Source organism: Schistocerca piceifrons, chromosome 8, assembly GCF_021461385.2.
Source record: "Schistocerca piceifrons isolate TAMUIC-IGC-003096 chromosome 8, iqSchPice1.1, whole genome shotgun sequence".
NCBI lineage: Eukaryota > Metazoa > Arthropoda > Insecta > Orthoptera > Acrididae > Schistocerca > Schistocerca piceifrons.
The window spans coordinates 497,849,042-497,993,220 of NC_060145.1; the positions used below are offsets into that span (position 1 = coordinate 497,849,042).

Below are 144,179 nucleotides of genomic sequence, written 5' to 3' on the forward strand. Positions count from 1 at the left end.
TATGTACCTGTCTTATAAGTCAGACCATTTCGTCCATCGAAGCCGAAGAACAGAGTGGTTTCGTCCGTGATGAGATGTTGATTGCTGTCGTGGTAACATAATTGGTGGTTGATTTTCACGAGAGAGGACACAGATAAGACATTTAAATTAATATGTTAACCGCATCATGCCGTTCGGAAAAACTGTGATTGCTTCTGAACAAAATGTTAACTGTACGCTGTGCAATCGTTCCTGGATGAAGTAAGAAAGTTCTCGTGATGCAAAGGCGGCGTATCGGTGGGTTGGTGATGAAACAATTTGTGTAGAAGATACCAAATTTGAACATTACGTGGACCGTGTGTTGATGTGCATCAGTCCTGAATTCTGTCGTGTCACTCAATGTGTTTCCCTCGCTCCACAGAACGGGATATCGTGCAGACAAAAATACGTCAGTGCTGAGTGTTTAAAACTGTGGGTGCTATGGAACTGCAGCCCCACTACATAAGGTTCAAGACAGTGTGAATCGTATCATTACCTGGAAGACATACACTCCTGGAAATTGAAATAAGAACACCGTGAATTCATTGTCCCAGGAAGGGGAAACTTTATTGACACATTCCTGGGGTCAGATACATCACATGATCACACTGACAGAACCACAGGCACATAGACACAGGCAACAGAGCATGCACAATGTCGGCACTAGTACAGTGTATATCCACCTTTCGCAGCAATGCAGGCTGCTATTCTCCCATGGAGACGATCGTAGAGATGCTGGATGTAGTCCTGTGGAACGGCTTGCCATGCCATTTCCACCTGGCGCCTCAGTTGGACCAGCGTTCGTGCTGGACGTGCAGACCGCGTGAGACGACGCTTCATCCAGTCCCAAACATGCTCAATGGGGGACAGATCCGGAGATCTTGCTGGCCAGGGTAGTTGACTTACACCTTCTAGAGCACTTTGTGTGGCACGGGATACATGCGGACGTGCATTGTCCTGTTGGAACAGCAAGTTCCCTTGCCGGTCTAGGAATGGTAGAACGATGGGTTCGATGACGGTTTGGATGTACCGTGCACTATTCAGTGTCCCCTCGACGATCACCAGTGGTGTACGGCCAGTGTAGGAGATCGCTCCCCACACCATGATGCCGGGTGTTGGCCCTGTGTGCCTCGGTCGTATGCAGTCCTGATTGTGGCGCTCACCTGCACGGCACCAAACACGCATACGACCATCATTGGCACCAAGGCAGAAGCGACTCTCATCGCTGAAGACGACACGTCTCCATTCGTCCCTCCATTCACGCCTGTCGCGACTCCACTGGAGGCGGGCTGCACGATGTTGGGGCGTGAGCGGAAGACGGCCTAACGGTGTGCGGGACCGTAGCCCAGCTTCATTGAGACGGTTGCGAATGGTCCTCGCCGATACCCCAGGAGCAACAGTGTCCCTAATTTGCTGGGAAGTGGCGGTGCGGTCCCCTACGGCACTGCGTAGGATCCTACGGTCTTGGCGTGCATCCGTGCGTCGCTGCGGTCCGGTCCCAGGTCGACGGGCACGTGCATCTTCCACCGGCCACTGGCGACAACATCGATGTACTGTGGAGACCTCACGCCCCACGTGTTGAGCAATTCGGCGGTACGTCCACCCAGCCTCCCGCATGCCCACTATACGCCCTCGCTCAAAGTCCGTCAACTGCACATACGGTTCACGTCCACGCTGTCGCGGCATGCTACCAGTGTTAAAGACTGCGATGGAGCTCCGTATGCCACGGCAAACTGGCTGACACTGACGGCGGCGGTGCACAAATGCTGCGCAGCTAGCGCCATTCGACGGCCAACACCGCGGTTCCTGGTGTGTCCGCTGTGCCGTGCGTGTGATCATTGCTTGTACAGCCCTCTCGCAGTGACCGGAGCAAGTATGGTGGGTCTGACACACCGGTGTCAATGTGTTCTTTTTTCCATTTCCAGGAGTGTATAAACGGATCTGGAGACAGGCAAAGTGTAGATTTTCGAAACACACTGCTAAAAGCATAATGCTGTCAACTGCGGAAGTAGTATATTACGCGCCTTCTCTTTAAAAATTAACTGTTTTTGCACGTGTGGCCTGACTGGACGTTATTCTTTATGTGAACTTAAAATGTTAATATCTCTTACATATACCTTAATGATTAATCATTGACAGGAAAATTATTTTGTCTGTGTGGAGTCTGGTACTCGTAAACATTAGTCTCTTAGATGAACAGTGCTGCTGTGAACTGTTGCAACAGCACTAGTATGTGAACCTAGCATTTGCTACAAAATTGCATAACAAATTTTCTATTAATCTGTAAAATAATAATCATGCATTCTCACATCCACTCAGAGTTTTCTACATTTTTCACGCATTCTGATAACTTACGTACTAAATAATTTATGATAATTAACTAAACAAACACTGTTTCTTGCATTCCTTACCATATTTTATTATTAATGTTATTGCACAACCTAGGTTACTGGTTATATGCAGTTATCAAGTACATTACTGGTTCCCAAATATGATAATGCACAGATAAACTTGATAAAATGTCAAAGATAGTAATCTCAACTTCTAAAGGTATCAATCCATAGTTTAATGTCAAATTACTTCAGTGACCATTTTCTAACAAATTAGATATGGAATTACACAATTCAGCAATTCCACTAACACTGGTGCAGATTGACATCCCTATCTGTTCAGTGTAGAAAGACTGACACACACGGTGTGTAATTTTACAAATCCCTCTTTTTGTTATGGCTGCTTGTTTGTCTTTCGGATTCAACAAGCAACTGCCTATTGTCTGAGTGTCAGTCTAGCTACACTGGACAGGCAGGGAGGTCAATCTGAACGAGGCTTAAAGAACACAATAGAAGCTAGACACTGAGAAGCCTTATTCAGCACTTGCGAAATGTTGACGGAACAATATTCAATATTCAATACATCAGTCTCCAGCCGACTTCTCTCCGATGCTCTAACGCAGCCACCGTCACCGGATGGACGTTAGCCTGGTTGTTAAGTTTCTTGTTTCCGTCGCAAAACTGACAGTTAATTGTAACCCCGCACCCTCGTAATGACGATGGAAGACACAAATTGCGTCGCGATTCAAGACATCAGCCTCCAGCCGACATCCCTCCAAGGTTCTAACGCTGCCACGGTCACCTGCTGGACGTTCTCCTGGAAGTTTCTTATTTCCGACGCATAACTGACAGTTAATCGTAACCCCGCACCCTCGTAATGACGATGGAAGACACAAATTGCGTCGCGATTCAATACATAAGCCTCTGGCCGACTTCGTTCCAAGCGACAAACTCATCCACGGTCACCGGATAGACGATCCCCTGGGAGTCAAATTTCTTGTTTCCGCCGCAAAACTGACAGTTAATTGTCGGCCTCGCACATTCGTGTAGACAATAAACACACAGATTACTTCGCGATTCAATACACCAGTCTCCAGCCACCATCTTTCCAAGGCACTATCGCAGCCACGGTCACCGACGTTCTCCAGGGAGTCAAGTTTCTAGTTTCTCTCCAAGGGTCTATCGCAGCCACGGTCACCAGATGGACTTTCTCCTGGGAATCAAGTTTCTTGTTTCCGAACAAAACATACAGATAATTTTAACCCTTCCACCCTCATATTGACGATGGAACCGACAAATTGGGTCGCAAATCAATACATTAGTCACCAGCCGCCTTCTCTGCAAACGACTAACGCACCAACGGTCACCGAATGGACATTCCCCTGGGAATCAAGTTTCTTATTTTCGACGCAAAACTCACAGATAATTGTAAGCCTCCCTCCGTCGTATTCATGATGGAGCACAAAAATTGAGTTGCGATTCAATACATCAGACTCCAGCCAACGTCTCTCCAAGCCACTAAAGGAGCCTTCGTCACTGGATGGACATTCTCCTGGAAGTCACGTTTCGTATTTCCAACGCTAAACTGAGAGACAATTGTAATCCTCGCACCCTCGTAACTAACGCAGCAACATTCACCGGATCGACGATCTCCTAGGAGTCCAGTTTCTTGTTTCCGACGCAAATCTGATAGTTAATTGTAGCACTCGCACACTCGGAATTACGATGGAACACCCATATTGCGATTGAATGCATCGGTCTCCATCTGACTTCTCTTTAAGCGACTAAAGCAGGCGCGGTCACCTGATTGACGTTCTGCTGGGTGTCAAGTTTCTTGTTTCCGGCGCAAAACTGACAGTTACTTATAGAGCTCGCGCCCTGTTATTGACGATGGAATACACAAATCTCGCCGCGAACAATACATCAGCCTCAGGCCGACTTCCTCCAAGGGTGTATCGCAGCCACGTTCTCCTGAGAGTTAAGTTTTTTGTTTCCGACGCAAAACTGACAATTGTACCCCTCGCACCCTCGTAATGACGATGGAACACACAAATTGCTTCGCGATTCAATACGTCAGAGTACTTCACTATAAGCGACTACAGCAGGCACGGTCACCGGATCGACGTTCTCCTGGGAGTTAAGTTTCTTGTTTCCGATGCAAAGCTGACAGTTAATTGTAGCAAACGCACCCTATTACTGACGATTCAATACACAAATTAGGTCACGAATCGCTACATCAGTCTCCAGCCGATTTCTCTCCAAGCGACTAAGTCAGACACAATCACCGGATAGACGTTCACCTGGGAGTCCAATATGGTATTATCGACGAAGGGCTTACAGTTGAATGTAGCCCTCGCACCCTCGTATTGACGATGGAAGACACAAATTGGCATGTGAGTCACTACATCAGTCTCCAGTCGACTTCCCTCCTAGCGAGTAACTGAGCCACAGTCACCGGATGGACATTATCCTGCGAGTCAAGTTTCATGCTTCCGACACAAAACTGACACTTCATTTTAACCGTCGCAGCCTCGTTATGACGATGAAACATATAAATTGCGTCGCGATTTAATACATCAGCCTCCAGCCAACTTCTTTCCAAACGAATAACGCAGCCACGATCACCGGATAGACGTTCTCCTGGGAGTCAAGTTTCTTGCTTCCGACGCAGAACTGGCAGTTTATTGTAGTCCCCGCAAACTCGTATTGACGATGGAAGACACAGATTGGAATGTGATTCCATACATCAGTCTCCGGTCGACTACACTCCAAGCGACCAACGCATTGATGGTTACCGGATGGACGTTCTCCTGGGAGTCAAGTTTATGGTTTCCGACGCAAATCTAAAAGTTAATTGTAAAGCTGGTACCCTCTTAATGACCATGGAACACACAAATTGCGTAGCGATTCAATACATCAGTCTCCAGCAGACTTGTCAATAAGCGACTAACGCAGCCACAGTCACCGGATAAACATTCGCCTGGGACTCAACTTTGGTATTATCGACGCAACACTGACAGTTAATTGTAGACCTCGCACCCACGTATTGACGATGGAAGACACAAATTGGGATGTGATTCAATACATCAGTCTCCAGCCGACTTCTCTCCAAGCGAATAAGGCAGCCATGGTGTCCGGATAGACATGATCCTGGGAGTCAAGTTTCATGTTTCCGACACAAAACTGACACTTCATTGTAACCTTTGCACACTCGTAATGACGATGGAACACGCTAATATCGTCGCGATCCAATCTATCAGTCTGAGCCGACTTCTCTATAAATGACTAAAGCAGGCACGGTCACCTGGTCGACGTCCTCCTTGGAGTTGAGAGAGGGCCACCACTTTCGAATTGGAAAGGCTTTAATTAAAGAAACTAAAACGTCTATTATAATTTTTAAAAATAATAATAACATAACACATAAGTAAGCGCTAAGGGAACGCACTCTTAAATCTTTAATTATTAATCATAAGCGTGGGTTTACCACATTTAAATTCTCATTGCAATATGAAACATAAGTACATGTATTCACAACACAGCATGGCTTCAAATTTCTGCCTGGACAACCTATAGTCCTAAAACTTTCGTATTACATTCCAGCCAATCACATTAATAACTTATAAACACGGTTGGCACTATAATCAATTTTAATCATCCACAATCACTCAAAAAACAACATCAGAAGTTCGATACGGAGCATGTAAGCCTGTTTATACTATCTTTCGGATCAAAATAGGCACGAGGGCCACCGTAACAGAAGTGCGCTAGTTGCTTTTAGGATAGGTGCTCCCATTAGCTTAATCACTGAGCAGGTATTTACTTAAGCGACAGGTAAGATAGTTAATGCAAATAGAAGGTATTTCTAAAGTTTTTTTTCCTTCCTCCCTTTTAACAAAGGGGTTTTAGTAAGGTGGAAATTACACTTTGAGGAGACGCAACAGCAATCTAGCGGGCGCCCCTTCACGAGGACGCCATGCTACTACACACGTACTAAACTAGTCGCGTATCCACTGTTCAAGCCAAACATTAACAACACAGTTCCATATTCATGACACCCAAATAGTCTGGATCAAAACAAAACCAAAAATCCCAAGAGCGCAAGATCCAGCATAGCTTCAGAACAGATCTTACTTCATGCGGTTGCCTTCACAAATACAGATATCGAAATGAAAACAAGAACGTGTAACAACATTCCATAATCAGCACGATGTTCTTCGTTAGGTCCCGGTAGCGCTAGACAACGCTGACATGCCAATGTTAGCAAACCTCTAAGGCAACACCCTCCAACTGACAAGCCGAAACCAATGTGACCCCTTATCAGCTCCGTGACAGGACTCGAACCCCCAACTACTGTCAGTGCAACTCGCTTAGAATAAATACAGCGCAAATAGTATGGCGGACACATATACCCAGGGATTAACAGAACACTGGACTGAACTAGAATTAACCTTAATAATACAGCACTCGATCTTGGGAGACAAGGAACTAACTCCCCACCCGAAATTCTACAACCACAGGGCGGGAGGATGAACTACCAAAACATAGAAGTGAAAACGTACACAAATAACTACCAAAATACACCACTACACCGGTTAGCAACGATGCGTGGAGGAATCTGCACTGTCAGAATTGCACCAGTGAACAGAACAGAGGATTGCCACAGCGGTGGCCACAAGGCGGGAAAGACGACTGGATGAACTCAAACCCAAAGGACGATCAACTTGAAACATTCATACTTCTTTTCTTCTTTCCCCCGGCCCACTTAGTCGTTTGTCCGGGACTGCTGTGTACAATTCTGAGCCGTCCCCAGTCGTCCCGGCAGACACCGACCCAGCCGAACTGCTCCCGGACTCAAACCCTCGCCGAACGGCGGCTCCACCGCCCCATGATGGTTTACTGTTTGCTTGCCTTCGTCGACGCAGGCGATGATTAGACTGCCATCAGCCTCCCGCGGACAACCAGGCCGGCGTTCCTCGACGGGTAGAAGTGCGGGTTCGATAACAACCACCGTACGCGGAAGGCAGGATGTCGACGTCACCAGAGCAGACACGAAGGCCACTGCGCGACAACCTCCCCCAGCGTGACCGCGCTCGCCTATAAATAGTACAGGCCAAAGAGTCTGCTGCAGTAGTCACGTGAGTCGGTCGTGTTACCAACCTACGGTTTCTAAGTACGCCAAAGACAGAACTCGCAATCGATAGTGGTTACACTACGAGCGGGAGTTCAAACGAAAGAGCTTCGTAAAAGACCAACCCTGAACAACCGCGGAAAAACGAAATAGAAACGAAACATTAAAAGACAGCAACGAGATGCTAGAGCCCGATCGCACCCAAACACTGTCGATTACCAAAAATATGGGCTCCACACGACGCTCAGGAAACGAACTGTGGAAAGATGGAAGTACACAGGGCTCAGCCACAGTCACCGGATGGACGTTCTCCTGGGAGTCACGCTTTTTGTTCCCTATGGAGATCTGACAGTTAATTGTGGCAATCGCACCCTAGTATTGACGATGGAACGCACAAATTGCGTCGCGATTTAAACATCAGTCTCCAGTCCACTTCTCTCCAAGCGACTAAAGCAGGCAGTGTCACCGGATTGACGTTCTCCTAGGAGTGAAGTTTTGTGTTTCCGTCGCAAAAAATGACATGATTGAAACCCTCGCAACCTCGTAATGAGGATGGATCACACGAATTGGGTCGCGAATCAATACATAAGTCTCCAGTCGACTTCTCTCCAATCGACCAACGTAGTCACAATCTCTGGATGGACGTTCGCCTGGGAGTCAAGTTTGGTATTATCGATGCAGGACTGACAGTTAATTGTAGCCCTCGCACCCTCGTATTAACGATGAAAGACACAAATTGGAATGTGATTCAATACGTCAGTCTCCAGCCGACTTCTCTCCAAGCCACTAAAGCAGGCACGGTCACCGGATCGACGTTCTCCTGGGAGTCATGTTTCTTGTTTCCGATGCAATACTGACGGTTAGTTATAGCCCTCGAACCTTTGCTGTACTGATGGAACACACAAATTGTGTTGCGATTCAATATACCAGTCTCCAGCTGACTTCTCTCCAAGCGACTAACGCAGCCACGTTCACAGGATGGACGTTCTGCTGGGAGACAAGTTTCTGGTTTCTGATGATAAACTGACAATTGTAGCCCTTGCACACTTGTAGTACTGATGGAACACACAAATTGGGTCGCGAATGAATATATCAGCCTTCAGCTGTCTTCCCTATAAGCGACTAAAGCGGGCACGGTCACCGGATCGACGTTCTCCTGGGAGTCATGTTTCTTGTTTTCGACTTAAAACTGACAGTTAATTGTAGCCCTCGCACCGTCGTAATGAGTTTGGAACACACAAAGTGGGTCGCGATTCAATACATCTGTGGTGTCACCGCCAGACACCACACTTGCTAGGTGGTAGCTTTAAATCGGCCGCGGTCCACTAGTACATGTCGGACCCGCGTGTCGCCACTGTGTGATCGCAGACCGAGCGCCACCACAAGGCAGGTCTCGAGATACGGACTGGCACTCGCCCCAGTTGTACGGACGACGTAGCTAGCGATGCACACTGACGACGCCTCGCTCATTTGCAGAGCAGATAGTTAGAATAGCCTTCAGCTAAGTCAATGGCTACGACCTAGCAAGGCGCCATTAGTAACATTGCATGTATCTAAAGAGTCTCACTTGTATCGCCACAATCTCCAGATGTACCAAAAGGATGGATTAAAGTTAAGTATTCCAGAAGCTACGTAGTTTTCTTTATAGCCTTCATTACGTAACTTGTCTCAGACCTCACGCATCCGGCTTTAGCTTAGCGCGTGCCTTTCGGCTTCCTCTCATTGTGTCTAGGCTGTCTTGCCTAGACACAACAACATCAGTCTCCAGCCGTCTTCTCTCCAAGGGTCTATCGCATCCTCGGTCGCCGGATGGACGTTCTCCTGGGGTCAAGTTCTTAGTTTCCAACGTAAAACTGACATTTAATTGTAACCCTCGCGCCCTCGTACTGACGATGGAACACACAAATTGAGTTGCTATGTAATACATACAGTTGCTGTAATCACGAAAACGCTATCGAAACACTCACTCACACCATAACTGAGTGCAACAAAGTAAGTATTGGAGAAGATGTACGGCATGAAATAAATAAACAAACACAGTCGTACCCATGACTCCGCTACAGGCGTCACTAATGGTAAGGAATATAGGGTATTTTGAGGCAAAGTAACGGGGCGGAATAGCCAGTTCTGTCTGATGGGTTGAATTTACATCGAATTGGAAACTTAATTAGTATTTGCATAGATAGTTTAAAAGTCTTTTCCTATGTGTACCCTGTCAGGAAATGTTTAAGTACCAATGTCAACGAAAGCTGCTTTTGGAAGAGGAAGAGAGGATATTAAAAATCCTGTGCGGTGCGCATGCGCTGTCTTAGGTGGATTTTTTTAGGCCAATTTGAATTTTGTTTCCCAGCTTCATAGACCACATGCGTCTTACATAAAATTGCTCGTCCCGACTTTCCCTACGTCACTGCGGTCGTTATAAACAGTTATCGTTTACGCCCTGTGTGTCTACTCGGAAGCCAATAAAACAAAGGAAAAGAAAAAGAGGCACTGCAGCTGATTCAGCTTCGGCGGAGTGAGCAAACATTATGTGTATCGAGGCTCCTCATCCTCTTTTCGATGTATCCACTCACGATTACTTCTTATCACGCTACTTCAATGGCAAACTTTCTCTTGTAGTATTGGAAACCGTAGGGTGCATAGGAGAAGCAAGATGAAAGAACATCAAGAAGGCATCTCCAGGAGAAGACGTAGATAGTTGCGATAGGCACATTACATTTACTGGAATGGGGAAATGATTGGTATATATGCTAAGACGTTTCTTCGTTTGTCCCATTATGAGCATGTAGTAATTAATAAAGTTGTAACATATGTGCATACAATTCATTATTAATTATTAATGATGCTTCGGCACCCAAAATATACTTTGAAGAGCATCGCGCTCTTGAGAAAGTTGGTATTGCTTGTAGTAATAAACTAAGGCAAATTTGCTGTTCAAGGGTACGATTCCGCTGGAGTTATGTGGTGCCCGTATAGTGAACGTAACATAGAAAGTGTTTTACAATTCATATTACACACTTCTACAGGTTATGGAGGGGGCTTAGTAGATCATGTTTTACATAGGAATCCATGTCTCGAAACCTCATCTAACGACGCTATAGTGTCAATATTGTTGGCCCCGGCACCTGTAAGTGTACGTATATACAGGCTGTTTCAGTGATGATGTTACAAACTCTCTAGGATGATGGAGAAGGACAAATGAAACAATTTCAGGTAAGGCTCCCTGTATTGGAGACAAACAGGCCAACAGATAAGCGAAAACCGTTCTGACACCTCTGACAGTGGAATACACCTACAGGTATTGTTGTTGCTAAGATTGTAATGTAGGGAACTTTCAGAGGTGGCAATATGGACCAAAACAAGGAAAAAATATATAGCAAACGTGGGCTCTAAAACGCATACCTTAGGAGCACTTCTTCATCTTCACTGCTGTACAGCACACAGCCGGCTCCTTTAACTTTGATGCTCTGTAGTGTCTTTGAATGACGTTTCCGGAGATCGATTACTATGTAAAAGTTGATCTCCTAAGTCCCCTCCACATCCTCTAGAAACGTGTAACATGAACTGTGAAACACGCTGTTTAGCAAACCAGAGCAATCTGCTGAAACAAGTAAAGTTACAGACTGGTCAACGATCGTGAGCCAACGTAAAGCCGAAAATAGTTGTTTTATGGGGCAAATCCGTTTCACATACGTATCCTTGTACCTGACATAGAGCCTAAGAATAATTCTAAAAAACAAAGTGAGAATAAGTACATATTATTTATGTGTAAGAATGTAGCGTATACGACGTTTGGTAAAAGAAGTTTTCGTCCTAAATAAAGGCATTTGTTTGCAGCATATGACTATTGTTCAGTTTTTTACCGAAACTGGGATCATACCCGGTTCTATCCCGATGACCTCTGCCTGGCATTTCCAGTATCAAATGATGCAAGATTGAATAGGCTGGCTTCAACCTTCTATGGAAATAAAATAAATATGCGTGCAACAGAACTTTTGTTGGAAGGATTAAGGTATTGTGAATCAGACTGCGAGGCGCTCACACAGATACTACGATTTCAGATTGGGGCTATACAGACAATTGTGGTACGCTAACATTTATTAGAGTCTCAATAGAATAAAAAGAGGTGCTTCTCAGAAGCAAGCGTAGAAAATGGCCTCGTGGATAAGCAGGCTTCACTACCATTGTGGAAAGTACAGGTTCACGAACGGGTTGAATAAGGAAAGGAAATATTGGATATCTCAATGGAATGCATTGGGTGCGCAGGTGGTGATTTGCTGGACATCATTTTCGGTAAATAATCGTAACAACGTTTCCAATTTTGTGTAATGAAACAAAATGTTTTTATTTTCTTCAGTTGGTTTTATTTACAGTAACTGAGTGATCAAAGAAATATGTGGAGTGTGCAGGGCTAAGTCAGCTCGATACCAGAAGAGCAGTGAACTGGTCAGCTGCTGTGTGCCGCGCCCCACCACTCCGCGGAGTCGACGTCTGTGTCGCCCTGGTCCAAGTCCACGCTCTGGTCCCAGTCACCAGAGTCTGGTACCCACCACGACCACGGGGCGCGCTTGCGACCTCTGCAACACACGTGTCAGACCAATACGTTAAGTACTAATCAATAGTGATCTGTCCACTGTAGCTCAGCAGATTGCAGGAAAAAATCACACTGAAGTATTTTAATTGTGTAAACTAAGGAGCGAAGACATGATAACACTGTTGGTCCATTTTTGGAACGCAGTACAACAGCAGTTCTGCGTACCATCGAACAGATAAGCGCTTGGTAGTTTTCTGAAGACACTTGGCGCCAGACGTCAACGCTCAGGTCACGCAGTTTCCGTAAACTATAGGTCGACGGTTTGTGGCTAAGGAGCTGGCCACCGAAGTGTTGCATCGCGTTCACATCAGGCGAATTTGGAAGGTGAGACGTTGACGTGAGTTAACTGTGAGATTCCTTAAATTACTGTCGTACGGTTCTGGTACTGTGACACAGACAATTATCTAGCTGGAAGATGCCATCGCTGTCAGAGAAACACCACGCACGAAGGAGTGAAGATGGTTAACACACACATGAAATCGAAGCCCACCTGAACGTGCCCCATACCGTAATACTGCCCCCACCAACCTGCATCGGTGGATCGGTGAATGTTTCGACAGTCATTCACCTGTAGCTACTATTCCCTATAGACTGAAAAAGTAGCTTCTACAAAATTATACCTCCAATTACTGATTACAGCGATAATATTCTGCAAGGGCTCTCTCAGGAAAGCTCACGGCTCCTGGACCTGGTTATGAATGCCTGTGGTCGTTAAATCTGTGATGCTCGACTTTTTGAACAGATTTCAGCATCATGTGCGCAGTTATCCTACCTTCGTTCAGAGAGGCTGAGGGATATTTCCATACCCTCTGCCTTCTCTTCTGTCTTATCAACGAACACTGTCCGTGATACCTTTCCCCGACTTTATCGCTCTTATCTTAACAACACAGCAGAAACAACCGATCCCGCCAGACGAAACTGTTTTTCTCCACCGATCAGCCACTCCCTCAATATCCTTGTCAGTATCAGGAACCCGACCGTATAGTAACCTCCCGCATATTATCAGAGAACTCTATAACATCCCCAGCTTCATAAGATAGTTAATGACATACTACTAAAGCAACAATAAGCATTACCATTGTCTCTGTACGCACTCGTTACTCTCCTTCTCCCAACTAGATATTCCTAATTTTCCACCATTCTTAGCTGATACAGTCTCCTTAAATTTATTTTCTCCAGAGCACGCTATATCAGAAAACATCGATTTTGTACATCTATAAATTCTTTTTATATCTGCCATTATCATTATTGCTGTTATCAACATTATTATTATTATTATTATTATTATTATAACTGTTATCACTATTAGTGGCTACAGAACAATGCTGAAGATTAGATGTGTCAGTTAACTAACTAATGAGCAAGTACTGAAGACGTGCAGTATGACAATAATGTTGAGGACGTTCAAAGGATTGGAGGTCAGTACGCACATGGCACGTTATGCCTCCAGACAGCATAACACCTAAACCTCCAAAACGATCATGTTCGACCATGCTTCCGGGTGCAATACGTGTTTCCACATCTCGCATTATGAGGGTACGTCCATCACTGTAGATGATGATCGTTTTGGTGGACCAGGTGTTACGGTATTGGGGTGGCAAAATGTTGTGTGGATGTAATGAACTCCAAGTCTTTGAACACTGTACACTCACCGGTTAAAGTTATTGTGACTCTGTACTTCTTACCCATGTGCTTTTCTTCAAGGGAACCTTCGGCCCTGACTTCATTTCTATGGATGACAGTGAGCGACCGCACCGAACAGCGCAGATGGAGAAGCTATTGGAGCGACGGGACTGGCATGAACATCCACCGTGACATACATCCTGCCGCGCACGTACGGGACGAGTTGGGGAGATGTGTTACAGCGAGCTCACGTGCACCAATGACAAACCCGCAGTAGTCAACCATGCAGGTGGGGGAATGTAACGCACTGGCACTACAACTGCTTCCCAACCTCGTCGGCAGCAAGGGAGCACAACTGTGTAGTTCTCTACTTGCTGATCGATTCTGCAGGCGGGTGTCATCCGTCCCACTGCTATTGTACGTCTAGGGTATCTACACCAGTAGTTACATAATTTATTAATAGTTTTCACTTTGAGATTATTATTTTGCGAATACTGGTAATCTTATACACTGATTAGCCAAAACATTTTGATCACCTGCTTAATAGCTTTTCTGTCCGTCTTTGGAACGAAATACATCGCTGATTATGCGTATTATATTCTGTTCTTAGGTTTGTGGAGAAATATGCCTTTATATGTCTACGCACAGGCCTGTAATTCGCTTAACGGGCCGCCGATTTGCGTACGCGGTGATGGCACCCGATAGCGACCCAGATGGGTTCCATAGGATTTATATCAGGCGAATTTGCCTGCCGAGACATCAACGTGAGTTCACTATAATGCTCCTCAAACAACTGTAGCGCGGTTATGACTCCGAGGCACGAACAGTTATACTGCTAAAATGTGGCATCGCCGTCGGGCAAGACAACAAGAATGAAGGGACGCAGGTGGTTCGCAACTGTCAGCGTATCTTCGATTACTACCACAGGTCCCGCGCAAGCGCAGGAGAATGATCCCCATAGCAAAATACTGCTGTCACCAGTCTGCGTCCATGGCGCGCTGCACGTTGCCTCGATGACAGTGTCTGTGGAGACGACCATCGACGCAGTGTAGCAAACTGTGATTCACAGAAAGACCCAACACTTTTCCATTGATCGATGGTCGAATCCTGATGGGCTTGTGCCCACTGCGATCGTAGGTAACGATGTAGTTGGGTCAACATGTGAACACGTAGGGTTTTCTGATGCGGAGCTCCACATTCGGTGAACAGTGTGCTCCGAAACACTGGTGCCTGAACCAGTATTGTGCTCGTTCGGCAGATATGACACATATCACTATCTATCGTACTTTATAGATCAGACAAGCCTCGGAAGCCCACGTTCTGTGAAGAGTCGAGAACGTCCAACCATTTTGCATCTAGTGGTATTTTACTGCCCTTCTACCTCTTTCCGTAGATGGTTTCGACGGCAGCACATAAACGTCCGACCAGCTTCGCCGTTTTTGAGGTACTATTTCATAGGCTCTGCGTAATAATTATCTGCCCTTTATTAAAGTCGCCTGTTTTGCCCCATTTTCAGCCCATATCTTCGCTAGATTGATCCGCCGTCCGTGTATGCCCCGCTTACATACTTTTGTTACCGTGTCACGTGGCCGCAATGCCACCGGGCTGCATACAATGTAACGGTGCGTAAGCGATCATAATATTTTTGCTGTTCAATGTGTTTGCGATTTAAGTGTTAGCAACTTTGTAATGTTACGTAGTCAACTTTAGCTTACAGTTCCAAGAATCAGAGGACAGACGTGTTCACACTGTGAGCGTCTCTGGTGGGCTCTTCAGTTGGCGTCTCACTGCATGAGGTGTGGTTGTTTAAAGAGCGCCTCATCAAACAATATGGAGGTCGGGGGCTTGCCGCTGTGTGAAGCAGGATAAACGGCGATCTCTGCCAGATCTGACGACAGACTGCAGTGCTGGAGCAGACGCAAGCGATTCAGAGTACACCGTCCAGCGCACATGGGGCGCCGCAGTAAACGTTCTCTACTTCCTCACATGTAGACTCGACGACATCGTCAGTTATGATTACACTGTACACTGGATCATCGAGAACGTACCGCTGCTCAGTGTGAACGTGTCGTCCGGTCGGATGAATCACCTTTCTTGTCAGAAAGTTGGGTGCCGGTTTTCGGTTGCGGCCGTCATTTGGGTGAACGGCTACTCGGAAAAATTCACCGCGCCAGAGACTCAGACCTGTGGCGGCAGCATTACTTTGTCAGGGACACTCGCCAGAGCGTCAGGTGGAACTGTGGCAGCAATGGAAGGCAACATGGCAGCTGCGGACATCGTGGAGAATGTTCACACCACCTGCGTTCCTTCACAGCTTGCCGTCATCACCAACGGTGGTGGCATCTTACAGCACCACAAATTTCCCTGTCAAACGCTCGCAATGGGCTACAGTGATTTGAGTAGCATGATCGTGGACTCACACTAATTCCTTGGTCACCAAATTTTGCCAGATGCGAACCAAATGTAACACAGCGAGGATGCCATCGGGCTCCATGTCCGCACCCGCAAACCAACAGGTTTTTTAAGGAGATGGTTGATCTGTGCATTTATCCTTCCGTATGCTATCATATAGCAATAGATGACTAGTTTTATACTGCAAAATGTTTTGTAAAGTGGACGAAGAACCTAAGACCCCGACAATTCATTATCGTTGTCATTTTCGTTAGTATCATCATCATTTCAGATCATCAGTTTTCTCACCAGAAAGAGCTTCGAGATGACACACATATTTTTCACCCCAACGAACAAGCTGGCTGGACCTGCAGTCGAGAGCCGTTCAAATTCCGTCCTTCCATCGCGATTTACATTTTCGTGGTTTCATTAAACTGCGTAACAAAAATACCAGGATAGATCGTTTTAGAAGGATCCTACCGGTTTCCTTCCTCATGCCTTGCCAATAAGAGCTGATCGCCCTTTCTTTATTTCTTGTTGCTTACGTCTAGTGAACAAAAATATCCACTATTAAGTAAGATGAGCTAAACTTTCCCGTTCTTCCAATAAAACGAAATCCAGCATTCGCCTTCCCTAACGCCAACCTGACGTGTTGATTCTGTTCACACCATTTCATATCGCTCTGCAGCTTTAGGCCTAAATGTTTAATCGAAACAACTGTGTCAAGCTGCACCCAACTAATGCTTTATTCGGCCGTTGCAAGACTGTTTCCCGCTCAGCCGTAGTAAGCTACGTTTTTGTACACTGAGAGCAAGCTGCCATTTATGATACAAGTACAAATTTTGTCTAACTCATTTTGTATATTCCTACACTTACTCAACGACGACACGTTCCCGTACACCACGGTGCCATTAGCAAACAGCCGCAAATTGCTCCCACCCTGTCCGTCAGATGATTCATGTATGAGGTCCGTTCAAAAAATTCCGGAACATTCGTAATTTCGTGGGAGTGGTGAGTTGGAGAGAAATTCGGTTTGCATCCCTGCTCACCTCTGTGATTTGTGTTTAAGTTCCGGAAGTTTTAGTGTTGAATGTCTGTTGGTTATTCTGTATTCTGTACTGAGTGGAACGTTGTCTCGCACCGTTCGCGAATATCGAGATGGCAGAGTTAGAACAGCCATGCTTCTGCATTGAACTGCGCGTGAAACTAGAGAGACACGCCAAATGATGGAGGAAGCATATGGTGATGGGTCCTTAAGCCGTACTCGGTGTTTCGAACGGTTCACACGGTTTAAAAATGGGTGGACGGAAGTTAAAGATAACCCTTGTTCCGGCGTCTAGCGACGACGCTCGTGCAGGTAAGTCAACGAAACTGTGTATTCCTTTGAATACTGACTGTCCGGGAGACTGCAGAAGAATGTAACATTTCAGTTGCATCATGTGATATCCTGACACAACATCTTGAAAAGTCTCATGTTGGCACCAAGTTCGTCCCACGGCTCATTAATTTTTGGAAATTTGTAGTAAGGTCTTATGAGACCAAACTGTTGAGGTCATCGGTCCCTAGGCCTACACACTACTTAATCTAACTTAAAGTAGCTTACTGTATGGACAACGCACACACCCATTCCGGAGGGAGGACTCGATCCTACGACGGGGGAAGCCGCACGGACCGTGACATGACGCCCCAACTACCCGGCTACTCCACGCGGCCGGCTCATTAATCAGGAATAGAAAAACCTTCGCCTCGCAATCTATCAAGAGTTTCCAGATGGCGTAAATGCGATCGAAATGCTCCTTAAGAGAATCATAACTGATGACGAGACGTCGGTTATGGTGTTGAGACCAAGGTTCAGCTTCACAATCGATCTGGAAAGGTTTTCTAAAACCAAAAAAAGCTCGTCAGGTCAAATCAAATGTCAAAGTCATGCTCATAATTTTCTTTGGCTATGAAGGATTAGTTAATCATGAATTCGTGCCACAGGAACAAAGTGTTCATCGATGATACTCTCGGGACGTGTTGCGATTCTTGAGAGAAAAGAAAACGGCCTGAAATGTGGCGAGAGAATTCATGGATCTCGCATCATCACAACGCATCCGCATATTCGTCCCTGTTGTGCGTGGCTGTTGCACAAACAACGAAATCACTGTGCTGCCTCATCCTCCGTACTCTCGTACCTGACATCTGTGGTCTGTCTTTTATTTCCAAAGTTGAAAACCCCGTTGAAAGAACGAAGATTTACAACGACAGACGAGATGAAAGAAAACTAGCAGACGGCGCTTCACGCGATACAGCAAGAAGCGTACCAAGATTGCTTGCATAGTTGGGGACGGCATTGGAGCGGTGTATCAATTGTGGAGGAGAATATTTCGAAAGAGACCAGGCACAATAAGTAAAAGGTAAACGCAGAAAAGTTTTGTGGACAAAGTTCCGGAATTTTCTGAACAGACTCTTCTTCTTCTTCTTCTTACGTTACGGCCTCTGTAGGACCACGGGTAGCCCCTTCGTGGACTGCATTTTCCTCTTCTTCTCCCAGAACCTCTTCATTTTTTCTCTTCTTCTCTCCCGCTCTTCTTCCGAGATCTTCAGTTTCCGTTTCTCCTGTCGGCTCCACTGGTGACACTCTAATCTTTTTCCTGTATTCTTCTCTGTCATTGATCTCCGGCATATTGGTCGGTGTGTATTTGTTCCTCCAATTTTCCTTTCCTTCTACCTTGATCCCCAATTCCAACCAGTCCTTCCGAAGTTCAACAACCCACTTGGTTCCTGTCTTTCCCCTTGTCCTCCCTGTTGTTTCCCACACTCTCTTCGTCATTCTGTTCATACTCATCCTAACTAAATGTCCAGCAAACCTTGCCCTTTTGAGTCTGATTTCCCCGGATATTGTTCATGTTCCGGTACAATTCTTCCCCAGGTCTTCGCATCCACCTCTCTCCACCTCTTTTTGGACATAGTATTTTTTTCAGTATTTTTCTCTCTTCTTTCTCTAGTTGTTCTGCCCCATTTCTTCCTAGTGTTATCGTCTCAGCAGCATATAATACTGCATTCCTCACCGTTGCCTTGTTGTGGCGTAACTTTGCCTCTGTGGATATATTCTTTTTGTTATATACGCTCCTGGAAATTGAAATAAGAACACCGTGAATTCATTGTCCCAGGAAGGGGAAGCTTTATTGACACATTCCTGGGGTCAGATACATCACATGATCACACTGGCAGAACCACAGGCACATAGACACAGGCAACAGAGCATGCACAATGTCGGCACTAGTACAGTGTATATCCACCTTTCGCAGCAATGCAGGCTGCTATTCTCCCATGGAGACGATCGTAGAGATGCTGGATGTAGTCCTGTGGAACGGCTTGCCATGCCATTTCCACCTGGCGCCTCAGTTGGACCAGCGTTCGTGCTGGACGTGCAGACCGCGTGAGACGCCGCTTCATCCAGTCCCAAACATGCTCAATGGGGGACAGATCCGGAGATCTTGTTGGCCAGGGTAGTTGACTTACACCTTATAGAGCACGTTGAGTGGCACGGGATACATGCGGACGTGCATTGTCCTGTTGGAACAGCAAGTTCCCTTGCCGGTCTAGGAATGGTAGAACGATGGGTTCGATGACGGTTTGGATGTACCGTGCACTATTCAGTGTCCCCTCGACGATCACCAGTGGTGTACGGCCAGTGTAGGAGATCGCTCCCCACACCATGATGCCGGGTGTTGGCCCTGTGTGCCTCGGTCGTATGCAGTCCTGATTGTGGCGCTCACCTGCACGGCGCCAAACACGCATACGACCATCACTGGCACCAAGGCAGAAGCGACTCTCATCGCTGAAGACGACACGTCTCCATTCGTCCCTCCATTCACGCCTGTCGCGACACCACTGGAGGCGGGCTGCACGATGTTGGGGCGTGAGCGGAAGACGGCCTAACGGTGTGCGGGACCGTAGCCCAGCTTCATTGAGACGGTTGCGAATGGTCCTCGCCGATACCCCAGGAGCAACAGTGTCCCTAATTTGCTGGGAAGTGGCGGTGCGGTCCCCTACGGCACTGCGTAGGATCCTACGGTCTTGGCGTGCATCCGTGCGTCGCTGCGGTCCGGTCCCAGGTCGACGGGCACGTGCACCTTCCGCCGACCACTGGCGACAACATCGATGTACTGTGGAGACCTCACGCCCCACGTGTTGAGCAATTCGGCGGTACGTCCACCCGGCCTCCCGCATGCCCACTATACGCCCTCGCTCAAAGTCCGTCAACTGCACATACGGTTCACGTCCACGCTGTCGCGGCATGCTACTAGTGTTAAAGACTGCGATGGAGCTCCGTATGCCACGGCAAACTGGCTGACACTGACGGCGGCGGTGCACAAATGCTGCGCAGCTACCGCCATTCGACGGCCAACACCGCGGTTCCTGGTGTGTCCGCTGTGCCGTGCGTGTGATCATTGCTTGTACAGCCCTCTCGCAGTGTCCGGAGTAAGTATGGTGGGTCTGACACACCGGTGTCAATGTGTTCTTTTTTCCATTTCCAGGAGTGTATGTCTCTCGTCATGCAGAAGGCTGACCTCATCTTCTTTATCCTCTCTGTTATTCCCTCCTTGCTCCTGTTCCTTCCTGTTATAAATTCTCCCAGATATTTAAATTTGTCCACCATTTGCACAGTGCCTTCCGGTGTTTGCCAGTCTGCAGTGGTATTCAACGTCTTTGTCTTGTTGTAGGCGATCCTCAACCCCACCTTTCTGGCTACCTTACTTAAGTTGTGTCTTTGCTTCTTCTTCCGTCTCACTATTTCTATGTCGTCTGCAAAGGCTAGGCAGTCCACTTGAGCCCTGTTGTCCTTTTTGTCCCCCACATGGGTCTTTGGTATTCCCATTTCCTCGTTTATTGCTCTCCACTGCCTGATCACTTCGTCCAGTGCTATACTGAACAACAATGGTGACAATCCATCTCCCTGTTTAACACCAGTCTTGATCTCAAATTCTTCTGACAGTGCTCCTCTGAATTTCAACCTTGCTTTTGTGTCTGTCGGAATTTCTTTTAATAGTTCTTGTGTAGTTCCATCAAGTCCTCTGTTCTTTAGGATTCTATCAAGAGTCTGTCGATGGAGTCATATGCCTTTGTGAAGTCCACGAAGGTTATTACTGTCTTTCTGTTTTTTAAGGCCCTATGTTCTATCAGCTGCTTCAGGATAAATATCTGTTCTATACAGCCTCTTCCCTTCCTGAATCCCACTTGGTAGTCGCCTACTGTAGTTTATACCTGTTCTTCTACTCTCTTGAGCAATAGTTTTGACGGCACCTGAACAGACTCGTACATAAAAAATAAATAAAGGGCATCGTACGATTTAAACAGATTTCAGGTTGGTCTCTATGGACCGAAAACGATAAACTGATGACAGTTTTTTTATCATCGTCTATAATAGAAGAAAGATAATTGATACTCAACCATTTCTACCAAACTGCCACACGTCATAATCAGACTCCATTAAACGTATAAATCCACAAAATTAAAATTTTTTTCTGTTGAGAAATAAAAGTAAGAGAATTGATAAAGTCAATGGCAGTGACTGTCATATCTAACTACTAAAAATCTTTGTGATTTTCTTCTAACGGATGATTTCTTAAATGAGTAGTTGAGAGTCTCATTGAACGCACGTTGAGCGAAGTCTCACAGAGCAGATATGGGAGGGTCAGTGTCGAGCCATTAGTCCCGCAAGACTACGAGTCCTACAAAAGGTGTACAAGCCGCCACTGCCGAGGAGTCGGCGAGGTACCAGCTGCAGAGGCGCTGCGTGTGACCAGAGGTCTGCCTATCAGGCGCAGCCTGCGCCTCGTCGGATGGCAACAGTGTTTGCAGCATATTGAGAAGTAAAGGATTGTTTTCAGTGTGACATTTCCGCCAGCGCCAGGAATGCACAGCGACTCTTTCCCACTGCTTAAAAGCTGCGGAGTGTGCAGGACTGTGAAGAAATGCACCCTGCAGTTGTCCCCCATTCTGGGAAACGCTGCGCCGGGGACAGTTCTAAGAGATGGAATGAGAAGAAGCCTTCCCGCAACTTCATGCTTGCGGGCGTGGCTGACTTAGGTTGATAATTTTTTGGTAAGAAATTGTAAGGGCACGTACCATTGGTTAATATAAATAAATTCTGGAGTGAGAGAACGCGCTTGACCAGTGCATGCATGGGGAGGCCTTTCTCGTTGGACAGATAGTGGTACTCAGACACTGCCTGTTTCCGAGCTGCAGCACTGAAATTCCTCACTGCTGGTTAAACATATTAAAATCGAGTACGCGATGGAGACTGCTGGCTTATTAGAACGTATGTCATTGGGCGGCTCTCAGAAGAACAACTGTGATTGGCGATCAAAATCGAAGCTCACATTCACGAAGTGAGAGTAAAAATTCCCTTCTTGCCGGAGCGCTCTGTAGAACAGTTCCACACGAAACACGACAGGAGAATTTTCGTCAGACAGACGGATTTCGACCTCGGGCTCTGTGGGAGACCAGCCTTCGATGCAAGGCGGGTGGGTTCCGCAGCCACCACAGCAGCCACTGGCCGCTACCGGGACTCCCTGTACGGTAAACAGCAGCTGTGTTCACAAGCCGAATTGTAGGAGGCGAGCGTTCTCAATAATGCCAGGACCTTCACATTTTTATTCCAAGTACGTTTATTATTAATTGCAGGCTCAACATTAGTTCAGTCAAGTAGGTACATGGGCAATTTGTTTCTGTTGTCATTTGGATCTTTCTTGATTAAAGATTAGCAATCACTGCGCGGCTTCTAAGAGCCTAGTTGCACCCCAAATGTTGTGCTGGTTCTAATTTTCTCACTCGAGATTCATTATACAATCTTTCCCAAGTTGTTGAGGCTTCAATTAAATAGTAACATATGTTAATGTGAAGGGCATTCAGTAAGTAATGAAAAACTTTTTTGCGGCCAATTTCCGTCGAGAAAATGCACAATACGCTGTGGCACATCGTGGAGTATTCCCGCTTCAGCCTCTATAGCACCACGAAGTTCCAATAGGTGGTACAGCTATACGTACGTTGCCTTGAAAATGGCGTCTGTAACGAGATGCGTTCCAACAATGGAACTGCCACTGAATTTATTTTGGCAGGAAACCAGAGCATCGCAGATATTCACCGGTACTTCTAGAATGTGTACGCAGACCTGGAAGAAAACCAAAGTACGGTGAGTAGTTGAGTTAGACATGTGTCACTATCGAAAGAAGATCCCGCAGATCTGTTCGATTTCCCGCGTGCTGGCCGGCCGCACGTAGCTGAGACTCCTGCAATTTTGGAACGTGCAGACACTCTCATTCGACGTAATCAACGGAGCACAGTCAACACCTCGCTGCTCAGCTGGACGTCTCTGTTGGTAGCGCTGACACACTCGTCCACCCGTTGGCGAAATCAAAGGTGTGTGCCTGCTGAGTTCCTCGTAGCCTAACAGGAGACCACAAAGAGCGAAGGATGACCATCTGCGGGGAATTGTTTGGCCCAGTGTGGGATATACATAGATAGCGGGGAGACTACTGATGCAGCAAGACGTTCGCTCCGTTGTCGACCAGCGGAGTGGCACCATGCGGGCATACAGCCCCCTGTAAGGTGGCATGAGGCCGTCGCATTGAACGGAGATTGTATGGAAAAATGGGCTGTTGTAGCTATAAGAGTGGGGAATAAGATGGCGTATTGGAATCCTGAATAAAACCAACCTGCTTTCAGAAAAAAGTTGTTACATTACTTATTGAACGCCCCTCGTTATTGCAGGCTCAACATGCGCTCAGTCAAGGCAGTAGATGCATGTGCGATTCTTTATGTGCTTCTTTCTTTCCTTCCTTCTTGATTAACAACCAGCAATCTTCTGCGAACTTAGTTGCACCGATAAATGTTTCGCTGATTTTAATTTGTTCACTCCAGGTGCATTGTGCATTATTCGACGTTTATCAAGGTGCTGGTGCTTTAATTATATTGTAACCCGTGTTAATACTTCATAAAAGTAACTGTCCTTTGCTATGTATGCAGTCTGTGTATAACCTGAAGCCTATAGGGACTTATAACAAAGAGAGCTTTATAGTGACCATTGTTTAATTTATAGTTTGATGAATACCATTTTTGTGAGTTACAGCACCCATGTTTTTTAGAGTCACCCTTGTTAATTAATTAATTAACCTACGCCTACATCCGAACCCTGCAAACCGCTACTAGACATTTCCTTTCCTATGACACTTGGAAATAGAACAAGGAGAAAACAATTGTCTATATACCTCTATGCAAGACCTAGTTTCTCTTATCTTCGTGGACCTTACACTACATGTACTTTGACCGCAATAGGATCGTTCTGCAGTCAGCTTCAAATGCTCATTATTTAAATGTTATCAATAGTTTTCCTCGGAAAGAACGGCGCTTTCCTTCCAGTGATTCTCAGAGGAGTTAGCGAAGCATCTCCATAATAATTGCGTGTTGTTCGAACCTACTGGTAATAAATGTAGCAGCCCGCCACTGAATGTCGCCCTTTAATCCTACCTGGTCTGCATCCCAAACATTGGCAGTACTCAAGAGTGTGTCGTACTAGTGTTTCATGTTATGTGGTATCCTTTGTGGAAAAATATTACCACCTTGCAGCAATGTCAGTTGCATTTGGGTAATCTTCAGAGTGTCCCGTGTATGCTGGATTGTCTGCCTTTCTGCTCCACAGTCGCTCTTTGTAGGCGTATTTAGTTTCCTTTTATACAATGGCTCCGCACATTTGCAATGGTTCATCTTCATTTGGTTAAGAATTATACAGGATTTTCTTCGATGGACAAAGCCAGAAGGGTTTTCAGCAGTACTTTCCTAAAATCGTCCCAATAAGCCGAATTCGACCATTTCATATCGCTAGACATTTAATCGACTGTACTGTGTCAAGCAGCACACTATAGACGCTGTCTTCGGATATTGTGGGTTTGTTTTTCCTACTGATTTGCAGTAATTTACATTTTGTACATTTGAAGCTAGCAGCCATTCATCACACCAAGAAGAAATTTTGTCTGAGTCATCTTCTATCTTCCTACAGTCACTCAGCTTGTGACACCTTCCTGTACACCACAACATCATCAGTGATCGTTGGAAGTAAGTGGAGCAAGCAAATAAAGGGTCCGTCTTAGCTCCTCGCCTCTTTAGCATTTGTATTGCAGGTACACCTGCAACAACATCTCGAAAATTTTGATACTCTAATGAGCGGGCACAACACAAGGAAATTAAGAAAACAGAGAATGTTGAAACAAATGATTTGGCTGCTCAGGGAAACTATTTCTGCAAATGGAGGGTCCAGCCCAGTTCAACAAAGACGGAGATTTTGTGCTTTGATCTGAACAACAAATTTGCAGATATATAACTTGGAATTCGTTTCAACAGTGTCACCTGAATTCACAATAAATCTCATAAGTATCCAGGAGTTACTTTAGACAGAAAGTTAAGGTGTAAGGCTGACGTGAGAAACGCAAGGAATGAAATCAGACAGAAATGTGGCGGGACGTGGGGCCCTCCGGCACCTACATTATGAACAACGGTTTTAGCTCTGATTTAGCTGAACTGCCCACACACCAAGAAAACAGACATGGTACTAAATCACACAATGCGGATGACTTTGGTCACGATTAAGAGTACTCCCACCTTGTATCCAGCTGTCCTAAGTCATACACCTACACCAAAACTGCGAAGTCAACAAGCACTTCTTAGAGAGTTTGGAAAAATGCAAAACATTTAACAACTTCCTATCCATTCTTTCACTGATGACACGAATATTAAACGACGCAGCTCAAGAAAACCATCATTTTCGGAAGCTATATTTTTAGAAAATAGCGACTTTTTTTTGTGCAATACAGGGAGGTAGCCTGGAAAAATAATATAAATGCAGACCTACAGAAATTTCGAAGTATTGCTGAAAAACCTTCTGGCTTTGTCCATCGAAAAAAAATCCTGTATAATTCTTAACCAAATGAAGATGAACCATTGCAAATGTGCGGTGTCGTTGTGTAAAAGGAAACCAAATACGCCTACAAAGAGCGACTGTGGAGCAGAAAGGCAGACAATCCAGCATACACTGGACACTCTGAAGATTTCCCGAATGCAACTGACTTTGCTGCAAGGTGGTAAGATTTTGCCACAAAACATTTAATATTCTTGTAGATGTTTATTTATATTAGATCACTGTTTACAATGCAAATTCGGATTATAGATCGTTTCATTGGATGACAGTGGCTAATACCACGTACTAACAATTTCTGTACTGAGAGTTATTTTGGGCTGAGCACTGAAAGTAAAGGTGAAGTGGGCCACAAGTTCCTCAGAAGCAGCTACCGGTCAAAGAGGCGCTGGGAAGAGACTTACGTTTTCTGCAGGGGTGAAGATTTACTGTCCTGAGAGAGAGAGAGAGAGAGAGAGAGAGAGAGAGCGCAGAGTGTGTAGGCAGAGAAGTGCATGTGTGCCTCGCACATCGTCTACACTGCGGCCAACGCACCAGCGAGCTGACCATTGGTCCAGTGCAACTGCTGGTCGTACTTCAGGAGGTGACATGCGTATAGGGAGACACTCACAGTAAATGTGGTGAGTTTCATTTACTTGCCTATTGAGCATTTTCTGAAAGCGTCAGTCAGAGTGAAGGTCTTTTATTTCTCACAGTTAAACAGCATCAGCTAACATTGTGCCTGTATAGCAACAGGGGGCGCCGTCTAAAGGAAGTGAAACATATCTTCTGCAAATCTCGAAATCACATGTCGGGGTAGAACTCGATATTGCATGCTTCATATTTATACAATTTTTTGCGTTCTACATGTTTTTTTGAGAATAAATAATTTACGGTATCTAAGTTGTGATTCATTTTAGTAGCACCCCAATAGGAATGATGGTGCTACACTGAAGTGAAATAAAACCACAACACGGTACCTTATTTTATGGAAGTCTCTAAGAGTATGCAGTCAATGGCAGGGTCATCTTAATCATTTGTAGGCATAAAATTGTATTGTGGAGAAAACATTAGGCAACCAGACATGCACACGCCATATGTTACAGACACTGGGGCTTTACAGTTCAGTTAACTGTATTTGTAACTCAGGTGTTTGGTCATGAATGTCACTTAGCTTACGTTCATTAACGTGATCCTTAGTAACCCTGTACGATTAATGCAGTGGTCGGTGCTGCGAGGCGGCGGTACTCACACTTTGCGTGCGTCGACGGCGCCGTAGCCCACGGGGACGTGCTTCACGCTGCCCCCCATCGCCTCCAGCGCCGCCATCGTCTGCAGCTGCGCCAGCCGCTGGTCCGACTGCCTCTTCCCCCTGGAAGCGTGCCACACGCACGATTCATTAGCAGCTGCTGCACTCACGTTGTGACAGACAAAGAAATATTGGAAGTAGGTATTGTTTAATCTGTTTAACTCGCCGCTCTTTTCATAAATCAGAGATCAATTGCACGACACGATCTATTTCGAATAGACTGCTTCAGATGAAAACTCCTTCGTGAACCTGTAATTATACGTAACAAAAGTTGGTTCCGATGTAACGTAACAACACTCTCGGTCACTATGTATAATTGCGCGAAATTATCAGACCGTTTCCATATCGAACTATTTAATTGTGTTTACTTTGTCAGTTTTTTCGAGTCGATCGGGTTTTGGTATTTGGTTTCACTCTGTTATTAACATGTACTGGAAGTCAAAACCACCTGTTATTCGCAGTGCCGTAACACGTTTGGTGGGCTTTAGCTTCCATCAACTAAGCCTGAAAACCCGTCGCTGGAACAGTGATCGCCGAAATTTTGGCATTAAAGAAACAAAATGCTTTTTGAAGCAAAAAACGAAACTCCGAGAAGGAATTACCTGAATAGGACGGAAATCGGTGGATGTAATACACATGCGCAGAAAAACGAATTATTACAATTTCATAAAAATGTGATATTTTATTCGAGAGAAAGAGGTTCACAAATTGAGCAAGGCAATTACGCGTTGGTCCACCTCTGCCCCTTACGGAAGCAGTTGGTCGGCTTGGCACTGATTGACTCAATTTCTGGATGTCCTCTTCACTGATATCGTGCCAAATTCTGTCCAATCGATTCCTCAAATCATGAGAATCCCCATATGATTGGAAGGCCCTGTCAATAATTCTCTAAACGTTCTCAGTTTAAGATATCCGGCGATGTTGCTGGCCAACGTAGGATTTGAAGAACACGAAGACAAGGAGCAGAAACTTTCGCCGTATGTGGGTGGGCACTATTTTGCTGAAACGTAAGCCAAGGGAAGCTTGCCGCGAAGGGCAACGAAACGGGTCGTAGGATATCTTCGACGTGTGGCTGTGTTGTAAGGCTGCCGCGGTTCAAAACCAAAGGCGTCCTGCAGTGAAATGTAGTGGTACCCCAGATCATCACTCTTTGTTAATCAATAATTCAAGAACAGTCTTAATCGCATATTTCCTACCGTTATGTAGACAGGAGTGACACCACTTGCAGTCGACCAATGGTGTAAACGCCTAGAAGAAGACCCCTACGTCGGGTTGGAACCAGTATGTGGTATTATAACAATAATAAATGCGATTAAGACTGTTCTTGAATTACTGATTAATCATACAAATCGCTGCTTCTCTCCAGAACCATGTTGTCCAAAAATCACTCCTTGTTGCCGGCGATATGGCAGACGACAGTAAGGTTGGTAAACCACCGGTGTCCGGGGCGTCTCCAGACATGTCTGGTCATAGAGGCTCATTTCGAAGTGGGACTCATCGTTGAAGACTACTCCACTCAGTGATAAACTGGTAATGTTTTGTTGCCCTTTATGGCATCCATCCCGTGCTTACATTACAGCAAAATGATGCCCATCTGCAAACGCCGAGCCTTTTCTTTTCGGGATTTTCCCACAGTCCACAATTCAGTACTATACAATGCCGCGCTCCAGACGTACATTCTCAGAAACTAATACTAGCAGACTCCTCTAGGCCAGGCATAGCCTCTTTGAGTGTGCTCCGCTCATCTCCTTTTTATGTCCTCCTATCTTCGTCCGATTAACTTCTCTTGTTCGCGATCACCAATTTCCATGTTAAGTTTCTCGCTACACTCATCTCTACTGTTTGTCATTTCTTTGGTCTTGTTCTGTAGTCCGTACTCATTAGACTCTTTGTTCTTTCAACAGATCCTATAATCCCTCTTCACTTCCTCCTAGGATAGCAATGTCATCAGTGAATATTATCATTTATATTTATTCATTCTGAATTTTAATCCCACCCTTCAACCTTTCTTATATATCCGTCACTGCTACTTCGATGTTTAGATCCCAACATTAGAACAGTCTCTCTTGTTCCCTTACCTTTTTGAAAGAAGCTGGTCTTCATCTAACAGATCCTAAATTTTCTCTGTTGTCTATAATATTGCAGTATCATCTTTGGGGAGTTGGGCATATAGTCCGTGCCTCTGACATCTGATAATTCACGCATTAAACGCGTTCGGAAGAGCCCTCCAGTAGCGTGCTATAAAACATGCTGCTTGTATGATATATGTTATATGGACACATGAGTCGTGCTCTCATTGCAGCTTTCTTTACTCCAGTAAGCAACGTCGTGTGTGGAAGGGCACGAATAAAACTTTCGCTATCATTTAGGTAACACAATTCTTCCGATAACGGAAGATAATGGTTGCAATAATTCACTGTTATCGTTTTTATTGCAGTATTCAGTCTGAAGACGTGTTTGATGATCTTCACGATAGCCTATCCCGTGCTAGTCTCTTCATCTCACGTAAGTATTGCATTTTAAATTCATCTGAGCCTGATTACTATAGCTAAACCTTTGTCTACCTCTATAATTTTTACGCCAAGCACTTCGTACCATTACGCAATTGACGAATTCTTCGTGCCTCAGTGTATGTTCTATCAACCGGTCTCTCCTTTTTGCCATATTGTGCCACAAATTTCATTTCTCCGCAACTCGAGTCAGTTCCTCGTTAGTTAGTCGATCCACCCACCTAATCTTCTGCATTCTTCAGTGCCAGCAGAGTTCAAAAGCTTGTCTTTTATTCTTGTCTGAACTGTTTATTGACTACTTTTTATTTCCATAGAAAGCTAAATTCTAAACAAATACTTTGAGAAAAGACTTCCTAATATTTAAATTTAATATTCGATATTAACCAATTTCTGTTTTTCAGCAATGCATTTAACGTCTTCTGTGCTATGGCCATTGTCACAGAACTCATCCCCTGCCTTTCGTATATCATTACATACGTTTATCCTGATGTACAGAATGATAATTATTAACTATATGAATAAAACGTAAATTAGTTGCAAACTATGGGGTGCATACACCTTATTGAAGATGTAAACGTCACTACAGGTATTCAGATTTACGTTGTGATCTGTTCCATATGCTTGCCATCATTAGCGATGATGTGATGCAGACGAATAGCGAAATTCTGCATGATCCGCTGAAGCGTTGGAACTTCGATGCTGTCGATGACGTCATGAATAGCTGTTTTCAGCTCAGCGATGGTTTTGGGGTTATTGCTGTACACCTTGTCTTTAATATAACCTCACAGAAAGCAGTCGCACATGTTGAACATCCAGAGGATATGGCGGCCAATTGAAGCCAATGCCAGTGGCCTCTGGGTACCCCAGAGCCAGAATGCGGTCCCCAAAGTGCTCTTCCAAGACATCAAACACTTACCTGCTTCGATGAGGTCAAGATCCGCCTTGCATGAACCGCATCTTGTCGAAATGAGGGTCAGTTTGGATAATGGGGATGAAATTATCTTCCAAAACATTCACGTACCGTTTGGCAGTCATCATGCCATCAACAAATATCGCACCGATTACTCCGTGACTGGACATTGCACACCACGTAGTCACCCGTTGAGGGTGAAGATACTTCTCGATCGTGAAGTGCGGATTCTCGGTACCCCAAATGGGCCAATTTTCCTTATTGACGAACCAATCCAAATGAAAGCGTGATTCACCGCTAAACCAAACCGTACAGCGCGTACTAATTCCCATCATACCCCGCGGCCAACCGTGCAGTTTGAACTTCCTAACACAAACGGTTCAGAAGTTATCACGATTTTATTTCATACAGTTCAATAATCATCACCGTGTAATTAAACTATATACAAACTACAAAACTCGTCATCATCTTAGCATTCTTTCAAAGAGCCGAGTAGGGTGTGTAAAACAATTTGCTAGGAGTTTTCTCTGTCTTAATATACTTCTTGCCTTGATATAGTCAACCAATTTCCTCCTTTAGTCTTCAGATCTTCCTTAATCTGATCCAATCATATTTTTCTGAGTCGTCCTATCGATGCTTTCTCCTGTACGTTTCTACCCAACCATTGTTTTGGCAAGCGGCTATTTTTCATCCTCTTCACACGTCCAAACCACAACTGGAAGAACTTAGCCAGTCATTGACAGACCCACTTTCATATCTGCTCTAATGTTTTCATTCATAATTTCATGTAGTCTTTTGCAAGGTTGATAGCATGCTGATAGCTACCTCAAACCTGCCTTGTTGATTACACAGGCTCCTAGCTGAATGTCATAATCGGCCCGAGATACGTTTCAAATATGGTCCGTTTGGCTCTCATAGGATCTCCCTTTACCCACACTTGATGGAAAAATTCGGATTTCTTTCTTACTCTGTTATGTACTTCTATTCTTGCAGTTCTTTCCTTAATATTGTAGTTTCCAGGTAATTGAAAGCATCCACACATTGTTTTCTCTCCATCTAGCTTCAGGTTTCCCTGGACAGACGTCCTGCTCAAAATCGTCGCTACAATTCTGCTGGTGCTCACTGTCAGGTGGTACTCTTTAAACTTGGAGTTGTACTCGTCTAATCTTCCCTCTACCACCAGTTCTGTTTCTCCCCAGGTAGCGACGCCATCACCAGGGACTAACACATTGAGATTACCATTTACTTACGCTTTGATTTCCTTTATAACCACTCCTATAAATGCAATAAAAAGTAACAGGGAAAGTGCACTAATCTACCTCAGTCCTCTCTCTCTCTCTCCCTCTCTCCCTCTCTCTCTCTCTCCCCCTCCCTCTCTCTCTCTCCCTCCCTCCCTCTCTCTCTCTCTCTCTCTCTCTCTCTCTCTCTCTCTCTCTCTCTCTCTGTGTGTGTGTGTGTCCTGAAGCAGTTCGGTCTGCCAGAGTTCATAGAGCACATACACAATCTTTATTAGGGAACTTTGAATCATCAATTTTTCTAAACACTCCGGATCTTACACCTTGGTACACTGTCATATGATTTTTCCAAATCCAGAAATACGATTATGAGATCACCACCGAAAACGCCTTGTTACAACAGTGTGAAATAAATTTTAAAAAAAACCAAATGAATAAAGGTTTGGATAGTTCTAAGAATTAACTATAACAGATGGCTGTATAAATGAAGCTGAAATACACATATGGATCTGATAGACGAAGTAATTACGATACGAGTTGCAATATTTTATCACACAATAATATATTCGGTATGAAAGTAGTTGAAATTTATTACCTACAAACCATAACTGACATCCCTGCTAATTACGTAAGGCCAAGCGACATGCTATTGAAATAAAAGTCAGGGAGGGGTATTCAAGAAGTATCCCGGAATAATTCCCCAAGACGCTACAGCATTCAGTCTCACTTAAAAGGATGATTGACAATGAGGAATATGCATGACGATGCTATATCGAATGCACGTCTATGAAAGTGCATAACCAAATCAGATAATGTCATGTTGGAAAAAAAGGATCAATCTCATCGTGATCAACTGAAAATTTACTCACTCGGAACCAAACGCAACAGTCTCGGTCTTTGTGATAGATGGAAAATTGGTTTATACGGCAATAAACTTCATGTAATCTTTGTAGATGGCTTAGAGACAAGGGAGATTTAATAGGTAACTAAAATTTAGCGATTTTACTCGTATTTACGGCAGGTCGGTATTCGTTGCGTTGAGACTGTTTAGCACGAGAGGTTCAACGCTTCAGCACCGCTTTCTTATCTCCTTCACTTGTTTTAGTACGAGCATCGGGCAAAAGTCCCTTGTGCGTCACAAAAGTATATGACTGAAGACCACAATTCAGATATTTTCTCGTATTTTTTTCTCCCTCGATAAGAATCCGTTAGATATCGTATTACGCAACATGTACTGGCTGTTTTTATTAGTGTCTTTATTACTGGACCCCACATTTCAGATATTTTTTAGCATTTTTTGCCTCGTTAGGAATCCATTAGATACAGTCTTACACAACTGACGCGAAGATTAATGTGAATTCCGACGATTGTCACTTGTAGAGAGACAACGGGAGTGATTGCCATTAACGGGCCGGACTTGGACCTTTGAATAAGAGTTCGCGTTGTGGTCGCCTGAACTGACGTCACATTGTGTTTATAAACATCAGAGACCCACGTTCAGGCTCTTCGGTTCTTGTATCTCTACTGACGACGCTGAGAGTGTCAAGTACGTACATGACACTTGGGACGTAACGTAAGGGAACTGGTAATAAAACACGTTTTAAAGCTACTGTTAACAATGCCATAGATTTAGACATAACCTTGCTGTGCTGACGGCTAAGCTCACGTGCTAGACACGTGCCTAGTGTGACCGCTCAATGTCATTCAGTACGATCACGACGACACTGCTCGATCGACGTTAGCACTCGTGGTGTTACTCGCCTTCAAACATGGCAGTGGACGTTTGAAAATTCATGACGCTAGCTCAATGGTCGTCAATTGATTTAAATGTTATTCCCGGCTGACTCTTAATTCAATTACTGCCACGGGGGTGAGGAGAAAGAACACATCCTGGTGGTACCAGCATTATGCGTATTTAGATGTTCGATTAACCTGAATGGTTTGCAATGTTCCAGCGATTACATTCGAGCTCTATGCTGATGTACCGACAAGGACCATTTTCGCAGATAAACATGGAAGTACGTAATGGATGTTCAGTTTCTCAATATGATTCGTCGCACTCACACATTATACATCCGCTGTAAGAACCATTTCATAGATTTACAGTTTTGGTGTCCCCAATATTGGTTGGCTAAATATTATGACGATACGTTTTATATAACCTCCACAAATATTGTTTATCATGTAGTCAAGGCTACGTAATGAATCCGAAATCGTGGGTAAAATTGAAATGTAGTTTGTTTATTAACACTTTTCTTTTCACTAATATGAATCGGGATTGGAGGTGATGATCCTATCCTCCATATCTGGTAGTTAATGAGCGAAATATTTTTATGCTGGCGCGTTGTTTGTATCAGTTACCCCCGCAACCGTCCAAGGATTAGATTCTCTTAATGTTCCGCGCACGCGCGTTTCACAATTTTACAAAATGCAGAATTACGTAAACTATAGCTTTCCGTTGCGTACAACTTTCGTGGGTTCCACAACCATAATAGTTTCCCAAGAGTATTTTCCCAGCTAACACAAAGTTCGAATTATGTTGTCGGAATCATTTTCACTTCACCCGACAATAACCGCCTCTGATCACTTCGTCACACGTAATGTATTTTAAACGTGCTTGAGGACTCTTTAAATAATCTCCTTAACGAATTTCGCAGTCGCGTACCACTTTTACATCGACTAGCCCGATCGCGATAACTGAAGGTAGAGAGCCCAATAATGTGTTACATGTTCTTTTATATGTATTAAAAAACAAACGCGCCCCTATATCTTTCTGTCCCGCTTGGTTTTGCTACTTTGCTTTTTATTACGTTTCATTATATTGCTTCTTAGTAATGCTGTGCAGTTATTAAAGTTTCGTATTACTTTCCCCTTTTTAATTCTTCCAAAATAAAGTCTATTTATCCCCCATTTTAATTAATATGATGCCAATTGACACGTCTGCCTGCAAAGTACCGTTATACTAGCCAGAATGAATACTTGCACTGCACTAAAGTGCTTTTGACAGCCATCTAAATACACAGTGTGAGGTAGCTAAGACGGGTCAGCGCGAACATACCCAGAATGACGGTGGGGTTGTCGCCCAGTATAGAGGACAACAAGGACAATTTCCGGACGTTCAGAACTAATTTTTATCGTTTATAATCGCCAAATTACGACACCGACTTAGTTCATTACTGATGGAACTGTATACCTTTTTCTGTGATATTTGAAAGACCCTCTAAGAGAAGCTTCACTACATAACATGTATTGATCGAATAATATGAAGATAAGAGCGCTGCGAACCATTGTCCCGCCGTCGGAAGAAAAGGCTCCTTTATGTTATACCAAATGTAAGCAGGCACGTAGCACGCAAGGGAAACTAGCCGTTGCACCCCGCTCAGATTTAGTGGTAAGATGGTCCAGTGGGTAGCCCGTAAAAAACTGAACACAGATCAAGCGTGAAAACAGGAAGGAGGCGTGCTGAACAGCAAAATAAAAAAAATATCAGTGAACGGTCCAAGGACAGGAAGTGCAATGCAGAGCAGCTGGAGAGCTCAGGGGCTTAGTGCTTACCTGTACGGCACGGTAGCTCAGCTGGCTGGTCTCTGCAGTGAAAAACTGAGTGAAGGGGTCAGAGTCGGACTTCAGTGAATGTCACGTGACGTCTGCTACGATCAAATACAACGAACCATAATGGGAAAGAAAGAAAGAAAGAAAGAAAGAAAGAAAGAAAAGATCACGGTGTCTGACTGTTAAGCGGGTGCGCCGTTTCAAAACTATATGTCATTTGCTTTTATTTTTTTCGCAACAACATGAACTGTCCATCCGGTCATTGAAATGTTTTTCCTCTTTCTGTAGTCTTGGCAACTGTCATACAATAGATTGATTATAGAATAGAAGTCATGTGGTAAGAATACGTTACCGTCGCAAATAAATATGATGAATAGTGAGAGCAGGAGAGATACCACATAGACGTCTCACAGAAATGAAAACAACAAATAAACAGCTGTGAACTGTGTTACAACAAAGGAATTCCAGATTCAAACTCCGAAAATGGAATGCAACTTCAAAAAAGTTAGAAACATACGTTTTGACAGAGCACAGAGAGACTGTGTGATTGTGCAACTGTTGTGTTCATTTGTTGCAACTTATGTGACAAACTATTATGTTTTCATCATTTCCTTGGCAGTGATCACATTCACCATATCCATACGAACACCTAAATCGGGCAAGGAGGCATATCTCACTCACTTACCAGGCTTACAAATTAGGTGCGTCGGTAAGAGATTCGTATCATATGACACACGTGCTGTCACTAATGCCGTGCATGACACGCCAGACGTGTTTACTGGTGGAGGGTTTTGTTGACTTGTCGCCTTGTCGCCATTGTTTACGGTTCCCATTCGAAATCCACTTCCTTCCGGCTGCTAATAGAGTACTTGTGCAGAATCAACTGCCATTATAGGCCTCTTTCTTACACCTCGCTGTTGCAAACGGACACAAATTTGAATACGGTGAACAGCGAAAGAAAAAAAATTGGTACCACGGAGGTTCGAACACAGCTCCCCTGTTTGGAAGCCCACCGCAGGGATCACTGAACCACGGCGCCATTGTTGTATCAAACTGATCTATATTTCTCTTTTTGTGTTTGGACCATTCACTGTGTCTATCTCGCTTTTCCTTTCACGATTCAGCACACCTTCTCCCCGTTTTCATGCTGATCTGTGTTGGGTTTTGACGAGCTGTCCACTGCGTCCTCTTAGCATTAAATCGCAGTGTCGCAATTCGGCGACTATAAATCGTAAAAATTAGCTGTGATCGTCAGGAAATTTGCCACATTGTCACCTATAACCGCACCTCGTTATATTTACTCATTCTGGACATATCTGGGGAGGCGTGTTTTAGCTCCCTCACCCTGCTTAACCTGACAATGTCGCAACAGCCAAAGCAGATGCGTAGTGAGAAATAATTAATTCTCTCGGTATATGGCCACAGAGCTAGTGGAAAAATAGTTTTAATCCTTAAACAAACTCTTAGCAGCGATGGAATCCAAAGAAAACATAATAACGGCCTAGATTTTCTTTTATTATTAGCATGAAAATCACCACAAGAGATATTTTAAAATTAGTACATTATGTCAAGACTGAAGAAATTGTTAGATAATAAAAGAGGTATTTAGCTGATTACGAACAAAATATAAAATGACGGTAGATGAAGGAGGCAAAGGTGAATACAGTCGTCTAAAAAATAAGATTGACAGAAAGTGCAAAATGAAAAAGCGGCAACGCCTAGATAAGAAACGCCAAGCTATAGAAACACACACCACAATGGAGAAAACAGATACGGGTACAAGAATATATTAAAGAGAAGTGCCCGTACAAACTTCAAGAGCTCAGATCGCAAGTTAGTACCAAGCAAAGAAGGAAAATCTAGATTTTAATTCTTATATATATATATATATATATATATATATATATATATATATATATATATATATACACGTATTAGATTTTCCTTGTTTTGTGAACAAATAAATGGAGTACATCGGAGCCAAAAAATACACATAATCTAGAAAACTGGCAAACGGGAACATAAAAAGCGAAAATTCCACAAAATTAACACCAAGCTTTGCTATCAATCTGGACTAGTGATGTCGACGCAGTGGAGCTCGTACTTTTACGGTAAGCGGAGTGTAGGCTCTTGGTAAACATAAGAAGGCAATGTCAGTAAGGCAGCATATATTTTGTAGAAACCTTGCAAGCTTATAGCAAGTCAGACACAGACGATGGTCACTTGTTGCAATAGTCGGCTGTGTGGCCGTACTCACACTTTCTGCACGTCCACGACTCCGTGGCCGACTGAGACGTCCTTGACCTTTCCTCCCATGGCCTCCATGGCCAGCATCGTCTGCAGCTCCGCCAGCCGCTGGTCGGACAATGTGCGCCTCCTGGAAGCGAGATGGAGAGGCTCAAGTTATCCGTGAAAACTGAGGGAAAGAATACAAAGCGAAAGCAGTCTGTTTCATCATCGCCACGTCCTTTCAAAACAAACAAAAATAGCCGCTTACTGTTACTGTTTTAACGAAATTCTGGCAAAGATTTTAAAATGAAACGTAGAAACTAGCGGATTTGGTGAATGTAAGTGACCACATTGCTTGTAAGGACTTTTATATTAAATATTTAGTGGATCACTTAACCACTATGATATGAGGTTTTAGCTTTTGACGAATTTCAAATTGTTACGTGACCATATTTTGTAAAGACGATATTCAACAAAATCTTTTTAATTTATTAATTTTTATTTCTACAGTGATGTAAAAATTTTGTATAGGATAGTTGTATGTACCTATTAATGATCCCTGGCGTTGGTTTTCATCACTAAGATACGAGCAAGCACGTTGTAAGCTGGCGTTTCTTGAATATTGCAAAGTGATTTGCTAATATGCTTGTTGATTTTAGATAGTTTTAAATAGATTTTTATATTAATTTATCGAAATCAAACTCTGTTACTTATTTCGTAACACAGAGGGCTTACCTGGACTATGTGACGTAAAATAAGTGTGTAGTACATGCTGCAAACACCCGCCTCAGTTGCCTTCTGCCTATACGCCACTGAGATCATATGACGACTTGTGCTGCTACCAGTTTGTTAGATGTAACTCAAACGGTATGTTGCCCAGAATGGATAGCTACTATCGGATAAATTAATTCTGATTCTGTAATTTTCCTTCTATTTTAGCACTGAAGAGGGCTATTTATAGCCAGAATCTAGATACGCAAGAACAATAGAAACCAATGAGATTGCGACTGACTGCTGTGTGCCTGGACCCTAGATCGTCAATATTCCGTGCTGGTTGCAGGCCCTGCCCGTAATCCTTCAAACTTTCTCAACTGGTAACAGTTTGACAACGCATGCACCTGTGTTCAGTGTATGCCGCCTTTAGAATCTGAAGATGGTCACAGGTTATGACTGTGTCATAAGAATGTGATTGCGTCTATAAATAAACAAAAAATTTTTAGAAAATAATCAATCATTCACTCCATTGACAAGATCCGGCGATCTCGCTTCCAAAGGAAGCGTTTCGTTAGCACGGAATCAAGCTACAGAAACTCTCGCCGCGTGTGGGTGGGCAGTAACTTGGTGAATTGTAGGCCCGAATGGCTTGCCATGAAGGGAAACAAACCGGGTGTCAGTCAGGTTGGTATACCACAGCTGTCTGGGGCCTCTCCTGACACACCTTCGCTGGTCGTCGAGAACCCGAATCTCATTGACGTGAGTAGAATTGTCTTCACTGAAGAGTCTCGCTTCTAACTGAGCCCTGACGACCAGCGAAGACGTGTCTGCAGACGCCCTGAACAGTCGTGGGATACCAGCCTGACCGCCGCCCGCCAAACTTCCCGACAACCGAGAGTGACGGTCTAGGGTGCCATTTCATTTCATAGCAGGAACCCTTTGGTTGTCATCCACGGCACCCTAACAGCTCGACGGTACGTCGACGATATTGTGCGTTCCGTCTTGTTGCCCTTCATTACAAGCCACCTGGGTTCACTTTCAGCAACGCAATGCAATCCCGGACAGGCCAAGGATTTCTGCTGCTTGTCTTCGTTCTTACTAAACCGTATCTTGGGCAGAAAGTTCGGCAGATCTCTGCCCAACTGAGAACATTTGGAGCATTATGGACAGGGTCCTCCAACCAGATAGAGAATTTGAAGATCTAACGGACAGAATTTACACGATATCCCTTAGGAGGAATGCAAAGCCGAATAACTACTTGCGTTAGGGCAGAGATGGACCAGTGTGCTGTGACAATTTGTGAAGCTCGTTGTTTTGGATAAATCAACCATTTTCTTTTTTTTGTGGGGGGCCTTTTTTTTAGAGCAGGTTGGAGTGTTGGAGCGGGACTGAACGCGCTGTGGCTGTGAAGACTGTTTGCAAAAACGGTGACTGTGTTGCTCCTGCTACACGGGAATACCGTCGACATTTCAACCTTCGACGGAATGATCCTGTACCGTCGGCACACGCAGTCAGGTTACGAGTGAAAAACTTTCAAGGAACAGGGAGTCCAGTTACGCCAGAAAAATCCAGAAGTTGTCCGTAACATGAAAGGAGGTGCGAAATGTTGTAATCAAGAGTTCAAAGCCTTATGTGACACGAACTGTGGCAATGGTGGGAGTGTGCAGTCCTAGTATGCACAGAATTTTACGGCATGATATAAAGTTGCAATCGTACAAGATACAAATTGTACAAGAGTCAAATGGAATTGATTATGAAAAGCGAATAACTTTGTCTGTTGAAATGTTGACTAGAATTAGGGATGAGTGATTAGTACATTTTCATCTGAATGGTTATGCAAACAAACTAATCTGTCTTTGCAGGTGCGCGGATAATCCTCATAAATTCCATCAACACGCCTGATACAGTGTGGTATGCTGTCTCTTCAGTGGGCATAATCGGCCCTTTGTTTTTTGAGTATGAACAAGGATGCGCAAACACTGACACGTCTCACCGCTATGCTGCCGTGGTTGACATGTTCTTCGCGTCTGAGTTGAACAGTTTTCTGCACATGAATATTGGTTACAGCTAGAAGTTGGAGGAGGAGCAGCTTAGTGTTTAACCTCCCGTCGACAAAGAGGTCATTAGAGACGGAGCACAAGCTCGGGTAAAGGAAGGATGGGGAAGGAAACCAGCTGTGCCCTTTCAAAGTAACCATCCCGGCATTTGTCTGAAGAGATTTAGGGAAATCACGGGAAAGCTAAATCTGGACGCATTCCTCCCGAATGCGAGTCCAGTGTGCTAATCGATGCAACGCCTCGCTCGCTAGCTAGATGATGCTACGTCTCATTGTGCTCGAACTTAAGACGCAGCAACGCGCAGAGCGTTTGTTAATCACAGCATTTCAAGCAATGGGGACATCTTGTTGCCTCCCACATCTGCCGAGTGATCGGTCTGTGATTACTTCCATTCGAGGTTCCCGAAACACCGTATATATGCTAGACGTTTACACACAATTGCGGAACTGAAAGACACTAGTCGTGCAAAATTCAGGAACATTATGACATAGATGCTTGAATGTGCCGTGAACGATTTACACCACAGATTGTCTGGGTGTCAACTTGGCAATATACAGGACATTATTTTTCAAAACATGAAGAGTGCGTGAAATGGCAATACGCAAGGCTTTCTTTTTGAGCCCGAAAAATTTTTACAGTTTAATCCTTGGCCTGTTTCGCTATGCTTATATCGGCTCGTTTTCTTTTGGCACACCTTGCATAAAGCGCATTGTGTAAAATTCAGAAAGAGGGAGAGAGGTAAAGAGAGAGAGAGAGAGAGAAAGAGGGAAAGAGAGAGAGAGAGAGAGAGAGAGAGAGAGAGAGAGAGAGAGGTAGAACCTGCCTCCTTCATTACAAGTTCCCGAGTTTCAAATTACGTCTGCTCGTGTACAGGATGGAGAGAAACAACCCGATTACACTTATGTGACCAAAGTCTTGAGATAGCGATATTCACATATACAGATAGCGGTAGTATCGCGTACAGAAGGTCTAAAAGGGCAGAGCATTGTTGGAGCCGTCATTCTTACTCAGGTGAGTCATGTGAAGAGGTTGCCGACGTGTTCCGGCCGCACGACGGGAAACAACAGACTCTGAATGGGGACTGTTAGTCGGAGCAAGACGGACCGGGCACTTCGTTTCGAAAATCGTTAGCGAACTCAGTAATACGCGATCCACAGTGCCAACATTGTGCTGAGCATATAATGTGTCAGGCGTTACTTCTCACCACGGGCCGACGGCCTTGACGTAATGACCGATAGCAGCGGCGTCTGTGTAGAGCAGTCAGTGCTAAGGAGGCAACACTGTGTGAAATAATCACAGAAATCAATTTTGGAGGTACGCCGAACGTATCCGTTAGTACAGTGCTGCAAAATCTGGCGTTAATTGGGTAGGCAGCAGACGACGGAAGCGAGCGCCTCTTCTGACACTGCGGCATCGCCTTCAGCAGCCTTCCCTGGGCTCGTGACCATATCAGTTGGCCCCTGGACGACTGGAAAACGGTAAGAGCTGATAGTAAGGTTCGAGTGTGACACAGAGCTCACGAAGCCGTGGACCCGAGTTGTAAGAAAGGCCCTGTGGAAGATGGTGGTGGTTTCATAATGGTGTGGGTTGTGTTTACATAGAATGGACTGGTTCTTCTGGTCCAACTGATCCGATCATTGACTGGAAATGACTATGTTCGACTAACTGGAGACCATCTGCAACCATTGAAGGACTTCACGTTCCAAAAGATCAACGAAATTTTAATGGATCACCATGCGCCACGTCATCGGGCCACAATTGTTCGTGATTGGTTGGAAGAACATTTTGGACAGTTCGAGCGAATGTCTTGGTCAACCCGATAGCCCGACATGAATCCCATCGTACATTTATCAGACATAATCGAGAAGTCAGTTAGTGCACAAAATTCTGCACCGGCAACACTTCTGTAATAGTGGACGGCTGCAGAGGAAGGCATGGCTCAGTATTTCTGCAGGGGACTTCCAACACCTTGTTAAGCCGATGCCACGTCGAGCTGCTGCATTACACCGGGTAAAAGGAGGTCCGATACATATTACGAGGTATCCAGTGACTCTTGTCATCTCTGTGTACAATATCGGAGCAATTTAGTGGTTGTCGATGCGAAAAATTCTTTCCACATAATCATGGTCGGATATGTAGTGTTGTCTACCTAGTAGTGGAAGACTATTATTGCACATCAAAATTAATTAGTGATTAACAAGTCTTCTAGGCCAGTTATTACATTAATAAATTTTTACTATAATTTGATTTGTGGTTGTTTTGAACGACAGATACCAAATGGACCATTACGGTTGCCTGGTATGGACATACTGCACATATATTTCCCAATCGTAACTGGAATTTATTCAGAAGCTAGTAATTTTCGTTAAGATGGCGTTTTCACTTGCAAGGGAGCCGTTTGTACTAAGTGTGATCGGTTCTTTGAATATCAAAACGCCAGTGAAGCACCCCAGAATCGGTTCTGGCAGTTATTTGAAGTCAGTGTCAGTCAACGTAATACAACTAAACAATTTCTCCAAAGCCGTGCAAATGGGTGCAGTTAGGTTGGCTGTGAGAAGTAGTGCCCTCTGTGCAGTCGGTCGAGTTCTTCTAAACGCGATGTTTTAAATTATCTCCGGAGGGAGAACTCTGACTCTCTGCGAGTAGACTCTTCTGTCTTTCTGTGGCCGGTGTAGGCGGTGTCCAGCACCGCGTGGCCCTACCTCCAGGAGCCACAGTGAGAGAGTTTCACTGACTCCTACAGGAAGCGAAACGGCCGATAAGAGACAGACGGTTAGTCGGAGAAACAATTACTTATCATCTTGCCCCTAGTCGCGACACCACGAACGCATCCATGCTGCTACTGGTAATCTGCCATGTTCGTCTGCAATGTGCCACCACTACTAGACAGTGGGCTACATAGGTCGATACCATCCTCATCGGCGTCTCACAGTTGGCAACGGAAACTCATCCTTTCGACAGGCGCCAGTAGCGGTCGCATACGGACCCGGTGGAACCAATGATGCGCGCCCGCTGAGACATACCTTCAGGGGCTCCGAGTATGAGGGCCCTCTGCTGGCCCGATGTAGGATGGCCGGCGGCAGCTACGTGGCCCAGTCGCTGTCGCAATCTTCGGTCTTACTCAGCCTTCGACACTTTGCTCGTGCATTAGTAGAGGCAGCCTCACATTACTTGACGCTCTGTTACTTCTTATAATAGTTGGACTTTACTGCTGCTTGTTCTTTTGTAAAGTTCCTTCGCAATGCTTGGAAAAAGCTTCGAGTTGTGCTCCTGTCCAGCTTCCCTACGACAACAGCTGCTGCACCACTCTGTAGCCCACCTCTCTTTATCACGGTGTGTGTAGCACTACGCAACAGACAGTATCTCTCTCAGTTACGTGTTTTATGTCTTCATTTTGTGTCCACCTATTACTTATGCACGTGGTTTTTCTTGATTGAGCGAGCATTGTCTCCCGGTCCCGTAAAATCGGATCTCTACTGAGGCAAACTAGGTGGGACGTTACATGCTACATGTCGCCTAGAGTTGCCAACTTTAAGTATTCTACATGAAACTGTTCTACGAAGTTGCTGATGCCCAGAAAATGTGTTGCCCGCTATCGCATGATGCAAGTTGTGTGTGTTTGTAGCATGCGGCTCAGCCCAGCAGATCCACTGAAGAAACATGAGAACAAAGCACCATGTCTTCACCAACGTCTTATAAGAAGCCAGTAAGTAGATCGTATCACAAACCAGTTCCCTCCTTGTTCAGGTTATGTATCACTACAACCATACTACAACTACAAACACAATCAATATGATTGAATTACCTTATGGTTCACTCACATGAACCTTGCTCACTTCGCTGGTGGTTGACAGTTTTTTCTTGCTTCATCAATGTCTTATAAAAAACTAGTAGATCATAATGGAAACTATTTTCCTCCTTGTTCCGGTAATGCACCACTTTTCTTTAACTGTTCTAGTTTTTTTTTTTACATTTACGGTAGAATACTGTTGCTCATAAATTCTTGATTTTCTTGTTTGCTTCCAAAATACTTCAATCATTTTTTAGCGGACTGCTCCAGCTTATCATTTCTCAATTTAGTGTCTTTGTAATGACTACTTTTGGTGACTGTTATAACTAATTTATATCTTGAACGCTTGGTAGTATGTTTAAAATTAAATGTTTAAACTTCTTTCCCCTTTGCTGTTCATCATATGTTGTTCCAACCAGTACCTCTTAACTGGCTACTTAAACAGCTATATTCATGAAGTAATCACAATTAACAAACATAGAAAACATATAGGTACATTCGGAGGATATGAATTTTGCAGCTGGAGCTGACGAAGAAGGCTCTAGCTAAACAAAAAGTGGGGAACACGGTATTAACACGAAAGACACGAATTATAAACTACAGACCACAACAGCAAGGATGTTTTGTGTTCTCGTATTATGACGTTCTTAGATAATACAAATCTCCTTCATCATAACCAACATGGATTCCGCAAACAGAGATCATGTGAAACTCAGCTCGCCCTATTTGCCCAAGAAATTCACAGTGCCGTAGACACTGGCGAGCAGATTGATGCCGTATTCCTGGACTTCAGGAAGGCATTTGATACGGTTCCGCACTTACGTTTAGTGAAAAAAATACGAGCTTACGGAATATCGGACCAGGTTTGTGATTGGATTCAGGATTTCCTAGAAGAAAGAACACAACATGTCATTCTTAACGGTTCAAAATCTGCAGATGTAGAGGTAATTTCGGGAGTACCGCAGGGAAGCGTGATAGGACCTTTATTGTTTACAATATACATAAATGACTTAGTTGACAACATCGGTAGCTCCGTGAGGCTATTTGCAGATGACACGGTTGTCTACAAGAAAGTAGCAACATCAGAAGACTCGTACGTACTCCAGGAGGACCTGCAGAGGATTAATGCATGGTGCGACAGCTGGCAGCTTTCCCTAAACGTAGATAAATGTAATATAATGCGCATACATAGGGGCAGAAATCCATTCCAGTACGATTATGCCATAGGTGGTAAATCATTGGAAGCGGTAACGACCGTAAAATACTTAGGAGTTACTATCCGGAGCGATCTGAAGTGGAATGATCACATAAAACAAATAGTGGGAAAAGCAGGCGCCAGGTTGAGATTCATAGGAAGAATTCTAAGAAAATGTGACTCATCGACGAAAGAAGTAGCTTACAAAACTCTTGTTCGTCCGATTCTTGAGTATTGCTCATCAGTATGGGACCCTTACCAGGTTGGATTAATAGAAGAGATAGACATGATCCAGCGAAAAGCAGCGCGATTCGTCATGGGGACATTTAGTCAGCGCGAGAGCGTTACGGAGATGCTGAACAAGCTCCAGTGGCGGACACTTCAAGAAAGGCGTTACGCAATACGGAGAGGTTTATTATCGAAATTACGAGAGAGCACATTCCGGGAAGAGATGGGCAACATATTACTACCGCCCACATATATCTCGCGTAATGATCACAACGAAAAGATCCGAGAAATTAGAGCAAATACGGAGACTTACAAGCAGTCGTTCTTCCCACGCACAATTCGTGAATGGAACAGGGAAGGGGGGATCAGATAGTGGTACAATAAGTACCCTCCGCCACACACCGCAAGGTGGCTCGCGGAGTATAGATGTAGATGTAGATGTAGATGACATGCTGTAGGCCGAAATATAACGCACAGTGTGGTGAAAAAACGCAGATTATAAAACGAACCATAAAAGTAACGAAGTCATTGATGATGATACAGTGGTAATGAAACATATTTGGTAAGAGATAACGCGTCACCATATGTATTTCTGACTGATGGTGCCTCTCAACTACAGGAACACATTATGAAAAGAATGTCAGGCCACGTTGAAAGAGGTTTTTGTAGAACACAATACGACTGCAGAGACTGATATGCTCGTAGAGTAGTGAAGAACAGTTTTGGATTATATGTATCAGTGTTTCGTGTATTTAGAAAACCACTGTTTCTATCTGTGGGAAATGCAGAAACTATTGCTGCAATAAGCGTTTAACTTGAGGACTCCTTGAGAAAAAGCTCCACTTCAGAACCACTGTACTCAGCTCAAGGAAAATTTGACACAGACACAAGCAATGGAGACGTTGTTCATGGATCATGCTCGGCCGTATTCAGAATGCTATTGGCACGGAGAATTTGCAATGTAGACTATGAAGGTCAAGTTTAAAAGCAAGAAAGTATGGGATGAGCTTATGAGGTTCTGTGTTGTACGTCAAATGAAGGACGCGTGCCTTGCCAAGATCACTACTGACGTGTGAACAGCAAGATGAAATACGTATTCTTAGAATGCAAGAAAATGGAAACTCTGAACTGAACTACATTTGTATGAATGTAATCCACGCATAAAAAAACATATTTTTCTGTGGATTACTGAGACTGACAGTAGTAGGCTATTGCAAAAAGCGCCCCAGATTTGGTACTTTACTTTTGGTGTCATAGAACTCAGTCGTTCCTTGTCGACAGGCTGCGTGAGTGGCTGGCAACTACTTGCCTGGCGCGACGTGCTACAAAGCCGCATGCAACGTGTTGCCATGTCCCGTCTTGATCTGTTGCTCCTTGTAGCATTCGTCGTAGACTAAAGCCACATATTGCCTCTGTGGAATGGCACCTTAGTAACTGTCTAGTATCCAGACCATTTTGACACTTAATTTCATTGCGTTTTTACTTTGTTCAATCGTACGGTCTTTATCAAAATAGGGTAAAGATAATCTAGTTGTTGTGGGTAGTAGAGATGACGGACTTCCGGTTTCATACTTGCCAATACGTGGCAAGGGAGTTACTAGCTGTAGACGACAGGCGTGCTGCAAATTCTGTAGAAATTGTCAGCATATTTGCAACTTTTAGGTGTGAATATTATCACCGACTGGTCGAGCTAAGTGACTGAAATTTTCAGGAACATAGTGTAGTATCGTTAAACATTCAGGTGACAAAAGTCATGCGATATCTCCTAATGTCGTGTCGGACCTCGTTTTTGCCTGGCGTGCTGCAGCAATTTGGCGTTGCATGGACTCAACACATAGTGGGAAGTCTCCTGCAGAACTAATGAACCGCGCTGCCTCTACAGCCGTATATTATTTCAGAAATACTGCCCGTGCAGGAATTTGTACGCGAAGTGACCTCTCGATTATGCCCCATGGGATTCATTTCGGGCTATCTGGGTGGCCAAATCATTCGCTCGTACTGTCCATAATGTCCTTCAAACCAATCACGAAAAGATGGTCCTGGTGACATGCCCTGGGGACATGAACTTCATGAATGGCTGCAAACGAAGTATCCGAACATAACCACTTCCAGTCGATGATCGGCTGAGTTGGACCTCAGGACCCAGTCCATTCCATGTAAACAGAGCCCACATCATTACGAAGCCACCAGCAGCTTGTAAAGTGCCTCGTTCACTTTGATTCGTAGAGCCAGCGCCACACTCGAATACTACCATCAGCTCAACTGAAGTCGGGACTCATCTGACAAGCCTACGATTTTCTAGTCGTCTAGGGTCCAACCGCGATGGCCATGAGCCAAGGAGAGGCGCTGCAGGCGATGTCGCGCTGTTAGCAAACGCACTCGCGTCGGTCGTCTGCTGCCACAGCCCAAAAACGAAACATTTCGCCACCCTGTCATAACGGATACGTTCGTTGTATGTTCCATATTGTAGAATGGCTGATGCATCTAACTCCAGCTACTATCCCGCGTTCAAAGTCTGTTAATTGCCGTCGTGCGACAGTAATCACGCAGAAAATCTATTCACGTGAGTCACCTGAGTGTATACGATAGCTCCGCCAATGCACTGCCGTTTCGCACCTCGTGCACTCGATACTACCACCATCTGTGAATGTGGATATTGCTATCCCATGAATTTTGTCACCTAAGTGTGTAATGGGCATGGAAAGGAAATAAGAAAAAGCAAATGTGTAAGTGGCAGATACGGTAGTGGTAATGGAGAGTGGTGTAATTTTTTTAGACATTTTTACGTCTACTTCAGTACCGCTTGAGGACACTTGACGCATCAAAAGACGAGAATTTAGGTCTGGCATAAATTTATTGTTCTGCAGTTCCGCGCTTACAGTGTAGCACAATTTGTATAAATCATCTGTGTTGTGCCTGCCGATTAAATTCTGTACATCATGACAAATACACTATGTGACCAAAAGTATCCGGACACCTGGCTGGAAATTACTTACAAGTTCGTGGTGTCCTCCATCGCTAACGCTGGAATATGGTGTTGGCTCACCCTTAGCCTTGTTGACAGCTTCTACCCTCGCAGGCATACGTCCAATCAGGTGCTGGAAGGTTTCTTGGACAATGGCAGACCATTCTTCATGGAGTATCGATGTCGCTCGGTGAGGCCTGGCATGAAGTCAGCGTTTCAAAACATCCCAAAAGTGTTCTATAGGACTCATGTCACGACTCTGTGAGTCCATTACAGGGATGTTGTTGTCGTGTAACCACTCAGCCACAGGCCGTGCATTATGAACAGGTGCTTGATCGTGTTGAAAGATGCAATCGCCATCTCCGAATGCTCTTCAAGAGTGCGAAGCAAGAAGGTGCTTCAAACATCAATGTAGGCCTGTGCTGTGACAGTGCCACGCAAAACAACAAGGGGTGCAAGCCCTCTACATGAAAAACACGACCACACTATAACACCATCGCCTCCGAAATTTACTGTTGGCACTACACACGCTGGCAGGATGACGTTCACTCGGCATTCGCTATATCCACTTCCTGGCATCCTATTGCCACATTGTGTATCGTGATTCGTCTCTCCACACAAAATTTTTCCACTGTTAGATCATCCAATCTTTACGCTCCTTATACCAAGCGAGGCGTCGTTTGGCATTTACCGGCGTGATGAGTGGCTTACGAGCAGTGGCTTATGAGCAGCCGCTCGGCCATGAAATCCAAGTTGCCTCCCTCCCGCCTAACTGTCACAGTACTTGCAGTGGATCCTGATGCAGTTTGGAAATCCTGTGTGATGGTCTGGATAGATGTCTGCCTATTACACATTACGACCCTCATCATCTGTCGGCGATCTCTGTCAGTCAATAGACGAGGTCGGCCTGTTCGCTTTTGTGCTGTACGTGTCTCTTTACGTTTCCACTTCACTATCACATCGGAAACAGTGGACCTGAGTTTTGTGGCGGCGTTCGTAGCGACAAACAATTCGCTGTAGAAACGGCTTACGAAGTCACCGCCACACTTTTAATAGCGGGCCGACCGGTCCGCTGGAACAGTGAACAGAAAGATGAAAACCCAAACACTCTGATTAAATAATAGTCGGTACTTATCTTTATTAACGAAGATACAGAAACACAGTAGTGAACTCCGTGTTTACAGAAATCTGTCTAGTTCGAGTCGGAGCGGCTAGGTCAGCGTCGGCTGACGACAAACAACAACTCTGCTGCGATGAACACACAACTGACTAGCAAGTACACAATTCGGTGGCGAGTATACAACTGAGCGGCGAATACAGAACTGTCCTAGCGCTCGCGACTCCAGCGCTTAGGAACCCAGAAGCCAGCGGTGGCGCGCGCAGACTTGCGGCGATTTCCTGTCTCGCTGGCGCTGCTTATGCGGACGGCGTCCGGACTTTGATGCTGCCAACCTTTTGGCAGCGGGCTCGGGTGGCATTACTGGCTAGGATATAACGCTAAGGATGTCTAGGAGTATGGAAATGTCGCGTACAGACGTATGACACATGTGACACCCAACCACCTGACCACGTTCGAAGTCCGTGAGTTCCGCCGAGCACCCCATTCTGCTCTTTCATGATGTCTAATGACTACCGAGATACCTGATATGGAGTATCTGGCAGTAGGTGGCAGCACAATGCACCTAATATGATAAATGTATGTTTTGGGGGGTGTCCGGATACTTCACATAATGTTTCTATAATCGGATAACGAATCTAGCACCTGGAAGTGAAGATGATATGAAAAATGCGACCAATGCTCTAATGAATAAAATTCTTTCTTTGTGGGTAGTGAGCACGCAGTTCTGTAAGCCCGAGAAAACACGGAGGACTAGGCTAAAAAATAATAATTTGACTAAAGGAAGCCACGGACCTCAATCATAATCGAGACTTGATGCAGAAAGAAAATTAGTAAAACATATTCTTGAGCTCCAGACTGCAGGATTTGTTCCATCAAAAAGATATGTTAGGAAGATTGCCTACGATATGGCGAATCTGGTAGATTTAAAAACTGCATAGAATAAAGATGAGAAAATGGCGGGAAAAGTATGGCTAAGTTCCATTTTAAAAAGTAATTCTGAAAACTGTATAAGAAAAAGTGAACGTTGTTCTCGTACAAGAATTGAAGGGATGAACAGAAAAGAAACATCTGATTAGTTTGAACTCTTCACCTAAGTGCTGAGAAAAAATACTCTTCCTTGCAAACCTGGATTCAAATGGTAATCTGATGAAACTGGACTCCATGAACAGTATTGCTGGACAAGCGATTGCTCGTAAGGTTAGCCAAGACTTAAAGTTATGAAACTGTCAGACAAAGACGAGTCAGTTACTGTTTTGGCTTGCTGCAGTGCAATAGGCTACTTTTTATCCCCTCTCCCACCTTATTGCTTAATGTAGGGCGTGTACAGAAAATCAGAATTTCAAACGGGGTGGCACGTTCAGGGACAGTTATCAGTATGAGGCCTGAGTCAGCCTACATTAACGGAGGCTTGTTCATGGATTAGTTGCTAACCTATTTTATTCCCCGAAAGCCTCTAGAAAAAATCTTTTGTCTTTGATAGTCATGCTTCGCATATGGACAATGCGAATTTGTTAGAAGTAGCACAGACAATGACATAGGTCCACCGAGACATACCACATATTATCTTCCGCAACTGGTCTGTGATGCTTTCGGATCACAAAAGAAATGCTGGAAACACGTTTGCCAGAAGTTCATGAGAGTGAACAACGGCATCAAGAATATTTCCCGATCTCATTTTGCGAATTACTGAATTCAGTGTGGATTCAATTTGCTAATGTTCAGAAAGGCGTTTCAGCATATAGAGCTAATATGGATGCTGTTCCAGATTACGCTTATGTCTTATAATGCGACCAAAACCATTTGTATCATTCTTCCCCAAGACTTTTTCATTTAGTTTTTCTGTTTTTACTTCCCGCAAAGTAAGGTACAGGTACTTCAGTAGCATCTTCTGATGTGGATTCCTCAACTCATTTTCCAGATCCCATTTCTCCCCAGAAGGTGCAAGCTCATCAAGTTCTGATATTGAGTCTTTAGTAAATGGATGCTTATTTCTAATCTCTGTATTTAATATCCACCAGAATCTGCAATTAACAACATCAAGGCTCTGACAACTTCCTGCCCTATTCCCTCATAGTTAAAATCGTCTTGTTCAAAAAATGAAACTAAATGCTTTTAACATAACAAATCCAGCTTACATTGTCAGACAAAAAATCAAACAATAAAACAATAAAAAACCAAATAACAAGAAGCCTGCTGAAAAAGTCACTCATAAGATACAGAGAAATGAATCTAGGTTGTCGAAGAAGCGTGCAAGAGTTTCCAAGAACGGACGGGCAATATTGGAATTAGAGTTATCATCAGATGATAACAATGACCAGGAGAAGGTTCTCTCCGACAGTGTGTCAGAGGAATTCAGTGAAGATGAGTGCGTGGTATATCTTGAACCGTACCCTGAAAATCGATCTGGCCACGATGTGTAATGTGCATGTAGACTTCGATTTGCAACAACATGTGTGACGTTTATTGAAAAAATGAAAAGAAAAAGCAGAAAAAATTACAGTTACACCAAGAGTAGAATAATAACTCCTCTTGCTGTTGTTGTGGTCTTCAGTCCTGAGACTGGTTTGATGCAGCTCTCCAAGCTACTCTATCCTGTGCAATCTGCTTTATCTCCCAGTACCTACTGCAATCTACATCCTTCTGAATCTGCTTAGTGTATTCATCTCTTGGTCTCCCTCTACGATTTTTACCCTCCACGCTGCCCTCCAATACTGAATTGATGATCCCTTGATGCCTCAGAACATGTTCTACCAACCGATCCCTTCTTCTAGTCAAGTTGTGCCACAAAATCCTTTTCTCCCCAATTCTATTCAATACCTCCTCATTAGTTATGTGATCTACCAATCTAATCTTCTTCATTCTTCTTTAGCACCACATTTCGAAAGCTTCTATTCTCTTCTTGTCTAAACTATTTATCGCCCATGTTTCACTTCCATACATGGCTACACTCCATACAAATACTCTCAGAAACGACTTCCTGACACTTAAATCAATACTCGATGTTAACAAATTTCCCTTCTTCAGAAATGCTTTCCTTGGCATTGCCAGTCTAAATTTTATATCCTCTCTACTTCGACCATCATCAGTTATATTTCTCCCCAAATAGTAAAACTCCTTTACTACTTAAAGTGTCGCATTCCCTAATCTAATTCCCTCAGCATCACCCGAGTTAACTCGACTACATTCCATTATCCTCATTTTGCTTTTGTTGATGTTCATCTTATATCCTCCTTTCAAGACACTGTCCATTCCGTTCAACTGCTCTTCCAAGTCTTTTGCTGTCTCTGACAGAATTACAATGTCATCGGCGAACCTTAAAGTTTTTATTTCTTCTCTATGGATTGTAATACCTACTCCGAATTTTTCTTTTGTTTCCTTTATTGCTTGCTCAATATACAGATTGAATAACATCGGGGAGAGGCTACAACCCTGTCTCACTCCCTTCCCAACCACTGCTTCCCTTTCATGTCCCTCGACTCTTGTAACTACCATCTGGTTTCTGTACAAATTGTAAATAACCTTTCACTCCCTCTCTTGTAATTTATTTGTTTGTTTAGATACCTGTGTACGAAGAGTTTCATTCAACTTGTATGTTTACGTCAGTTATCGTATTTATAAAATGTAAGTATTACTATGACTCCTTTATCGTTTCCATTGTTTTGTAATTGTAATAAAAACATCATAGGCCAGCTGTAAACCGGCAAGCTGGACTTGTCTTTATATTTAAACGAACCAGTTCCAAAGTACAGTCATGGGCAGCTCTCCTACAGATGGTATGTCATCTTACTTATGCTAGGAGGAGAGATGGCAAAATACAGTCTTTTCAGATACGGTTTCAGTTTCACTGATGTACACCGGTGTCCAAAATTAAAGCAACAAACGGAAAGGTTGCTTTTATTTTGCCACAAAACAGTAATACAGGTGATAGTAAAGTAGAAACAATGTAAAGAATACAGAAACGTAATCAACTGCAGCATGCATTACGATAGACGAAAACGTTCTTCGTGCTTTCCAACTTAACGGATTTGCTCACACATTCTGATAGCTGATTACGCTCTACGAGGTCGACCGTTATCACCAATCAACACGAAGTCTGGACCTATAGCACCTCGCAACATCCGCACATAAGGTCCCATGATCTCAACACGATACATCACAGCAGTCAAACATAGCCGACCCACCTGTGCAATTTCGTGAAGATGTGTTCGTGTAGTTGCCCGCCCACACTATTAGGTATCCTCCTCAATAGCGGTCTCTTTCCACAGTGCTTGAGTACTGAAATCGTATTCCATGTTCACTCCGGATGCGAATCCGTCGAGAATCACTCTCCAGACTATGAAAAGAACATTGGCTCTATGTTCGACTGTCCAGGTGATATGTTGACGCCTCCACTGTACACGTTCCCGTCTCTGAAGACGCGTCAGAGGTAGACATACAACAGGTCTCCGATAGTAAAGGTCACTCCACCGAAGCCTTCTGTGCACCGTTTGCCTCCATACACGCATCCTCGGTAGGTTTCCGCTGACGTGTTGCTCCAGAATTCAACAAACTGGTCACACAGTTCCGATAAATTAAGGGCGCCCAACAGCGTCCCAGATGTGTTCCACTGGTCTCAGATCAGGCGAATTTGTTGGCCAAGACATGTACCTGAGTTGACTATCGTGCTCCAAAAACCACCACAGCACGATTCTGGTCTTGTGACGTGGGCTGTTTTCCTGCTGGAATACGTCGTGACTGTCAGATAAGGCATCAAACATGGAAGGATTCAGCTTCCATGGCGCCTTCGATTGTTTCTACAGCGAAATACTGCCCCATTGGCTTTCGTCTGTGGTGGAGTGCATGTGTCGTTCAGTCGTTTGCTTGGCGTATCTTGACACGACCATCGAGCTGGTAAGAAACATAATACATCCGGACGCCACGTGGCCGGTCAGAGTGGCCGAGCGGTTCTAGGCGCTACAGTCTGGAACCGCGCGACCGCTACGGGGCATGGATGTGTGCGATGTCCTTAGGTTAGTTAGATTTAAGTAGTTCTAAGTTCTAGGGGACTGATGACCTCAGATGTTAAGTCCCATAGTGCTCAGAGCCATTTTTGGACGCCACGTTTCGACTAATTCACGGCCCACTCGTGATGATCCCACCCCCACTGCAATATTAAATGACGGTGTCGTTCGGTCAACATGCTGCAGATTCCAATGCTGAACTATGTACCGAGTATTGGTGAAGTAAGAACTTGAATTTTGAGCCATTTTGTTATATGACGGTTGGTAGCCGTGGATTTTTTTGTGTTTTTTATGTGCGATCGTTCCCATTTTTATTAGCATGATAGCTCCTGTGCGATTAGCATTATTTTTTTATGTTCTTTTTCGTCATTGAATAGATTACAGCTGAGCGACACATCCAAGTTATAAAGTTATTACAAAACAGTGAAACTCCCGTTGACACTCGGACGTAATGTCGCTCGAACTGAATCATCAGTTCGGAAGTTGATCTGGAAGTTTGAGACCACGAATTCTGTTTCAAAACTTAAGGAAACAGGACGACCGCCATCCGTTCGAACACAAGAAAACATTGTTTTCGCGAGTGACAGTGTCACCGTAAGCTCCAGAAATCGGTTCGCCGACGAGCTCAACAACTGAGTTTATCACATAGTTCACTGCGTGAAATCCTTCCAAAAGATCTCAAAATGCGGACCTACAAGATTCAACTTACACAAGATTTGAAGCCTGCAGATGATGGAAAGAGACCTCGATTTGCTCAAAGGTGGAAAGTTCGACAAGCGGAGAACGAGTACGTCACAAAACGAATAATTTTCTCATATGAGGCCCACTTCCACCTCACTGAGTACGTCGACAAGTAGAGCTGCAGAATTTGGGGGTAGCGAAAATCCGCGAGTGACTGTGGGAGATGAGATGCATCCACAACGCACGACTGTGTGGTCTGGGTTCTGGGCTGGAGGAGTGATCGGCCCGTACTGTTTTGAAAATGATGACGGAGCTGCCGTCACGGTGAACGGCGACCGTTACTGAAACATGCTTTTTCACTGGTTTTTCCCTCTTATTGATGAAAATGTCGATTTTTCGTTGCAACAAGATGGTGCGACATACACTCCTGGAAATGGAAAAAAGAACACATTGACACCGGTGTGTCAGACCCACCATACTTGCTCCGGACACTGCGAGAGGGCTGTACAAGCAATGATCACACGTACGGCACAGCGGACACACCAGGAACCGCGGTGTTGGCCGTCGAATGGCGCTAGCTGCGCAGCATTTGTGCACCGCCGCCGTCAGTGTCAGCCAGTTTGCCGTGGCATACGGAGCTCCATCGCAGTCTTTAACACTGGTAGCATGCCGCGACAGCGTGGACGTGAACCGTATGTGCAGTTGACGGACTTTGAGCGAGGGCGTATAGTGGGCATGCGGGAGGCCGGGTGGACGTACCGCCGAATTGTTCAACACGTGGGGCGTGAGGTCTCCACAGTACATCGATGTTGTCGCCAGTGGTCGGCGGAAGGTGCACGTGCCCGTCGACCTGGGACCGGACCGCAGCGACGCACGGATGCACGCCAAGACCGTAGGATCCTACGCAGTGCCGTAGGGGACCGCACCACCACTTCCCAGCAAATTAGGGACACTGTTGCTCCTGGGGTATCGGCGAGGACCACTCGCAACCGTCTCCATGAAGCTGGGCTACGGTCCCGCACACCGTTAGGCCGTCTTCCGCTCACACCCCAACATCGTGCAGCCTGCCTCCAGTGGTGTCGCGACAGGCGTGAATGGAGGCACGAATGGAGACGTGTCGTCTTCAGCGATGAGAGTCGCTTCTGCCTTGGTACCAATGATGGTCGTATGCGTGTTTGGCGCCGTGCAGGTGAGCGCCACAATCAGGACTGCATACGACCGAGGCACACAGGGCCAACACCCGGCATCATGGTGTGGGGAGCGATCTCCTACACTGGCCGTACACCACTGGTGATCGTCGAGGGGACACTGAATAGTGCACGGTACATCCAAACCGTCATCGAACCCATCGTTCTACCATTCCTAGACCGGCAAGGGAACTTGCTGTTCCAACAGGACAATGCACGTCCGCATGTATCCCGTGCCACCCAACGTGCTCTAGAAGGTGTAAGTCAACTACCCTGGCCAGCAAGATCTCCGGATCTGTCCCCCATTGAGCATGTTTGGGACTGGATGAAGCGTCGTCTCACGCGGTCTGCACGTCCAGCACGAACGCTGGTCCAACTGAGGCGCCAGGTGGAAATGGCATGGCAAGCCGTTCCACAGGACTACATCCAGCATCTCTACGATCGTCTCCATGGGAGAATAGCAGCCTGCATTGCAGCGAAAGGTGGATATGCACTGTACTAGTGCCGACATTGTGCATGCTCTGTTGCCTGTGTCTATGTGCCTGTGGTTCTGTCAGTGTGATCATGTGATGTATCTGACCCCAGGAATGTGTCAATAAAGTTTCCCCTTCCTGGGACAATGAATTCACGGTGTTCTTATTTCAATTTCCAGGAGTGTATTACACATCCCATGAAGCGTTTTCTGTGCTGAATCAAAAGTTTCCGCCAAAAATTCTCTCTTTGCGTGGCAACCAGGAATGGTCTGCCGCATCATGCGATCTTACGCCTTGCGACTTTTTTGTGGGTATTTGTGAAATTAAAAGTGTACGTGGATAAACCAGAAACAATACAGCAATTGAAGGTGGATTTCTCCACGTGCGGCTCTTGTCGTCGCTAGAATGACTCCCCACAAGGACGGACTATAAAATGACGTCTCGTGGAATGATAGATTATGTTAAGCGATGCAGCCTCACATCTCTGCGCACAAATAAACTAGCAATGTATTTTCATTTTCTGGTACTTTTTAGGAAGCGCGCAATGGAGGGTACCACTGAGTATAGTTAGTTATTAGTGAATCATAAACTGTGCGGTTTACTACTGAAGTAATTATTGATTTCAAACAATTTAACAACAGTCAATTTTTACGACGTACGTTCAGTAAGTAATGCAACACATTCTTTCTAAAAGCTGGTTGCTTTTATTCGGGATTTCAGTACAACATATTGTCCCCGACTCTTTTGACTAAAAACTATTTTTCAACGTAACCTCCGTTCAATGCGATGGCCTTACTCGTGGCGGGGCCTGTAAGCCCACATGGCACCAATCTACTGGTGGACGTCTTGCTGCATCAGTGTCCTTGCCATCACCCACGTATTATGTCCCACGGAGTGCATCCTTCATTGTCTCGTGCAGATGGAAGTCGGAAGGTGCGAGATCCGGGTTGTAGGTGGCTGAGGTTCCGTGAAGGTTCGTGAGATCGCCTCTGGTGCCCACACTTGTGTGACGCCGTGCGTTGTCACGGAGAAGGTGAAGATCGTTTGCGATTTTGTGGCGACGAACGCGCTGAAGTCGCTTCCTCAGTTTCCCCAGGGTATCACAGTACAGTTCAGAGTTGATCGTTGCACCCGCGAGGACAGACACCGAACAGAATAACCTCATCAGAGTCCCAGACGAGCCTCGCAGTGACTTCACGAGCTGAGCGTGAGGATTTGAACTTTTTCTGCTAAGGAGAGTTTTATGGCGCCACTACATGGATTGCCGTTTTCTTACCAGTTCGAAGAGATGAACCCATATTTCATCGACTGTGATGGTGTTCGACAAAAAATTGTCACGATCAACCTCGTAACGTTTTAGCAGTTCCGCACAGGTGGTCCTCCGCTGCTCTTTACGGTCTTCTGTTAGACTGCTTGGACTCCAGTGGGCGCGGCGCACACGCCACACCCTTGAACACCCCAACTGGTGGAGGAGTGTGTCAGCACTAGCACTCGAGCAGCGATGTGTTTGACTGTGATCTGTCGACCTCGTTGCAACTATGGCAGACACCTCTCCCAACGACTCATCGTGCTTTTGTTCGGTGCCAGGTCACCTTATACACTCCTGGAAATTGAAATAAGAACACCGTGAATTCATTGTCCCAGGAAGGGGAAACTTTATTGACACATTCCTGGGGTCAGATACATCACATGATCACACTGACAGAACCACAGGCACATAGACACAGGCAACAGAGCATGCACAATGTCGGCACTAGTACAGTGTATATCCACCTTTCGCAGCAATGCAGGCTGCTATTCTCCCATGGAGACGATCGTAGAGATGCTGGATGTAGTCCTGTGGAACGGCTTGCCATGCCATTTCCACCTGGCGCCTCAGTTGGACCAGCGTTCGTGCTGGACGTGCAGACCGCGTGAGACGACGCTTCATCCAGTCCCAAACATGCTCAATGGGGGACAGATCCGGAGATTTTGCTGGCCAGGGTAGTTGACTTACACCTTCTAGAGCACGTTGGGTGGCACGGGATACATGCGGACGTGCATTGTCCTGTTGGAACAGCAAGTTCCCTTGCCGGTCTAGGAATGGTAGAACGATGAGTTCGATGACGGTTTGGATGTACCGTGCACTATTCAGTGTCCCCTCGACGATCACCAGTGGTGTACGGCCAGTGTAGGAGATCGCTCCCCACACCATGATGCCGGGTGTTGGCCCTGTGTGCCTCGGTCGTATGCAGTCCTGATTGTGGCGCTCACCTGCACGGCGCCAAACACGCATACGACCATCATTGGCACCAAGGCAGAAGCGACTCTCATCGCTGAAGACGACACGTCTCCATCCGTCCCTCCATTCACTCCTGTCGCGACACCACTGGAGGCGGGCTGCACGATGTTGGGGCGTGAGCGGAAGACGGCCTAACGGTGTGCGGGACCGTAGCCCAGCTTCATGGAGACGGTTGCGAATGGTCCTCGCCGATACCCCAGGAGCAACAGTGTCCCTAATTTGCTGGGAAGTGGCGGTGCGGTCCCCTACGGCACTGCGTAGGATCCTACGGTCTTGGCGTGCATCCGTGCGTTGCTGCGGTCCGGTCCCAGGTCGACGGGCACGTGCACCTTCCGCCGACCACTGGCGACAACATCGATGTACTGTGGAGACCTCACGCCCCACGTGTTGAACAATTCGGCGGTACGTCCACCCGGCCTCCCGCATGCCCACTATACGCCCTCGCTCAAAGTCCGTCAACTGCACATACGGTTCACGTCCACGCTGTCGCGGCATGCTACCAGTGTTAAAGACTGCGATGGAGCTCCGTATGCCACGGCAAACTGGCTGACACTGACGGCGGCGGTGCACAAATGCTGCGCAGCTAGCGCCATTCGACGGCCAACACCGCGGTTCCTGGTGTGTCCGCTGTGCCGTGCGTGTGATCATTGCTTGTACAGCCCTCTCGCAGTGTCCGGAGCAAGTATGGTGGGTCTGACACACCGGTGTCAATGTGTTCTTTTTTCCATTTCCAGGAGTGTACATTCCGCAACCTCCTACGAATATCTACGATGCTGTGCTTTTCACTAGGCGAATTCAGTGGCAGCTTCTTGCTTGGAGCGGACCTTCGTTACATGAACTTCATCAAATCATAGGGGCTGAAGCGGGAATATTTCACGATGTGCCACAACAAATTCAGCGTTTTTCAACCGAAACTGGCCGAGAAGAAAAAGTGTTGCTTTACTTATTGAACGCCCTTCGTAGCAACATCCCTTATGCTACAATATAACATTGATCGCTTCGCAATCCTGTCAGAACGCGGTGCTGATAATTAACCCGAAAACACATTAGTGAGTGGGGCTGTCCAAGTATAGACTCCACCAGCCATCCTTCCTGTTTCTTTTCTGTGCCACGCGAAGCACGCATACGAAGCAACGACGATCACAGTATCGGATCACATTGTCAGCCTGCAAAGATTGCTCTAATACCGGACATGGTTAAACAAGAGGTAGCTGCAATAACAAAATACATAATCTACGATGAAGTTAATGGGTAAACTTATGACAAATGCCACAAAACATAAGAAATATATCGCCGTGGAAGGATATAAAGGGTGTCTGGAAATTCCCGTTAAAGACTCGTCGGGTTTGTAAATAGGACTGAATAGATAATATTTTGAATAGGAACCCATGCCTGTAGACGTGACCCAGCGATACTACTGACCTTCAAAGGTGTAGACGCCGGTGCCTGCAAATATATGTGATGATATTGCAATCTTGTAGGATGATGGAGATGAATAAATGTATCATTTTGAGCTAAGTTTTGCCTGTACCGGGAACGAACGGGTCGAAAGTTATAAGCGAAAACCACTCTGATTCCTCTCACAGTGAAATATTTGTTCTGTTACTGTTTTTAAGCTTGTTGGGTAGGGGTAGCCAACTTTCAGAGATGGTATAATGTACCAAAAAAGGAAAAATGTCCAGTTAACATTGGTTCTAAAACGCATAATTGACAGGCTATGAGCACTTGCTCACCTTCGCCACTACTTCTCTGTTGAAGAAGCCCTCATGGCTCCTAAGGTATGCATTTTGAAGCCCATGTTTACTGGACTTGTCTTGCTGGAAGTTGCCTATCCAACGATCTCAGCTGCAGGAGTGCCAGTACGTACATTCCACTGTCGGTGGTATTAGAACGATTTTCGTTTATAAATTTCGACTCGTTCGTTTCCGGTACAGGATCCCTTACCTCAGAATGATACCTTTATCCTTCTTAATCATCTTAGAAAGTCTGTAACATCATGACGGAATAATCCTCTATATTCATACATTTACATGGTACCGAAGCTTTGACACTGTATAGCGTCGTTGAGTGACGTTTCCGGGCGTGGGTTCCTATACAAAATACTACGTACTCACTCCCCTACAAAAGTCCTAGTAGTTTTTAATGAGAATTTCCGAACACAGATTATTCGTCGAGATATCTTCCTCCTTGCCATTTTGTGGACTTTATACCCTGCGGTCATTCCTCCCAGTCTTCTTGCGTTTTACGTTGTTATTGTTCAATTTTGGTTTGTCTTCTTGCTGATAAAGTTTCTTTTACGTCTTCTGCTGCTAAGTGGCTTTATCAAGTACCACCGTTCCCCATTCGCCTCCGTTGCTCTTATTACCGTTCTCCCGCTACCGCGTGCCGCCTCCGCAACGCCACCGGGCCCTACTGAGGCTCGCGGTTTGCAGAGGTCGTTACGCTTCTGTTCAGCAGGGTGTGGCCACGAAACGGTAGCCACTCAGCTCGGATCGTTGCACCGTAATCGAACGAATTTGAGCGTGTCAGGCAGTGCTGTTTTGTCTGACTAAAAGCTCCTGCTGGATTAATCTGTGGTTGTTGCGTTCCATTGTATTTGGAGGCAAGAATTCCGAGCAACTAATATAAATAATTGTGATTTGAAAACAAAAGAACGTTCAAAATTTAACTCGTACTTTGTTTTCCTCCATCACTTCGATTCACGCTTTATGCTCTACTGCACCTGTCTGAGTAAAAGTTGATTCATACCCTCTGCGATTAGCAAAAATTAAAATGTGTGAATTTTATATCTCCTTACGACAACAGACTTCTTAACCATTGACGATGATATGGCTTTGCTACTTGAGAACGATGTAAAAATGATGCTTTCTGCAAGTCGGACAAAAGTCGACCTCAAGGCAGCATACAATACACCGAGATCCTGATGCAGACACCAACTGATAGGTTGAAGGTCAGGTGGTGGAGAATGTGGATACCTTCTGTTCACCGGGAGAAAATAAAAAATGTTCGGAAATTCCCACTACAAATTTCTAGAACTTATAGAGGGGAGTGAGAACAAAATATTTTGAACCCCGTGTTCAGAAACATGCCGTTTCCGTTCAGTTCAGATGTTCAACTCATCTCCTTCTGCCTGAGGAACTGAATTAGGCGTGACACGGTGCAATTATTAAGTAACAATTTGAAAGGAAACATGAGAAAACATCCACGTATCACTTAAGCACGTTTATCTGCATTAACACTTAAACATTACGTGTTTGCATTGCCCCAAAACAAAGTAGAATTCAGCATACTGTACGTACAGGACAGTACTGATGGATTAGAACAGCGCATCGACGTGGCGACCACCTATGTTGTAACAGACGCAGCGTATCCGTTAGGACGTGCGGCGAAATTCGGCGTTAATGGGCTATGGCAGCAGACGACCGACGCGAGTGCCTTTGCTAACAAGACAACATCGACAGCATCGCCTTTCCTGGGTTCATGGTCACATCGAGTGGACCCTTGACGACTAGAAAGCCGCGGCTTGGTCGTATGGGTGCCATTTCAGTGGATCAGAGCTGACATGCTCCCGTGGTCTAGGAGCAGCGTCTTTGATTTGTAATCAAAACGTTCTCATTCCCGGGTTCGAACGCCGCCACCGCTTAAATTTCGAATAAAAATCATCGGCAATGGCGGCCCAAGATTTCTAGCGTAAGAAGTCACTCTCATTCAGCCAACGACGTTGTCAAAGAGAGCGGAAGGGTGGACAGAGTTTCGGGCACTCTCTTGCCCTAGGGGAGGGAAACTGCTCCTAAACGTGGAAGAATCAGCTATGATCAACGGCGTGAGCATGCAGAACGCAATTGAAACCACTGCATTAAAGACACATAATGTGTATCCACAGATATGTGGCCTGTAATTGAAAAAGTGCCGTAATGATCTCACGATTCGCAAAAGATTCCAGAATAGTTCCCCTTTCGGATGTCCGGGAGGACGCTTCCAATGGGGAGCTGACCATGAGAAAAAGATTGGCTAACCAACGAAAGGATAATGTTCTACGAGTTTGAACGTGGTAGGGAATCTAGAAAATCTGAAAAGGGAAGTGCCAAGGCTCAGTCTAGATATAGTGGCGGTCAGTGAACTTAAATGAAAAGAAGAGAGAAATTTATGGTCAGATGAGTACAGGGTAATATCAACAGCAGCAGAAAATGGTATAACAGAGCAGGATTCGTCATGGATAGGAAGGTAGGGAAGGGAGTTATTTAATGTATACAGTTCAGTGATGGGGCTGTTCGCATCAGAATCGACAGCAGACCAACGCCGACAACCACACTTCAAGTATTCATCCAACGTCGTAAGCCGGGGATGAAGAGACAGAGAAAGTATATGGATACTGAACGGTTAATTCGGTACGTAAAGGGAGATGAAAATCTAAAAGTTATGGGGTATTGCAATGCGGTTGTAGGAGAGGGAGTAGACAAAGGGTTACGGAAGAATATGGGCTTTGAAGTAGACATGAAGAAGGAGAAAGACTAATGGAAGTCTGTAATAAATTTCAGCTAGTAATAACGAATACACTGTTCTATAACCACAAGAGGGGGAGGTATACTTGGAAGAGGCCGGGACATACGGGAAGAATTGAGTTAGGTTACTTCATGGTCAGTCAGAGATCCCTAACACAAATACTGGATTGTAAGGCGTATCAAAGAGCAGATACAGACTCAATCACAATTTAGTAGTGATGTTTTTCAAGAGACTCGTCAGGAAGAATCAAAGTCGAAAGAAATGGGTACTAAGGAATGAAGAAATACTCTTGAAGTTCTCTAAGGCTATAGATACTGCAATAAGGAATAGCTCAATAGTCAGAGAGTGGCGGACATCTCCAAAAAGGACACTCACAGACACTAGGAGGAAAAACATAGATACAAAGAAAGTAACGGCAAAGAAGACAGGGTTAACAGAAGAAATACTTCAGGTGATCGATGAAAGAAGCAAGTGCAAAACTGTTCAGGGAAATTCAGGAATACACAGGTACAAGTCACTTAGTAATGAAATAAATAGGAAGTGCAGGAAAGCTAGGGCGAAATGCCTGCACGAAAAATATGAAGAACTCGAAAAAGAAATGTTTGTCGTAAGGACTGACTCACCATACAGGAAAGAGAAAGCAACTTTCAGTGAAATTAAAAGCAAGTGTGGTAACATTAAGGCTGCAATGGGAATTCCACTGTTAAATGCAGAGGAGAGAACGTATAGGTGAAAAGAGGAGACGAAACTGAAAAGATAGGGTATCGAGCATTAGAATTTAAAAGAGCTTTGGGGGACTTAAGATGGGGGACAGACAGCTTTCCTTCAGAATTTCTAAACTCCTTGAAGATGTGGCAACAGAACGACTAGTCACGTTGGTGTGTAGAATGTACGAGTCTGGCGACATACCATTTGACTTTCGGTACAACATCATCGATACAATTTCACGGAATGCATCCAAGTTGCTGACAAGAACAATATACAGAAGAATGGGGAAAAAATTGATCGTGTGTGAGATGACGATCAATTTGGCTTTAGAAAAAATAGACATCAGAGAGGCAGTTCTCACATTGCGGCTGATAATGAAGTAAGACTAAAGAAAAATCGAGAAATGTTCATGGAATTTGTCGACCTGGAAAAAGCGTTCGGCAATGTCACATGGTGCTAGGTGTTCGAAATTCTGAGAAATATAGGGTAAGCTACAGGAAAAGGAGGGTAATATACAATAAGTGTAAGAACTACGACAAGAGAACAATAAGAGTGGAAGACCAAGAAAGAAGTGCTAAGATTAAAAAGGGTGTAAGACAGGGATGTAGTCTATCGCCCCTACTGTTCAGTCCATATATCGAACAAGCAATGGCGAAACAAAAGAAAGATTCAAGAATGGAATTAAAATTCCGGGAGAAAGGGTATTAATGATAAGTTTCGCTGATGGCATTGGTATCATCAGTTAAAGTGAAGAAGATCTGCAGGATGTGATGAATGGAATGAACAGCCTAATGAGTGCAGAATATGGATTGAGAATAAACAGAAGAAAGACGAAGGTGATGAGAAGTAGCATAAATGAAAACAGCAACAAACTTAATATCATAATTCGTGATCAAGAAGCAGATGACGTTAAGGAATTCTGCTGCCCAGGTAGCGAAATAACCCATGACGGACAGAGCAAGAACAAGACAAAAAGCAGACTAGCACTGGCTAAAAGGGCATTCCTGACCGAGAGAAGTCCACTAGTATCAAACATAGGCCTTAAATTTAGAAAAAAGATTCTGAGAATGTACGTTCGCAGCACGTAATTGTGTGGCAGAGAAACATGAACTGTTGAGAAACCGGAACAGAAGAGAATCGAGGATTTGAGATGTGGTGTTACAGAAGAATGTTGAAAATTATGTAGACTGATAAGGAACGAGGAGGTTCTCCGCAGTATCGACGTGGAAGGAATATACGGAAAATACTGGCAGGAAGAAGCGACAAGATAGTAGGACATCTGTTATGACATCACGGAATAACTTCCATGGTACTAGAAGAAGCTGTAGAGGGTAAGAAGAAGAGCTGATGATAGCGTTCTAGTGTGGCACAGATAACATGAAGCCATGGACACAAACTGTCCACAAGGTGCTGTGCGTGCTGATGGTGGCTCCATAATGGTGTGGGCTATGTTTACATGGAGTGGCCTGGCTCCTCTGGTCCAGTTGAACCTACTTGGTGACCATTAGCAGCCGTTCAGGGACTTCATGTTAGCAAATAATGGATTTTCCATGAATGACAATGCACCATGTCACCGGCCCACTATTGTTAGCGATTGGTTTGTTTCACGATTGGTCTGGTCAATTCGAGCGAGTAATTTGGCCACACAGATCGTCCGACATGAATCCCACCGAACATTTACGGAACATAATCAACAGGTTAGCTCGCACACAAAATCCTGCACCGGCAACACTTCTGCAGTCAAGGACAGATAGCTATATAGACAGCACCACTCAGTGTTCCTGCAGGTGACTTCCAAAGACTTGTTGAGTCCATGCCACGTCGAGTTGCTGTATTACGCCCAGCAAAAGGAGGTCCGACACGATATTAGGAATTATCCCACGACTTTTGTCATGTCAGGCGTGAGGTGGACACACCCCACATCAATGTCTGCTAAAAGCTTTCTGTATATTTTTAATATAGCGTATTTTGATGACTCCTGCCGCTACGCCTTCTACCTCTCTCTGATCACTAGTTTGAAAACATCTTCAGCTCGTACCCAAGTATGTTTCTTGTTTTCAACACAAAGGATTGCTTTGGTGAAGTCATCTGCTGTTTCACTTCCAGAAATTTGCAGCGACCTTTTACCTAGCAGCACATGATGATATTATTTGGTTGGGGCAAATGATCTCTAATCATTTAACGAACTGCTACCCATGCAGAAGGAACCGTTAAGTCAGACGAGCTTTACTTGTATAACCCCCCCCCCTCCCTGCGGGTCTGTGGGGTGGGGTGGGGTGGGGGGGGGGTAAGAATAGGCCCGAGGTATTCCAGCCTGTCGTAAGAGGCGACTAAAAGGAGTCTCACACGTTTTGGCCTTTATGTGTTGGTCCTCTATAGGGTTTGACGCCCATTCTTCAAAATTTTTCCAAAGAGTGAGCCAATTGGGGAAGGACACCTTACATAGTGCATCGTGTCCACCATGCATTGAGATCTTTAGCCCATTTTCTCGTCGTTGCATTGCATTCCCTCTCATTCTCCGTCTTTTGGGCGAGGACACTTTCCTGGGTGCGTTTTCCACCATGCACTATGCTGTGCCGCTTTCTGCGCCGACGATGACCGTGGACTTCTTTGCCCCTGATATCCAGCATGGTAGCCAATCCGTTGTGGTGGGGCCGCCATGTACCCTGTTGGTTGTAGCCCCCTGACAACACAGGGATCGCTCTACTGATGCCTGCGCCGTTAACTCTCCACGTATGCAAGGAGTAGATGCCCATCTCCCTGGGGCATCAGGACTCCCAGCAATGGCCGTACTGCCAGGTGGCCCTTGCTGAGGCTGGGTGGCGGCCGTGGGGAGGGCCCTTCGTTGGAGTGGGTGGCATCGGGGCGGATGACACGCAATTAAGCGTGGTACGTCATCTCTTTCTGGTGGCAACCCACCAGCAGTCTCTAAGAGTCACAGGGCTCACTTGAATGCGCAGAAGTATGACCCCAACTCCCTCCCTGGCCACACCATGGGTGGAACCCATGGCTAAGGATGGCAGTGAAGCTTATTCACCCCGGTATCTCGTCTGTACGAGAGTTGATGGGAAATCATTCATGTCAACGAAGCCTCAGTTTTTTGTGGAGCATTTAGAGGACAAGTTTGGGCAGGTGTAGGGCTTGTCCAAAATGCACTCTGGGCTAGTCTTAATAAAAACAGCAGCCTCTGCCCAGTCACGAGCATTACTCGCCTGTGACAAGCTGGGGGACGTTTCTGTTTCCATCACGTCCCATAAGAGCTTAAATATGGTGCAGGTTATTCCATAGGGACCTTCTTTTACAGTCTGATGACGCGTTGCACGTCAGTTTAGAGTGGCGAGGTGTTCACTTCGTCCTACCTGTCCATCGGAGTCCGAGGGATAGTTTGCCGCCGGTGGCTTCATCTTGGCCTTTGAGGGTGACACATTACCCAAGAAGGCCAAGGTGATGGTCTACCACTGTGATGTCAAGCCATACATCCCTCTCCCGATGCGGTGCTTTAAGTGCTGGAAATTCGGACATATGTCTTCCTGCTGTACTTCCAGCGCCTCCTGTCGAGATTGTGGACGTCCTTCCCATCCCAATACTCCATGTGCCCCGCATTTAATCTGTGTCAACAGCAGAGAGCACCATTCCCCTTGCTCGGCGGAATGTAGGATTCTACAGAATGTGGAATATAAGACCCTGGACCGCCTGACTTACACTGAGGCTAAGCGAAAATATGAGAGGCTCCATCCTGTGCATATGACATCAACCTCTGCGGCCGCTATGACAATGGTTCTACCTTTTCCCGTTTCGCCGCGTGGGGGCACTTCCCTCCCTGTTGCTCCTGCACCACCTACTTTGGGAGCAGGACCCCACTTCTATGCCGGAGAAGCGTATGTCTTCTTCAGCTTCTCTCACCAGGAAGGGGTCCCTTGGGTCACTCCCTTCCCAGGTTCCGATCAGTGGAAAAGCGGGCACTCGCCAGTGGCTGAAGCAATCACAGGTGGCTGGTTGTACGGCTTCCCGTGTCTGTGGCTGCCCCAGTGAAGTCCCCTCCCCCTCCTCCCAGCCAGAAACACCGAAGGAACAGCGAGAGAAACCAAAAAAGAACAAGGCACTCAAGAATCCAGACCTTGGGGTGACACCCATGCCACTGCTTCCCAAAAGCTCTGTGTCTGAGGATGTGGTGGAGATTCTGGCGTCCGCTAAGGACCTAGATCTCGCCAGACCCTCAGACACAATGGTTGTCGATCGCACAGGTGCTCAGTCGGTGGCAGCAGGTGACCCTGAGGCGTGATCTGGCTCCTTGAGCGCTTCATGCCTTCACAGTATAACAATGACGTCATCCTCCAGTGGAATTGTGGCGGTTTTTTCCACCACCTGGCTGAGCTGTGGCAATTGTTAAGCTTTACACCCGCTTTCTGCATTGCCTCCAGGAAACCTTATTCCCAGCAATGCGAACTCCTGTCCTCTGCCGCTATAGGGAATATTAGAGGAACCGTATCGAATATAATAGTGCCAGATGGCGTTTGCGTCTACGTCCTGAACTTGGTGTATAGTGAACCTGTACCACTTCAAACTCCTCTTGAAGCTGCGGCTGTCAGGATAAGGACTACGCAGGAAATAACTAACTTATATCTTCCTCCAGATGGTGTGGTACCCTTGAACGTCCCTAAACCTTTACTCCTTCTGGGAGGACTTTAGACAAGGCAGACTGGGAAGTGGGAAGCCTTCAGTTCTGCTGTCACCGTTGAATCTTCCCCACATGGTGCCATCGATGTTGTGGTTGACCAGGTGGCCACAACGGTCGTTTCTGCCGCGGAAAGCGATTCCTCGTTCTCTATGGAGCCCCCAGAGAAAGACAGTTCCGTGGTGGTCGCCGGAAGTCGCTGAGGCCATTAACAACCGTCGGCGAGCTCTACAGCGACATAAGCGGCTCACTTCCCTAGGGCACCTCACAGCCTTTAAACGGCTCTGTCCCCACGTTCGTCAGCTTATAAAAAGACGGACACAGGACTGTTGCGATAGGTATGTCTCGACCATTGGGTGCCATACGTCACTTACAAGTCTGGACCAAGATGTCTTTTCGACTACCAGACCCCACCGGGTGTCCCTAGTGTTTACATCAATGGCTTGTTGTCTACCGACGGAAACCCAATTGACGAACACTTTTCTGAGCACTATACTCGCGCCTCTGCGTCAGAGAATTATTCCCCAGCCTTTCTCATCCTCAAACGGCGAATGGAACGGAGGGTTCTCTCGTTCACTACACGCCACAGTGAACCCTATAAGGCTCCATTTACAGTTCCTCTGCGCCCTTTCATGTTGTCCCGACACAGCTCCTGGGCCGGATCGGATCCACAGTCAGATGATTAAACATCTCTCACCTGACTACAAGCGGCATCTCCTCGTCATCTTCAACCGGATTTGGTGCGATGGCGTCTTTCCATCGCAATGGCGTCAGAGAACCGTCATTCCGGTGCTCAAATCAGGCAAGAAACCGCTTGACATGGATAGCTGTCAGCCCATTAGCCTCACCAACGTTCTTTGTAAGCTGCTGAAACGTTTTGTGTGTCGGCGGTTGAGTTGGGTCCTGGAGTCATGTAGCCTCCTGGCCCCATGTCAGGGCGGCTTCCGCCAGGATCGCTTTACCATTGATAATCTGGTAGCCCTGGAGTCTGCCATCCGAACATTTTCCAGACGCCAACACCTGGTTGCTGTCCTTTTTGACTTACGTAAAGCATACGACACGACCTATCGACATCATATCCTTGCCACATTGTATGAGTGAAGTTTCTGGGACCTGCTCTCGCTTTTTATCCAAAATTTCCTGTCGCTTAGTAGTTTCCGTGTTTTAGTTGGTGCCTCCCATAGTTCCCACCATATCAAGGAGAATGGAGCCCCGCAGGGCGCTGTAATGAGTGAGAGATATTTTTAGTGGCTATTAACGGTCTAGCACCGGCTGTAGGGTTTCTGCATTTCGTACTGCTGCTCCAGTACTGGTGTTGCTGAGCGGCGCCTACAGGGAGCCATCTACAAGGCGCAGTCATGGGCTCTAGCCCACGGCTTCCAGTTTTCCGCAGTAAAATCTTGTGTCATGCACTTCTGTCGGCGTCATACCGTTCATCCGGACCCAGAACTTTATCTTCATCCACTCGCTGTAGTGGTGACGCATCGATTCCTAGGACTGGTTTTCGACGCTCGATTGACTTGGCTTCCTCATCTTCGTCAGCTTAAGCTGAAGTGCTGGCAGCACCTCAATGCCCCCCATTGCCTGAGCAATACCAATTGGGGTGCAGATCGCTCTACGCTGCTGCAGCTCTACAGAGCGCTTGTCCAATCCCGAATTGACTATGGGAGTGTGGTTTATGGTTCGGCAGCGTTACTCGACTGTGGGTTCGACTAGCGACTGGAGCTTTTAGGACGAGTCCAGTGACCAGTGTACTGGTGGAGGCTGGTGTCCCTCCACTACAGATCAGACGTGCACAACTGCTCACCAATTACGCTGCACACATTCGTAGTTGTCCTCAGCATCCGAATTACCGTCTCCTTTTCCCGCCCGCTGCAGTCCATCTCCTCCATCAGCGGTCCACGTCGTGGGTAACGATTGCGGTTAGCATATGGTCCCTTCTCTCCGAACTCGAGTCCTTCCCTTTACCACCTCTACTTGTGGTCCGTTCGCGTGTGCCTCCATGGTGTACGCCTCGGCCGCAGCTTCGTCTGGACCTTTTGCATGGCCCTAAGGACTCCGTCAACCGCGCCACTCTCCACTATCATTTCCTCTCGATTATTGACGTGTTCTGGGGCTCTAATGTGATTTACACCGACGGCTCGATGGCTGATGGTGACGTGGGCTTTGCGTATGTAAATTTGGACATTTGTGGAAAGTTCCTACGGAACCAAACTGCAGAGGTCATCGGTCCCTCGGCTTACACACTACTTAATCTAATTTAAACTAACTTACACTAAGGACATCACACACACACACACATGGAGGACATATTGAACAACACTCCTTGCCAGATGGCTGCAGTGTTTTCGCTGCAGAGCTGGCGGCCATATCTCGTGTTCTTGAGCACATCCGCTCATGCCCTGGCGAAACATTTCCCTTGTGTACTCGCTCATTGAGCAGCCTACAAACTATCGACCAGTGCTACACTCGCCATCCTCTGGTAGTGTCCATCCAGGAGTCCATCTATGCCCTGGAACGGTCCCGCCGTTGAGTGGTGTTTGTGTGGACCATAGGACACGTCTGAATCCCAGGCAACGAACTTGCCGACAGGTGACGTGGGAACCGCTTCTGGAGTTGGGCACCTCCGAAGCTGACCTGCGTTCTGACTTAACGCCGCAGCGTTTTACGGATTTGGGAGACGGAATAGCATAACAGTACACACAACAAACTGCGTGTCATTAAGGAGCCTAGGAATGTGTGGAAGTCTTCCACGCGGTCCTCTCGCAGGGAATCAGTTGTCCTCTGCCGGCTCGCGTTGGCCATACGTGGCTAACGCATGGTTACCTGCTCCGTCGCGAGGACCCGCCTCTGTGTCGCTGTGGCTCCCAAATGACAGTCGTCCACCTCTTGCTGGACTGTCCTCTTTTAGCCACTCTTCGGAGGATTTTTAACTTCCCCAACATCCTACCTTCGGTGTTGGATGACGATGCATCAGCGGCAGCTTTAGTTTTACGTTTTATACGTGAGAGTGGGTTTTATACTTCTATGTAGGTTTTAGCGCATGTCCTTTGTCCCTGTGTATCCTCCACCCTAGTGCTTTTTGGGTGGAGGTTTTAATGTGGCTGGCTTCTCCTTTTTATTCTCGTGGTCGGCCACCCACTGTAATCTGCTTTCTTGTTTTACTCTCTTCTGTTTCTTGGGTCTCTCTGTTGTTTCCCTGTCCTCTTTTGTTCCTTTTCGTGTTTGTTTCCTTTTCTTCGTTCTTTTTGGTTTTTCATTTCTTTCGGTATGTGTGCTTGTTTTATTCTACCCCTTGTGATATAGGAACAAGGGACCGATGACCATGCAGTTTGGTCCTTCCCCCCCCCCCCCCCCTCTCTTAAACCAACCAACGAACCTGCTTGTACGGCGATTTTAGGGTTTCGAACATCACAGACAAATGAAACGAAACACCCGTTTGCGTCTGAATCATTGTAGACGACGAAACGTGGTGGTATGAGGGTCGCAGCATGTTGTTTTTTTCGAAGGATAGAGTAGAAGCTGTACACTGCCTGTTACGTCTATCAGTAGACCGTCTGTGCCACCACGACAGCTCTCCTGATTGCATTATGTAGCGTCATAGGAAGTTTCGGCAGTTTTGCTTCAAGAACCAGCCGTTGTCTTTTTTTTTTTTTTTTATTCCCTCGCCGTCGCTAGCGAGGTTGAGCTGCCAACAGTACAGCAGGGTACCCTTCAAGGTCGAGCACCTAAACCGATACAAATCGCCTTAAAAAGGAGAACTATCCATAAGTTTTAGAATTATTGAAATTACGAACTCGTTTTGATGGAGTTTTAGAAGAAATACTGAAAAACTACTGCAGCAGTTATACTAAAAGGTGAAGGCCCTAACGTGGGAGGAGATAATTTGTCAGAAGTCGAGTGACTCTGATGGTGTGACGAGCAGGTGGGTCAGTAATTGGGAATCTGCGTAATGTGGGACAGTGGGTGATAATGAGACGTAAGTTTCAGGATGGTTGTAACGAGGATGAAGATCAGGCCATGGATATGAAGAGCGAAGAGCAGTAGCGGATTGGGTGGGGATGTGTGGGAGGACAGTGAGCGAATCAGATCTCCTACAAGGGATACATGTTGGGTGAGTCCATTGTCTGGGAATAGGAGTGTGATAAAACTGAATAGAGGGAGGATGTGGAAAGTGTGAACGTGTTTGATTAGTGGGCTATGGTGGTACAATTCCAGTATCATTCTACGATTCGAAAAAGTTGGCTAGATGGAGTCGAGTTTATGAGAGCAGAAAGTAATGAGCTGGGAAATTATTCGTGTAGAATTGCGCAAATGGAGTGCGTGTTTTTCACGGATTTGGAGAAAATAGCGAAACGGATGTCTAGGCTAGATTGTCATACCAGAGGGTGCGACGGATCAAGGATTTGTAGGTCTGAAGAACGCCGGAAGCCTGCTACATTATTATGATTATTATTATTATCGTATGTTAGATAGTACGTTACACTTACTTACAATTTCAAAATATATCTACAGTATTTAAGTAAGACTTCGTGCATACCAAACTGATCTTGAAGCTCGAAGTTCGGCGGTCTTGATGGCTGGAACATTTTCTGGGCCCAGGTTCTCATCTGATACGGTAGTTCGAAACCAGCGAAGGCTCTTCTTTTAAATTTAGTTATTACTTCCGGTCGCTTTGTCTCGCCACAGTTCTATCCGGGGAGCGGAAGGTGACGATGTAATTGCTTCAACATTACGAAGAAAGCTCTTTTTCGACTTCTCTCTAGAATGTGATGCTTCGCTTCCAAAGGTGGGATGCCTTCCACCACCAGGACAACAACTATAATGAGACCAATAGGCTTTTTTGAAATCCAACTCTGATAGTGATCTCCAATAATATTGAGGCTACTCCTTTGTTTGGAAGGTTAGTATTTTGCGATTTCTATTGGATGTTTGGTATTTAGGCTTACACTGTTAGTTTGCATTTGAGGGTTAGTCCGAGGTATTTTAGAGTTTTACCAAATTGTGGAGGACGGTAATAAATGGTAAGAAGAGTCGTGAAGACAGCTATTGCCGCTGGGGCGTCCTATAGTTATTGTTTTTGTTCTGAATCGATTTGTCTTGAAGATTTACTAGATGCTGCAACAAGTGGTCTGGCGGACTTCGAGGTGAAGGCACGATTCCTATTTGTGGAAGGTACTGTGCTGTAGAGGGTTCACACAGCCAGTTCACCGTTTCTAGCTCCCTAACTCTGTATTTCGTTTTGCTTAGAATTAATGGAGACTAACAGGAATGCGTTTTAGGACGATAAAAAGAGACGAAACAGAAACCATACAACAAGCGAAGCTTTACGAAAACTAACTGATGATTCGGCACGGATAACTGTTGTTCAACTGTCTCAATCATGCGTTCAAGAGCCATCTAACAGAAGGAGGCATAACTAACGACCCATCGCTCCAAGACAGCAACGTCAATGACTTTTAAAAGACTTCATAAAAGACAGAATTGCCGTCTTCGATAGATGAAATTATTTGTTTACAAAATTCACTATTCAATTTTGGCCTGCAACTGGAAGAATGAAAATTTCGTGCTTTACTACACGTCAAAATTTGAAAATATGAGACTTGTATACGTGCCGTCATCACATGATCCACGTTCGTTGGATGAGTATGTTAAGTTTGTGGCAGCTTTTGTGTGAGTAATATCAACCTGCTGGACACGTTCACTGTTCGATAGCAAATGAAGTTGTTGCCTAAGCAACAAAGATCGCTTTTCGAATGTGTTCCTCTCGTCAACAACTTTAGCTGTACCAAACAGTGAACGTGTCCAGTAGGTGGACATCAAACACTTTACATTCTCAGATATCGGGCAACCCCCACGTTGGGACGTACGATGTGCGGCCGACCTTGAAGGATAACGTCGCGACGCATCGGATGTACCATGTGATGACGACACCTACACGTGGTTGATGTTTTGTAAGACTGTGAACCCCAACCAAGAAAAAAAATTACAAGAATTCCAGTTACTTCCGGACCTTCTCAGGTGTTTTCAATTTTAGCGCAGCTAGTGCCTCTAGAACGAACTGCATTCAAGCGGTTGCCGCTCTGACAGTAACATTTGTCTAAGCTGTATGTTTCCCTTTCTGAATCTTCACACAGTTTGATGTGGCCTGCCAAGAGTTTCTCTGCTGCGCCAACCTCTTCACCTCAGAGCAGCATCTACATTCAACGTCCTCAATAATTTGTTGGGTGCATTGAAATCTCCGTCTTCCGCTCCTGTTCTGGCGCTCTACATCTCTCCAGTACCGTGTAAATTACTCCCTGATGTCTTAACACACGTGCCACCATCCCGAGGTGGACATAAATCGCAGACACAGCACGCTAACACGGCACGATACTGCAACAATACAGACGGCTATATGACGTTAAAACTAATATTCCTCCTTCGCTTGTAACTTAACACGCCTATTCTATTCCAGAGCAACATGGATCTTTTCTTGAAACACTTCTTTGCCGAGTTCACTGTTCCGCTACTAATCAAAACGAGCGAATTGCTCAAATATAATTCATCTACATCTACATCCATACTCCGCAAGCCACCTGACGGTGTGTGGCGGAGGGTACCATGAGTACCTCTATCGTTTCTCCCTTCTATTCCAGTCTCGTATTGTTCGTGGAAAAAAGGATTGTCGGTATGCTTCTGTGTGGGCTCTAATCTCTCTGATTTTATCCTCACTGTCTCTTCGCAGAGATATACGTAGGAGGGAGGAATATACCGCTTGACTCTTCGGTGAAGGTATGTTCATGGAACCATAACAAAAGTCCGTACCGAGCTGCTGAGCGTCTCTCCTGCAAAGTCTTCCACTGGAGTTTATCTATCATCTCCGTAACGCTTTCGCGATTACTAAATGATCCTACAACGAAACGCGCTGCTCTCCGTTGGATCTTCTCTATCTCTTCTATCAATCCTATCTGGTACGGATCCCACACTGCTGAGCAGTATTCAAGCAGTGTGCGAAAAGCGTACTGTAACCTACTTCCTTTGTTTTCGGATTGCATTTCCTTAGGATTCTTCCAATGAATCTCAGTCTGGCATCTGCTTTCCCAACGATCAACTTTATATGATCATTACATTTAAAATCACTCCTAATGCGTACTCCCAGATAATTTATGGAATCAACTGCTTCCAGTTGCTAGCCTGCTATTTTGTAGCTAAATGATAATGGATATATCTTTCTATGTATTCGCAGCACATTACACTTGTCTACATTGAGATCCAATTGCCATTCCCTGCACCATGCGTCAATTAGCTGCAGATCCTCCTGCATTTCAGTACAATTTTCCATTGTTACAACCTCTCGATACACCACAGCATCATCTGCAAAAAGCCTCAGTGAACTTCCGATGTCATCCACAAGGTCATTTATGTATATTGTGAATAGCAACGGTCCTATGACACTCCCCTGCGGCACACCTGAAATCACTCTTACTTCGGAGGACTTCTCTCCATTGAGAATGACATGCTGCGTTCTGTTATCTAGGAACTCTTCAATCCAATAACACAATTGGTCTGATAGTCCATATGCTCTTACTTTGTTCATTAAACGACTGTGGGGGACTGTATCGAACGCCTTGCGGAAGTCAAGAAACACGGCATCTACCTGGGAACCCGTGTCTATGGCTCTCTGTGTCTCGTGGACGAATAGCACGAGCTGCGTTTCACACGACCGTCTTTTTCGAAACCCATGCTGATTCCTACAGAGTAGATTTCTAGTCTCCAGAAAAGTCATTATACTCAAACGTAATACGTGTTCCAAAATTCTACAACTGATCGACGTTAGAGATATAGGTCTATAGTTCTGCACATCTGTTCGACGTGCCTTCTTGAAAACGGGGATGATCTGTGCTCTTTTCGAATCCTTTGGAACGCAACGCTCTTCTAGAGACCTACGGTACACCGCTGCAAGAAGGTAGTTGCTATTCCTAAATCATATTCACTGACGACAAAAGTGACATAAAAAGGGCAGTAAGGCGCATGGAGCACGTGGGCGATATTTTGTAAGAAAACTACGATACTCTCTACACGTATTTCAAATTAATAGACATATTTTAAAATCAAGAAAATATGTTCATTTAAAGGGCTTTTAATGCTGTTAGTTGTGCTATCCCCTTTGTCACACAGCGCAACATTAATATGCATTACCTTTTTTCCGCTCTCTGATCATTGCCACGCCTTGTGTAAAGGTGAGCGTGTCTCTCACAGGAATTGAATTTTTAATCGTTATTTTACATATAGTTCATGAATTACAAAATTATTCAACCAACTATGACCTTCAGAGATCTGCGGTTTACCTTCAACATATCTGCGCGAAATGTAACATGAAAATCTCTGTATTAAAGACCAACACTTTCACAGGCAAATATCCAGTCCGAACAAAAGTAACCCTAGATAATAGATCCACTGAGCAGGTATTTCCTTTCCAATACATTGCGTGTCACGTAACTTACTGCACTGATACTGCTATTACCCCCCGTCTGAATACATAGCAGACTACATGTGAAGCGACCCGAAGAACATTATCTGGGAAAACGAGAAATCGAACGAAATTGAAATGTTCCAAAGTAATAGCTGCGAAAGTATTGTTGGCCATGTCGGAGACTTACGTGATGAATGCTAAACATCCTGGTAAGATACGGCTACCAGAAACGAACCGTGCAACACTGCATGAAATACATTAACAAATGATTACGTGCGATGGATTTTTATAAAGTAGAAGATAAAATCAACAAAATGAATAAAGATGGCTTTAAAAAAGACGTTTTATTATTTAGACCGAATGGCAAAAGAGAACTGGGAATGCCATGGAAACTTTTGGCAACAAATACTTCTGCGCACGGAAAAGGTGTATCACATACTCCTTTTAAGGGAAAGAGAAAAAATACAATAGTCTTCCTTTAATAGAAATATACCGTACGTACTTGGACGGGCCTAAAATATAAAATAAATACGAGTTTGCGTTTTCGTTTATGTTTCATTTTTCATATCAGGACTTTTATCTCCAGACAGTTACTTGGAAATCAAGAAAGGCGCCAAACCATGTTAGCAAATTTATGAACGCAGAGATTGCACAACCAACGGTAATCTACCATGGAAGTAGAATCTACGTACGTTCTCAGGTAAGAGAGACTTCACTGCATATCTTGTGCATCAAAAAACATTGACAGCAAAACTGAATAAAATAAACCATGTTACGTGTACATAGAAAGAACCAACGCACAGTTTAAAATCTGCCTTTACTTATATGACGGATAGACAGAAAATTCATAATTTAGAAACAAACTTACAGGAGAGAATAAGTGAACTTTTGACAATTTATTTTGTGGGGTGGAGGAGAGGAAGATGAAAATAAAATTTTGTAATCTGCAAAATGCACCGTGCCTTGCGCCTAGTAGGACGCTGATAGACAGAATATTTTGGAATCAGTAGTGAAGTAACTAAGGGCATGCAGTACTTTACTAAACAGAATCTACAATATCTTATAAAATTTGCAGGTGTTTGATGTTGTATAAGCATGAGTAGGCCTATTACAACTTAAATGTGGGTTATGAACTTAATTTAGCCATCGATGCAATGGGTTAACGACAGGCAATAGGAAGGAAGAAAAAGTAAAATGAATACAAATATACAGTATGGAATTTATTTCATTTTATTATTTAATTTTTGCACATTTCTTCCTGATTTCTTTGTTTCATTTTTGTTATTGATAATATTTCATTAAGTTGAAAAAAGGTCTTAAATTTCTCAACATACTAGCATGACAGGCTTTGCAAACAGGTAGATAACAGGTTAATACGACATGTTAGAGGCCGCCAGGGAACAGGTCAATTAAAGTGACAATCTCAATAAAGGATAAGAAAATATTGATCATTTCGGAATGCTTACAGTCATTTAAGTAAAGTAGAAAGACTTTATGTGCTAATAAATTTAGTCTAATAAATGTATTAATAAAGACACAAATAAATAAGAAATATTTCTTTGCTGGTAACAAAATCTGCAGATATAATAATTATAGTACAGAGAAGTCAGCATAATTAATAATTTAAAATTCAATAGTGCTGAACGGTTGTTACATAATTAATGAAACGCAGTTGGTAAAAACATGATAACCTAAATACATAACTAAACCATAACATTTAACAACGTAATGATAAATGACCGAAAGTGATCTAAGTATTGGACCTGCTGTTTAGGAAATACGTAATATCTCTTTAGTACCCATGACAATGAATAAACGCTGGAATTCTGCATGCCAAGGCAATACAAGAGAAGTGCAATAAACTAAAAGTATACGTATAATAAGAGACAAAGACTTAGAGGAAAATGTGTATTATTCTAGAATGAGATTTTCACTCTGCAGCGGAGTGTGCGCTGATACACAGTTTTAACCTGCCAGGAAGTTTCATATCAGCGCACACTCCGCTGCAGAGTGAAAATCTCATTCTGGAAACATCCCCCAGGCTGTGGCTAAGCCATGTCTCCGCAATATCCTTTCTTTCAGGAGTGGTAGTTCTGCAAGGTTCGCAGGAGAGCTTCTGTTAAGTTTGGAAGGTAGGAGACGAGGTACTGGCAGAAGTAAAGCTGTGAGGACGGGCCGTGAGTCGTGTTTGAGTAGCTCAGTTGGTAGATCACTTGCCTGCGAAAAGCAAAGGTCCCGAGTTCGAGTCTCGGTCCGGCACACAGTTTTAATCGTGTATTATTCTGTTTGCTCTCGTCTAGGCATTCAGAGAGCCACGTGCGATTACAGTTCTTCACACCATGTTGATTTCTCTTCCTTTCCCTCCGATATTCCTTCATTGTTCCACTGTGTGCTTTTTCCTCTCTTCAGTCCATTTTGTGTGTTTTTGCTGGCTTGGAACACTTCCACCCGCAACGATTTTATTCTAAAAGCGCCCCCCCCCCCCTATCTTTCTTCTTTTCTGATTTTAAAATGTTTGTTGAGCTTTTGTATGATGATTTTTTTTCCAAAGATATTGGATGATCTCCTTAGTTAAACTTTTGTTATCCATCTTGTACACATGACTAAAGAAATCAGTCATGTCTTTTTAATTGTTCTCTTTATATTTTCTACTTTCTGTATATTTTAACAATACTTTTTAATTTATAGCAGGTGGTGACATTTAGTGGACCAAATCTTTTCCTTGTAATTCTGCTCTGCAGTGTTTCTACTTCATCCAACTTACAATTTAATGTTGGACGTTCAATTTTCGCCGCTGTGCTGTGGTGTTCCCTTTTAAGGTTCTTAGATAAGAATTTTTATTGTAATTCATGTTACGATAAGCTCCTGCCATCTTGTGGCTCCTTACCTCTGCAGCAAATTTTTATTAACCATTTCCTTGGATTATTTGTAGTAAATATTTGACTTTCTCGTGTTTCACAGATATCTGTTATTAAAAGTTCGGAATACTTTTTTTTGTGACTTTTTTTGTTCAGCGATTCTTGTGTTTCTTTTGTTGGCTATGTCCTCCGAGAGATTCGTTTTTATCACAGCATTTGTTAAACTGTCTGAAAGTATAGCAAAATCATCATCTAATGTCAGACGATTCAGTTGAGGGCCTATGTTCTGTACCTCCAACGTTATTGGCGAAATTTTTTGCTTGGGGAATTCTTCATTCCACTTTCTTATGATTTTCTTCACAATACATTTGAAAAGAGTTGGAAGGAAACAATCGTCTTGTTTCACTCCTGTGTTTGTTTTTAATTTTTCTGTTGCACCCATACATTTTATTTTCGAGGTTGTATCTGTGAGAGACTCACGTATTAGGTTTGCTAATTTAGCTTCAATTCCTCGTGTTATTTTATCTATAGCATCCCTGTCAACAATGTCAACAGGTAATAACTCTGTTCTTGTTGTAACCTGTGATGAATTATGGATTTTAAACTGAATATGTTTCGATTCTTTCGTACATCGGTATGTACGCTAAACAGTGTCAGATGTTCACTCAGCCGAGCAAAATTTTTGAGAATATGCTATAAGCACCTGGCAGAAGACAGGCCTATATGGATCAGTAGCTATTGACATCTTTTTTGCTGCCGTTGTTTGGATCTTCGCAATGGACATTTGATGTCACACACCTTGCAAAAGGCCACATACGGTACTTCTTAGGCGGCGCTACAGCGGGACGACTAGCGTAGAAACGAGAGACTAGTCATCCGTAATTGTACTCAATGCTTTCTCAGAAAATTATTTTGAACAATTAGTTCATGAGTCCACTCGAAGCGTAAATGGTTGCGAAAGCATACTTGACTTCTTAACAACAAATAATCCTGGACTAATAGTGAGTATTGTGGCGAATACAAGAATAAGCGAGCACAAGGCAGTTGCTGCTAGGCTGAATACCGTAACACCTATAACCATCAAAAAGAAACACAAAGTATATTTATTTAAAAAGCCTGATAAAAATGCTCTTAACGCCTTTTTAACAGACAGTCTTCTGTCCTTCCGATCTGATCATGTAAGCGTAGAAAAGTTGTGGAATGATTTCAAAGAGATAGTATATACAGCAATTGAGAGGTATATACCACACAAATTAGTAAGTGATGTTATTGATACCCCATAGTAAACAAAACGGGTCATATGGCAGTTGCAGAATGAACGAAAAAAAAAACATGCTAAATTTAAAAGAACGCAAAATCCCCAGGACTGTTAAAGTTTTACAGAAGTTAGAAATGTAATGCGTATTTCAATGCGACAGGTTTTTAATAATTTCCACAACGAAATTCTGTCTCGAAATCTGGCAGGATACCCAAAGAGTTTCTAGTACCTTCTGTAACATCCATGAGATAAATTTTTGGCTGCAGTGCGACGAGAGGAAATCTATGCCTCCAAAAGTTATAAACATTATCTATTGGACGTATGAAAAAACAGTGAAAACTTATAAATATTAATTATTTATATAATATTCTATGAAGTAATTGGACTTATCGATGTGTATTATACAAAGACAATGATAATTGTAAATTCCTTTTATGATCTGCATTTGTCTTCCTTTGTTGGTTGGCTTTTGTAGGTTTCGGACGCATATAAAATTGAGGTCTGTTAAGAAATTGTAGTTATTTGTTAATTATTACTCGAAAATAGAGTTCATTATTATTATAAATATGAGTGCATAATTATTTGTAACTTTAATTCCTCTCTCAGTAAGCATTATCTGTGTTAATTATTTCTTTCCGCTGCAAGGAGCGCAGCTATTGATGATAGCGATTTGTATCGCGTTTTTGTCTGTGTTTTCCTTACAAGGGAACCTCCCCATCGCACCCCTCTCAGATTTACTTATGAGTTGGCACAGTGGATAGGCCTTGACAAACTGAACACAGATCAATTGAGAAAACAGGAAGAAGTTGTGTGGAACTGTAAAAAAATAAGCAAAATGTACAAACTGAGTAGTCCATGGGCCACATAGGCAACATCATGGACAATATGAGCTGAGGAGCGCCGTGGTCCCGTGGTAGCGTGAGCAGCTGAAGAACGAGAGGTCCTTGGTTCAATTCTTCCCTTGAGTGAAAATTTTATTTTCTTTCTTTTTGCATAGTTATTATCTGTCCGTTCGTTCATTGACGTCTCTGTTCACTGTAATAAGTTTAGTGTCTGTGTTTTGCGACCGCATCGCAAAACCGTGCGATTAGTAGACGAAAGGACGTGCCTCTCCAATGGGAACCGAAAACATTTGATCGCAAGGTCATAGGTCAACCGATTCCTCCACAGGAAAACAGATCTGATATATTCTATACGACACTGGTGACGGCACGTGCGTCACATGACAGGAATATGTTGTCGACCCACCTAACTTGTACACTTGGCGAATGGGTAAAAAGATTCTTCTACCTTGGCCGATTTAGGTTTTCTTGTGGATGTGATAATCACTCCCAAAAAAGTGATGAAAACATAAGAGTTTGTCACATAAACTGAAAATAAAAAATTAAACTTTTCACTCGATGGAAGCTTCTCACGTTACCACGAGACCACAGCGTTCTCGTGTTCCAACTCTCCTTGATGTTGCATATCTTCCCATGAACTACTCGGTTTGTATATTTTGCTTATTTTTTCAAAGTTCGACACAACTTCTTCCTGTTTTCTCAATTGATCTGTGTTCAGTTTTTCAAGGCCTATCCACTGTGCCAACTTATAACTAAATCTGAGGGGGGTGCGATTGGGAGGTTCCCTTGTTAGAAACAAATCAAATGTTTGCTTGATGAAGTCTAAATAGTGCACAATACGAAAGTAGAGTTTCTGTAAAGTTTAATAAGCAGTAAAAATACTTATTTGGTCTAACAATAGAAAGTCTATCAATTGTCTGCCGGCATATTAACAATTGTCTCAGCGGCAAATTCAAATTACGCAACTCTGCAGACATAAATGCTGAACGTAATAAAAATGTGTAAAAATAAATGTGCACCGGTGGTCCCGAACTCATTTTAATGAAAATAATTCGAATCATATTGGTTCTTTAAAAACAGTGCTCATAGCACGATCGTTAAAACAAACTTTCCTAGCTGATGTATGGAGCCGAAATTAATTACGCACGAGTTGCGAAGAATATCGTTTCAGGTAACATACGGCAGTGTTGTGCGCGGCTGATACTCGGTGGTTTTAATGATCATTTTGCTGAAGATAACTGCTTCCATCTTAATCAATAGTTGTATAGAATCTGTTGTATGAACTATGATTTAGTGACACTTACACAACTTACAGACAACACTTTAACACAACGTTAACTTGGAGTTCTTTAGCAACTTGATCAAATCTTTAGCCGGGAGAAAAATTATTTAGTAATTACTTAATGTAATTAAATAAGATTATCATTTCCATTTACAAATTAGTTAAATACCAAACCACTGAATAACACAGCGAACGCCACACTTCACTGCTCGATAACAACGGTGAAGTCACGGATGACAGTGCCACTAAAGCAGAGATATTAAACACGGTTTTCCGAAACTCCTTCACCAAAGAAGACGAATTCCAATCAAGAACAACTCCCAAGATGAGAAACACAGAAGTAGATATCGTTGGTGTAACAAAGCAGCTTAAATCACTTAATAAAACCAAGGCCTCCGGTCCAATTTATATACTGGTCAGGTTCCTTTCAGAGTATGCTGATACAACACCTCCATATTTAGTAATTATATACAACCGCTCGCTCACAGAAAGATCTGTACCTAAAGACTGGAAAACTGCTCAAGTCACACCAATATCAAATGGTTCAAATGGCTCTGATCACTATGGGACTTAACATCTGAGGTCATCAGTCCCCTAGAACTTAGAACTACTTAAACCTAACTAACCTAAAGACATCACACACATCCATGCCCGAGGCAGGATTTGAACCTGCGACCGCAGCAGTCGCGCGTTTCGGGACTGTAGCGCCTAGAACCGCTCGGCCACCGTGGCCGGCCACACCAATATCCAAAAAGGGAAGCAGGAGTAATCCTCCGAATTTCAGGCCATATCACTAACGTCGATCTGCAGTATGGTTTTAGAACATATAATAAATTCGAACATTATGAAGTACCTCGAAGAAAACGATTTATTGATACATAATCAGGACGGATTCAGAAAATATTCTTCTTGCGAAACACAACTCATGAAGTAATGGGTGCTATCGACAAAACGATTTTAGATATCCAGAAGGCTTTCGACACAGTTCCTCACAAGCATCTTGTAACCAAACTGTGTGCCCATGAAATATGGCCCCAGTTGTGCGACTGGATTCGCGATTTCCTGTCAGAAAGGTCACAGTTCGTAGTAATAGGCGGAAAGTCATCGAGTAAAACAGGTGTAATATCCGGTGTTCCTCAAGGAAGTGTTATAGGCCCTCTATTGTTCCTGGTCTATATTAACGATATAGGAGACCATCTGAGCAGCCGTCTTAGATTGTATGCAGATGATGCTGTTATTTACCATCTTGTAAAGTCATCAGATGGCCAAAACGAATTGCAAAATGAGTTAGATATGATACCTGTATGGTGCGAAAAGTGGAAATTGGCCTTGAATAAAGGAAAGCGTGAAGTTATTCACGTGAGTACTAAAAGAAGTCCGCTAAATTTCGATTACACGATAAGTCACACAAATATGAAGGCTGTAAATTCAACGAAATACTTTGGGACTACAATTACAAATTACCTAAGTTGGAAAGAGAAAGATTTGTGCAGTGTTGACTCGAATAACCTCTTTGAAATTACGAAGGTAGCACGAACAATAAATAAGGAGTGAAAATTTATCTTCAACTTGTACAGAAACCATTCTGTAGTCATAAAGAGTAGAAGGGCACGAGACGCATTAGCTGAGAAAGGAGCCAGACAGGGTTCTAGCCTATAGCCGCTGTTATTTACTTCGTACACTGAGCAAGCTGTGATGGAAACCAAGGAGAATTTTCTAAATGGAGAAGAAATGAAAACTTTACTGTTTGGCAGCGGGATTGCGATTCTGTCAGAGACGGCAAAGGACTAGAAAGAGCAGTTGAATGAAATGGACAGGGGCTTTGAAAGAGGTTGAAGGATGAACTAGATGAAGAATTGGGACGCTGAATGTAGTCGACGAGTTTTGCTACCCAGGCAGCAAAATGACTGATAATGACCGAAGCAGAGAAGATATAAAACGGAGATTGGCAACAACAAGTAAAGAATTTCTGAAAGAGTTAATTTTGTTAACATCGGTATAAACTTAAATGTTAGAAATAATTTTCTGAAGTTATTCGTATGGCGTGTAGCCTTGTGCAGAAATGAAACGTGCACAAGAAACAGTTCCGATAAGAAGAGAACAGAAACTTTCAAAATGTCGTGCTACTGAAGAACGCTGTGGATCAGATGAGTTGAGTGGATAACAAATAAAAGGTATTAAGTCGAAAGGAAGAGAAAAGAATTTTGTGGCACAACTTGACTAAAAGCAGTGGTCTGTTGATCCTATTGCATCGAAGAATCGTCAGCTTGGTAATGGACAGAAGTGTGCGGTTGAAAATTGTTAGCAGACCGAGGCTTGATTATAGAAACAAGGTCCAATGGGATGTAGGTTGCAGTTGTTACGCATCTTGCACAAGGGTAGAGTTACATGAAGAGCTGCATCATCATCATCACTTCATCCCCTCACCATCAACAATGACAACAAGTTCAGAATTTTTTAGTATACACGCATACGAAACCATCCACCTCCAACTGAAATTTTCCTTGCCGGAGCTGTGTTTGATATTAAACGTTACAGGAGCATTGTGTGCTTCGAACCTATTACTGTTTGCAGAAAAACGAAACAGTAAGATGAGACAAAAGTGTACCTGCGACTGGAAGCGCGCGGATCGTCTCAGTTCCCCGAGGGGTCATGAAGAGAAATGGCAGAGGAAGTAATAATGGCGGAGGAGTCGCGTCGACGTAATATCGCCATACGGCACTACCGCATCTGAAAGTCCATGTCCTATGCTTTCCATGTTCCAGTTTCCTTATTGGGCGGGTTTTGGGAACAAACACATTTATTTGTAAAAAGGTATAATCATCTCTTTCAATATTACAAAATTCCATAATGAAAATGCGTATTCTGTCATTAATACTTCCTACTCCGGGTCATAGTGACGCTGTTCTGTAACGACTTCCACGTGAGCGTCCCCCTTGTTGAAGATGAAGGCGAACACTGGTATGCAACACTTACGTGATGTTCCTCTTTTAACTGTACGAAAGTAGTCAGCTTGTGTTCTACAGACAGTCGTACACGTCTGCGTCCCCTTTTCTCCTGGCGGCAGCGCACTGATTTGCGGCGCTTGTTACTATTTGATGAAGTTCGAAGCGAGCTATGTCATTGAAATCCTCTTCTAAAATTCTTTCGAATGCCAGAAAAATTGATTCCATAGTTCGGCAGCTGTAAACCAAAAAAATAACTTATCCGCTTCAGAAAATTTTCTACGTTGCCCACTGTAACGTGACGATAACAGGACCACGTTCTTCATGTATTTTGGTTAACTTGCCTTAGTTTTCACTTATATAATCTAGTCAGAATTTGTTGTTATTGTTGTTTTTTTTATCGTAGCTTTCACTGTTTGATTTGATGGAGCTCACAATGATAACCCTGTGCAAATCTCTTCATTTCTGCGTAACTACTACAATCTACATCCTTTGAATCTGCTTGCTGTATTCATACCTTTGTCTCCCTCCACAGTCTATACCCCCTACACATCCCTCTTTTACCAAGCATTGATGCCTCAGGATGTCATATGAAACTATCACTTCTCTTAATCACGTTTGTGACATAAATTTCGATGTCCTTTTTAGCTATCCAACCTATTCATTTAATCTTCAACATTCTTATGTAACTCCACGTTTCGGAATCTTCTCGTCTGAAATGTTCGTTGTCCACCTTTCACTATGGTACAAGGGTACATTCCAGACAAATACCTTCGGAAAAGAATTTCGAACATTTAAATTTATGTTCGATATTAACAAATTTGTTTCATCCAGAATTGCTTTTGTTGTTGTAGCCAGTGTGCATTTTATATCATATGTACTTTGGCCATCAGCAGTTGTTTCCCAGGGTTAATGCTAAAATTCATCCACTAGACTGTGCGCAGTAAGTACAACAAGTGTGGGGATGGTGGTAGTGGTGGGTGCTGCGGGCAGGCGCTGTAGGGGAGATGTCAAACGTTGGGGAGGGGGGCAGCGCCATTCTAAACGAAAGCCTATACTCGCATCTTCTGTAAATATTAAGTGGATCCCCTCCACGCCCACACTTGCATGGTTTCCATCCAAAACGATCTACTTTTACCTCTGTTTTTCTTAGTATGTAAAAAGAATACCACTGAGAAAGGGAGAAAAGCAGCGATTTGTTTTCGCCTGAATTACTAAACATTTTTAGCTTTTAGAGAAACGTCATGAGTGGCGAATTTTGAAGAATACCGACATTTCTCTTCTTCCAATGTTAAAATTTGCTTCTTTTGCCTCACCTTACTAATATGTTGGGCAAACGTAGTTGTGAGATAATTCTGAAACAGTGGTTCATTAAGTTTATGAAGTAAGGAACTGAGGACAAGGACGGTTAATAGTTTATAAAAAAGCACATCCTTGCTACAAAAATAAATGTGTAATATTTTTCCTTATATTGTCCCAAAGCCTTCAGCACTTTTCCAGCAGCTATGGATGGTCCTTAAAAATTATATTCTTCCATCGAAGAAGTCTATAGTTAGTGTAATAACACAGCAGATAATGAAGTTCCACATAATATCCATATGGCAAAACACTCTCCTCTTTGCATTCGCCAAAAACGGATTTGTGTATCTCAAATCGTTGATGAGATGAGAGGAATGTTACGGATATTTCATTCTGGCTTTTTCGCTGGTGGATGCAATCACAAATGAGAGTGCTAAGAGATCAGTTTTTCTGAGATTGGTCACAGATACCTTCATATCTAAAGAAAAATTCAGTACGTTAGCTGAAGTTCATAAGCAGCACCGTTGTTGTTGTAGTCTTCAGTCCTGAGACTGGTTTGATGCAGCTCTCCATGCTACTCTATGCTGTGCAAGCTCCTTCATCTCCCAGTACCTTCTGCAACCTATCCTTCTGAATCTGCTTAGTGTATTCATCTCTTGGTCTCCCTCTACGATTTTTACCCTCCACGCTGCCCTCCAATGCTAAATTTGTGATCCCTTGATGCCTCAGAACATGTCCTACCAACCGGTCCCTTCTTCTTGTCAAGTTGTGCCACAAACTTCTCTTCTCATCAATCCTATTCAATACCTCCTCATTAGTTATGTGATCTACCCACCTAATCTTCAACATTCTTCTGTAGCACCACATTTCGAAAGCTTCTATTCTCTTCTTGTCCAAACTATTTATCGTCCATGTTTCACTTCCATACATGGCTACACTCCATACAAATACTTTCAGAAACGACTTCCTGACACTTAAATCTATACTCGATGTTAACAAATTTCTCTTCTTCAGAAACGCTTTCCTTGCCATTGCCAGTCTACATTTTATATCCTCTCTACTTCGACCATCATCAGTTATTTTGCTCCCCAAATAGCATAACTCCTTTACTACTTTAAGTGTCTCATTTCCTAATCTAATTCCCTCAGCATCACGCGACTTAATTCGACTACATTCCATTACCCTCGTTTTGCTTCTGTTGATGTTCATCTTATATCATCCTTTCAAGACACTGTCCATTCCGTTCAACTGCTCTTCCAAGTCCTTTGCTGTCTCTGACAGAATTACAATGTCATCGGCGAACCTCAAAGTTCCTTTACTGCTTGCTCAATATACAGATCGAATAACATCGGGGAGAGGCTACAACCCTGTCTCACTCCCTTCCCAACCACTGCTTCCCTTTCGTGCCCCTCGACTCTTATAACTGCCATCTGGTTTCTGTACAAATTGTAAATAGCCTTTCGCTCCCTGTATTTTACCCTGCCACCTTTAGAATTTGAAAGAGAGTATTCCAGTCAACATTGTCAAAAGCTTTCTCTAAGTCTACAAATGCTAGAAACGTAGGTTTGCCTTTCCTTAATCTTTCTTCTAAGATAAGTCGTAAGGTCAGTATTGCCTCACGTGTTCCAACATTTCTACGGAATCCAAACTGATCTTCCCGGGGTCGGCTTCTACCAGTTTTTCCATTCGTCTGTAAATAAATCGGGTTAGTATTTTGCAGCTATGGCTTATTAAACTTATAGTTCGGTAATTTTCACATCTGTCAACACCTGCTTTCTTTGGGATTAGAATTACTATATTCTTCTTGAAGTCTGAGGGTGTTTCGCCTGTCTCGTATATCTTGCTCACCAGATGGTAGAGTTTTGTCAGGACTGGCTCTTCCAAGGCCGTCAGTAGTTCTAATAGAATGTTGTCTACTCCCGAGGCCTTATTTCGACTCAGGTCTTCCAGTGCTCTGTCAAACTCTTCACGCAGTATCGTATCTCCCATTTCATCTTCATCTACATCCTCTTCCATTTCCATGATATTGTCCTCAAGTACATCGCCCTCTATATACTCCTTCCACCTTTCTGCTTTCCCCTCTTTGCTTAGAACTGGGTTTCCATCTGAGCTCTTGATATTCATACAAGTGGTTCTCTTTTCTCCAAAGGTCTCTTTAATTTTCCTGTAGGCAGTATCTATCTTACCCCTAGTGAGATAAGCCTTTACATCTTTACATTTGTCCTCTAGCCATTCCTGCTTAGCCATTTTGCACTTCCTCTCGATCTCATTTTTGAGACGTTTGTATTCCTTTTTGCCTGCTTCATTTACAGCATTTTTATATTTTCTCCTTTCATCAATTAAATTCAATATTTCTTCTGTTACCCAAGGATTTCTACTAGCCCTCGTCTTTTTACCTACTTGATCCTCTGCTGCCTTCACTACTTCATCCCTCACTGCCCATTCGTCTTCTAGTGTATTTCTTTCCCCCATTCCTGTCAATTGTTCCCTTATACTCTCCCTAAAACTCTGTACAACCTCTGGTTTAGTCAGTTTATCCAGGTCCCATCTCCTTAAATTAGCACCTTTTTGCAGTTTCTTCAGTTTTAATCTACAGTTCATAACCAATAGATTGTGGTCAGAGTCCACATCTGCCCCTGGAAATGTCCTACAATTTAAAACCTGGTTCCTAAATCTTTGTCTTACCATTATATAATCTATCTGATACCTTTTAGTATCTCCAGGATTCTTCCATGTATACAACCTTCTTTTATGATTCTTGAACCAAGTGTTAGCTGTGATTATGTTATGCTCTGTGCAAAATTCTACCAGACGGCTTCCTCTTTCATTTCTTAGCCCCAATGCATATTCGCCTACTATGTTTCCTTCTCTCCCTTTTCCTACTGTCGAATTCCAGTCACCAATGACTATTAAATTTTCGTCTCCCTTCACTACCTGAATAATTTCTTTTATCTCATCATACATTTCTTCAATTTCTTCGTCATCTGCAGAGCTAGTTGGCATATAAACTTGTACTACTGTAGTAGGCATGGGCTTCGAATCTATCTTGGCCACTATAATACGTTCACTATGCTGTTTGTAGTAGCTTATATGCACTCCTATTTCTTTATTCATTATTAAACCTACTCCTGCATTACGCCTATTTGATTTTGTATTTATAACCCTGTATTCAGCTGACCAGAAGTCTTGTTCCTTCTGCCACCGAACTTCACTAATTCCCATTATATCTAACTTTAACCTATCCATTTCCCTTGTTAAATTTTCTAACCTACCTGCCCGATTAAGGGATCTGACATTCCACGCTCCGATCCGTAGAATACCAGTTTTCTTTCTCCTGATAACGACGTCCTCTTGAGTTTTCCCCGCCCGGAGATCCGAATGGGGGACTATTTTACCTCCGGAATATTTTACCCAAGAGGACGCTATCATCATTTAACCATAGAGTAAAGCTGCATGCCCTCGGGAAAAATTACGGCTGTAGTTTCCCCTTGCTTTCAGCCGTTCGCAGTACCAGCACAGCAAGGCCGTTTTGGTTAGTGTTACAAGGCCAGATCAGTCAATCACCCAGACTGTTGCCCCTGCAACTACTGAAAAGGCTGCTGCCCCTCTTCAGGAACCACACGTTTGTCTGGCCTCTCAACAGATACCCCTCCGTTGTGGTTGCACCTACGGTACGTTGAGGCACGCAAGCCTCCCCACCAACGGCAAGGTCCATGGTTCATGGGGTGAGAAAGCAGCACCATATTATGTAAAATACACCAAAAGTAAAATGATAGCGACTCCCATTTTTCATCGCAAAAACGTTTCGAATTTTGCGCAGTTTCTCAAGTAAATGCAAATATCACAATAACTATGATCGTTAAGGAAATGACGAGTAAATCATGATGAAGCTGACATACAAATTTATAAGTTTTTTACGAAATAGTTTTTGTAAAATCAGTTGAGAAAGGTTACAGGACGTGCGCCTCTATTGTGTCATCTCAGCTAGTCACCGACTAGCCGAATGTTGACAGATAATATTGGCCTCATCTTCCAAACAAACGAATGAACTCTCCCAGCGCTTCAGATAAAAACTAGTCGTATCATCGATGGACTCTGCCGTTAGTGTCTTGTTTCTCACTCTGACCTTTCCACAGTGCCACACCAAATTCGTGCCATATGCTGACACAAAGAGTCGACAAACTAGAAACAGTTGTATTTGACAAAGTATCTTGCAATATTAACCAAAGTGATGCAATCAGGACTTGTTTTATACACACAGGTGACAAAAATCATGGGCCACCTCCCAATATCGTGTCGGACGTCCTTTTGCCCAACGTAGTGCAGCAGCTCGACGTGCCATGGACTCAACAAGCCAGTGGAAGTCCTCTGCAGAAACAATGGCAGTCCATAACTGCGAAAGTGTTGCCAGTGCAGGGTGCTGTGCACAAACTGACCTCTCGTTTATGTCCCATAAATGTTCCATGAAACTCATGCGAGGCGATCTGGGTGGCCAGATCATTCACTCGCAGTGTCCGGGATGTTCATCAAACCAATCATGAACAGTTGTAGCCTGGTGACACGGTTCATATTCATCCGTAAAAATTCCATCCTTGATTGGGAACACAAAGTCCGTGAGTGGCGGCAATAGGTTCCCAAGTAGCTGAACGTAACTATTGTCAGTCAATGATCGGTTCAGTTGAACCGGAATACCCAGTCTATTCCATATAAGCACAGTCCCCACCATTATGGAGCCACCACCGGCTCGCACAGTGCCTTGTTGACAACTAGGATCCATAGCGTCGTGGGGCCTGCACCACACTCCAACCCTACCAGCTGAAATCGGGACCCATCCGGCCAGGGTACGGTTTTTCAGTCGTCTAGAGTACAACTGATGTGATCACGAAACCGGGAGAGGCGCTGCAGACGATGTCGTGCTGTTAGCAAAGGCACTCGCGTCGATCGTCTGCTGCCACAGCCCATTAGTGCCAGATCTCGCCCCACTCTCCTAACGGATACGATAGTCGTACGCCCCACATCGATTTCTGCCGTTATTTCACGCACTGTTGCTTGTTTGGTAGCACTGATAACTCTACGCAAACGCCGCTGCTCTCAGTCGTTAAGTGAGGGCCATCGGCCACTGCTTTGTCTGTGGTGAGAGCTAATGCCTAAAATTTCGTATTCCTGGCACACTCTTGATACTGCAAAGCACGAAATATTGAATTTCCTAACGATTTCAGAAATGGAGTGTTCCGTACGTTTCACACAAACTGCCGCCGAAGTGGCCGTGCGGTTAAAGGCGTTGCAGTCTGGAACCGCAAGACCGCTACGGTCGCAGGTTCGAATCCTGCCTCGGGCATGGGTGTTTGTGATGTTCTTAGGTTAGTTAGGTTTAACTAGTTCTAAGTTCTAGGGGACTAATGACCTCGGAAGTTGAGTCCCATAGTGCTCAGAGCCATTTGAACCATTTTGAACCACACAAACTACCATTCCTCGTCCAGAGTATTTTAGTTGCCATTGTGCGGGCATAATCACGTCGGACACCTTCTCACATGAATCATCTGAATAGAAATGACAACTCCGCCAACCCACTGCCCTTTTATACATTGTGTACACGATAATACCGCCATCTGTCTGTATATCTGCATATCGCTGTCCCATGACGTTTGTCTGCTCAGTGAATATTAATATTTGGTGCCAACAAACGAAGAGAAAGATGATAATTTACAAGTCAAAAGGAATGACTGTAGGTTTTTGTCTCATTTAACCTTTTACCACAGAATGTTCTGTTCTAGGAACAACACAATCAGAGCTCGCCGCAATACTGAAGATAAAAGAAAGCATATTACTGTCACACTCCAGAAAGCATCTTTTTCTTGCATAGACATATGCATCACGACACACTTTTAACATAATGACTATTGGGGTCAGTGTTCAAGTATAAACATTGCATTTGCACTCTCTTTCACTAACATTTCCTTTCGCAGTCGCATTAGATGATACGTTATATTAACAATGTTGCGCAAATGAAAGTAAAAAGTAACATTTACGTGGCCATTAATGTCAATAGGCGGTTATTATACCCAGAACAAAGATTAAAATTTGGTCATCTAATTAGTTATACTACAACTGCTAGTTAACTACATATGATATGCATGCAGTAATAGTATACATATATCACTGTGTTAACTAACTATGCAGCAATTATAATGCAAATGATCGAATGTTATGTGCCAGTTGCCAGGTTTTTTCATGCCTTTTTTAAAGTCCTTGAAGCTACCTCAACAAAAAATAATCGCATTAAAAACAATTACGTTACTGTATTGCTATCGTAGCTGCATGTCAAGAGTACTACCAGTGGGAAGACCATGGTCTGGGAGCTTCCAGTCCATTCAAAATCACTGTTACAAGACCGGAAGTAATTCACTTCAAAATTACAAAGAGTAGTCAGATTTCACAAATTCTGGAACTCTATGACTTCTTTGTCGTAACACAAAGTACAATATCTCTGTTCTACCCACAGGCGAAAATTCTCCATAATGTATGACGCATGGATATGGTTACACTCGGAATGATTAAGTCCTCAGCACATCGAGTGGAGACAGCTGACACGGATGACTAATATCTTTGAGAACAGATTCTCACTCTGCTGTCGGAGGAGGAGGATTGAGGAGGAGGAGATTAGTGTTTAACGTCCCGTCAACAACGAGGTCATTAGAGACGGGGCACAAGCTCGGATTATGGAAGGACAGAGAAGGAGAGCGGCCCTGCCCTCTCAAAGAAACCATCCCGGCATTTACCTTAAGAGATTTAGGGAAATCACGGAAAACCTAAATCAGGATGGCCCGACGCGTGTTTGAACCGTCGTCCTCCCGAATGCGAGTCCAGTATGCGAATCACTACGCTTCCTCGCTCGATCGCTCTGCAGCAGAGTTTGCGCTGACTTGAACCTTCCTGACAAAGTAAAACTGCGTGCCAGAGTGGCACTCCAAGTCGGGTTTCGCCTTTCGTGGGGAGCTGCTCTGCCAAGTGACATATTCATTGAGCCACAGAGAGACAGACTAATTCCGGAAACATTGGCCTAGGCAGTAGTTAAGCGATTTCTCTTCAGCAACTTTTCTTCCAGGCCTAGTTCCACAAGATAAGCGGGAGACCATGTGTGAAGTTTGGAAGGTAAGAGAAGAGCTACTGGCGGAAGTAAAGCCGTGAGGGCGGCCCGTGAGTCGTGCGCTGATCGCTCAGTCCTCGCAACACTTTTCTATGAACGGCAGAAGTTCCATGTTTGACTCCCGGACAAGCACAGTTTTAATCTGCCAGGACGTTTCAATATGTTAGAGACCTTCAGAGTACCTAGGGTTACAGTCTACTGGAAGGCAAAGATCTTACTGCAATGTTGTAAGTGGAAATTTATGACCACATTCGACAGACTGTGCCACCATGACTCTAGTGCGTTATTTGGTTGAACGATGTGTATCAGCAGGAACATTAAAACACAAGGAGTAGTCTATTCCTCAGAAAGCAGGCGGGAAAATCCCTTTCGTTAATAATTTTTCGAACAAGATTTGTTTCATATTCATGTCTAATAGCATGCGAACTGCTAGCTGGTTTCGCGCTCCAGGAATGCAGTTTCCCAGAAAACCGATGTGAGGGACTGAACAGTGGTCCAACAAGGAAAATCACCAACTGGACGTAAAATTTCAAGGAGAAAAAAAAATTGCAAGCTATCAACCCGAACAATCGATACTGTGCAGAAATTGCCCCATAATTTTGACTAGTGGAAAAAATCATCCGTTGGAGCACAAATAAGGCGTAAACGTTCCTCTTTAAAAGTCTCTGGCAGAATAGTGCGGAAAGAGCTGTCACAACCCTCATTCCACCCAAAAATCTATCTCCTTTTTCTCTCATTGGTTTAAAATGTATCCCACTGCCATTTTTGTCCTCTCTCACTTACACTGTCTCGCTTTGCCTTTCTTTCCCACAGCCTCCGTCTCCACTAAACCACAGAAGCTCACAAATTCTGGAGGATACAACCTACTTTTACCCCTATACCCACTTGATTAAAATTCCGGTTCTAAATGCACACTCCTCTCTTGCTACGTGTTAAAAGTTCGGCAGTATTGGACGATCCAGATCCCCAAACCTATCTACTGTTTTCACTCGTATGTGTTTTTCATTTACATCGTCTTCTCTCTACTTTACTTCCACTGCTTCTATCTCTTTCTCTCCTACTGCTGTTGTCTGTCACTGACCATCGAAATCTCTCTTTGGATTCCACTAGTATTGCCTTCGTCTCTCTTTCTCTTTCACTGCCACTTTCTCTCTCCCATAATCGACCTCTCCTCCGTCTTTTTCTTCTTCTGGCATTATCTTGTCTCTCTTCCACGACACTGTCTTTCTACTACTCTCTTGTAACACAAAAAGCAAGAGTGTGATCGTAAGCCAAAATTTTTGGTCCGGAAATAGGAACTGAGGCAGTTGGTTGCCCACTTTTCTGACAGAATCTTTTAAAGGGGAACATATTCGCCTTGTTTATGCTCCGACATGGACATTTTTCCTTTAGTTCTCTTCTTATTCCTGCAGCGCCCTAGTGTGCTGCTTATAATTCTATAGGAAGTAATGTTTCGACAGTTTATTTGTATACTTTGGTATGTATAAACAACAAAGACGTACGAAAATGTAAGGTTAACACAAAATCGTTTGTTTCACTCTCTCATTAGTATATGTCTATTATTTGCTTTATTATTTCTCTCCTGTTTTAAATGCACTACTTTTTTAGCTGTTGGGTGATTTTCCCTTATTTGACTTACGTATGTTCTTTTTGTTTCTGGTTTTTATTTATTTTTATTTTTGGGTCATATAATACGCACGACTTGTGATTTATATCTTAAAAGACTAAAAATGTTACTAGAAAAGTTTTACTGAATTTGTAGTCTTTCCGGTTTTACATAATTTTTGGGAGTCATTTTCAGCTCTTTTCAGGCATATAAAGAACATTTTAGTCCACTTTTTGTTACTGCAGCGGTTCTTTGAGCATATTTCTATAAGGGTGAAGCACCCATTGTACAGAGACAGCGCGTCATAAAGTTTTATTGGTGAGAAAATGCTGATTTAAAAAATGGTTTGGTGACCTCAGAACTCTAGCGATGGCCCTGCAAGGCTTGTCATATCCTCAATACGTCAGGAAACTACATTTACGCCTCAGACCGGAATATTACACGCTTATTTTATTTGCATTAGTACTATAACTTCGAACCTGCGGATCTCGGTAGCGCTTATGATATCGAAAAGAGTTTCAAAGTTCCCTGAGAACATCAGCTTAAAAAGATATGGTACAAATTTCGAATATTTTACACGAAAAAAAATGACAGAAGTGACCGTTCCGACAGGCGATACCAAGGACGGTTAAAACTTGATTTGGATGGTTTTCTGCATAAGAACGGCAATATTAACCTCTAGAAGTTGGTAACAGATAATGATACCGAAAAAATTTTCGAAGTTTCCGGAGAATATCATCTTAAGAATAAAAATTTAGACGATCTACCATGAATAGGAATTACAGAAGTGTCCATCCCCAGGAACCTCCCACGAACAAATGTTGGTTTTATAAGCCGCCTAAGGTCCGCCGTAGACCATACCTAATGCTTGCTCTCTTTGCAAGGGCTGGAGGAAGTATTTAAATTTGTACCCTAAACTTTAGCATAGCTACAGTATGCACGTTCTTTCGACGAGTGTAAAAATTATAGCTACACCAAGAGCTATCCAAAACAGGTGATCCCTTAACTGTGTGATCCATAAACCCGAGGTACAATTCCCTGAAAAATCGTGTTTTCGCGCTCGGCTTTTTGGAACATCTTGGTGCGGTAGACTGACAGATAGTACGCAGTTATGACCCGCGGAAAGTACAGCGTTTAAACATTTGCGCGCTCCGGCTGTTCGTCACTCGCTCCGCTCCGCTACAGCCGCCAGATGTCAGGGCACGCTGTGTGGTGTACGTTGGCGCTGCCCTGAGTTTCCTCTTCGCAGCGTCGGTGAACCAACAAGCGGCAGGGCTTTGTTCAGTGCGCAGAGTGACCGATTTCTAGCCGGTAGCTGGTGCCAGAGATCTATTTGCTTTCAACATTCTTATGTTGCGATTCACAAGTGCAATGTAAATTAATGAAATGAATGAGTTTGTCATTAAAGAAATAGGTAGCGTCATTTAATTTAACATAGCTGTTGTACGTTATTTTCTGTGGACTGAAAAGCTGACAATGTTGAAGTGAAAAACATTTGCAAGAGTTGCGTTATCCAATGCCACCGGCGTGATTAAATTGTAAATTGAAAATCATTGACTCCATTTCATAACAACTCTTCGTTTGGTTAAGTTAATTGCCTTTGATCCCTGCAGGTTCTTCCATTTCTGCCGATCTTGAGCTTCCTGTTGCCAGTTCAGTTCGACTATCTTTCTCAGTTCTCTGTCGCATCTATCCGGTAGTCGTCGCCTTGGTCTTTTTTGGTAGATTGTGCGCCAGTCTAGTACTTGTTTTGACCGCCTGCCACCTTTCTTTCCAGCGACGTGACCTGCCAACCGCCATTTCAATGTATTCACTCTTTCCATCATGCCACTGACCTCTGTACTTTGTCTGATATCAGTTGCGTTCTTTCTGTCTTCCTTTGTGTAGCCCAGTATTGATCTTCCCATTCATCCCTGGGCTACTATAAGTTTACTAACTGTTGTTGTTGTTGTGGTCTTCCGTCCTGAGACTGGTTTGATGCAGCTCTCCATGCTACTCTATCCTGTGCAAGCGTCTTCATCTCCCAGTACCTACTACAACCTACGTCCTTCTGAATCTGCTTAGTATATTCATCTCTTGGTCTCCCTCTACGATTTTTACCCTCCACGCTGCCCTCCAGTACTAAATTGGTGGTCCCTTGATGCCTCAGAACATGTCCTACCAACCGATCCCTTCTTCTAGTCAAATTGTGCCACAAAATTCTACCCAATCCTACTCAATACCTCCTCATTAGTTATATGATCTACCCATATAATCTTCACTAACTATAATTTCCTTTAATCTGCACGTCTCACGGACATAAGTTATTACTGGCAGTATACATTGGTCTAAAGCTGTTTTCTTCAGCTCAGCTAACAACTTAGATTTCAAAACTGAAGAGTGTCTTCCACAAGCTTTCCAAACTAATATAATACGTTGAAATATTTCTGATTTTGGGTCTCCTTTTATATTCGACAGTTGACCGACATAGACGTATCCTGTGGCCATTTCCAGTTGTACATCTCCAGCAAACGTACTTCCCTCCGGTGTCAATTCGTTCATCACGATCTTTCTTTTGTCGTGGTTTGTTTTAGGCCAACTTCAGAGTAGACTAACCCAAGATTACTAACAAACATTATAAGTTATTCCATATTACTTTCAAGTAGAACCTTAGGTTACTACTCTTTTTCCCAGAATTTGGATTCTCTCTCTTTTGCAATCGAATTTAGACACTGCTTTTTCGAAGACCGCTGAAGAGGTGGTAGTATCATCGAAGCATGAAAACTAAGTCCAGTAAACATGTCGTGAAATGCATACTTTCTGAGACAAATACGTGCTTAGGGGAGGTGGTCAGTGTAAAGTCATTCATGACAGTGCGCCCCTCTGCGCTCCGGCGTAAGGAATGGTGCACCCTTTGAAGTATACCGGGATGCTGTCACATCGGCTGGCACGCATTGAAGATGCGACCCTGTGGTGTCCGCATATCGTTAGTTGGCGTGGCGTAGATCACTTCCTTCAAGTGTCCCCATAACCAAAAGTGTAGGTGATTGAGGTCTGGGGAACGAGCAAGCCAACTTGTGGTCCTCAAATGTCTGTGTCAGATATTTTTGCACACTGTCATATAAGTGTGCTGGGACACCATCGTGCATGAACCACATTTGTATTCGTTGCTGCAATGGCACAATCTCCAGCGCGATATGCAGTACATTAATGATAAAGTCCAGATAATGCGCCCCAGTTAACCTTTGAGGCCCTACGTATCGCCCTATTAATCTATCACCAAATACGCCTGTCCTTACGTTGATTGAGAATCGGTGTTGATGCCTCTTTACTGAGCTGCTTGGGGTTTACATGTGTCCATTGGCTCTTAGAACTACTTAAACATAACCTAAGAACATCACACACATCGATGCCCGAGGCAGGATTCGAACCTGCGACCGTAGCGATCGCGCGGTTCTAGACTGTAGCGCCTAGAACCGCCTGGCCAATCTGTCCCATTCATGCTGGTTATGGAAATTCGCAATATTATCTCTTGTGAAACCTGCCTCATGGGCAAATAAAATCTTTGATGGGAACAGTGGTTTTGCGGCACACTTCTGCAACAGCCGTTGGCAGAACCGCCGCCTGCCATGATGATCCTGTGGCCTAAGGGCCTGAACGCGCTGTAGATGACATGGCTACAGCAATTGTTTACGAAGAACCACTCACCTTCTTCTGTTACTAATAGTCGCACACTGGTACCAGGGTTTTTGCGGACTGTGCTTCGCCTTCCACTGCCTGTATTCCGAGATGCAATGGTACCTGTGTCCCTCAGACGCTGGAAAAAAGTCTCGAACAGCTTATCAGAGGGCACTCTGGATATTTTTCAGTGTATGGGACATGGAATGGCAGGCTAAGTCCATTTGCTAAACCATAGCAGAATATCGTATCCACCATTGCACTTGTCGAGTAGTAGGCTTCCATTGCTGACAAGTGGCGGAAGAGAGAAAATGTAAATGTGCCACACCATTTGTACGTACAAACAGCGCAGTAACAGATGACACGTAAGTGAATCCGCGTCTGAAAGAAGGTAAACCACCATAATAATGCACCCAGGTTTGACAATACAGTAGAATAATGCACACAAACATGACGAAAACTAACGACCAGAACCACACAAGTGACTGCAGATCACCTAACGGTTGGTAGAGTACTGTGAGTAAGACATCATAATACCCTGCCGACACATTTGGCGGATCGCCAATGCAACGACAGTGCTAATATTCGCAGCCAAGCGTCACGCACGCCTTCGTATAAATACGTGTTTATTTCGGAATGTATGCGTTGCTGGATCCACGTGTTTTGGAAGTGAAGAACGAAAATCAAGGAAATAGAAAAACAAGACAGGAAAATACTAGAAAGTTGTGACCTGGGTAAAGAAACCGTCGAAAGAGCTCTACGAACAGACAGAGACGATTACAATCATCTACATCTACATCTACATCCACACTCCGCAAGCCACCTGACGGTGTGTGGCGGAGGGTACCTTGAGTACCTCTGTCGGTTCTCCCTTCTATTCCAGTCTCGTATTGTTCGTGGAAAGAAGGATTGTCGGTATGCTTCTGTGTGGGCTCTAATCTCTCTGATTTTATTCTCATGGTCTCTTCGCGAGATATACGTAGGAGGGAGCAATATACTGCTTGACTCCTCGGTGAAGGTATGTCCTCGAAACTTCAACAAAAGCCCGTACCGAGCTACTGAGCGTCTCTCCTGCAGAGTCTTCCACTGGAGTTTATCTATCATCTCCGTAACGCTTTCGCGATTACTAAATGATGCTGTAACGAAGCGCGCTGCTCTCCGTTGGACCTTCTCTATCTCTTCTATCAATCCTATCTGGTACGGATCCCACACTGCTGAGTAGTATTCAAGCAGTGGGCGAACAAGCGTACTGTAACCTACTTCCTTTGTTTTCGGATTGCATTTCCTTAGGATTCTTCCAATAAATCTCAGTCTGGCATCTGCTTTACCGACGATCAACTTTATATGATCATTCCATTTTACATCACTCCTAATGCGTACTCCCAGATAATTTATGGAATTAACTGCTTCCAGTTGTTGACCTGCTATTTCGTAGCTAAATGATAAGGGATCTATCTTTCTATGTATTCGCAGCACATTACACTTGTCTACATTGAGATTCAATTGCCATTCCCTGCACCATGCGTCAATTCGCTGCAGATCCTCCTGCATTTCAGTACAATTTTCCATTGTTACAACCTCTCGATACACCACAGCATCATATGCAAAAAGCCTCAGTGAACTTCCGATGTTATCCACACGGTCATTTATGTAATATCATCAGGAAAAGAACGGCATATTTCTTCAGACACATACATAGGATGAACGAAAATAGACTGACCAAGAAGATTTTTAACATAGTGACAAGTAATATCGCAGAAATCAACTGCCTGAAGGGAATTGAAATCTTCACAGAAGATATGACAACAGGAAAAAATACAGAGAAAAAAGTCAGAAAACAGAAATTTCAGTAAACTTTCAAAGAGAAAAAAAACAGGAAAGAAGTGGACACAAGAGAGAAAGAACAAATGCAGTGAATATGTGAAAGGTATTTGGGAACAAAGAAAAAGAGAGACAGAAAAAAATGCCATGGAAACTGTGTTTTAGTGCTCTCCCGTCCGTTGGTTTTCCGTTACAAATAAATGATTTTTAAAGCGTATTTTTGTGGGCCCATTGGATAGAGTGGTCACAGAACATCCTAGTACGGCATTTATTTTATCGATATGTATTAACATGGACAGTAACACACGAAAAACAAACCAGTACAACAGCGACACCTTCGCCCTGTGCGTTGCTGCCTGCTACCGCCACGCGGGCGCGCTGCTCAGTCGCTGCTGGAGTACCAGTTACTCTTGCGGTTATACTGTCGCTCTTAATACATATCGACAAAATGAATATTGTGTGAGACTAATTGAGAACCGCTCTATCGAATGAGCGGTTAAAATGCTGCTTAAGAAATCATTTCATTTGTAACGGAGAAAACAAACAGGCGCTTTCCGCCGACACTGGACGTCACGTGAAAGGTGTCAAGAGCTGTATTTGTTTGGGCCGTCTCCATCCACACAGTTTGAAAATGAAATTGCAAATATTTGCCAAAACACCAGAGAAAACGCTCCTGACTAATCTTAGGAGCGACGCCCTGTATATACAGGTCGTATCATAGTTAAAGGCGTAAAAGTATGCAGTTGATTGAACATGATACTAGAAGCAAAAAGGTGCAGTAATCTAGGGCTCTAATATACATACCTTACGACCTACGAGCAATTGTTCATCTTCGCTACTGTGAAGACAACTCTTCACAAGTGCTCGTAGCTCGTAAGGTACGCATTTTAGAGCCAATGTTTACTAGACAAGTTTGTCTTCTTTTGGTATATACTACCTTCCCCAAAAATATGGAAACCAAAGAGACTGCAGTAAAAGAGGTAAGAAACTTTCCGGCAGGTTCAGACTGTGTGCTGGACCGAAGCTCCAATTCCGGACCTTTGGTTTTCGCCGGCATGTGCTCTACCGGCTGAGCTACCCAAGCACGACTGACGACCCGTTCTCACAGCTTTAATTCCGGCAATACCTGATCTGCTACTCTCCAAATTTCACAGAAGCTTTCTTCCGAAACTTGCAAGACTAAAATTGCTGAAAGAGGCACCGATTACGTCAGCATTCCCCTTACGCGTCTCCGCCCATCGCAAAGACCAATCTTGCCATTTAGATTTTTGTTCATAATTTCCAGCAACTGTTCCTGAAGAATGCCGACGGCAAGAGATAGCGCACTAGTTGAGTTGAAAGTTGTTGTTGGTGTGCTATTTCTCCACATCGGAAATCTTGTTATTACATTCACACTTCCCCCCCCCCCCACCCCCCCCACCCAGTTCAATCGGACTTCTTTTGGGCACATATACTTGCTTCACACAGTCAAAGAAAGAGACTGAACGTTATAGGAGCTCAAGAATTAGCAAGACTACTTCACACAGTGAAAGTAAAATTATGTTCTACTACGATTTCAAAAGAACAACTTCAAATATGTGGCGTAAATCGTGAAAAAATGTAATACAAAATAAAAATATTGGCACTCAATGTTGCCTTTCTGATATCGATAGATCGCTATACGCGTCGGAAACATATCGATTCTCTGAGACATATTGATACATATTTATATCGATACTTTAGCATCCGTTCTAATACAGGCCTTTGTAACGCAGTACCGTTGAACGGAGAATATGTAGAGAAATACGATTTTGTAGCCAGAGGAGTCGAGAATAACATGGTGTATTGGAAGCCTGAATAAATCCAACCTGCTTGCTGGAAAAAAAGTGTTGCATTGCTTACAGAACGTCCCCCGTACATTCCACGAGTCGTGATTCTGGCTTGTGTAGCTCTATGAGGCTTGTGACGCTACGGGTCCGCCTGGCTGAAAAGTCTGGGACTGTCGAGAGGGATTCGTCCGCCAGGAACCAGAGATGCTCCTCCCTCCTACCTGGCGGAGCCGCGGCTGGCGGCTACCAGCAGCAGCAGGAGCAGCAGGAGAGCGACTGCAAACGCGCGGCCGGCGGCGGTCATGGCTGGGAGGGCGGGACCAGGGCCGAACCACTGTGCACTGTGTCGCCGCCGGCTCCCCTTATATACCGGCAGCCGGGGCGCCGGCCGACGCCACCCACCCGCCTGTCACCGCCACCACAATTTGCCAGACGAGGGGCAGGCGACCGAAGCTCTCTACGTGATTAGCTCTGCGGGCCTGCGTACACTCTCGCCTAGTCCGGGGATCGTTCTTTCGCTGTCAGTTGCGCGGTTATGAATGGCTCGACGTGGGTTAATGTCGCAGGTGCTCCGTACTGACACACAGCTCCGGCACTTTATTCCGACTTCTGTAGCGCAGCTGATTCGGCTGTGAGCAGAAGCGATTCACGCTACAACACCTGCCAACTGTTACGGGTTGCCGCGTGGCTATGTTTGGAAGTAATATTAACATCGATATAAAACGAACAATTCACGAGAACAGAATCACTCCCATCGCTATTGTTGGAGTCACTTGAAATCGGTGCCACATTACACTTCTTTACGGATCTATGATGTCACTGTCAGAGGAATCCTCCTCAGAAGTATGAAAATATTCTATATCTACATCAACATTTACATACATACTTCGTGTGGCGCGTGGCGAAGACTACCCTCTGCCGTTACTAGCCAATAACTGGCAAATAGATCGAGGAAAAAACACCTGTCTATATGGCTTCGTTCGAGCTCTAATCTCTCTAATCTCATCTGCGTCGTCCTTACGCGAAATGTACAGTGCGACAGTAAAACCGTCCTGCAGTCAGCCTCAAAGGCTTCTTCTTTAAGTTGTCTCAGTATGCTCCTCGAAATTTACCTCATCTTTCCTCCACGGATTCTCAATTGGCTTTCCGAAACACCTCCATAACACTTGCGTGTTGTTCGAATCTATTGGTAACAAATCTAGCAGCTCCCCTCTCAATTGCATCGTTGTCTCCCTTTAACCCGAACTGGTGCAGATTCCAAACACTGGAACAGTACTCCAGAACAGTACTCCAGAATAGGTAGTGCCTTTTATACCATCTCCTTTACAAATGAACCACACTTTCCTAAAAGTCACCCAATACACAAAAGTCGACCATTCGCCTTCCGTACTACAGTCCTTGCGTGCTCATCCCACTTCATATCACTTTGAAACGTTACGCCTAGATATCTAAACGACGTGACTGTGCCAGGCAGGACACTAATAACGCTCTATTCGAACATTGTGGGTTTGTTTCTCCTGTTCATCTGAATTAACTCACATTTTATTACATTTAGAGTTAGCTGCAATTTATTGACACAGCTAGAAATTTCGTCTGAGTCATCCTGTCGCCCCGTGCAGTAACTCAGCGACGACACCTTTCCGTAGTCCACAGCATCACCACCAGACTGCTGCTCAGCCTGTCCGCCACACCATTTACGTGTACAGAGAACAACAGCGGTCCTGTCACACTGCTCTGAGGCACTCCTCAGGATACCCTTGTCCCTGATGAACACTCTCCGTCGAGAGCAACACACTCGGTTCTGTTACTTAACAAGACTTCAAGCCACTCACATATCTGGGAACATATTCGCTATGCTCGTTGCTTCGTTAACAATCGGCAGTGTGGCAGTTTGTCAAATGCTATACGGAAATCTAAGTATATCAAATCTCGCTGTTGCGCTTCATCCATAGTTCGGAGGATATCATGTAATGAGAGGGCAAGATGAGAGACGCACCAGTGATGCTTTCTAAAACCGTGCTAATATTTGGACAGGAGCTTTTCTTTGCGAAGGAAATTTGTTGCATTCCAACTGAGAATACGTTGAAGGATTCCGCAGCAAAGCAACGTTAAGGATACTGGTCACTAATTTTGCGGGTCGTTCTGTTACCCTTCGTATATACAAGGGTTACCTGCGCTTTTTCCAGTTGCTTCGGACATAGCGCTAGGCGAGATACTCACGATAAATGTAAGGTAAGCAAGGGGCCAATGCAGTAGGGCACTCTCTGTAAAACGGAATTGGGAATTTAGTCACATACTCATCCGGTTGTGCATTCTCACCAGGAGCATCTGAATAATCCCATTCAAAAACCTCCAAAGGCATTTCAGGTTCGTTCATTTCCTTCCGTATTCTGATTAGTGCCACCTATAAAACCGGGAAGAAGTTAAGGACGAAATTAGTAACTATTTGAAACGTCTAAATACAATCGAAATGCTATGTAAGTGAAAATTACACTATGGCAAGCAAGTTTGATGCATTCACTACTCGCGTGGACACCTATCAATGAAGAAGCTACTGTGGAATAACGACTGTATTATGCAAAGACTGCTACTCACGATATAGAAGAGATCTTGAGTCAGAGAGAGAATTAACAATAGGAGCACCGTACATGTTTCTGCCAAAAGACCTTTTTCTAAAGTAGACAGCACACACACATTCACACAAGCTAGAGTTGTAAAACTACCGTAGGATACCACAAGTAAGCGTAAAGTACGGTACTTCTCACGATCGGTTTGGTCACTTAAGGTCGTACCTGCGTTATCTGTACGTTAGGTGTGTTGCATACCTATCGGACGTTACCTCATAACGATAATTTCTTTTACGTCTGCGACCAGTGTCTTCTTAGAGTCCCCTAAAAATCGGAAGCGGTGAGCCGTCTAGAAATTGAGTGTGGATATACGAGGGTTAGAACTTGAATAGTGGCAACTATTTATTCACAACCAATACAAAAGAGTTAGATGTTTGCACCTGTTACTGTCCTTCAAAGTAGTCACCAGCGTTGTGTAGAACCTGTTGCTAGCGATGTGGAAGGCGAAGTATACCGTTAGCAGAGCCTGTTCTGTTGATAGTGCGAATGGAGCGATCTACTACCTGTCGAATCTCTGGAACAGTTCTGAAGAGAATGCCACGAAGTAGTTCCTTCATCTTCGGAATCAAATCAAAGTCACAAGGACTTAAGTCCGGAGAATGCGGTGGATGGTTCAGTACTTTCCAGTCCCATCGACCGAACAGAGCAGCCACAGCTTGCGCTGTATGCCCCGCGCATTGTCGTGCAAAATGATGGGTGGCTTGCGCAGGAAGTGTCCCCGCTTCTTTCGCAAAGCTGGTCGCAGGTGATGCTCCAAAAACGAACACTAATACTGTGCATCGACGGTCTGCCGCGGAGGAACGTAATGCCGTTGGATAATACCATCACAGTCGTACACGAGAATCACCGTAACTTTCACCATACTGAGGATGCGACGCACTTTCGAATTCGCGGCGACTCATAATGACGCCATTCGTAGGATTTGCGGTTCTGTTTTGGCTTAACCTACTGAACGCTTTTGTGCTACTTACTTAACCTCCTGTCTGCTGCGCAAAAATAAAAATCTACAGTAAAATTGAAATTGTCAGTGGTTTAATTCAGGTTTTGTTGGAAAATGGTTGATCTGTGACGTGAAACAGAGAGATGTTGTTGTGAAAATAAATAAAACAGTACAGATTCATCTTATAGCTCTAGAAAACGCAATTTCCTTAGCAAGAAAGGTAATATGAAAAAAAAACCGAATTGGAAACAAAAAACGTATGTAATATCGCTTCGATATTTCGTCGAACTTATATAAAATATGTATCTGTTATTCATTAACAACTTTCGCATTTATTAAAAATAACAGGAAACTCTTGCGTTTGATCATGATGAAAAACGTTCTATAGAATGCAAAATAACAAAAATAATTATATACATATTTTTCATTTGTGCATGTAAAATGTACTTGCATCAGAAGTAATTGCTCTGGTTACATAAGGCCGATAAAGATAGGTGATAAACAATTTTATTACTTTTAAACTTACAGTAAGAATATAAAATACACAGTGGATTAACACTGAATGATAAACAGACAAGAAACAAAGAGGAATCGTGGGCGCGCAGTAGCTGTCTTCCACACTCATTTATATTCCTTTCCTACAAATGCCATTAATACTACCGGTAATCCCACTTCTTATTACTTTATGAAGCGTATCAAAACTACCAAACCGTAGTTTTGGTAGAGCGCTACCACAGTCCAGAACACGCGCGCGCGCACGCACGCACACACACACACACACACACACACACACACACACACACAAAATTGTTCAGATGGCTCTAAGCACTATGGGACTTAACTTCTAAGGTCATCAGTCTCCTATAACTTAGTGCTACTTAAACCTAACTAACCTAAGGACATCACACACATCCATGCCCGATGCAGGATTCGAACCTGCGACCGTAGCGGTAGCACGGTTCTAGACTGTAGCGCCTAGAACCACTCGGTCACTCCGGCCGGCACACACACACACACACACACACACACACACACACACACACACATATGTGAGATGTCAGAGGAGGCCCTAGGATACGACAACAACTAAACTGGCAGGAGAAAGATGCGGGGTGTGTTTACTGAAAGCTGTTTGTTGCTGCACGGTAGTTGGTAGTTTTTTATTTAACAAGATGTAGTTAAAGCATCAATAACATAAACATCAATAGTAGCTGTAGAGCCCTTTAGTCACTCGTATAATCTCCACCGGCCAAATGTGAGTTCTCTAGAATTACAGAAAGACCATTACCATAAAAAATTTGAGAACCACTCACTAGACAGTAAACTTCAAATAAGAGATGTGGTCCTTATTTATAAAATTTAGAAAAAAAATTACGAGTTCAGGATTACGATTAAAAAGCTTGAAGGCGCTTCTGGTGCTAGCAGATTAGAAACCGAAGGACTTGAAAATTTACATGTTCAGCAATCCACAATTAAAAGATCTTCGAATCAAAGCAAATCTTAAGGCAGAAATAACAAGACAAGGCCGTGCTGACGGAGGCAACGCCTGACTAGGATGGTTTAGGGTAGCGGACACTTTGATTTAAAGTAAAGTCCGAAACCCGTAGGAAGCGAGGAGAACCTCGGTGGCTACCGAGTGACTGGGGGCGAAACATGCGGGTGGTGGATAATGTGGCGGGGCCATCGGTTCCAACGCTACCAACAACTCGGGGAGGCCGAGAGCAAGCATAAAGGAAAGTAATTCTTGCAAGACTGAAGATCAAAAATAAGTAATTTCTCAAGACCGCTTAGAGGAACGCAAAATGCAAACCCGACCCCAGGTACCGACCAAAATGTAAGTGCTACAATGATTGCATAGATAAAACAAAGGTAATTAACCGGTTAATCGTTTAACAGTAATGACCAAACATAACAGTTTTATTAAGCAGCCCACTGTTAACAATACCACCAAAAAGCAAGTTTACTCAAGTAAACTTAAGATGTAGCAAACAATGCTTGAGAGCTAATACCTAAACACGAAAACATAGAGGTAATAAAATATATGACACTGAAAAATAAATTTCTTCTTTTAAGAGTAGTGCTGGACCTCACCGAGATCTGTTGACATGAGTACAGATAACGAGCCAGCATTTATCGGGCCGCTGGCATTTGCTTATCACGACCGCGAATGATTTGCAATTCGTGCACAAGTCGGCCAAGCGCGGACTTGCCACCTCAAAGGTGAGGCTCGATATTCGACCTCAATGGTCACTAATATATGTGATGCCCTAGAACGTATTACAAACAAATCAATAACGACAAAGATCACCGAAATGCTGAACAAAGTACAATAAAAAGGAAAGCACAGTGTAAATACGCTCAAATACAGTCCATAAAAGGAGTTTACACAGAGAGGTGGGCGAATACAGTAGCTTGAGTACGGAGTGACGGTTAATAACGGGGAAACCAACCTAACGGCAGCTAGTCCAACACCGGAGCAGATGCGCCAGAATCCACAAGCGGGAGTACCTTAACCAAACAGAGGATATGACGGGAGGTTAACGGCGAAAGTCAACGTGATCAAGACGCCCACGTCAGCATACGGTCACTCCCCAAACCCAGATAGTCAATCGCGCGCAACAGTGTAGAGCCCCGCTCTGCACACCAAGACGGCGCACTTGAACGAGCGACCGCCGACCAGGTTCCGTAACCACTCGCTCACCGTTCGTCACACGTTTCTCTGTCTCAATGGCTCGCCGTCCGTCAACAACCTACCTCCAATTCCCCCTAACCAAAGCGCCAACTACCAGAATGCCGAAGCGCCGCCGACAGGAAAATGGGTGTGTGTATGGATGTGTGTGTCGGAGGGGGCGGGGGAGGGGGGGGGGGAGGGGTTGACTTGCGTGAATGGATTTATGTCGTTTACTTTAGAAAAAGGCCTTTTCGCCGAAAGCTCAACATGAATGACAATGTTTTTATTGTGTCTGTCTAGGCCCCAACGCCTCCTCTACATGCTGAGTAGCAATCTGTCCTTGTCGTAATACATCTACAGAAAGAGAGTAGAGATTATTTACAGAATCGAAGTCACATCTATAAACCAGCTTCAAACGACTGATAACCTGATTAACTGAACACCTTACAAGTGAGTTAATGTAGCAGATGTTCGACGTTGCACATACTAAACCTTTGTATCTGAAGACACACGATCCTAGCTACGTTGCTTTTACTAGTTACGGATTATTCACCCATAGATGCAAGATAAGTATAGTTTGTGTAGTTTTCGCTCTTTTTTAAGAAAAGCAAGTTCTTCACGTGTGTCAATGTTGACGATGTCGTACCTCCTGAACTACGTGTCCTAAAGTGATAAAATTTTGCAGGTAAATCCAGCGGTACACGTGGATACAACCAAAAAACTCTGTTCCGAGTAGACTTAGTTGTACAGAAGTAATAAATTGAAACGTCATGCCAGCTGCTTACGTTTTACCGTATTAACAACCAACATTTACTAGGCGATAAACTCTTTCCTTTCCATTTTTTTGTGGGTCTATAACCGATGAAAAGCTTAGAAAAGTTTCAAATCTTCTTTAAATATTGCCAGAAGCCTCTGTGTGCTCTCATTATCAAACACGAGTAAGCATATTGTGGGTAATTTTTGTTCCATTTCAAGAAAAGCTAGTAGCCAAACTGTATGACGTCATCTCTCATCAACTACTTCTTGTAAAATAATAGAGTTTTCCAGATACGTTTAGTGGGATATATCGATACTGCCTACAAAATGTACCGCAAACATTTCTAATATGAATGTAATAAATTAAAACGTCACCCCTGATCCTGAGGCTTTACTGCATGAACAGCACAAACGCAGTAGGCGGAAAACGTTCTTCCCGTTTTTCCTTTCATTAATTTCCGGAGGGGGGGAGGGGGGGCGGGGAAGGGGGGAAGAAGGGGTCAAGAGGAAAATGTTTCTAAAATGTTTGAAATTATATGTGAAGTTTGTTCGCAATAGCTAAAAGGCCTCACACACAAATATTGGATGAATATAGTCTGGGTAATATGAACGCCGGGAGTTAATGCTGCTTCGAGACATGTACACAATTTCTAATAATCTTCAGTATTTAACTTAGTGTGTTAAACTTTGAGAACGTTTCAAATCCCGTCAGGAATTATATAAAATACTCAAAATTAAATTTTTGTTGTCTCTCGAAACCGTTAGAAAGTCGATTTGCAGCTGAGCCGTTTAACAAAATAGATCTCAGTGAAGTTACAGTGCTTATAATACCACCTCAGAACTGAATAAGACGCATCTCCTGTAATTTTACTAAATTTTGACCGTGATCGAGTTTAGGACAGTTTGTTTACGCAGTCGGACTCAACACTGATTTATTCGTGTCCGAAGCACAGCATAATGAGCATACAACAAAATACATTTCTGTTAGGTCAGACAAAACGGTTGTTACGAGCTGCAGCAAGGTAATATTACGGTCGGCAGTATACATCGGAAGCAAGGAAATTGCAATATTTAAACCCAGAACTTCATGAAGTAAATAAAGTTCTTTACTGAGTGTTTCGTGAGAAATTTATTTCAAGGAATCAACTTTATACTATGGTATTGATTTTACGCTTTAGAGTTGGATACTAACAAGAAAATCACGGTCTCACATTAACAATTACAAAAATATCCTGCATGGATCCGAATAAAACAACATCAGAACTTATCATGGAAATCAACCTGCACACCCACATTCATTACAAAGATATTCCATTAGCACAAATTCACATAGACGAATATACGCTTGCCTCACTTATAAGACTGTCAGATGCTAAACAAAATTTAAATCTTTATGTTACATGTTTGTTCAAATCGTACTGCCAGAATCAAGTTACTCGTATATTTTCCAAACTAATGGCCAATTCATATTCTATTCCAATTTAGCGCAACGTCTTAATTGGTAACCTTTTCAGCTTTACTCAATCGACAAATTGTTTTTCAAGCAAATGTTATCCTCTGACAGTGTTTATTAAGAAAATGTGACAGTTTTTCGTTACAATTATTACGCCATGATATATTTTAGTATTCAAACCGAGATCGTATCACAGGTATCGTTACTTAGGTCAATAACATTCTGGATGCACACGTAAATTAAATTTTTCCACCATGTTCACAAAAGAACACACTACAAATACCGACCCAAGTGTTTTTACAGTACTAAAGCAAACAGTACTTTGCCTGAAGGCTATACTATACGAGATGGCGTCGGTCAGTGTTGCATTATTGTAATCCCAGTATTTACATTGGTCACGCATGGCTCTTTTTCTAATTACCAGTAACCATGCAGCAATATAGAAATCATTTCACATCCTCACATGCATAACCAACGTCCATCCGAGCCTCCATTTCCTATCAACTGTACATATTTTAGTCTCGCATCCACTGGCCGGAAAATGTATCATAGCTTGATGGGTAACCGCCGACTGCTGCCTTATTCGCTATTCGCTACGTTTTCCATCGGCGCGCTTTTTCCTCAATGACAGAGAGCGACTTCCCTGCAGCTTCTCCTGTTCTATCGTTACAATTCTATTCACTTATACATCAACGAGTAAACTACCCCCCCCCCCCATCCCCCCCCCCCCCCCCCGTCACCCATCCAAAAGAGAAAACGACACAACTAACGCTTAGTATGTTGTGCTGGAAGGCAAACTGGTCGGTTTTCAAGGAGGAACCCCATACGGAAACGCGCAACTTGGGCGCTGGAGAGCACCGAAATCTGGGAACAAACGGTTGTGAGTGTTTGTGTTCCGATTCGTTTTGGTTTTTGAATGCGGGAAGCACGCAACACTTTAGGCATCTGTGTACTACGGGTGAACGACCAGAAGCTAATAAAATTCCCGCGCATGCTCTCAGCCCTCCATAAAGCCCTTGTGCGTGTACTGCAGCGGACCTTGTGTGGTCTGCCGGTACAGTAACGTTGTGACATCAGTGCAACATGTACCAGTGGAAGTGACCGAGATGGTGCTTGCACACAGTAAAGCGGACTTCAAGCGGAACGTTTTCGAAACATCACTCGACATTCGCAGCGATCGAGAGACGCCTCAGGGAAGCCGGAAAGTTGCACATAGATGTTTTCTACCAGAGATGTGTCCATAATTCAGTAAAGTAGTAGCATTTTCTGTTTGGTATTTGCGAATACTATCACTAGTGAAGCGTTTGTTCTCTGGCAGCTACCGAAACGTGATGCGGGTCATCCGTACTCTGCTCGTACAGCTGGAGCAGGACGTGTTGACCAGGTTGGAAGGGGAGCCAGCCACCAGCACTCGGAAAGTGGCAGGCAGGAGGCAGATTTCAGACTCCCATACAGATCAAAACGAAAATTTCTGTTCCGACGCTGACAATGTTGAGTGTTTATGTGTAAAGTTGCAACCAATAGTAAAATGCGTTTTAGACAGTACATGCCGAGGAAAACGGACGGTCGGGAAAAACCTACCGTGATTCAACAAGAATGTTAGGAAACTACTGCGAAAGCAAAGAGAGCTTCACTGCAAATTTAAACGCAGCCAAAACCTCTCAGACAAACAGAAGCTAAACGATGTCAAAGTTAGCGTAAGGGGGGCTATGCGTGAAGCGTTCAGTGAATTCGAAAGTAAAATTCTATGTACCGACTTGACAGAAAATCCTAGGAAGTTCTGGTCTTACGTTAAATCAGTAAGTGGATCGAAACAGCATATCCAGACACTCTGGGATGATTTTTTTTTTTTTTTTTTTTTTTTGTCATCAGTCTACTGACTGGTTTGATGCGGCCCGCCACGAATTCCTTTCCTATGCTAACCTCTTCATCTTAGAGTAGCACTTGCAACCTACGTCCTCAATTATTTGCTTGACGTATTCCAATCTCTGTCTTCCTCTACAGCTTTTGCCCTCTACAGCTCCCTCTAGTACCATGGAAGTCATTCCCTCATGTCTTAGCAGATGTCCTATCATCCTGTCCCTTCTCCTTATCAGTGTTTTCCACATGACAATGGCATTGAAACAGAGGATGGCACGCGTAAAGCTGAAATACTAAACACATTTTTCCAAAGCTGTTTCACAGAGGAAGACCGCACTGCAGTTCCTTCTCTAAATCCTCACACGAACGAAAAACTGGCTAGCATCGAAATAAGTGTCCAAGGAATAGAAAAGCAACTGAAATCACTCAACAGAGGAAAGTCCACTTGACCTGACGGGATACCAATTCGATTCTACACAGAGTACGCGAAAGGCCTTGCCCCCCTTCTAACAGCCGTGTACCGCGAGTCTCTAGAGGAACGGAAGGTTCCAAATGATTGGAAAAGAGCAGAGGTAGTTCCAGTTTTCAAGAAGGGTCGTCGAGCAGATGCGCAAAATTGTAGGCCTGTATCTCTGACGTCGATCTGTTGTAGAATTTTAGAACATGTTTTTTTGCTCGCGTATCATGTCATTTCTGGAAACCCAGAATCTACTATGTAGGAATCAACATGGATTCCGGAAACAGAGATCGTGTGAGACCCAACTTGCTTCATTTGCTCATGAGGCCCAGAAAATGTTAGATACAGACTCCCAGGTATATCGCATGATAAACAAAGTAAGAGCCTGCGGAATATCAGACCAGCTGTGTGGCTGGATTGAAGAGGTTTTAGCAAACAGAACACAGCATGTTGTTATCAATGGAGAGACGTCTACAGACGTTAAAGTAACCTCTGGCGTGCCACAGGGGAGTGTTATGGGACCATTGCTTTTCACAATATATATAAATGACCTAGTAGATAGTGTCGGAAGTTCCATGCGGCTTTTCGCGGACGATGATGTAGTACACAGAGAAGTTGCAGCATTAGAAAATTTCTGCGAAATGCAGGAAGATCTGCAGCGGATAGGCACTTGGTGCAGGGAGTGGCAACTGACCCTTAACATAGACAAATGTAATGTATTGCGAATACATAGAAAGAAGGATCCTTTATTGTATGATTATATGATAGCGGAACAAACACTGGTAGCAGTTACTTCTGTAAAATATCTGGGAGTATGCGTACGGAACGTTTTGAAGTGGAATGATCATATAAAATTAATTGTTGGTAAGGCGGGTGCCAGGTTGAGATTCATTGGGAGAGTCCTTAGAAACTGAAGTCCATCAACGAAGGAGGTGGCTTACAAAACACTCGTTCGACCTATACTTGAGTATTGCTCTTCAGTGTGGGATCCGTACCACGTCGGGTTGACAGAGGAGATAGAAAAGATCCAAAGAAGAGCGGCGCGTTTCGTCACAGGGTTATTTGGTAAGCGTGATAGCGTTACGGAGATGTTTAGCAAACTCAAGTGGCAGACTCTGCAAGAGAGGCGCTCTGCATTGCGGTGTACTTGCTGTCCAGGTTTCGAGAGGGTGCTTTTCTGGATGAGGTATCGAATATATTGCTTCCCCCTACTTATACCTCCCGAGGAGATCACGAATGTAAAATTTTAGAGATTCGAGCACGCACAGAGGCTTTCCGGCAGTCGTTCTTCCCGCGAACCATACGTGACTGGAACAGGAAAGGGAGGCAATGACAGTGGCACGTAAAGTGCCCTCCGCCACACACCGTTGAGTGGCTTGCGGAGTATAAATGTAGATGTAGAAATGACAGTGGCGCTGCACGCGGGTAAAAGTGTCGTGCGGCGTGTCCACGAAGAGCGACTCCGTCCATGCCGTCTGGAGAAAGTCATGGGATTACGAGGGGGGGAATTACCACGACAGGTACAACCTGCGCACTGGCATACTCCAGCCACAATTTCCGAGCCTGGCACTATTCGCGGATCAATACACGTTCACTAGAGACGACATATCACACTTGGGCAACATGCACGTTTAGGCGGACGAAAATTCGCGAGCGCAGGTGATTCAAAACCACCAACACACGGTCAGCATTAACATCTGGGGCGGGATAATTGCTGACCATATCGTTCGGCCATATCTACTGCCAAACAGACTAATTGGACCGATTTACGTCATATTTGTTGGAGATGTTTTGTCTACCATATTGAGTGCAGTGCCACTAAATGTTCGGTTGGACATGTGCCTGCAACACGACTTTGATATCGATGTGCGGAATAACCTGAATGCGGCATTTCTCAGATGGATTGGTAGTTGTGGTCCAGATTCATGACCGGCACGGTCGCCAGATAATACACTTCTCAGTTGTTTTCTGTGGGATCGTATGAGTAGTATAGTGTAAGGGACACCTGTAACGTCAGAGGAGGAAATTATTGGTCCAGTACACGGAGCTGTTGAAATACATCAAAGACAACCGCTCATGTGCGTGAAGCTCAGAACCGCTGATGTAGGCTGTGTACTGCCGTAAGAGGCATGCAGTTCGAAGTCCGTTTGTAGTGAAGGCAGCGCGATGAGCTACTCATCCCGGGTTTATCGGCGCAATGTGGAAAGCACACCCATCTTACACTCGGACGCTTTCCAGCGCTCAAGCAGTGCGTTTCCAGATGTGGGTTCCTTCTTGAAAACCGATCAGTGTGCCTTCCCGCACGACATACTACCGTTGTCGGTGTTTTTTGGGGCACCCTATGTAATATTTTAATATTTACACTACACGTATAAAAACGTTTATGTTCACCAAAATTAACATAGATAGCAACAAAGTAAACATGAAAAACTCATGTAAAACATTATTTACAACGAAGTGCAAATTACGACTGGTATAAAGTACTGATGTTATAAGTTGATCATAAAAGTGCGCGGTTAATGCTTTATTATAAATGTGGGTTTATTCCCTTGCCCACAGACCCCCCCGAGTCTACTTGCATAACTCAAGCATACAACATACTGACTACAGGGGGACAGGAGGAGGAGCCAGAAATCCACAGACGAAATGCCGAAGGTAGTTCAGAGATATTTTACGAATGTTTGGTATAACGAGCCTCTGAGCTCCGGTGCCTTCTTACAGAGTAGTTACCCCTTGTGTCGGTACTAGACTGACAATATCTGCACAACAGTGAAAAACTCGACTGTATGCGGTGTGCCTTATCTCGAAACAAACTTGTTCCATTCACTCGCGCTACCTGCTGTTGACGACGGTAATGCCTCCATTACTCTTTGCCCTCAAACCTGCATTCAGTGCTGCTCTTTACCGACAGTTTTAGTTGTGGGTTAACAACGATAAAGGGCGGGACGGAACGAACTGATGGAAAGTTGGCCGATGCCCCCCTCGGGCGTGGGTCCACTGCAGGCCCTGGAAGAGCGGGGCGGCGGCGGCGGCGGCGGCGGCGCCGTGCGCGGCTGATCCCGCGCCACGGCACTTTCACATCTGCCACACAGGCGCCCGCGAATCTCCACCTCCTTTCGTGTTCCTGCGCATTTCACTGACGCGAAGATAATTCTGGTGACAAATCCGAATAAATCATAATTACAGAACTACACTGTAACGGAGCACCGGAGGCCACAGGTTCCTTATGCCAAAATATGCAGTAAATATCATTGAACAACATCTGAAATTTTGTCTAAGGAGATCTTGTTCAACGCTAATTAGGAGAAATGTATGGTAAAGTAACGAAAACATTATTACTGCTGTCGTCGTAGCCATTATAATATCTGTATAGGGGAAGTTGCAGTATAATCTGATAGCTAAAGAAGCTAGAAAACAATGACAATTTTGATTGTTAGTATTTCAAATTTATTTCAGTGAAATGTAAACAAGCTATGAACAACTTAGGTCAACTATGAAGAGCTATGTTTGATGCTTTACTTTACATTTAATATGAAACGGGGTGCCGGACCGAGATTCGAACTCGGGACCTTTGCCTCTGGTGTGCAAGTGCTCTATCGACCGAGCTACAGGAGCGCGGCTCACGACCCGCTCACACAGCTTCAATTCCGCCAGCAGCTCGTCTGCTACCTTCCAGACATTACAGAGGCTGTGAGGGCTTGGATAGCACAGTCGGTGGACCTCTTGCCCAAGAAAGGCAAAGGTCCTGACTTAGAATCTCGAGCCCGCACACAGTTTTAATCTGCCAGGAAAGTTTCATATCAGCGCACTCTCCGCTGCAGAATGAAAATTTTATTCTATATTTAATATTTTCATCACTGTGCAATGCGTGATTATATCCCCATTCCTTGGGGTAAAAGCAGGTACCCCGTGAGGCACAAGACGGCGGTGTTACATTTTCCGTCTGAACCATGGGACACATCGATACTCATGCAAGTTATCTTGAGTCAAACGTGTACAAATCTCATGGGATCACTTCTCGCACTTTAAATACTTTACCCAATCACCTGATTTTATTGATGAGACGAGTACGTCTCTTTGCAAAGAAGTTTGATTCTCTTCTTCACAAGGGTTGTTTGCCTCACACGTCTTCAAACCCTTCTGATTCTTTTTCGTGGTCTAGACCCGGAGTCGTACAAGATTTTTTTTAATACGCCGGGAAGATGCTTTTGTTGTCTTGAGTTTACTTTTGTAGCGGAGCTCCGTGATCACGGCGCATTCTCCTCTGCACCTAGTTTATGATGGTAATGAGGAACTGGCTTCACACTTTCTGGTGATACAGTGAATAGAGGCTGTGTTTACACATCAGTCGGTCGACCAGGACGTGGAGAAGAGACAGTAACTGACTCTGTTGTGTTTGGGAATCTGGCATTATTCTTGCTGTTGTATCTGATGGTGCAAATTTCGCTTCGCATAATGCTTTTGTATCAAGCGGGCAAATACCTGTATTTTCAAACGCAGACAGGTCATTTTGCATTCTTACTGTTCTAGTATATGCAAGTGGGAACAACTGAGGTATTTGTTTCTGGGTTGACACTCTTCCCGAATAGCTGTCAAGCCAAGCCTTAATTCCCTGATTGTGTAATGAGCTTAATGGTTCCATCCCACACTAAAATATACGTTTTCAAATGTTAGTTATTGAAACTTCTACACACAAGCAGCCGTTAAGAGGATAGCTTCTTAATTCACACATATAAGTTACGTGCAGCGAGGTGACGGGGTAATATCAGGTAGTTCTGGTTTTACCCCATTGCTTTTTCTCGTTTTTACCCCAAATGTACCTTATGTATAAAATGGCTTCTGCACGAGAAGGAAGGTGAAGTATCGTTTAACATGGCATATTTTGATAAACCCCATTGAAAGCATTACTCATTGTTTCATTAGTTCAATCTTGCAATACGACGGAATAAGTTCGTTATTGAACACAAAATATCACCAACTAAGATACACAACCACAAAAATGTAACAAATTAATTTTACCAACAACAACGTGTCCGACACTGCCAAGCCTTGTGGTGGTACTGAAGCTGCAGGCTGCCTTCGTGGCGCAATGGTAAAGAAAGAAAATATGAGGCTTCCTGGTTTCACCTCCATACACCAAACCAGATCCAAGTCTGATAGCCACGGATTACACTGCAGCTGACTAAATGCAAAAGTGTGCCCCTTCCTCGAGTGCTCGACGTACTGAGCTAGCTCAGGACCCTGTCTGAACGCGCACCCTCGCTCCTGCACGGGCTGAAGTCGGCCTGGCCAGTGTCCGGTGTAGTGCCGCCGCGGTCCTTCCTACTCGGACAGTCGCGGACGCGGCTTCGCACTCGCATCGCTGGAGCGCAGTGCGGTGCTGAGGTCGCGCTGCAAACGCTAGCCAGCTTCATTGTCTCGGCGGTGCGTGGAAGCGGGTGCTTTGTCCGCCTAACGCGGCGTGGCAGTTTCCGACCAGCCTGTGGCGTGTGAAAACTCCGCTCCTTATCCAACCACAGGACAGAGTCTTACTCCTGCACTACAGTTAACCACAGAACCGCCAAGCACGGTCAAAAGTTTCTCCTACAATTTTCTTTTATTAAAATATCATAACAAATGTCCGTCTACGTTTATGAGCCCTTCCCTTTTTCTCTTTCACCTTATGAGGTACTATAGTGTACATTCATATGAATAAAACTTTTAAAAATTTGAAATAAAAATACAAATTTTGTGCTCAAGTTCATTTTTTGCCCTGGGTTGGTAATACATGTGACCAAAACTGAAACTGTGTCTAATTTTCACTTGGCAATCTTGACATGTAATAACTACCTTAATTAATTCAGAAAATTGCTGTTTCTTAATGTAAAGGGAGGGTTTCTTCTTTATTACCTTTATGTACTCTCTCCATTTGCTTACTCATATGCACAAATTGTTGCGGACGTGTAGTTTGTCGCCATCTGTGTAAGAGTCATTCACAATCAACCACATTGTGTGCAGGGACTAAATGTCGTCTGTAAATGACACTGTTCTTTCCAACTGATGCGTGTTTCAAAAAATGGCTCTGAGTACTATGGGACTTGTCTTCTGAGGTCATCCGTCCCCTAGAACTTAGAACTAATTAGACCTAACTAACTAAGGACATCACACACATCCTTGCCCGAGGCAGGATTCGACCCTGCGACCGTAGCAGTCGCGCGGTTCCGGACTGTAGCGCCTAGAACCGCTCGGCCACTTCGGCCGGCTGAAACGTGTTTCTTGAAAGTTTCCAGTACACAGTAAACTATAGTTATGCAAGTGATTTACATCTGTTTTCGAAACTTTTCGTCAAGGACAAAAATGAATTATTTTTTAGATCAAAGAGGGAATAGAAATTTTGCACAACTTCAATATTCAGGTGCGGACTTTGTTTCTAGTTTATGTAAATTTTCACTGTCCAAGCTCTGACCACTACTGATTGTTATACCTTTCATCTGGGAAAAATGTATACTAGCTTATACATTTTTGGATGCACTACATGTTCCAAACATTACGCTTTTAGTTATAATGTTCTTGAGCGCTTCTACACAGATCTCACACTGGAAACACAATCACTTAAATAGGGTATTATATGATTTATAGCCTATTGTAACAAGGGCAACTTTTTCCCTTGGTTAGTCGTCCGTGTGACCGAAAAGAACTTTGTGCTCCTAGGGTTAACAGTTGACTGCGGCACTGACAACCCTCTAGCTTCTAGTAGACCGCTGAAGCCTTCCCCGACTCATACTCGACACGCAAACTTCCTGTCTGCTCACTCAAAAATCACTATTAGTGCTTGAATAGTTTTCTCAATTATCGATGGATAAACTTTTCGATAAACTAGATTAGTGGTATGACTACAGACGACATATTGCTTCTCAAGTTCGGATTTTTTTAATTTATTGCTGAAGCATCGCAGCAGGTATACACAAAAATAACGTGCACATCTGCACCTACTTTCCTGATCTCAGAGCCGCGTGAAATGTGTGGGAGAGGTACCTCCAGTGGTAACTACTAAGGCTTCTTCCCGTTGCATTCGAGTGTGGAGCGCAGGAAGAACGATTACTTAAACGTCGCTGTCCGCTTTAATCAGTCCTGCCTTGTCCTCGCGATGCTTACGGGGATGATACGCACAAGCTTGTGGAGAATTAGTAGTTTCATCGGTTAAAGCTGAATTTTGAAACTAATCGGTTGTTCGTACTGTCGTGAGCATGTGTGGAAAGTAATTGCCGGACGGTGGCACGATGAGGAAGTGACAGGGTTTTGGAGGTCCAGGCCTCACCACAGAACGTGGACGTCAGAGACTTACCCTCTGTGTAGAGCAGGATAGGCGGTGATCTGTGGAAGAGCTCACGGCGGACTACAGAGCAAGTGTCTGTGAACACACCGTTCTACACACATTGTTGAAAATGTGACTCCACAGGTGACGGCCCCAGCGTGTTCCCATGTTGCTCCAACGTCACTGTCAGTAACGATTACAGTGATCAAAGTGTCATCCAGATTTGACCGTGGCTCATTGCAGACTTGTCGCCAGGTCGAATAAATCCGCTTTGCACACGTCGATTATGGTGTCCACATACGTGTAAGGCACACGAATCACTGATTTCAACGTGCATCGTGCCACAGATGCAGGCTGGCGAGTGCAATATTATACTATGAGAGAGATTCATTTGGGCATCCATGGTACCTGTATTAGTATTGGACATCGTGACAGCTGTGGATTACGTGTACATTTTTGCCGATCACTTGAATCCAATCTTGCTTGACGTCTTTTTCCAAGAAAATAGTATCTTCCCACTGTCCATGTCGTAGGGCAAGAATCGTTGAACGGTGATAATGAATATAGAGTGAAGCAGTGCATTAAAATTTGTATCAAGCCTGGGGTTCAAATCCGGGTCTTCTAGTCACTAGGCAAATGCGCTGACCGCAGCGCCACACTGACACTGCGACTAACAGAACTGTACGGAACACCGCAGTAGCCGGCCGTTGTGGCCGAGCGGTTCTAGGCGCCTAGGTCTGGAACCGCGTGACCACTACGGTCGCAGGTTCTAATCGTCCCTCGGGCATGGATGTGTGTGATGTCCTTAGGTTAGTTAGGTTTACGTAGTTCTAAGTTCTAGGGGACTGATGACCTCAGAAGTTAAGCACCATAGTGCTCAGAGCCAACACCGTAGTAAGTCTCCCTCCGTAATATAAACTTCAGCCCTCAGCCCATGTTGATATTTGCCTCCTTAACTCGTATCAGTGTTCCAGAGGCTCTCCAACATGAACATTTAAGCATTGACCAACAAGGGAAAAATCCTTTCTGTATATCAGTCATAAGTGACACATTAATCAGATAAATTCTATGTTCCAGACACGTATTAAGGCTCAGCTTTACCAGTGGTAATATTCCAATGTAGGAGAGCCTCTTAAATTGTGATTCGAGTTAAAAAAGGGAACATTAAAATAAGTTGGGACGTGAATTACTAGCGTAATCCATGGAGCTGACTTTGGTGCGGTGGTTAGTGCATCTGCATAATGAGCAGGAGACCTGGATTTGAGATACCTGTTCTTGGCACAAATTTTAATTGATTGTTTCGGCCTGTATTCATTATCATAAACTATTCTGAGACCCAATGTTTCTCTGGAAATATGATTTATGCCACTGCTCCACAGGGGTTGGAGGCTTGTGATAGCGAACTCACACACACGTCTCGGTCAGCAAATTCGTCTGTTCTGACCCAGTTGGAACACATCTGGAGACCAACAGAGCTTGCCGACAATCCATCGGCCCATAATTCACGGCAACTGCCTGACGTGTCTAGGCGTCTGGTGCCACACGTCTCCAGATAACGAACAAGGACTTGTAAAATACATGCCCTCTACAGCTCCCTCTAGTACCATGGAAGTCATTCCCTCATGTCTTAGCAGATGTCCTATCATCCTGTCCCTTCTCCTTATCAGTGTTTTCCACATATTCCTTTCCTCTCCGATTCTACGTAGAACCTCCTCATTCCTTACCTTATCAGTCCACCTAATTTTCAACGTTCGTCTATAGCACCACACCTCAAATGCTTCGATTCTCTTCTGTTCCGGTTTTCCCACAGTCCATGTTTCACTACCATACAATGCTGTACTCCAGATGTACATCCTCAGAAATTTCTTCCTCAAATTAAGGCCGGTATTTGATATTAGTAGACTTCTCTTGGCCAGAAATGCCTTTTTTTCCATAGCGAGTCTGCTTTTGATGTCCTCCTTGCTCCGTCCGTCGTTGGTTATTTTACTGCCTAGGTAGCAGAATTCCTTAACTTCATTGACTTCGTGACCATCAATCCTGATGTTAAGTTTCCCGCTGTTCTCATTTCTACTACTTCTCATTACCTTCGTCTTTCTCCGATTTACTCTCAAACCATACTGTGTACTCATTAGACTGTTCATTCCGTTCAGCAGATCATTTAATTCTTCTTCACCTTCACTCAGGATAGCAATGTCATCAGCGAATCGTATCATTGATATCCTTTCACCTTGTATTTTAATTCCACTCCTGAACCTTTCTTTTATTTCCATCATTGCTTCCTCGATGTACAGAGTGAAGAGTAGGGGCGAAAGGCTACAGCCTTGTCTTACACCCTTCTTAATATGAGCACTTCGTTCTTGATCGTCCACTGTTATTATTCCCTCTTGGTTGTTGTACATATTGTATATGACCCGTCTTTCCCTATAGCTTACCTCTACTTTTATCAGAATGTCGAATAGCTTGCACCATTTTATATTGTCGAACGCTTTTTCCAGGTCGACAAATCCTATGAAAGTGTCTTGATTTTTCTTTAGCCTTGCTTCCATTATTAGCCGCAACGTCAGAATTGCCTCTCTCGTCCCTTTACTTTTCCTGAAGTCAAACTGATCGTCACCTAGCGCATTCTCAATTTTCTTTTCCATTCTTCTGTATATTATTCTTGTAAGCAGCTTCGATGCATGAGCTGTTAAGCTGATTGTGCGATAATTCTCGCACTTGTCAGCTCTTGCCGTCTTCCGAATTGTGTGGATGATGCTTTTCCGAAAGTCAGATGGCATGTCGCCAGACTCATATATTCTACAAACCAACGTGAATAGTCGTTTTGTTGCCACTTTCCCCAATGATTTTAGAAATGCTGATGGAATATCTATCCCTTCTGCCTTATATGACAGTAAGTCCTCCAAAGCTCTTTTAAATTCCGATTCTAATACTGGATCCCCTATCTCTTCTAAATCGACTCCTGTTTCTTCTTCTATCACGTCATAGAGGCTTTCAATGTATTCTTTCCACCTATCTGCTCTCTCCTCTGCATTTAACAGTGGAATTCCCGTTGCACTCATAATGTTACCACCGTTGCTTTTAATGTCACCAAAGGTTGTTTTGACTTTCCTGTATGCTGAGTCTGTCCTTCCGACAGTCATATCTTTTTCGATGTCTTCACATTTTTCCTGCAGCCATTTCGTCTTAGCTTCCCTGCACTTCCTATTTATTTCATTCCTCAGCGACTTGTATTTCTATATTCCTGATTTTCCCGGAACATGTTTGTACTTCCTCCTTTCATCAATCAACTGAAGTATTTCTTCTGTTACCCATGGTTTCTTCGCAGCTACCTTCTTTGTACCTATGTTTTCCTTCCCAACTTCTGTGATGGCCCTTTTTAGAGATGCCCATTCCTCTTCAACTGTACTGCCTACTGCGCTATTCCTTATTGCTGTATCTATAGCGTTAGAGAACTTCAAACGTATCTCGTCATTCCTTAGTACTTCCGTATCCCACTTCTTTGCGTATTGATTCTTCCTGACTAATGTCTTGAACTTCAGCCTACTCTTCATCACTACTATATTGTGATCTGAGTCTATATCTGCTCCTGGGTACGCCTTACAATCCAGTATCTGATTTCGGAATCTCTGTCTGACCATGATTTAATCTAATTGAAATCTTCCAGTATCTCCCGGCCTTTTCCAAGTATACCTCCTCCTCTTGTGATTCTTGAACAGGGTATTCGCGATTACTAGCTGAAATTTGTTACAGAACTCAATTAGTCTTTCTCCTCTTTCATTCCTTGTCGCAAGCCCATATTCTCCTGTAACGTTTCTTCTACTCCTTCCCCTACTACTGCATTCCAGTCGCCCATGACTATTAGATTTTCGTCCCCCTTTACATACTGCATTACTCTTTCAATATCCTCATACACTTTCTCTATCTGTTCATCTTCAACTTGCGACGTCGGCATGTATACCTGAACTATTGTTGTCGGTGTTGGTCTGCTGTCGATTCTGATTAGAACAACCCAGTCACTGAACTGTTCACAGTAACACACTCTCTGCTCTACCTTCCTATTCATAACGAATCCTACACCTGTTATACCATTTTCTGCTGCTGTTGATATTACCCGATACTCATCTGACCAGAAATCCTTGTCTTCCTTCCACTTCACTTCACTGACCCCTACTATATCTAGATTGAGCCTTTGCATTTCCCTTTTCAGATTTTCTAGTTTCCCTACCACGATCAAGCGTCTGACTTTCCACGCCCCGACTCGTAGAACGTTATCCTTTCGTTGACTATTCAATCTTTTTCTCATGGTAACGTCCCCCTTGGCAGTCCCCTCCCGGAGATCCGAATGGGGGACTATTCCGGAATCTTTTGCCAATCAGAGATCATGACACTTCTTCAATTACAGGCCACATGTCCTGTGGATACACGTTACGTGTGTTTAACGCAGTGGTTTCCATTGCCTTCTGCATCCTCATGTCGTTGATCATTGCTGATTCTTCCGCCTTTAGGAGCAATTTCCCACCCCTAGGACAAGCGAGTGCCCTGAACCTCTATCCGCTCCTCCGCCCTCTTTGACAAGGCTGTTGGCAGAATGGGGTTGACTTTTTATGCCGGAAGTCTTCGTCCGCCAATGCTGATTATTTATCAAAATTTTAGCAGTGGCGTGGATCGAACCCGCGATCGAAGACGTTTTGATTATGAATCAATGACGCTACCCCTAGACCACGGGTGCGGGTACATAAGCCACTCCACAGTGTTAATGTATCGTATAAAATCCAGCCTTCTGAAATGGTAAATCATCTCCCAGAATGTCCTCAATCCCACATTATGTGAGGAAAATCACTTGAAATTTCCATATTACATTTCCATATTACATTCAAAGAACGTTGCCATTGTACAGAACAAATGCTGTGGGTTAACTATGACTGTCGTAGCCTCTTCATTGGAACAGTACAGCTTCCCAGCCACAAAATTCGTTAGATATAGGAAATGGAAGAAGTCAGAGGGAGCCTTTACTGATAAACATTTCGGTGTTCTAGGAACCCGTACTATAATCCTCAATGTGTAAGATTTCTAAATTTTTCTGCTATTCCAGAAAAGTGATGCAAACTCTATTTTCACTGACTGTGTCATATTTCATATCTGTACGCTAAACATTTTTCAAACAGAGATTTTCATTAGTCGTTATACACTCATGCTCATAAATTAAGCCGGCCGAAGTGGCCGTGCGGTTAAAGGCGCTGCAGTCTGGAACCGCAAGACCGCTACGGTCGCAGGTTCGAATCCTGCCTCGGGCATGGATGTTTGTGATGTCCTTAGGTTAGTTAGGTTTAACTAGTTCTAAGTTCTAGGGGACTAATGACCTCAGCAGTTGAGTCCTATAGTGCTCAGAGCCATTTTCATAAATTAAGGGTAATGCTGATACATGGTGAAACAACGCTTTGGTGGATGGCTTGCGGGTTTAAATCATCTCGGGGTATGACCATGCGGTGAATCTGATCTGCGGTCGTCGCACTGTGGCGCTGGCAGCAGAGGTGTGTTTCTGCATGTCAGAGTACGGTACAGCGAATAAGTGTGCAGACGTTTTCAGACGTGCTAATGGTGACTACGTGTCGAGAATGGCTCAAAGAACACATACTGATGACATTATGAGGGGTAGAATACTAGGGCGACTGGATGCTGGTCAAACGCAGCAAATCGCAGCATGTGCCCTCCGTGTGCCACAAAGTGTGATCTGAAGATTATGGCAACGATTCCAGCAGACAGGAAACGTGTCCAGGCGCTACAGTACGGGACGTCCACAGTGTACAACACCGCAAGAAGACCGATATCTCACCATCAGTGCCCGCAGACAGCCACGGAGTCCTGCAGGTAGTCTCGCTCGGGACATTACCGTAGCCACTGGAACAGTTGTCTCCAAACACAGAGTCTACAGACGACTGAACAGACATGGTTTATTCGCTCGGAGACCTGCAGGTGCATTCCACTGACCCCTGGTCACAGGAGAGCCCGTAAAGCCTGGTGTCAAGAACACAGTACATGCTCATTGGAACAGTGGTCCCAGGTTATGTTCACGGACGAGTCCAGCTATAGCTGAACAGTGCTTCTCGCCAGGTTTTTATCTGGCGTGAACCAGGAACCAGATACCAACCCCTTAATGTCCTTGAAAGGGACCTGTATGGAGGTCGTGGTTTGATGGTGTGGGGTGGCGTATGAACATCCCTGCATGTCTTAGACAGAGGAACTGTAACAGGTCAGGTGTATCGGGACGTCATTTTGCACATATCCGCCTTTTCGGGGGTTCATTGGGTCCCACCTTCCTCCTGACGGATGATAACGCACGGCCCGACCGAGCTGCCATCGTGGAGGAGTACCTTGAAACCGAAGATACCAGGCGAATGGAGTGGCCTGCCTGTTCTCCAGACCTAAACCCCATGAAGCACGTCTGGAATGCTCTCGGTTGACGTATCGCTGCACGTCTTCAAGCTCCTATGACACTTCAGGAGCTCCGAGAGGCACTGGTGCAAGAATGGGAGGCTATACTTCAGCAGCTGTTCGACCACCTGATACAGAGTATGCCAACCCGTTATGCGGCCTGTGTACGTGTGTATGGTGATCATATCCCATATTGATGTCGAGTTACATGCGCAGGAAACAGTGGCGTTTTGTAGCACATGTGTTTCGGGACGGTTTTCTCAACTTATCGCCAATACCGTGGACTTACAGATCTGTGCCGTGTGTTTTCCCTGTGTGCCTATGCTATTAGCACCAGTTTTGTGTAGTGCCACGTCGTGTGGCACCACATTCTGCAGTTATCCTTAATTTATGACCATGATTGCACTACGCCACTTCAGTAGAAGCCCTGTGATATTTGGTTGCTAGTAGTATTGCCATTGCGGCAGCATTTTAGGGAAAACTAGTGAATGAATCGGATGTTGGCTATGCTAGCGAGCGATATTAAATAGCCTGCAGAGAACAGAGATATAGATAGGGAGGATAATGATTTTTTGGAATATGATTTCGCAAAGATTAATTTTGCAAATAAATGTATGAAGTAATGTTGTTTCTCCACGGCATTCATAGGCGTATTTATGATGTTTTTGAATAACGGAAGAATTTAATGAAATTTTTCTTTATAGGATTGAAGTCGTTAGTTCATTGTCCAGCCAGCCGATGTGGCCGAGCGGTTCTAGGCGCTTCAGTCTGGAACCGCGCGACCGCTACGGTCGCAGGTTTGAATCCTGCCTCGGGCGTGGATGTGTGTGATGTCCTTAGTTAGGTTAAAGTAGTTTTAAGTTCTAGGGGACTGATGACCTCAGATGTTATGTCCCATAGTGCTCAGACCCATTTGAACCATTTTTTTTTCATTGTCCAGATGAGAATAAGTTAAGTTAGCAGTTCCCATCTGTTGCATTCAGAAGTTAGTTTTGCCATTCCTTTACTATTTTCAGTAATTAATTTCATGGCCCAGAAATTTCATCTGCATTATTCTGTGTTGGGAATTTTGTTTAGTCATATCGCGTACGTAAACTCAGGGAATTTTTATAGAAACATTTTGATGATTTATTCATTCAAAATTTGGTTAGTAATTTTGTAGAGCATTTTTATTCTGTAAGCTTTGTACGTCGAAAGTGCAAGTCACATAACTTGACGTCACGCTGTGTAGGGCTGCTCGCTTCGTAGTTTCACAGGACAGCTTATTTAATTTACAGTTTTGGTTTTCTGAGTACTTCGGCAAAGCTAATTAAAAATACAACTACACAGTTTACGTTTGGGCGACTCATTTTATCAGATACCGTTTTTTAAATTACATCACTTGTTTTGTTCAGAATTACGTCACAGATACGCGAGCTACAAGGGATAGCAGTTCAGTTTACACCCGTTTCAGTTCGTGAGATTAAACATGGAGCATTTACAAGTATTCCCATAAGTAAATCCCATTGTTTTGTCCGATTAATCTAGCATGCAGATCTCCTGCTTTTCGCGAGTAGTGCAAGCTAAACGTTATTACGTTACCTAAAGAAAAATATTATCTTGGCAATAACCTTCATATCCTGTCTACACCCTTAATATTTATATATGAATCAGTGCATTTACTCATAGCACTTTTGTTGCCCTATGCACTTTCAGAACTCAATGTAATAATGAATTCAATTACTTTAATAATATTGAACTTTAAATTGCTGGTGTACTCATCTACCACCACTATAAAATAAAAACAGTGAATAGCTGACGGAGTGTGAATGATAACAGTGGCGTATTTAAGTTTACAAAATAATTACAAGTTTTGATAATGCTTTTGTAATTACAACTAGCTCATAAATCTTACACAAAAATGGCAAACACCAATCAGTTATGGAATGGTGTTTGATAGGAAAAGCATTCATTGGGATGGAAGCTGCACTAATTCTCCACTGAACTAATGCTTTTTACAACGCAGTCTGACATTGTTTACATGAATGCACTGTGAGGCCCAACTATATTAAAACGGAGTCAACTACGACCAAGTATTGCACACTACGGTGCATGTGAGAACAGGGAGCTGGGAACATCATTCAACAACTCTACGCCGGTGCAGCAGTACTTTCCCGTTTCACCTTTATTCAGACGTCAGCAGGAAACGGCACGTTGTCGGCGAGGATTGCTCGCAGAGGCAGCTGTAATGTTCTGACGCATCTACGAAAATTTGAAAACTATGCGGTCGGGCGTTCCGATTATTATCAGAGCACGGGAAACTGCCCTATCAGAGTCCTGAATTCCTGGCAGATTTCAGTGCGAGGTACAGCCGTTGGCTGATCTGGCAAAACCAATGTGACTGGCAGGCACTATGGTGCTTGCTGGAATTGTCAAATGTCGGACGGCCGACTGAAGACGAATAAGTTCATTTTCGTCACACACATGATGTCGGAGATGATACGCGGTTCCACGGTCGGTGCAGATGGACTCTGCCGCAGGCTCTTAGTCCACCACAACATATAGACCTGGAGTTCTCCACCTGGGGAGGAGCAGAGGACGAAGAAGCCAAAGAATCAAAACCACTTTCCACCAATTTTCCGTAAGGCAGCCGTATTAGTAAAAACAAAACCACCCCCACACTGCACAAACAAATCAAACTATCCTCTACTCATTGAATCTCCCCTGTTGACTGTTCTGTTGGCCTGGTACCAAGCCAGACACAGCAGTGTGGTTCCCATTGTGGGGAGGGGGGGGGGGGGGGGGGGGGAGGGGGGGCGTCGTGTATCCTGAGAGGAGCCACTCAGTGACTTGAAATATCTCTTGTTAGAAAAAAGAAGATTTTAGATTAGGGAGACGTCGTTTTCGTCGTAAGCATGTTTTGGCAAAAAACTACCTAATTAAACGGGTCCTCAGTGCCACATTTACAGAGTGATCTAGTCTTTCTGGGCCGACAATTTCCAATTTCTTAAAGAAAGCTGTTAAGCTTCCCACACAGTTGTGGCTGTGAAATATATGATTTTGCTGCTTGCTAAAAGAACCTGGCGACATCCTGATTTCAGGGGAGGGGAGGGGTTTTCAGTCCTGCCTCCACTAAACAAATACACCAGCCACTAGGTTCGGATCGTCCCAACTTCTAACATGAGAATGCACGGGGTTTTATGCCCTTCCCATCGTTTGCACAAAAGCTCAGTTTACAGCAGTCTCTCTTAGATGGCTTCTTCCACCCACTTGCAGCCATCCGGCTGCCTCGACAACAGACTGCCGCCTGGCCCAGGTAAAATGCCTTGTGAACCAGCGCCCTTCTGCTCGGTGCTAAACGGAAGGAGGGGAGGGCACGGGCCAGCTGCTCCTCTGCAGGTGAGGTCCGCTGACCGCTGCTCCCCAGAAACACACTCACACGGAAAGTTCGCTGCACGCAGTGTTCACGGCCCCCGATTCATCTGTCTCCCTGTTCTCTACTAGGCGTATCGGGTGCAACACATGTTGTTATAAGAATAGTTTGCACACAAATTCGTCATGTAAAAAAGTCATAAAACGCACACAGCAAATGTAGTACTGGGGAACAGCGAGATAATGACTTAAAATATGAATGTTAGTCTGACTGACAATGTTGTTAAAGTGAGACAGGCGTCACACCTCTCAGTAGTCGCATTAACAACTAATATGTCTTAGCATGCCTGTATGCCTAACATAAACTTTAATTCTCACTGAAATTCCCAGTGACGACTTTTAGACAAGATAATGGTCTTGCGTATATTGAGAGATGGTGCACAAACGCATTAAATGCACTGAAATGAAGTTAAAAGGATTGTGGGGGAATCGATGACGACTGATTGACACTAAATGGTGTAAAAGCGAACTACTGAGGTAGGCTGAATTTGCTATGGAACTAATGTGGAGTGACAACTGAAAAACCACTTCTCCTCCGCCATCTTTACCTCAGTGGTGCTTTTCTGTTAATATTTATCCTGTTTCAGAACCTGTGGTAGCGATATTTGGGAATCATAGGCTGTTACATGGATCCTGCATGTCCACCTGCAAGTACTGGATGTACTGAGTAAAGCGTGAACGCCATGTCACTGTCAGGCAGAGGACTTTTTGTCCTTTCCCTGATAGTTATAGCATGAAGGTAGCAGGTGAGAGCGGTTTTGTAAACAGACGGCTCACCACGGGGCTGCAACGTAAACGATTACCCGTTGCTGCTGCTGATAATCATCGTGATTGTGTCGGCCACATTGGTGATGGATGGGTGTGCAGTATCAGCTCGCAGCGTGTCACTTGTTCCTACACGGAGCACAGCAACTGAGAACTCAACGATATTATTATTTCTTACATGTTACAAATTATTAATTTTTCTCTCTAAGAGAGTTGCATTAATGAAACTTCACGTACATTTCCTTCCATCACTTTTTACGAAATGTGTTCTGGGTTAATTGTGCCTTTCTGAACCTTCCAGATAAAACCTAAAGAGCATATGCAGATTGTAGTCACTTCCAGTTAGCAATAAACATTCTCCAACGTGATACTGAGTCAGCGAGTACTGTGGAGTTCAGGTATATATAAATCACATACTTGGCTACCAGGGAAACGGTGCTCAGTATCACACGACTACTGTTGCAAACGGTTGGGCAGTTACGCAGTTGGGTGTATAAAAACATATCTCTCCAGACGACTCTTACTGCGCATGGACTGTATCGTACAACAAACTATATATTGTATTTTTGTGATTACGGTCCTTAAAGGGGTATAAGCACAAACGTATAAAGCTAGCTGGACGATAGAGTCCCGGCATTGTAGGAGTAGTCTCGAGTTGTAGTCTACCATACACTACCACAAGCAAGTGTAGACATCGGCAGTTTTCCTGTTAACTTTGGGCAGTTCAGCTCGTACCTGCATTATCCGCATGTTAGATGTGTTGATACTTATTGGGCGTTATCTCATAATGAGCGCTTTCCTTACGTATGCGATCAATGTCTTAACGCGATTACCTTAGACACGTGAAGTGATGAAGTGTCTAGAAACTGAATGCTGATGATAATGTTTTGTTTTTGGGGCACTCAACTGCGCGGTCATCAGCGCCCGAACGCCGCATTCCTAATCCGAACACAGTCCAATCTCGCCACTAGCGTGAATGATGATGGAATGATGAGGACAACACAAACACCAAGTCTCCGGGCAGAGAAAATCCCCAACCCTGGCGTGAATAGAACCCAGGACCCCGTGATCCAGAGGTAGTCACACTAGCCACTAGAGCGCGAGCTGCGGAAGAAACTAAATGAGGATATATAAATGTTTTTTAATCCAGTCTTTGATCACAGTATCATTTCTTTAGACTATGACAGTTTTAAAGGCGTAATGACCATTCTCAGATTTTTTACATCATGTCCTAAAGTGATAAGGCGATAATGGCATCGTCAAAACATATAAATATAATCAGCACAGCATCGTCACATAGGACATGGTGTAAAAAAGATCTAAGGACGATTATTACTGACTGAAACAGGTGATGGTCTAAAGAATTGATATTGTGATCAAAGACTGGAATAAAAAACATTTGACAGTATTTTATCAGTGTTTGTATACGTCGCTATGTCGCGGTTGGTGAGGATATATAAAGTGGCGCGTAACATACGAAATATTTTTGTTCTATATAATTACTTAAAAACAATCAATATTTATAGCAAAATTCAAATTGTCAATTTTTAATTCAGGTTTTATGAGAAAACTGGTGATTTGTGATGTGAAACAGAGAAATGTTGTATTAAGAATAAAGAAAAGATGCAGATTTATCATACGGCACTGTTGTTGTTGTGGTCTTCAGTCCTGAGACTGGTTTGATGCAGTTCTCCATGCAACTCTATCCTGTGCAAGCTTCTTCATCTCCCAGTACGTACTGCAGCCTACATCCTTCTGAAAAAAAGTTAAATAAAAAGGACGAAATCTATATCAAAGGTCGCCGCAAAGTTCCATTGAACTTAAACGCTGACGGACCAAAATATTAGGACCACTACCCGCAGCGACGTTGGATTCCGCCTGATGTCGTTGCGGGAACGTGACGCGGTAGCGAAAGCATGGAAGCGGAGCAGAGACGAATGGGGAATCATGCTAGCGACTATACTCGCCGAAAGTGGGAAAATCCATTGACATACGTGACATTGGCAATGGTGATATTATTATGACGTAGAATCTGTGAACAAATACCTCAAAAACAGCGAAGATGGTCAAATGTTGACGTGCTATTGTCGTGAGCATCTGCGGAGAGTGGCATAAGGACAGTGAAACTACCACTGGGCGCTAAATGTTTCGATGTCCACAGCGTGTCGTTCGGAAGCTTGACTGCTCTGTAAAGTAGGACAGATGGCGGTCTGTGGCACCTCTAGCGAAAGAGCACAATGCTGGTGCACGCACTATTGTTTCAGGGCACACCGTTCATCGTACATTGTTCAACATGGGACTACGCAGCGTATGATCCCCGCGTGTTCACATGTTGGCCCAACGACATCGTCATTACGACTGCAGTGGGCACGTTATCAGCGGGACTGGGTCGTGTATTAATGGGTACTTGTTTCCTGGGCAGATGAAACATGGAAAATTTGGAAAGCTGTGGTAAGGTCTGTGGGACCAAACCAAACTGTCGAGGTCATCGGTCCCTAGGCTTACACACTACTTAATCTAACTTAAACTATCTAACGCTAAAGATAACACACAGACCCATGTTCGAGGGAGGACTCGAACCTCCGACGGAGGGAGCCACGCGAACCGTGAAAAGGCGCCTTAGACCGGGTGGCTACCCCTCGCGGCATGAAACATGTTTCTTGGTACACTAGGTCGAAGGTCATTTCCACAAGCGCAATCAGCCACGTGAACGGTGGTTCTCCTGCGCTTGCATCCGAACAATGATAGTAATCGAAGACACCATGTCAGCTGCAGACCCCCTGCACCCTTTCATGCTTCATGTCTTCCCCGACGGCGATGTCATCATTCAGTAGTTTAATTGTCCTTGCCTTGATGCCCGAATCGTGCTACAGTGGTTTCTGGAGCGTGACAGAAAAATCACGTAATGTATTGGCTATCAAATTCAGCTGATGTGAATCCAATGGAACCCATCTGGGTCGCTATCGGGTGCCATCAGCGCACGTACAAATGGGTGGCTCGTTATTTACGTCAGTTACATGACCTGTGGATGGACATCTGGTGCCATATACCATCACAAACCTTCTAACCAAGTCTCGTCTCCACGATAAGCAGACTCGCTCCTGTATTGAGTTCCAAAGATGGAACAACGCGTTATTAAGAACGCGGTCACAGTGTTTTGGCTCTTCGGTGTATAAGATATGTTTCTGTTATTCAAAACAGCCTTCGCGGACATGGCCGAAAGAACAAACACCACGCATTCATATAATTGATACCCCAGTTGGGCAATGGATCCACCTTCTTCAGTGCAGATTCACAAATACGTCCGACCTCCTGCAGGGATCTCGGAGTAACGAACACGGAGGAAATGAGCAAGGACTGTGGGTAGATGGCGCTGGATGGGAGTGTGGATCGCCGGTGAGGCGTGCCGAGACAGTCCGCGCAGTTGCGGTAAGGCTGTGTCCCAGATGGCGCAGTGGTTGACGCACCTGCCCAGTAAACAGGAAGTTCCGGGTTCGAATTCCGACCCGCTACACATTTTCACTCGTCGCCGCTGTTTCCACGTAGTGTCCTGAGGCAGCCGACGGCTGTGATGACATCGCTTTTCTTTCCCTTCTGCTTCTCTCCACCTTCAGTTTACATCTACGTAATTGTCTTGATTACATAAAAGAGCAGAAGCTACGCAATCGACTAACATTACTTATAGAATGCGATTTATATTCTATAAGGACATAACATACACATTCGACATTGGACTAACGCTGAAAGATGTGCGTTTCTAATTATGTGAAAAAAAAACAGAAGTTCTCGGTCCTAACTTCTCTCGTACACATTCATGTATGTTTCTTTCCCAACCAATGCCACCAATACTAACTGTAATGCTACCATTTACTACCTCGTTACGTACTGTACCAAAGCGCCCAACCATTGTCTTACTAGAGCGCTAGTGACAACACATGGCCGCTCGCAACCCAGCTCAGTAAATTACTGCCCGCACAAGCACCCCTCTTCCGTATTTATGTGCTACTGGCCGTTTTACAGTGCCATCGACACTCCCTGTTGCTTCTCCATTTAAGAGTTTCAGTTTACATGAGTATTATACACGTCAAATTGCCCGCTAAAGTCCTGACAGATCATCTCCACTAACACAAAGTCTATGCAACACGGGTGCCACGTTTGCTGAGTGATGTCCACAAGGGGCGATTCCACCAGAATGCTTCTGGAAGTTCATCAGAGCGAGGGAGATCTGCACTGCCAACAGCTTATTGCTCAGGACGAGACTTAGATCCATCTTTCGACTCCTGAAATAAAACGTCATAGCATGTTGTGGAAGAAAATCTGACGAAGGTGCCCAAGAAAGGCACACATCCGACGCGAAACCTATGGAGACCATCTTTTGGGTCAGGGGTGTTTTCAGAGACACTGTAATGTTTTCAGGAATTTGCAGACCTGCCGTCAAGAGAAAACGTCCTGGCATTTTGTCTCGCAAAGCATCCATGCTTAATGGCAATGCAGCTCGGATGATCCGGGTGGTATTTGGAAGATTCAACTGGAAAATGTTCCCCCAACTCAGAGATCATCTTGGAGACACACAGTTCAGCACCGATGACGAAGTCACATCAACAGTGAACAGCTGGTTATGGGCGCAGAACGGCCCGCATACAACACTTTTTTCGAAAAACCTGTCAGATGGTGACCGTTATAATGGTCGCCTAGTCGTAGAAATTGCTATAATCGCACTATTTCACTCCCATTTACTGAGCTTGTTAGCACCTGATGTTAGGTTGGCGCCATTAAAATGCATTGCGGTAATCGCTGCTGCTTGCTGGATCGCTGCTGTGTCTCGATGTTAATACTGGCTCTAAATCGTTGTGTAGGGGTAAAAAGATGAGATCCCGTGTTTTTGATGTGCTTTTGATGATAAATAATGAGCGAAACCAACAAATATTTAAACTTCAAATATTTATTCCTCTGGTGGCCATCTTAATTCCACTGTCCACCAAAGACAATGACACAACAAAAGTAGCACTTCTTTTACATGTTCTTTGCAATGTTTATCCACCTCAAACAATAACACACATACTCTTTACCAAAGTGACATTCAGACCCTTCTTGCTGCTTGTATTTATAGCCTTGTCAATGAACTACTAAAAAGAGATATAGTTTATAACTCACATGTACATCTGTTATCGTAATTTGTGCAGAAAAGTTATTAATTTGTATAGAGTGACATAATTTAACAGGTTATTAAAATGACATACAGATTTGTTGACTTGACAGAATAATTCTTTGTTACAAAAAGGCCGTTTTTCAGAAGTTTGTCAATTGACTTCTCTAATTTGCATAAATAAGTAACTAACATGAATTATTAAGAATTACATTGGTTTTCGTCTAAAATAGGAATGTTTACGTGAATACTGAGTGAAAACGGTCCTAGTGAACAAAAAGGTTTCACTGGGTGATTTTTATTTAAGGAGATTCAAAATACGTAATTGGGCACTATTTTTCGTACTTCATATTAGTTATTTAAGATGAACTTAGTGTTATTACATGGTGACATTTGCTGTATCAGTGATCAAGTGATATTAACTTTTGTGTCGGTCAGTTATTCAGTATAATGTAATGGGTTGACTGTTTATGGAGACATGTTATGCAATCATTGTTAACATACACAATAACTTTTCTGTAATCATAAATACCCATTAAACTGGTTGAATTTGGAGGGTATCGCATACTTCGGTAAAGTAAAGCCTTTTAAAGTTTCCGTTACAATACCCCCCTCGGGTAATATCATTTGCAGAATGTTAATGATATTAGCCAACTAGGACAAATGTGTCAAATGGCTGAAATTTGGGAAAGTTCTACTTTAATAAATTTTTTGCTTTATTAGACGTAATGAGTATGTATACAATGACCGTTACACCGTTTCAAAATGACTTTTTCCTGCAAATATTTTAGTTGTGTTGTTTCAAATGTTCTTTGTGTTATGACTCTCAGTGTGACAGCATAATAAGAATATTTAGTAATATATGAAAAAAAAATTGTATAATCTTTGCTCCCAGTGAGCCTCATGTAAAATGATCAAAAACAGACACAAATGTATCACATCTGATGTTAAGATATATAAAAAATATAGGTAAATTATTTCAAAGTCAGCTCTCATTGAGTCACAGAATAATCAAGATAATATAAGTAACATAAATATATTACATAGATTGACAGGTCACATGTTCATAAGAAAATATTGCAACTGTCTGCTCTTTTTGAGCCACATAATGGAAATGAAAACAAAGAACATTAATTATAAGTATGGACATGATATATACACACTAACACTAGATACGTCACATGTATAAATATAATATGCATTTGAAATAAAGAGTTTTTTAAATATTGTCTCCCATTGAGACACATAGTCAAGATAGTACAAGAACATATCAATACCAAAATTGCACACTTAAATTGGTCACAACATAACACAAACATCAAACTTGGTGAACATCTGATTGGCTGTAGAAAATTGTACACAACTCTTATGCCTAAGAAAAAAATAGTATCAAAATGATGGGTCTTGCACAACAATTTTTACATTGTCTTTTATATTTGGTGCAAGTATGTCCCATATTCACCGATACAAAAAAAGCATAATAAATGTTTGTCAGCTCTTTGGGTGCATGATTAAACTTGCCAATTGCAAGTAAAAAACATGTCTCACAATTTAATATTCAATAGTGACAATAAAAATATAAAAACATTCTCTCAGAAATCTGGAACTCTTCCAGGGTCTATAGGATGAGTGGTAGTTGCTATCTGACACACCCAGTAAAAATCTTTGCTGGTAAAATGCTTTACAGGAAATGTGTAAGTAACTGTAATTTACATTGATAATATTTCACTCTACCAGGTCTGTCATCAAACACATCTTGGAATTCCCGTAATAACTCTTTTAATTTTTCCTTCTGTGTATTATTTAGGCTTCCAGCTTCCCCCAGTTTTTTCTCTACTAACTTATCAAACTATTGACCCTCTGCATCTCCCTCTAAGTTCTCATCCAGGTAATAAACACCCTTATTTTCATGATACACTGATTGAATATGGTTACAGCTGTCACCACAGTTTAAAATTAACAAATTCACTACACAGCTTTGTTGCATAACAGGTTCTATAATGTTGTTGTTGTTGTGGTCTTCAGTCCTGAGACTGGTTTGATGCAGCTCTCCATACTACTCTACCCTGTGCAAGCTTCTTCATCTCCCAGTACCTACTGCAACCTACATCCTTCTGAATCTGCTTAGTGTATTGATCTCTTGGTCTCCTTCTACGATTTTTACCCTCCACGCTGCCCTCCAATGCTAAATTTGTGATCCCTTGATGCCTCAAAACATGTCCTACCAACCGATCCCTTCTTCTAGTCAAGTTGTGCCACAAACTTCTCTTCTCCCCGTTCCTATTCAATACCTCCTCATTAGTTACGTGATCTACCCACCCTATCTTCAGCATTCTTCTGTGGCACCACATTTCGAAAGTTTCTATTCTCTTCTTGTCCAAACTGGTTATCGTCCATGTTTCACTTCCATACATGGCTACACTCCATACAAATACTTTCAGAAACGACTTCCTGACACTTAAATCTATACTCGATGTTAACAAATTTCTCTTCTTCAGAAACGCTTTCCTTGCCATTGCCAGTCTACATTTTATATCCTCTTTACTTCGACCATCATCATTTATTTTACTCCGTAAATAGCAAACCTCCTTTACTACTTTAAGTGTCTCATTTCCTAATCTAATCCCCTCAGCATCACCCAATTTAATTTGACTACATCCCATTATCCTCGTTTTGCTTTTGTTGATGTTCATCTTATATCCTCCTTTCAAGACACTGTCCATTCCGTTCAACTGCTCTTCCAAGTCCTTTGCTGTCTCTGACAGAATTACAATGTCATCGGCGAACCTCAAAGCTTTTACTTCTTCTCCATGAATTTTAATACCTACTCCGAATTTTTCTTTTGTTTCCTTTACTGCTTGCTCAATATACAGATTGAATAACATCGGGGAGAGGCTACAACCCTGTCTCACTCCTTTCCCAGTTTCTGTACAAATTGTAAATAGCCTTTCGCTCCCTGTATTTTACCCCTGCCACCTTCAGAATTTGAAAGAGAGTATTCCAGTTAACGTTGTCAAAAGCTTTCTCTAAGTCTACAAATGCTAGAAACGTAGGTTTGCCTTTTCTTAATCTTTCTTCTAAGATAAGTTGTAAGGTTAGTATTGCCTCACGTGTTCCAACATTTCTACGGAATCCAAACTGACCTTCCCCGAGGTCCGCTTCTACCAGTTTTTCCATTCGTCTGTAAAGAATTCGTGTTAGTATTTTGCAGCCGTGACTTATTAAACTGATAGTTCGGTAATTTTCACATCTGTCAACACCTGCTTTCTTTGGGATTGGAATTATTATATTCTTCTTGAAGTCTGTGGGTATTTCGCCTGTCTCATACATCTTGCTCACCAGATGGTAGAGTTTTGTCATGACTGGCTCTCCCAAGGCCATCAGTAGTTCTAATGGAATGTTGTCTACTCCCAGGGCCTTGTTTCGACTCAGGTCTTTCAGTGCTCTGTCAAACTCTTCACGCAGTATCTTATCTCCCATTTCATCTTCATCTACATCCTCTTCCATTTCCATAATATTGTCCTCAAGTACATCGCCCTTGTATAAACCCTCTATATACTCCTTCCACCTTTCTGCCTTCCCTTCTTTGCTTAGAACTGGGTTGCCATCTGAGCTCTTGATAAACATACAAGTGGTTCTCTTCTCTCCAAAGGTCTCTTTAATTTTCCTGTAGGCAGTATCCATCTTACCCCTAGTGAGACAAGCCTCTACATCCTTACATTTGTCCTCTAGCCATCCCTGCTTAGCCATTTTGCACTTCCTGTCGATCTCATTTTTCAGACGTTTGTATTCCTTTTTCCCTGCTTCATTTACTGCATTTTTATATTTTCTCCTTTCATCAATTAAATTCAATATTTCTTCTGTTACCCAAGGATTTCTATTAGCCCTCGTCTTTTTACCTACTTGATCCTCTGCTGCCTTCACTACTTCATACCTCAGAGCTACCCATTCTTCTTCTACTGTATTTCTTTCCCCCATTCCTGTCAATTGTTCCCTTATGCTCTCCCTGAAACTCTCTACAACCTCTGGTTCTTTCAATTTATCCAGGTCCCATCGCCTTAAATTCCCGCCTTTTTGCAGTTTCTTCAGTTTCAATCCTCAGTTCATAACCAATAGATTGTGGTCAGAATCCACATCTGCCCCTTGGAAATGTCTTACAATTTAAAACCTGGTTCCTAAATCTCCGTCTAACCATTATGTAATCTATCTGATACCTTTTAGTATCTCCAGGATTCTTCCAGGTATACAACCTCCTTTCATGATTCTTGAACCAAGTGTTAGCTATGATTAAGTTATGCTCTGTGCATCCAATCTATACCTAAAATGAAATTTTCATTCAGGTCATCTACTACTAAGCATCCATGTTGAAAATTTAGATTATCAATTTTAAAACTAAGTTAGACTTGTTTCTTAACTACCTTACTGGCTCTGCCTGTAGCTCCTTTCACTTTTAATCCAACAACTGGCATTTCAGGAAAATGTTGAGAATTTCTGAGCTTATCTCTGAGTCTAGAAGTGATGGCAGAAACAGGACTTCCTGTGTCTACTAACACTCTTCCTTCCCACTTGTCAATGTTTACTTTAACATAGGGACAACCTAGCTCAACATCTTTGTCTATTTCAGTATTTTCAAACAATAGATCATTTTCAATTTCTTTAGTTCCTAAGTCTAATGTCCCTTACCTACACTTAGACACATCCCTCTCTGTTTGCAAAGCATTGACGTTTAAATATAAACCTTTGTTTTCATCTGTTCCTCTTAACACTGTGTTGCCACTTAACAAACTACTGTTTTCACCCCATTTTTTTTTATGAAGTCCACAACGGATTCTTATCCACCATGTAGGATACAAGGTGCACTTACCTTTGCTAATTCTTTACAAAAGACATCTTTGTTTATACAGTTTCCATAGTCGTTCCAGAAAACTTCTAAAAACTTTTCCCCTTTTTCTTGAAAACACACATTTACGTTCCATCCCTTTATATTTTCTTTAATATTATTATTACCATTCTCATAGATTATTGATTCACAGTTCCAAATAGGCTATAGCTTGTCATCAGATACACATTCCCTAGCTTGCATTTCACTTAAATTAACGCCATTATTACCCATATTTGTCTCATCGCTTACCTTTACCTCAGCATCATTTTTCAATTCTACAAATACTTTTATTTCTTCCTCCACACTCTCATCAATAACATCACTTGACTTAGGATCATTATTTAAATGTCCCTCTATTACTTCTTCCTCCTTCTCCACAACAACCCCATCTTCAGTTTCCCCCCTATGTATCTGTATCTCAGCAATTGAGTCTTTGGCTCCATTAAATACTTCATCATCCCCTTTCTTATCAAATAAACCCCCCAAAGTAGATTCTATTTATGGTGTGTCTGACTTGTTAGTAACACCAGTAACTTTTTCAGCCCAACTATGGAACTCTGCAATACCTTCAACTTTTGCCCTTTCACTAACTTCCTGTGCTTGAACATTGTTTTTATTAACTGTATAGTATCCCAAAACCTTTTATTAAATTCTAATTTATTCATTCTAACAACATCAGTATTTTCGTGGTACTTACTCTTTACATTGTATCCTCTCCTTTTCCAGTTTCGGTTATGTGTTGTCCTATCATAATATTGTCTAGCCCCAAAACTACCGACATCTAGTGGGGCTGTCCACCGTTTCCCAGCTGGTTCCCACGGTCTGTCTGTTTGTAGTTGTCGTTTTGTTGGCTAGTTTCAACAAACCCCCTTCTATCTTGTTCTCTTCCCCAATATCTATTTCTATCATTCCTGTTATCTCTCCTCCGTCCTCCCTCATGTGTATTGTTTCTGAAATTATTTTCATATCTCCTATCTCCCCTGTTTGGAGCATTATTTCTAGAATTATCAAAGTCTCTCCTCCCATAATAATCTCTATTTACATTCCTGTTCCACCCCCCATACTGGTTGTCGCCAGAACCAAAACTTTGCTTATTTTGTCTTTCCAAGGCCCTATCTAATCTATCTACAAATTTCAGGAACTCTTCCATTGAATTGTCTACTC

At 43.9% G+C, this 144,179-nt stretch overlaps 1 protein-coding gene across 1 annotated transcript; it reads right to left on the reverse strand.

The window, feature by feature from the left end:
* Positions 1 to 11,876: 11,876 nt before the first annotated feature.
* LOC124711521 lies at positions 11,877 to 104,644 on the reverse strand. The gene is made up of 4 exons (XM_047241643.1): positions 104,543 to 104,644; positions 37,795 to 37,914; positions 27,274 to 27,393; positions 11,877 to 12,053 (listed from the first exon to the last, which is right to left on the reverse strand). The coding sequence occupies exons 1-4, from the start codon at positions 104,623 to 104,625 to the stop codon at positions 11,924 to 11,926; spliced, it is 453 nt and encodes a 150-aa protein (XP_047097599.1). The 5' UTR covers positions 104,626 to 104,644; the 3' UTR covers positions 11,877 to 11,923.
* Between the last annotated feature and the right edge of the window lie 39,535 nt (positions 104,645 to 144,179).

Coding starts and splice junctions, on each gene's coding strand:
- LOC124711521 (XM_047241643.1), bottom strand. CDS start 104,625: ATGACCGCCGCCGGCCGCGCGTTTGCAGTCGCTCTCCTGCTGCTCCTG. Junction 37,915..104,542: donor GCCAGCCGCGGCTCCGCCAG/GTAGGAGGGAGG, acceptor TCTCGCTTCCAG/GAGGCGCACATTGTCCGACC. Junction 27,394..37,794: donor GTCGTGGACGTGCAGAAAGT/GTGAGTACGGCC, acceptor GCACGCTTCCAG/GGGGAAGAGGCAGTCGGACC.